We start from the raw sequence: 136,995 nt of genomic DNA, 5'->3' as shown, positions 1-136,995 counted from the left end.
ATATATATATACACTCACCTAAAGGATTATTAGGAACACCTGTTCAATTTCTCATTAATGCAATTATCTAATCAACCAATCACATGGCAGTTGCTTCAATGCATATAGGGGTGTGGTCCTGGTCAAGACAATCTCCTGAACTCCAAACTGAATGTCAGAATGGGAAAGAAAGGTGATTTAAGCAATTTTGAGCGTGGTATGGTTGTTGGTGCCAGACGGGCCGGTCTGAGTATTTCACAATCTGCTCAGTTACTGGGATTTTCACGCACAACCATTTCTAGGGTTTACAAAGAATGGTGTGAAAAGGGAAAAACATCCAGTATGCGGCAGTCCTGTGGGCGAAAATGCCTTGTTGATGCTAGAGGTCAGAGGAGAATGGGCCGACTGATTCAAGCTGATAGAAGAGCAACTTTGCCTGAAATAACCACTCGTTACAACCGAGGTATGCAGCAAAGCATTTTTGAAGCCACAACACGCACAACCTTGAGGTGGATGGGCTACAACAGCAGAAGACCCCACCGGGTACCACACATCTCCACTACAAATAGGAAAAGGAGGCTACAGTTTGCAAGAGCTCACCAAAATTGGACAGTTGAAGACTGGAAAAATGTTGCCTGGTCTGATGAGTCTCGATTTCTGTTGAGACATTCAGATGGTAGAGTCAGAATTTGGCGTAAACAGAATGAGAACATGGATCCATCATGCCTTGTTACTGTCACTGTGCAGGCTGCTGGTGGTGGTGTAATGGTGTGGGGATGTTTTCTTGGCACACTTTAGGCCCCTTAGTGCCAATTGGGCATCGTTTAAATGCCACGGCCTACCTGAGCATTGTTTCTGACCATGTCCATCCCTTTATGGCCACCATGTACCCATCCTCTGATGGCTACTTCCAGCAGGATAATGCACCATGTCACAAAGCTCGAATCATTTCAAATTGGTTTCTTGAACATGACAATGAGTTCACTGTACTAAAATGGCCCCCACAGTCACCAGATCTCCACCCAATAGAGCATCTTTGGGATGTGGTGGAACGGGAGCTTCGTGCCCTGGATGTGCATCCCACAAATCTCCATCAACTGCAAGATGCTATCCTATCAATATGGGCCAACATTTCTAAAGAATGCTTTCAGCACCTTGTTGAATCAATGCCACATAGAATTAAGGCAGTTCTGAAGGTGAAAGGGGGTCAAACACAGTATTAGTATGGTGTTCCTAATAATCCTTTAGGTGAGTGTATATAGGTGTTGCTGCAAATATTAAAACCAATAATTACATTATTCTTTACTCCTCTCTAATGAAGAAGCTACCAATAATTATAGACTGTTGTGAAATGCATGATAATAAACAGCTATTCAGGGGTACAGTTGAAGAGCCTTGATTTCTACAGTTAAAAGAAGAGGACAAAGAAGGCCAACGCAGTCTTTTTGAAGAACCAGAACTTTCCAGAAAGAGCTTCACATTTCATTTGCTTTTTAAGGTATGACTTGGAGATTTGTTTCTTGGAATAACGGTATAATTTGACAAGTTTTATGTTATCTATTTGTTTTATAAATTTGAGTGTTTTCATTTCTGTTAAAATGTTGCTGTTGTTTACAAGTTGTTAAAATTATTATTTTAGTTCCAATTTATCAATATTGACATTTCTTATTAGTTTCTCTATTTGTTCAGTGTACATTTTTGCTAGGCTTTGAAACTGAATGTTTATTTTTAATTTTATGTGATTAAATGTCCATCAATTGTTCCTTTTTTAAGTACTATTTGTAACAGCATGAACATGAAGGAAATCATATCTCATATAAAATAGTCAAATGGGTAACACTTTAAAATAAGGTTCCATTTGTTAACATGTTAACTTGAATTACATTTTCAGCATTTGTTAATGTATTGCTCAATCTTGGTTAATGTTAATTTTAACATTTACTAATTTATTTTTAAAATTAAAAGTTGTATATGTTAATGGACTATGAACTAACAAAGAACATTTGTGTGTTCATCCATTAACATTACCAAGACTAATAAATAATTATTAAAAATATAATTCATGATACCTGCTGCATTAACTTATGTTAACAAATAGAACCTTATTTTAAAGTGTTACCATTAAATGGAAATTCATGTGAAAACAGCATGTTTTAAACCTAATAAAGCAAACATATAAAACAATTAAGCTTCAAAACTGTAAGTGGCACAAGCTTCGGTCTAAAACTGCTGTGGCTCCATTAGCTCACCCTAACCTCCGGCCTGAGACTGTGACATATGGCTCGGCGGCTCTGCAGATAGATATATCTCATCGATTTCACTGCTGCTGGGGTGTGTACAATTCAGAGATATCACCCCTGTGCCCTCTTCCTTTCAAAGACTTCACCATCCACTTTGAGAGCTTTGTATGTGTTTTAAGTTGTTGTGCTCAAATATCACGCAATTCAATTTTTCCGTTTTTTTATTTGAAATTCTGTTTTAAACGATCTTCCAGCGTGAATGTCACAATTGTTCTCCCTTTGAAGTGCCCTCCTAAGCATTTTTATGATGTTTCGAATGCAGAACAAACAAAAACTGAAAGTAATATTTATAATATCTTATAGTGATCACGGTGTAATTTGAATAAATATGATTGTAAAATGTGTATAGATATTAAATAATAATTGTATTAAGAACCCATGTGAGCAAGCTGAATGTGGCTGTGGCAAGGAACACAAAACTATAAGATGATGGTTGATGGAGAAAAATAACCTTGGGAGAAACCAGGCTTCCCCTCTGGCTAAACAACATGATTATAATGCCATTATTAGTTATTTGTGTGCAGTGCAAGTCATGGTTCTAAATTTGTAAATTTATAAACATTAAGGTCCAGTGTTTTCTATTTTGTATTTTATTTTTTTTATTCACTTTTTAAGATTAATGACTAATGTCTTCGAAGTACATTCTGGATTAACTGCAGAAGTTCACATATATGCATTGTGCTTTGTTAGTTGTCTGATGAAGGCTTTTGTTGCCAATTAAAGGATACTCTATGCATTCCATTTCAAGAGTGTATTCAATCAGTGTTGCAGGCAGAGATTAATGAGGTGCATCGCAGTTCAACTTGCAGGTCATTTTGGTGAGGTCCTGTGAGGTCCATCCTTAGTCCAAAGTTTAGGCAGTGGCATATGTAGTGTCCGATCTCTTACAGTTGTAATTGGCATCAGTTCATCCTCAGTCAAAAGACTGAAGTGATGACTGGCTAGCACTGGCTGTAGTTTGTCGTCATCTCTCAGCGACGCGTAGCAGTGGAGTTCGACAACAAGCAGGAACGGAGCTGGATCTGGCAGGCTCTGGTAACCTCGGGATATGAATCCCGTGTTTGAGTCATGGAAACAAATAGAATAATTGTTAGTGTAGATGCCTTTCTATTTTATGCAGATTTATAGATCATGTTGGATGTTTCTGGTTCCGGCAGATCTAAATAATTGTGAGTTGAGGGATAAATTAAGTCTCTAGTCTAGACTTAAACTGAGTGAGTGTTTCTGCATCCCAAACAGTGTTAGAGAGACTATTCCATAGTTTAGGAGCCAAGTATGAAAAGGATCTACCACTTTTTGTGGATTTTGATATTCTTGGAATTAACAAGCCAGAATTTTTTTATCGTAATGAACGTGACTGAATATAGTGTGTCAGAAGGTCACTTAAGTACTGTGGAGTTAGGCCATTCAAAGATTTGTATGTAGTTTACAGAATTTTAAAATGAATACAAATTTTAACAGGTAGCCAGTTGTAACGGGAGCCAGCTGGTAGATAGCTGTGTGTAAACCTCACTCTCCTGACCTCAAGAGGTGCACTAGCGACTGACGCTAGAGGCTGTAGCCTTTAGCCGCCTTGTTAGAGCACCCGCCTCCCACACCGGAGAGTTAGAGTCCCGTACGGAGCGGGTAGAACAAGAGCGTCACACAATGTAATGACTATAACATTGGTCTAATATGTTAAAAAAATTTTGGTTCTAGTCAGCATTCTGGCAGCTGCATTTTTAACCAATTTAAGTTTATTTATTGAACTTGCTGGACATCCTCCCGGTAATGCATTACAATAATCTAGTCTTGAGGTCATGAACGCATTAATACATTTTTCAGCATCAGCAACAGAGAGCATGTGTCGTAACTTAGAAATATTTCTGAGGTGGTAGAATGCTGTTCTACAAACATTGGAAATTTGATTTTCAAAGGACAGATTTGTATCAAATGTTGCATCTAAGTTCTTTGTTGAAGAATACGATGTAACAGTACATCCATCGAGAGTCAAGTTATATTTTAGCTGCTTATTTTTAGAGGTTTATGGTCCAATCACTAGTACCTCTGTTTTTTTGGAATTGAGTTGAAAGAAATTTCTGGTCATTCAATCTTTGATTTCATTGATGCACTCTGCTAATTTGGAGAATTGTGAATTGTGAAACACCATTTCTAAAGAATTTTATGACTGAAGGACAAGAATGTATGCTTGTACCTCAACTCTGAAGTAGTAGTGTGGCCAAGTTTTGCAAGGTCTCGTTCCCTTCATCTCAGGGAACCGAGGATACATGAGTAACATGAGACGTTCCCTATCAATTCAGTTCACTTGACATTGCATTTGAATGCTATGGGGAATGGAGTCCCATCACGCTGCACTATGTAGCGTCATACTCTACGATGTACCAGGGTAGAAACACTTAGAAGAATATCTATATGAAGCCACGGCCCCTTCGGGCAGTGACTTATTATGATACGTCTTCAAGTGTGTATGAATATAAATAACCCTACATGGTGAAAATCAGATGGGAAGTTAATCTTAATCTGAGGATTATAGTACACAAAGAATAATTAAACCCCATTCATAACCAGAGGTAGGAAGGGAAGTTTTATTCTATTGGAAGTGCTTGTGACTTCTAGTGGGAGTAAATTGCATATCCTGTAGAGATATACTGTTTGTCCATGCCCATGAAGAAGCCATGCCTCTAGTTGAATGCGTCTTTACACCAATAAGGCATCTCATGCCCTGTGATTCATAAACTAGGGCGTCTGCATCGACGATCCATTGAGAAAGCCTTTGTTTGTAGATGGACATACCTTTTGTGCTGCCTCCATAACAGACGAAGAGCTCATCGTGGATGTCCGGGAAGAACGGTGCAGTTTTCTGGGCTGCAGTCTGCTGGCAGTGGCTGGACTGCAGGAACCACTCATCTAGTCAAGACTTAACGGCTCCTCTGGAGCAGACCACTCAAGACCGAGCTCCTCAACCGCCCGTGTAAGGATGTGAAGAAGCTCCCTGTCAGTGGCCAGTGCACACTTCTCACCCTCGCTGAAGGATGGGACTGCAGCATCCTCCATGGACCATTCTCCCATGTCCGATGAGGGACACTGCATCATTATCTTCATCAGACCTGCCACATATGACAGCACCGTGCTCATTAATAGAGGGCCGGAGGTCAGAACGTGTATACTACACTGGCGAAAATGCTGCGTGGGGCAAGATTTTCCTTGGTTTCTTCCACCTCTACCTCGCGGCTCCGCCTTGCTTCCTAATAAGGTCCCTCAAGACTTAACACAGAGGAAGGAGGGCGTGTGAGGCTGAATAATCCCTCAGAACGAGGGCAACCCTAGAGCGGAGCATTTTGAGACTCATGTCCTCACAATGAGGGCAGTCTGTGCCCATAAGAGCTGCTTCGGCTGAGGGCGTGCTCCCAGGCAGCGAACACAGCTCTTATGTTAATCTGACGGAGCGATGTGACACTTGCAGGAACACTTGCGATATGACATCTTTAAAAAGATGCGTACACACAAGCGGCTCTTTTATTGTGTGTTTTACCTCACTTGGACAGATTTATTTTTATATATGAAAGGATACAGCTCCTGCCTGAATGCTGCAGGAAGTGGGTAGATGTCTTGCTTAGCGAAGAACCCAGGCAAATGTGCACCTAAATGGGTGGGGCTCAAACATCATTGCCAATCATAAGATTGCCGTTATGATACAAGAGCTTCAACTAGGTTGTGGAAAAGGAATTTCCCCATAGTGTTCAACTGCAATGTTGAGTGAACTGAACACAATATGCATGTTAATGTTTTTCACTGATATAAAAAATTATTTGTACTGTACATATCTGCAGTAATTTGTGTAGTGTCAGAAATGTGCTGTGAAAGTGTAAAATTCATTAATTCATATAAATCAAAATATGACACTCATATATGTAAAACATAATTTCCCAAATCACAGTGAAATTGTATGTAGCCAATATGCCCAAATAAATTAACTAAAGTTTGGGGACTCAAGTTCGGACTCCAGTCAGAGTCACGAGTCCAATTTGAATGGTCTTGGACTTGTCACAGACTCTGATGCATTTTTACTCTGACTCAAGCCTTTAGGACTCAAAAAATAACAAAACAGAAATAAATGGACACTGTCTGCAAGCAGCTGTAGCACCCCCCTGATGTTGTAGACATATCAAGAGTTTGTTTCACCATGTTGAGCAAACACACCTGTAGAGAGGCACACTAACTCAACCAATACGCTTGAATGTTTCTACGGAGACTGCAGTATAACATCGATTACCGAGGTGGCTGGCACGACGAACACATAAAGATGGGTATGTAGCCAATGTACTAGAAACTACAAGGCAGTTTTGCACAGCATAGGACCTGACAACTGGTGAAATTGCTCTCGCTGTTTGTGCAGTCAAGACGGTGCTCGATTCGTGGTTTCGGCATGGTTAAGAAATTCATTAAGTCAAGTCACCCACATCATGTCTCTCACAGTTTACTAAAACAAAATATAAAAATAAAAATTCTGACAAGCATTATTAATAATGGGCTATTAAGTCATTTTAGGCATAATGTATCCACAAATCTGTAGTCTCTTATAGTCCATGCAGTGTTGTCAACTTAAATTGGTCCTTTTTTTAATTAAATGTAACTTTTTAAATAGTTGGGAAAAAAGGTCCCGGACATTTCAGTGGGTAGTACAGTGTACAGCGTTGTGGCAAGATGGACACAACGTCTCATTCCCTCCATCAGGGAACGGAGATTACGACAGTAACCAAGACATTCCCTATCTGTCACTCACTCGACGTTGTGTCAATGTAGTGATACTAGGGGTCCTAGTACAAAATGCTACGTGAACTGCCAAGGCAGGTGCAAGCAAGCTGCTGCATGCGAAATAGCAGGTGCACTTGGTCTGCACGTAGCCTCCCCAAATGCCCCAAAAAACATTGTATAGTTCCCCACATCCCTGTGGATAGTGGGTGAAGAGACCAGTCGCAGCCTTTTCTCTCTATGTTTTGTCTCCATAGAGTATATAGATTTTCGGCTGGGGCCTTTTAATGCTTTTTATTCACGTCGGGTAAGGTGTTCTTTTCCTTTCCTATTTTTTCAGGAGGAAAAGACACCGCGGAGACCACATCCTGGTCAACATGTGGCAAATACGTCAGGTGGGCTCACCATCTGCATATGGACGAGGCACGGTGATAGGTCCTGCCCGAAGGGGAGGAGCTTTACAAACACGGCGACCGGAGGCAAAGAGAGCCTTGAAAAATACATCACAGGGGTTACCGCAGGGCTAGGGAAGAAGGACATCCAGGGTCCATGGACTAGTGAACACGCATGAGAAAAGAAAGCGCACATCTTCGCCTCATGGAGGGGAAAGGCACTGTACACAGGCAGTATACCCGGCCAGCTATCCTGAAAACGTACCTGTTCATACCTGACAATGCACAGGATGAATTCGGCTCAACCCGGAGATCATAAATTCTCGCGAAGGTATTGGATGTTGTCCAGCCCGCTGCTTTGCAGATGTCTGCTAGAGAGGTGTCATTGACAAGTGCCCAAGAGGATGCAACACTCCGTAGAGTGTGCTCTTAATCCCAAAGGGGCGGGCACTTCGCCATGGGTCTGGTATGCCGACGCGAGCCCAGCCGCCTGAACGTGGACGATGGCCGCCGACCGTGAGGGGAGAAGGGGCTTCTAGCTGACCGCCTGTAGCAGTCAGGGCCACTGCCAGGGGCGCAGGAGTCGCCTACCGGCCGCTGAAACGCAACAGGGTTTAAGACCGCCGACCGCGAGCGGGGAGGGACTCACTGGCGACTGCCTGGAGCGAGAGAACTGCTGCCAGGGGCGGGGGAGACCCCCCTCTGTTCCCCGAGAACGCGGCGGGGTGTTCCGCCAGGGGCTGGAGGACTGCCTCGGATCCGCCCGGAGAGGCGCGGCTGTCGTCCGATAGAGGGTGGAGGAGTGGCCGAGGAACAAGCTGCGGCGTATCGGAGAACTGGCGAGGTAAGTGTTTTTTTTTTTTCATCTCTCTCTCCTCTCTCTCTCTCACTGTCGCTCTGCCTTGGCATTTTCCCTCTTTTAAATTTTACAGTTTTTTGGAAGGTACTACACTGTTACAGGAAGTACCCCCCATTTTAATTATTTCTGTTTCCCTCCCCTTGTCCCCTCCCTCGTCCAGGTAGATGGGTTGACCTGCCGGCAGACAGCGCAGAAGGCGCGCCCTCCCCCAGGGAAAGGGGGGGGGGGGTGTACGTCAGGCCGTGGGCTCCCCAGCCTGAGAGAACGAGGGAGGAATGTGGCAGGACGGAGGGCGGGGCCGGGTCGTGATCCTACGCACCCGGTCCCGTATCAGGCTAATTATGCCTCCGTGAGGGTTAAAGGCTGACTGCAGGGGTTCGTGCGGGAGAGAGAGATCGTTTACTGACATGTCCGTCGTGTGTGTTTATGTTGTCTTAAGTTTACTATTAAAATATGATTTACATCGTCAAGCCGGTTCTCGCCTCCTCCTTGCCCATCCTTTAACTGTGTTACAACATGATTTTAGTGTGATTCAATCGCTTACTATCCTTTTCTGTGTAAAGTTACATGCAATTTTACAACTTCTTTTCCATGATGATATAATGTCAACAAAGCCTAAAACGACTGTACAAATTACTATTTAAACAGCTGTAAAGCTCAAATAATACATTTGTTTTAACAGAAGAATTAATGCAAGTGCTTTTATAAAATTATAAGCTTCACATTTCCGTGTTTAAACCCTCCAAAAAAATTTCCCCATTCACATACAGTTTAAGTGCCTCACTGTAACTTCGATTTTTGCTTTTTTTTTTTAAGGAAAAGGAGAGATGAGTCGAAATTAATGTTTGTGATAATATTATGCCACAAATGCTGTTGATTTGAGCTTGTATTGAACCTGGAACATTCCTTTAAATGTTGAGATGTGGGGATTGTATTTAGAATGATAGGTTCTAATGTTGTGAATTTTTTTTAAATTCTCTTGAAAAAATATAAAGTTACATGTTTAATATGGAACAAAGGCAGCTCTAAATGGACATGGGGAGTTCATTCACTCCATAAGAGAGCACACTGCATTTAATGTCCTTGCTGCAGGTGTAAAATGAGTGACTGATTAATCGGATTAGCATGCTAAATAACTTACTCAGCAGCTCAGAAATCTCCATTAGCCATCTTTAACCCTCCTCACACACAGCAGGGGCCGCTCTCAGCCTGCGATTTCTGTACAACACAACTGGAGGCCCCCATTCTCTCTCTCTTTCTCTATCTCTCCTTCTTTCGCTCCGCAGAGTAAGCTCCTACACTGCAGACGCCCACACAGCATTGAAATGAAACCTTGTCTGTTGGCTGAAAAGCCAAAATGTTGCAAAACTGTGTTTTCTCTTCCAGAGAACCATGGAGAGGCAGACAGATATAATGAAAAAGAATCAGATAGAGAGATATGAAAAGAAAGACTATTTATTGCTTTTTCATACAGGAGCCCTTGCATAATGTTACTAGTAAGGCAAGCCTCAGTAGGGTGTAGACAACAAGTCATCAAGCAAAAGCATTTATACTGAAAAGGTGGATGATTATGCAGTAAAGACACTCATACCTACAGTGATGACTCAAGAGGTTAAAAGCTGTGGGTGGTTAGGTATTCTGTGTCTTTCCATGATTGGAAAAGCAAAGAACACCACAGATCTAATACACAACAGATGGGAATGTAACACATCAACAAACACTTCAGTGAAGAACTGTTATGTCCATCAAGAAGAGAGCAGATGCATTGCTTTGCTCCTAGTTGTGAAGTCACATAGTGAGTAAGGGTGTTCCAGATCTTTAATAATAGGTGATAAATATAATAAAGTGCTAAACCTCCAGGTTTCTGCTGTGTATGTGCGCATGTGAGTGTTTGTGTGTAGGCAAGCCTTTCACACAGAGATGATGCTGCACCATGGAAACCTGTGCAGATATCTGCAGCTAATTATGCAGCGAGCCGCTGACAGATATGAACAGGAAAAAGCACAGTGGAATTAAAGTGCCAGCTCTGGCTGCCTCTGTTCTCCACACCACTAGAGAGTGAGAGAATGTGAGTAAGAGAGTGTGGATTTAATTTCACCCAAAAATGAAAATTCTCTCATCATTTACTCACCCTCATGCCATCCCAGATGTGCATGGCTTTCTTTCTTCAGCAGAACAAAAAGATTTTTAGAAGAATATCTCAACCATATACTTGCATAAAATGTAAGTGAGGTAGCATTCAGAGATGTCATCAATTAGAAAAATTATTAATACAGTAAATAATCTAAAAATGTCAAATGTTTACTATTAGGGGTAGAGCAATGCATTGGATGAAGTAATCATGCAACTTCAGTAGAAACCATAAAACATTGCACAAAACATGACTACAACTACTAAAATCTAAGTATGTAAGCTAAAGTTGTTGCTTGTTTAAAAGCTTTGCAACATTTGATCATTAGCTGTTATGAGCCTAATATCCAATATGCTTGAACTAATTCAACAGAAAAGCATAATAAAGAACTGGAAGTGAAAGCTCCAGTAACAACTTAATTTCATGCAACAGATAATTTGATGTATGAACAACCATAAAAATGGCTTTTGTTCATCTCTTATGGCATCCCCAACCTTTAAGGTCTTGGCTTTCTTCAGTTACTTCAATGTCTCAGCACTTAGCACTGTACTAAGAAATGCAGACTCTTTTTCAGTAGTAAATCAACATCTATAACTAAATAAAGACATGGATTACCTTTTCTAAACACAATTTATCAAAATGGCTCCACCACAATTTCACCAATCAAAATTTGGATTAAACCTGGATGGATATAATTTGTACTGGTAATCCACACCATTTAAATTATTTGGCATGTTTGCATTGTAAATTGAATATGCCCCTCTGATATAGATATGTTAATATGATTTAAAAAGCTGAGTATTTTCTATGGGTCATTGCATGTAGGTTGGGGTGTCCTAGTAGACAGAAGACCTACTTTAATCTGATTGGCTTTATCAAGGCAATCCAGTCCCTGCTATGTAGCTTCTCTCAAACCAATTTGTTTATGTATCATTAATCCTCAGATTAAACCATTACCTCAACGCGGAAACATTCTGAAGCAACCACTTGCATTAACTTTTTTTTAAATGTGCATCAAAATTAATAATTAAAATACAATTTTATCAAACATTAAAAAAGTTTGCATGATTCTAAAACAGTCATGCAATAATTAGCCACGGCTATTATTATCCATACTTTTTCTTCTGCACTTTCTAACATGAGAGACCCAGATAATATAGCTGCCTGTGGTCCAGTCAAGATGGTTTCAGGTGGATTTGTGGAGAAAAACATTCCAAGGATTTTGTGACCTTGTGAGGGAACAAAGCATTGATTTTTTTTTTTTGAAACCACATTTTAGCCATTTCACACTGTGTATGAAGGACAATTTATTGCCATATAATGGACAGTTGAATAATTATAGTGTAAAGATGACAGTAAAAAAAGTGAGCAAATACATGTTAAAATATTGAGCTCTTTAAAGCAAAATAACAAATTATTATGTTCAACAATTAGAAATTAATTTTTTCCACCCATACTTACAACCAAACTTAGAAACAGTCCTAAGTCCTATGCTTCAGAAAGCTTTTGACTAGTGGTTGACAGAGATGGGTTTTTCAATGGTCAATGGCTATACCAATGTCTAGAGGTCAGGTTGGCTGATGGCCGAAATAATGCCAAGGGCCAATACAGTACAAATGTTATATAGGCTAATAGAAAATAATTATAGCAACTGAAATATACAGTGTATCCGTAAAGTATTCACAGCGCTTCACTTTTTCCACACTTTGTTATGTTACAGCCTTATTCCAAAATGTATTACATTAATTATTTTCCTCAAAATTCTACAAACAATACCCCATAATGACAACATGCTCCAGCATTTCTCTGTGGAGAGAGGAGAACCTTCCAGAAGAACAACCATCTCTGCAGCACTCCACCAATCAGGCCTGTATGGTAGAGTGTCCAGACGGAAGCCACTCCTCAGTAAAAGGCACATGACAGCCCACCTGGAGTTTGCCAAAAGGCACCTGAAGGACTTTTAGAAGAGTTATTCTTCTAAAAATCTTAGTTTGTGTTCAGCAGATGAAAAGACATACACATCTGTGATGGCATGAGGGTGAGTAAATGATGAGAGAATTTTCTTTTTTGGGTGAACTAACCCTTCAAAACACGCATGTCTTGTGGCTAAGCATTTACAGATTGCCCCATTCACTTCCAATGTGCCTCACTGTAACTGTAAAATCTTTGCTTATTAGGGCCTAAGCACTGACAGTGTGGAGAACCTATTATTCTTCTAAGGATTATTATTTTTTACTAGAGCCCAAGCACTGAAAGTGTGGAGACCCTATTGTTATTATTAGGGCACAAGCGCTGAAAATGCAGAGGCGCTATTGTTCTAAGGATTATTAAGGCCCAAGAACTGAAAGTGTGGAGGCTCTGTTGTTGTTGTAAGTATTATTATTATTATTATTATTGTAACAGACCAGGTTCTTAATGTGGAATGGTGGAAGCAGGAACCGGGTCAACAATCCATGTTAGACATTTATTGCTGCACTTTTCAGCGTCACAAAATAAGACACTTCTTTTAAATTGTACTCAAAAGGGTTTGCTTTTCAGCACAAACCAAACTGACACGCAGACACACACACACACACACACAGACCGCTTTGTGCCTCTCTCTCTCTCGATCGAACTGCAGCTCTGGTTCCACCTTCTCCTTCTCCCGGTTGATTGTGATAATTCTCCCCCAGCCCTCCCTCATCGCTCAGCCCCCCTCCGATGCTAAATTGCGAACAAATTTTGAATGTTGTCACCATGGCGAAACAATACATTTATGGTGAAAAACTGGAAATGGAGTGCCTTATATCATCTGTGAGCATTGTGTGAATTTGATGAAAATTAAGCTGTATGTATGGTAATGAGTGCTGATCACATTGGTGTGGCTATTATGGATCATGGTCATAGTGCCACAAACTGGCAGAAGGAAGTGTGGCACTTTTAACAGACTTTGAAATTGACCTCTTGTGTTTCCATGAATTGCTTCAAGATTCTTTAGAATACTGCAGACACTGCTGATGTAAAATCTCTAATACTGTTGCCATGGCAGTTTATTGTGCAAGTGAAAGCAGTTTTTAAAGTGAAATAAAAAAAGCTATAAAAGTTTAAGTTTATTGTAATAAAAATGTACTTCACAAACTTTTTATTTCTTTAAAAAATTAAATATAATAAAAATATAAACTGAAATTTAAATACTACAAAATCAAAGCCATATGTCTACGACAGTTCTGTTCCAAATTTTAGGTTGAGTAGCAATTTGCTCAGACGCAGTACCACAAATGTCCAATAGAGGACAACCAAGCTCCATTGGTGAATTATTCCCAAAAGACCAGGGGCTTGATGCATAAATGTTGCGTATGCACAACATAGGCATAGAAAAGTGTGTATGCAATTTCCCACAAACATATCGAGATTTATAAAAGAAAAAATCTTGGAGTAAATATGTGTGCAGAGTCCGAACACTCTTCACTGTGCATACACTTTCTTTTACTGCTGTGTGAATTAGTGACATCAAATGGCTAAGCAATAAACTGAACCAAAACTCATTTAATTTTGGCTATTACACCACATTGGTAATGAAACTGCCTCAGTCAGACATGTAGTTAATCAATCAATTTATATTTCAAATTCATCCAGGTGCAAATAATTTGTATTAATTTACATAAATGAATTGGCTATAAAAAAAAGAGGTGTGCCTGTAGTGTTTTAGGACATCATGATAATGGATGTGCTAGCACTGTTAGAGGACATTGCCAATGGCTTTGTATGGAGGGAGCGTGTTTTCAGGGACCGTGAGGATTTCTTGGCTCATGATGATGATGACTGGCTCATGAGCCCATTTCAATTCCCGATGGCAATAAACTTGAAAATGTGTTCTGAATTTGAGCCAGTACTGGAGAGACCCTCACGGAGAAATCACACTCTCTCTGTTCCCTTGCAAGAACTAACGACATTAGGCCACTTGGCCACTGGTACTTGTCAGCAGGATGCCATAGTAAGGATGCCACCCTGATACATCCATTTTCCTTACACTAGCTGAACAGGCCAACATCAAAATGTAATTTGCATTAATCACTGGTTTTCCTAATTGTTTGCACTCATGTTGCAATAAAGGCACCATCAGAGAATGAATTTGCTTTCGTTAACTGAAAACATTTCCACTCAGTGAACGGGCATATCATCTGTGATGGGCACTTGTCTCTGAAAAATGTAGTTGTGAGATGGCCTGGGTCAACCCATGATTCCTAAATTTTTTCTAACAGTAGTGTAGGGAACAGAATACAAACTGGAGCTGTGCAGGATGGATGGCTGGCTACTTGGTAAAACAGCTGTAACTTGTATGTCATTGTGTGTAATCACGTAACTTCTCGGTAGACAGACGATGGTTACCCACTCAGTACCTGGCTGCTCACTCCACTAACCAGACCCCAGACTCCGCAAGAGAGGTATTACAATTATAAACATTACCGGACACATTCAGTGGTCGAACGCACTATTGGGCTGTTGCAAGGTATGTGGAAATGCTTTGATAGGTCTAGCGGCACAGTACTGTACAGCCCTACAAAAGTATGCCGTTTTGTGGTGGCTTGCGCAGTGCTGCACAACATCGCACAAAAACATGCGCTACCTGTATTAATGAACCCCGACACTGACTGCAATGTGGATTCTGACCCTGGCCCTCCACATCCATTCAACAATGCTAGGGCAATACAGCTGTGTTTCAAATGTAATGAGTGGAATGTAACCGGAAACGGTAAGTGAATTAAAGTTACATACAATTTTACTGTACATTGTATTATTATTGTGTTGTGTAAGTATGTGTACATTTGATATGTAATTTGTGTTGTGTAAATATGTTGTTTATTGTAATTGGTATGTCTCGTCACTGTCATGACTGCTATGTTGCTTGGAACTGCACACAAGACTTTCACCTACTGTTGCACTTGTGTACATGGTAGTGTGACAATAAAGTGATTTGATTTTATATGCATTTTATTTCTTTCATTTCCATGCAGACAGCATGGACCATATGCTTCTGGGTCTGCATCACTTCTTCTGTCAGTACGCGTCTTTACGAGCTAGCAATTGGTGGTGGTACGGAGGATGGGGGCGTATTGAATGGCGGTGGTGGAGCACAGGATGCACATTCTTCATCTTCCCTGCTTTGACCACATTCTTGAGTCTCAGACATCCCAGAATGACCAATTTGAGTAAATCCTTTACAATAAAAACATGAAACTAATAATTGTTGTATTGTGCATTTATATGTTAGGTATTTTCATAATTTATTGTGATTCAGTACATGACTTTTTTTTTTTTTTTTTTTGTCGTCAAGTACATAATTTCCCCAAATTCAGTTTAGATTTGTAAATATCTGGATTAAGGAGGTGGTTATCTATCTAGCCTACATATTGTATATTTAAGACTTCATTGTTTTAAGTACCTTCTCGCATTCTTTGGACTGTAATTGTACTGTAATTGTACTTTGGACTGTAACAATCAATAAATGAATTCTATGAAGTATCATTTTAAGTCTCTCAATCTACAGCCCAAGTCGATACTACAACATTAAAGGAGTCACCAAAAATTACAGTGCTTTATTCTAAACGTCTGCTTTAAATAAAGATAACATAGCATTCTATAGTTAATAAAATCAAGAACTTGTCTTCCAAAATGCCGATCATGTTTGTATCAGCCTTGAACTTCGAAACAAAGCCACTTATTCCAGTCTCACCTATGATCGCGGCCACCCTCATGTCAAAGGGTGAGTGGTCAGTGGTTTCTTGACCACCACCAGTCATACCAACACTGAGTCTATGTGCAAAGATCCTTTGTTTTACAACCTTTAAATCGGACCACTTTTTTTACGTTTCTTGGACCGTGCGGGACACCTGCTTGGTTTTTCTTTTGTTGGAAGATAGCCAACCAAACATGTTTTTTTTTCGTGCCTCCACCTCGGACGGCAGTATTTCCATCTCCCAGTCGGAGAAGTTCCTCTTTTTTGCTTTGTGTTTTTGTTCCTCCATTAACCAACAGATCTAATGAAAATGACTGGTAAATAAATATAATGAGATCATGAATATTCAAAAAAGGATGTCTAAACTTCATATGCGGTTATTTCAGGGAGGAACTGAAAGCACGTGCACCTGCACACAATATTTTGATAATTGAGATTTATAAAGTGAACCTTGCGCAGGTTCTGGTGAACGAACGGTTTTATAAAAACGAACACTTGTGCGTACGCAAAATCTGAATTTTGTGCTTACGCACACTTTTAGGAAGACATTTTTTTTAGGAAAAAGTATATAATACATTTTATAAAACGTTTTATACATGAGGTCCCATTTCTGGACAAATATCTGAGTAAACTCTGCATGAATTGGCATAAAATAACTATTAATTTAAGAAAAATAATACAAAATTATCAGTTATATGAAAGCTTTTTCTAAGGACAAGGCGCTTTTTTTTCTATAAAAAGCTATAAAGGTTGGACAGTAAGATATAAAGTTTGTGATCTAAACAAAACTAATGTTATAAACGCCTCACAAACCACATGTGAAGTGACAATTTTATTGCACAACATAATATAAGACGTTTACATTTTATTTGGTGTCTGATCGGTCATGCACACCAAGTAGCTTGGATGTCAGAGCCCCTCCTCTACATCGCTCGAAATGATCATGTGGTTGATGTTGCTTTATAAACTGAGAAAGGCCAGCCATTTAACAGTGGGAACTTCACACTATTGCCTTACATAGCCGGCCAGTCAAACCATTAGGCCTACTAAAGATCTATTGGCCGGATTGATCCAGGCAAATAGCCAATTTACATTTGGTAATGCCATGGTGCATCTCAAAATCAAATCAAATCAAATCACTTTATTGTCACACTACCATGTACACAAGTGCAACAGTAGGTGAAATTCTTGTGTGCAGTTCCGAGCAACATAGCAGTCATGACAGTGACGAGACATATACCAATTACAATAAACAACATACTTACACAAAACAATTTACATATCAAATGTACACATACTTACACAAAACAATTTACAAATTAGATGTACACATACTTACACAACACAATAATTATATACAATGCAGAATATAGAACAGAATATACAATACAATACAATAAGTGGGAGTATATGAAATATATATGTGTATATATATATATATATATATATAGCAGTTGTATTGAGGAGAATATGTTGACAGTCCAGTGTGAGATTATAGCTGAATAAAGTGCAGTGCTAATTATTGATCCTGATAGATCAAGAGTTCAACAGTCTGATTGCTTGGGGAAAAAGCTATCATGTAGTCGGCTGGTGCGGGTCCTGATGCTGCGATACCGCCTGCCTGATGGTAGAAGTGAGAACAGCCCATGACTTGGGTGACTGGAGTCTCTGATGATCCTCCGAGCTTTTTCACACACCGCCTGGTGTATATGTCCTGGAGGGAGGAAGCTCACCTCCGATGATGTTCCTGGCAGTTCGCACCACCCTTTGCAGGGCTTTGCAGTTGTGCTGCGGTGCTATTGCCGTACCAGGCGGTGATGCAGCCAGTCAGGATGCTCTCTACAGTGCTGGTGTAGAACCGTGTGAGGATGTGGTGGTTCATTCCAAACTTCCTCAGCCGTCTCAGGAAGAAGAGAGCTGGTGAGCCTTCTTCACAACGGCCTCAGTGTGGACCGGACCATGTGAGTTCCTCAGTAATGTGGACACCGAGGAACTTGAAGCTGCTGACTCTCTCCACCGGTGCTCCATTGATGGTGATGGGGCTGTGTTCTCCGTCTTTCTTCCTGAAGTCCACAACAAGCTCCTTGGTTTTACTGACGTTGAGGGAGAGGTTGTGCTCCTGACACCAGCGTGTCAGAGTGTGCACCTCCTCTCTGTAGGCTCTTTCATCATTGTCAGTGATCAGACCTACCACCGTCGTATCGTCAGCAAACTTAATGATGGCACTTAATGATGGCATTGGAGCTATGTGTTGCCACACAGTCATGTGTGTACAGGGAATACAGGAGTGGGCTGAGAACACAGCCCTGCGGGGCTCCAGTGTTGAGGGTCAGTGATGAGGAGGTGTTGCTGCCCATTCTAACCACCTGACGTCTGCCTGACAGGAAATCCAGGATCCAGCTGCACAGCGAGCTGTTTAAGCCCAGAGCCCGGAGTTTCTCATCAAGCTTGGAGGGCACTATGGTGTTGAATGCTGAGCTGTAGTCTACAAACAGCATTCTCACATATGTGTTCCTTTTTTCCAGGTGGGAGAGAGCAGTGTGTATTGTAGATGCAATGGCATCATCAGTGGAGCGGTTGTTGCGGTAGGCAAACTGCAATGGGTCCAAAGAGGGGGCAGAACAGAGCAGATGTGATCTCTGATTAACCTCTCGAAGCATTTGCTGATGATGGGGGTCAGAGCAACAGGACGCCAGTCATTTAAGCATGTGATTATAGCTTGCTTCGGTACAGGCACAATGGTTGATGTTTTGAAGCATGTGGGGACTACAGACAGGGAGAGGGACAGATTGAAAATGTCCGTAAAAACACCAGCCAGTTGATTCGCGCACGCTCTGATGACGCGGCCCGGAATGCCGTTTGGACCCGCGGCTTTACGGATGTTCACCCGTCGGAATGATCGGGTTACATCCACAACAGAGACGGAGAGTGAATCAACCTCTGTAGCGTCAGTCGCGAGTGCACTCTCCGCGAGGGCGGTGTTACTGTCCTCAAAACGAGCATAAAATGTATTAAGTTCGTCCGGGAGAGATGCAGCGGTGTTCATGGCGGAGACTTTATTCCGCTTGTAGTCCGTGATTGTGTTAATTCCCTGCCACATACTTCTGGAGTCAGTGGTGTTGAACTGACTTTCAAGTTTGTGCCTGTACTGGCGTTGCACTGATAGTGTTACGGAGGGCATAACTGGCTTGTTTACGCTCCTCCGTGTTAGGAGAATTAAAAGCGGAGGTCCGCGCAGTGAGTGCCGCGCGAACATCGCCGTTAACCCATGGTTTCTGGTTGGGGTATATCCGTATAGTTTTGGTCGGAACAACGTCCTCTACGCACTTCCTGATGAAACACGTTACGCTGTCAGCGTAAACCTCGATGTCGTCATCAGAGACGGACCGGAACATCTCCCAGTCCGCGTGATCAAAACAGTCTTGTAGCGCAGAGTCTGATTGGTCCGACCAGCACTGGATCGTTCTGAGGGTGGGTGCTTCCTGTTTCAGTTTCTGCCTGTAAGCGGGCAGAAGCAGAACGGAAGAATGGTCCGATTTGCCAAATGGGGGCGGGGAGGGATTTGTAGCCTTCCGGAAGGGAGAGTAACAATGATCCAAAACCCGGTCCCCTCGTGTGTTGAACTTTATGTGTTGGTGGTATTTTGGGGCGATTGCTTTGAAGTTGGCTTTGTTAAAGTCCCCGGCAACAATGAACGCAGCCTCAGGGTGCGCGGTTTCCTGCTCACTTATACACCCATACAGTTCCCTGAGTGCCCGGTCTGTGTCGGCTTGTGGGGGATGTACACAGCTGTGATGATAACCGCTGTGAATTCCCTCGGCAGCCAGAATGGTCGACACAGAAGCATGAGATATTCCAGATCAGGAGAGCAAAAAGACTTGATGAAATGTACGTTCCTCTGATCACACCATGATTTGTTGATCATAAAACATACACCACCACCTCTGCTTTTACCAGAGAGGTCTTTCGCTCTGTCCGCTCGGTGCACGGAAAAGCCCGTGATTTCGATGGCCGAGTCTGGAATCTCCGTAGACAGCCAGGTTTCTGTAAGGCACATAACTGTCTGATCTGTGTTGAATGAGAGCTCTGGCTGTGAATCACAAATTAAGGTGTGGGTGGGCTAAAAATATGTGGAAAAGTCCACAGAATAGGGGAGACATCAATTTTGATAGCATAAAAATTTATTTGTATACATTTTATTGAAATTAGACATGTTTGATTACATGATAACAAAAATAGAGGACCAGACAGGTTTTTTCCACATTTAGCTCCTATTTTCGATGTTTTTGATAAAAAAAACATTGAAAATGTTACGTCCATTTTCATTAGTGGACCCTCACGTTAGGCTATTTTGAGATGTCAAAGGCCTTGCCTTGAAAGTAGAGAAGAGAGCAGGCTGGTGCAGTCAGGGTAGGAGTGAAATAAGAGCTGTCAAGTTGGACAGTTCTCACTTCTCGTAGTGGATCAGCCATTACGAGATCAATGGCAGATATTGCGTGATTCATGTTCAAATGCTTTGTTGTTAATAAAGTGGATGCAATTTAAATACTGTTGCTTTTAAATGAAAAAAAAAATCTATAATTTTAAAAGAGAACAAAACATTACGGTTGTTTAAGCCAATGAGAATTAAGGTGTGTCATCAACAAGTCATTTTCCATTGTGTTTGCAGTTCATACGGCTCAGAAAAAGCAACTGCACCACCTGCCTGCTACACCGCCTCGCTATCGCAGGAGTTTTTAACATTTGTGGTCATGATATCACAGCAAGTCAGACAGATTTCTTACTGGCATGCACCTGTTGGTGATCACCGGTGATCACTTCTGCACAAAACTTGCTCATCTCAAACGAGCCTATTGAAATGCATGCTGTTTTTTCTTCAATCGTTGGATCGGATTATAAGCAGAGAAGAAGAAACATAAGTAGCCTACTCTTGCAGATATGCCGCAAATGTTTTTCACTGTAATGTTCTAATTGCAAAATAGACTGCAGAAGATGAAAGTTGAGTTTTTAAGCTTTAATGTGATACCAAGACTCACTGAAATGGCCCACCTGTTGGCCAGTGACAGTTAGCACCCCCATTTTCACCTACAGACACCAAAATTGGTACACATATAGTTCTCATCAAGCAAGACAACTTTCAAAATTATAGTTAGTTCCGGCCAATGGGAAATCCTCCATTTTGGATTTTCTGAATATTGCAGTCTCTGAACTTTTAAATACTCCTAACTGTAACCACATTTAGACAACATTATGCCATTATGTCAATGAAGATGCTAAATTGTGAAAATAAATTTGATATATTGAGCAGTGTTGCCATAGCGAGGCATTAAATTAATGGTGGAAAATGGGAAACAGGAAGTGTCTCATATCTTCTGTGTGCAATGTGTGATATAGATATAAATTGAGATGTATGTTTGTCTTGGGGGCTAATCACATGGGTGTGACTATTTTGGGTCACGGTCATAGTGCTCCCACATGGCAGCAGGAAGTGTGGCTCTTATAACACTTAAAAATAGTCCAATATATGTTTACACAAATTGCTTTAGAATCGTTTAGAATAATGTCAAATGCCAAATGCATATGTCCACCTTCCATTGGTTTCTGAAGGCCACTGGGTGGAAATGGACCAGTTGTACTTGGGCCCATCATCGCTGCTTGCAGCTATATATATTTTTTATTTATTTATTTATTTTTTTTTAAGAAAAAGTACAATGCAAAATAACTTTTTGTGGTAGTCTAATCAATGTTATGCTACAAATGCTAATGATTGAGCTTAACGAAACCCAGAATATTCCTCTTAATTATATATATATTTTTTTAAAATGACGACACGACATGACATGACATTGAAATTGGAACAGTCGCACAACAATGATTTTTAGGGGTAACAAATATTATCTAAGCATGCAAATTCTACAGGGGAACATAATTCAACCAACTAAGCCTTCTGAGCAGCAGTGCCAACTGTTCTATGATGCTGTTGTTGGATTATACATGCAGAAGAATTGAAGCAACATGATTTGAATCTAGGACTTTCAGCAATCCTGGAATTTTTAACCATCGTAAATCAAATGGCCCAGGCATCCTCATTGGTCAGAAAGGCCTCTCCGTAGCCTGACCTCCTGATCTTCCACACAGAGTCAAAGCAGACTCTTCTTGAAAGGTTTCCAAAAGACCATCAGATTTGCACAACTCTAATACTAATGCATTTCATCTTAATTCAGGAACATTTTATACAGTCACAATACTTTACTGATTTAGCCCTCTAAAATTTACAGAATGTATTTAAATCCACAATTTATACAAGACCTAGTCTTGCTAGGTAATTCTGAAATTTCTTTGAACTGTGGTAACTTGTATAACTGACAAAATGATTATAGCCTGATATACCTCTCTAAAATATGTGTAATGTTTCATCAATGTTGTATAACCCATGTATTAATCAGTATTATTTTGTAACCATGGTTTGTTTGTGTTTTGTTACCTACACGTATAATATCCATAAAAACATTTCATGTTTAGTATGGAAGCGTTTGCTGGCATATGTAGAGAAAGCTGATGACAACGAATATCATGTCTTTTGTACCATTCTCAAGATATTAAAGTTCATGAATAAATATTCATTATTTTTGAGCGGGAGATTTGTAAGAATCTGAAACAAAGGACCATAAATCGAATGTCGGAAAAGACAGCCCAGTTGACCATGTGACTCTGAGAAGACACTTCTGATTGGTATAGGACACCTTTGGGGATGTGGCCAATTTCAGTTCAAATATTTCCAAACTGGAAGAACACGTGATCTTCCTCTTGAGGCTCTTTGCTCTTCTCTCTTCCTCTCTTCTGCCTGCACGTGCTTCATCTGGTCGCTCCGCTGACTGCCATGTCCATGCCATGTGAGGCCTAAGGAAGCTCGGCACTCGATGTCCCGAGAAAGCTCGTCACTCTCTACGGTTCACACACCCATGAGAAAGCCTCACTTCAAAGCTAAAATCATCATTCATACAGACAATAACTTTCTTACAGAGGTCAAAAACATAGACAGATCGAACCTTCGACCAAGCGCCAAGAACCCAGTAACACAAAGAACACAGGGAAACACCACAAAGACATGCAAGTACATCTCCAATATTGTGCTCAAAGTACTGGTGTGTTAATTAAATAATTTGGGTAATCTGATAGCAAATCGATGAAGACTGAAAGAAGGATAAATGGTTCTTAAATTGTCAACAGACTCCATAAAGTTCATTTTCACTGTACTGATTTATGTTTAGAATAGTAAAATACATTTTGTCTGTGTTCAAAGATGTCGTGACTGTGGTATATTTTGATAAATAATCTCATCCCTGTTTCTAAAAGATTTAGCTTCAAAGCTGTACCTAAATACGTGTGATATTATTTTCAATAAGCCATGAGAATAATATCACTCTAATAAGTGAATTCATCATAATTCACTTATTAAAGCGAATTTCTTACAGTAGAAATTGTGAGCTGATACAACTAGACGTTGTATTACGATTTCAATGGTAGAGAATAATCTAGTTAGTTGTAATTTATCTAATTTATAATGGCTGTCGAACGTGACTAATTCTGTTATCAATTTCATTACCTAATTACATACAATAAGGACAGTTTAATTTAGATCATAGCTCACATATTTCAAGACCCTAAATTCCCTTCTAAATTTAGCATACCAAATATCTTACATAATAATGGTGTGAGAATGAGGGCAATTTAATGTTTCCCTCCTAAATGTTGCATACCAAATATTCTACACTGTTATTGACTAAGCTTTTTAAAACAGTAAATCCATCATGATTTAAGCTGTTTGCCAAATGACACACTATGCACTTACAAAATGTACTATGGCCATGTAGTGTATGGATTTTCAAAGTGTAGTATCGTCTGAAATGGAACACTTTACGCTTTTTTACTGCACTGAAGCGTTTGCAGTTTAACAGCTGACAGATGTGATGTTTCAAACCTAAGTGTTGCCGCTAGCTTTAGTGGGCTATCCACCCTCAGTTCAACACTTATCTCATTATTACACATATTCACACAGCATGGTATGATGGTAAAGTGTTTAACTTACTATTGTAAGGAGCTGTCTTCTAAGAAGTTTTTTTTTTTTTTTTTTTTTGCCAGATCACCATCGCTGCCTTTAATTCTGCCTTCTGGTATGTAAGGCAAGTTGCACACTCCGTTTTGATGGTTGAAAAAGTGCATCATCTGGGTACTCGTAGTACACTTCTTTTTATTGCATTTTCAATGTAAACATACTACTCTGACTACATAAACTTCAAAATTACGTAAAATAGTGCAGAAGTGTGCGGTTTGGGACGCAATTTTAGTGTAAGAAATTACAGGAGGCATTGCGAACAACCATGTTGACTACTTTGCAAACACTCTTTATGTACACAAATTCCATGCATAACTCAATAAGAAGAAAATCTGAACGTTTTAAGGTGCATACTAAACAACACTCTTCTGCACTATTCTATGCCATTTTGTAGCGTAAGTAGTGCGAGTAGTACGCTACACAGAAAATGCAGCAAAAAGATGTGTACTTTAAGTACACATACTTTCTGTGAATTAGCAAATACACAGAACAAAGTTCCTAGAAGGCTGTCATCGTGGAAGTAATGCAGCTGATTTTCAGTCATTCTGTGTTCCAGTGAGCACATCCATGAGTCAAGGAGAAGAAGAAAATTCAAAAGTAACTTTTAAGTTGTGTTACTTTATGATACTACTATGATCACCATGAGTACCAGCTTCACAATATATCCCGCAGTGTTCACAACTGTTGCCAGGTTATGGAAGAAACTCAAAGGTGCAGTTTCTCCAAGAAAAATCCTGGTATTAACCACCACTTATGGACATCAGGGTTATTTCCCCATTTTCAATATGTTCTCTTACATTTTTACTGCTTTGTCATTGTTAATAGTTCTATTACAAAAATCAATGAGCAACACCTGCAGATCGCGCACAATCAGAACTTACTGGTGGGTGTGACATCTCATAGCTCCTCTTAACAGGATTAAACACATTTTCTGTCAATCAGGGTTCTGGCTAGTTGAAAGAATGATCGTGTGTGGAGACGATTTCTTTATTTTAGTTGCATGGGCAATGGAAAATCTTAATTTTGTAATTTTAAAAACCTGCCAAAAATCATTCCAAAGCAGCTCACATTTTGACCACCTGCCCAAGCACTTTTCTCCATGCACAGATCTAATTAAAGTAGCCTAATTGGGCAGGAACCCGCCCGATCTGGCAACACTGCCCGCAGCATGCGCAAATCTCTGTTGCCGACTTTGAGTAGGCGTACTTTTATTTCATCCAGCTGTGACACTGGGTGCAGATGTATGACCATGATATGGAAGTGCTGGTACTGTCAAATACATTCACTAAAAAGCATAAGAAACGTGTAAAACATGCACATTTAATTCGTACATACCGCGTGGAGCAGTTTGCTCATTTTGGAACCGAATGAATGAGGTTTGAAAAAGACGTTTTCCAGTAACAGATTTCGTCTCCTTTGCTTCCAAAATCCAGTGGAAATAAGCGGATCACGTTTTAAATAAAAAAACGACAACGTTGTCTATCTTATTGACCATCGTGCGTCGTTGTAGACCATATCCATCCACTCTGCATCATCGGTGCGGTTCAGTGCAATGACTGTGTGCCTGCATACGATTGTCTGCGGACGGACTCCCACGACGTCAGTCAAACAAGTTCACCGGCACTGAAACCTACGCGTCACTCATGAGTGCGAGGATTGGTTATGAAGTTGCATTATGTCTTAAATCATGAATTATGCTCTCCCACACATGATTCAAGCCATAGCACTTGCATGTGCTTTGGAGGCTACGTGAGCATCTGTTGAGGAGACTCGCACCCATTTGCAACATGGATTTTAGTGATGATGTGAGTCTTATGGGATAGTTTCTGTAGAAACAATCAATAAACCTGTGGGCCAAATATATAACATATACACTATATATATATATATATATATATATATATATATATATATATATATATATATATATATATATATATATATATATTATAGATGTTCTATTTTAAACATGATTAGTTTTGAAGGTTATGGTGGTTATTTACATTGGTATTCAATGTATGATTTTAGGTCAGAGTCTTAAAATAAAACGCAACACTAATCAACCCTCCTCTTTTTCTGTTTTAGGACAAAGAATTATATTCCTATGGCACTATATCTTTTGTACAATATATGCAGTCTTTGCCAGCGTCCCTCTCCTCAATGCAGAGTTTGCTTTTATCTAAGATGGTTTTAATTATTTCTCACCATGAAATATGTTTATATATAGTAGCATCTTCATCTCTTTTGAGCAGTTCTTTCTTAGTCAGACATTTCTATAAATTCTCCCATAACATTGTTTGTTTTTGGTTGATTTGTCAATTGGTTCTCTCATTTGTGCATGAAAATATGAAATGTTGTGGTGTGAGAACCCTGCACTATAGCACTTATGATATTCATTATGCTGTATTCCGCAATCATTGCCATGGCAACTATAGATCATGCACAAAATACATCAGTGAGCTAAATTCACTTTAAAATCCCATTCAGTGAGAGACTGTAATGTTGTATGTGTTTTCCCATCAAATACAGTATGCAAAGATGATACTGTAAGTATAACTATATATTATACGAATCACAGATTAGACTGAGCTATTGGATGCTTTATATTTATTAAAGTGATTGTGCACGGGATACAATGTGAGAAATATATGGTTTTTGCACATTACATCTCTGTAACGTAAACCGTATAGCCTGGGCTTTTTTGGGCTCAGATGCACACATTTGTTTATTGAAAAAGAAACAATGACGACTATCTACACTGCAAAATGGGCATTTGCTCCACAGTGTATGAGACTTAAATAAGCCTTAATAGCTTTTTAATTGATTTAGCATGTGTGACGCTCCTGTTCTACCTGCAAGACCGTACAAGACCCAAACTTTTGTCTCCGGCATGGGAGGTGGGTGCGCTAACAAGGAAGCTAAAGGCTACAGCCTTTACTGTCAGTCGCTAGTGCACCACTTGAGGTCAGGAGAGTGAGGTTTATACACATTGCACAGCTATCTATCAGCTGGCCACCATTACACTCACCACCCTAAACCTCACTCCCATCCGGGTCACGACACCATTGTGACGCTCCTGTTCTACCCGTTCAGTACAGGACTCAAATCGGCGTCTCCGGCATGGGATGTGGGTGCGCTAACAAGGAGGCTAAAGGCTACAGACTTTACCGTCAGTCGCTAGCATACTTGGGTCTGGGAAGATAAATCGGCCCAGGATTAACATGGCAACTGGCCCAAAAGATGTTGGGGTTGGGGGGGGGGCGGGTGTCCTTTTTTTCTGCTGTCCTTTTCTGCATATCGGCTCATTTTAGCTTATCGTGGCCCATTCTGCCCATTTCGCGGCTGACCCAACAGCCCGCTCGGTGGGTCCCGATGGCAAGTCTGCCCCTGATCGGCACCAAAGTGTTTTCCCGGGAGTCTTCCGTATTTCACACTCACATCTCCCGCCCCTTCCCGTTTTGTTATTTTTCCCAGGAAACTCCCGTAATTTGTATGGCCCAAACTTCATTATATGACTAATCACATCAATATATTATTCCAAGGTTGTCAAGTTGCCAGATCTTGTATGAAACGCATCCTACTCACACAATCGACACATCATAAAAATTTCAACACATTTGTGACCTCAACCTACCAACCTACAACCCAGTTACGCTGTTGATATTTGCGCAGGTAGTTGACGCTGGAAGTTGAGTCGAGCATCACTGGTAGATGGGAGGAGAAGTCTCAGGTGGTGTTCCGATAAAAAAACTAAATATGCATGTAAATTTAACAGCTGGACGGACAAATTTTATTTCATATCTTGAAGCAATGCCCACACCTTTTGCATAGTGTCGCACTGATTTTAATATCGGACATGATGGGAAAAATGACATTACTCAGCACTTTTTAAATCACAAAGGCACCCCCCCAGTTGTTTCTTCAATTGAATTGAGTAATGGCGATTCCAAAACTTGTGTTAGTTCACATAACTTGGTGATCATATAGAATGAACTTAACTTTTTATGTTAAGGTAACTAGATGCAAGTAGACTTAACTCAGATTTTCTATTTAAATGTTGTTGTTTTTTACTGTAATAATGTTTATTAAATGGACCAAAATTTAGATCATATCATTAAGTGTAAGTGGACTACATTTGAGGAAATTGCTACACTGTAAACCCTAATGTTTTCATTACTGGAAAAATCAAGTTGTCTTAATCAAACATGACTTTAAATATCAAGTTTGTGATATTGAGTACAAAATTGAGGCTATGGGGAATACCCACAATGCTTTGCACTTGAATTAAATAATTATGTTTCCTTGGTCAGAGGGAACAAATGGGGGCTTTTAAATAGTTGTTATTAAGAATTCTTAGAGGTTTTTATCTCGTTTGTGGTATTATGTTATATTGTTGCAAATAGTTGTTTCGTGTGATGTCCCGATTAGGGTGATCTGTGTTTCGTTTGGTCAAGTTTGACTGAATCTCATTTCTCCTTGTGCACGTGCAACCAAATTACACAGGTGTCTATGCATTTCTGTGGAGAAATAAGTTTATTATGTGATTGACCCAGAATAAGTTTTAATCTTTATTTAAGCTGTGTTAATGATAACTCTGTAGCACAATCTTAGCACTGTACACCTTAGTTATGTAGTAAGGACAATATCCAAAGAATGAACCATTATAGGAATAATTTTGAAGTTGCCAGTTTTCACAACTCAGAAACAAACAGATAATTTCAAGCCAATTTTGGAGTTTATCCACATTTTAAAACTGTGCTAACAAAGTTGAGATGTTGAATGCTGTTTATTGTAGTTTGAATGACTGTTGACTTGAATCATGACTTGACTGTTTACTTTTCTGTTTCACAGTAACAGGCCATCAGATGAGAGAAATACACACGGAACATTGACGCATAGAGTATGTAGTGTACAGCAATTGTTAGGAGGTTATCTGACTTAAGAGGATTCTGCTTTATTTTACAGTTGCATAGCAACAGCCTGAACTCTGAGAAGTGCAGTGTGAAAGGCATGAATCTGAAAACTAAAAAAAAAACATTTTTTAAACTCATCCTTTGTGTGTATTTTGTCCTTGACTAACCAGCTTGAATTTTAGATTTCATAGGCAATGGCCTATGTTATTCATTTTGAACTGTAAAGGATGCAAGTAATATGCCAGACATGGTTCTTGTAGACTTCTTTGCTAATAATGTGTTTGCCAAGATATACATGTATCTGTTTTCTTAACGAATCTGCTTGTCTCATTAAAACATATGAGAAAAAACTCTTAGTTATGCATGTGATGTAAACATTAATCAAACATGTATTGATGCATTCAGAGTGATTATGACATTTCTGAGAACTGAACTACTTTGAATGTATTGTTTCTAAATTACTTAGAAATCACCAAAATATCTGGTTATGGTGTTTCCATGGCAGTACACCAAGGACAGCACTCAATACTCTCAGTCCTCTCAGCACTGCCCGTGTTGCAAGATATCATTTATTGGGATTCTACTCTAGAAATGAAACTAAAGTGATATATTGATTTTACAGATTAATATATTGTACATACAGTATATACATTTCACCAAATGCCTTATTTATTTCACTTACTAACAGACAAATATTGAGTAAATACAAAATATAACATGAATTCTCATATTTTTATTCATTGAGTAAGTTTTCTTAAATGCATTTAAGCAACATGATGTCAAAATGTTATTATCCTACCCATCCTATCCTACATCAAATAAACAAGTGTTCGGTCAAATGTAATCCAAAAGTAATCAGATTAGATTCCTAAAATATAATCTGAGACTGATTGCAATATTTTATTGTAATTTGTAATCAGTACCGGATTGCAAATCAATAGTAATCTCAGCACTGGGGACAGAATATACTGTATCATTGGCTCAGTATAAAAACAATAGAAGTCAATGGAAAGTCCCCATCATAATTGAAAATAAATCTTTCTCTCTCTCACTGTGTGTGTGTCAGCGTGCGTGTGTGTGTGTGTGCACGCGCATTTCCTTTCTACATTCAGTGTGCCAGAGAACACTTTTGACACTGGACACGTGGAGCAAACAGAATTTGATTTTAACTCTGACCCATTCGACCAAACGTTTCTTTCAGAATGCTTGGCTTCAGAATGTGACCTTTGTAGTGGAGTGGAATTTAAAAAATGACAGATACTTTGCGGTGACAGGAGTCTAAAAAGATTACTGTAACTCAATGGATGCTCGGCACCAAAGATTTTCTGATCTGACAATCTTCTGGATGGATTTATGGCAATCAGAAAGAACAAATTAAGGATCAACTGTCAATGAGACTGAAACTACATACACTGGTGTCCAGAAGTTTGGAATAATGTACAGATTTTGCTCTTAGAGAAATTGGTACTTTTATTCACCAAAGTGGCATTCAACTGATCACAATGTATAGTCAGGACATTAGTAACATGAAAAATTACTATTACAATTTGAATTTTATTTTAAACTACTTCAAAGAGTTCTCATCAAAAACCCTCAACGTGGAGCAATGACAGCTTTGCAGATCCTTGGCATTCTAGCTGTCAGTTTGTCCAGATACTCAATTTCACATTTCACCCCACGCTTCCTGTAGCACTTGCCGTAGATGTGTCTTGTCGGGCACTTCTAACACACCTTACAGTCTAGCTGATCCCACAAATGCTCAATGGGGTTAAGATCATAACACTCTTTTCCAAATATCTGTTGTCCAATGTGTGTGTTTCTTTGCCCACTCTAACATTTTCTTTTTGTTTTTCTGTTTCAATTGTGGCCTTTTCTTTGCAATACTTCCCATAAGGCCTGCACCCACTGAGTCTTCTCTTTACTGTTGTACATGAAACTGGTATTGAGAAGGTAGAATTCAATGAAGCTGTCAGCGGAGGACCTGTGAGGCATCGATTTCTCAAACTAGAGACTCTGATGTTCTTATCCTCTTGTTTAGTAGTACATCTGGCCTTCCACGTCTCTTTCTGTCCTTGTTAGAACTAGTTGTCCTCTTTGAAAACTGTAGTGTACACCTTTGTATGAAATCTTCAGTTTTTTTTGCAATTTCAAGCATTGTATAGCCTTCATTCCTCAAAACAATGATTGACTGACAAGTTTCTAGAGAAGCTGTTTCTTTTTTGCAATTTTTGACCTAATTTCTGACTGATCCAACCCCAAAAGAGTTCTAGCCAATCAGAAGTATTCTTTGAGCCAGGGAGTAGCCAGCTTCCTCCTCCCCTCAAATTAATTAACATATCATTCTTGGTCACATGCTCTCCAGTTTCCCAATCTTAAAAGATGATAATTTTGTCACAAACTTTGTCTACGATATGACTTAACAAAAATGTCTTCAAATCAACATCCTACCCATAACCAGACAACTTCATACATATTAAAACATTATTCTTGCTATAATGGTTAACTTGTTAGTTATAAGACTATAATAATAAATTATTAAAGGTCATAATGGTCATCTTGTTAGTAGCCTAATAAGACATGAATAAAAAATTATTACAAGTCATAATAACACCATTTCCAGTATTACAGTAAGACTACGCAATGTGTGGGGTGATTTGATACATTTTGGCATATAAAAATAGATTTGGTGCATTTTGGAGTGAAAGGTGGATGTCACGAATCCCGCCCACTGTTCCTTCCACTCACCACCAGAGGACTGTATCACCCGAGTATTAACTTTCACTCAATAAACTACATTTCCCATACTCCTGTTTCTGATTACATGCTCACCTGTTCCTCATCTACCCGGCTATATAAGACTCTCTCTCTCTCTCTTGCTATCATTGCAAAGTCTTGTTTTGCCCTGCATATGTTTCTGAGTGTTATTACCTGCCTGTGTTTGATACCTGCCTGATTTCCCCCTGTTTGATTCTCTGCAGCCTGCCTGTTTACAACTGTTTACCTGGACTACTACTCTGATTGTTTGCTGCCTGCCTGCCTGCCTCTTTCTCTTTGTGACCACCCTTTTGACTATCATTGGCTACTGCAACTGCTGGTGATTGACCTTTGCATGTTTACCTGTTTTCATTATTATGAATAAAGCTGCACATGGATCTCAACTCCGATGACTCGTCATTACAGTGGAAGATAGTACGAGTTCTGCGCTTAGTTCGAAAGTTCAGGCATCCCATTCTCAGTTTGTTTATTGAATCAATTGTGGCTCCTTGATGAATTATACTTTTGTCCTAAATCACAAGTTTAATGCGTAATCTACAGGACATTGCAAACCCCTGATCTGCTATTTAGTTTTTGTATTTTGACTGAGTCAACAAAAATGAAGAGGAGTTTTACACCTTAGAGGGTATAAATCTCTGGTCACACATTAACTTCCTTGTTGTCCTTTGGTACTGTGACAGTTGAAGCTATGGGCAAGTGGATTTGCCAAAGTTAGCTCAGACATGCAGACTCCAGGGTCTTTAGATTTATGGCCTAAATGGTACCAGTCTGTGGATCCAGGGCCTTTAGAGGCATCCTGTTCATTATGAATTTTGATGTGTCTGTTTTCTAGAGCATTTATGGTAATTTTCACTACTGATAGATTTCTGTCCTCTTACAGAGGGGAAAGAATCAATTAAACAACAACATAAACTACATAAACCTTGAGCGTTGACAGGGTATGACCAGCATCCAGTCGCCCTTGAAGGAATGTAAAAATCTCAGTTATGGGGCAATTCACCGTGTCTTTATCACGTGTAGAGCATCTATTTGAAACGTGGAATTTAAGTGCATAGAGGTGTCTCATGGCTGGTGCTCTAGCCTGTAAACTAGTGTTCATCACTGACTGAACTAATTCTGGCTTGTGCAATGTGCTCCGTTCAGGGGCCACATATGTTGGTTCCACAGCTCTGACGGGGGATGCCAAATCGTGCCTTGTGCTTGAGAAAGTCTTTCCACAGTGGTATTTCTTATAGAGGGCCATCTAGTATTTCTTTCATCTGAAAATTACTGGAGGTGGCACACAGTGGGAAAAGCATACTTGCGTTACACCAGCCATTTTGATTGGGCTAGTAATAACCAATCATCGAGGTAATTCAAAACATGCTCACTGTTCATTTTCAATGGGGCATTTTGGCTTTGCCAGAGAGACCATTGGGTGACACCAGGGTGTCGAGAAGGGCGGCTTTCTCTGCGTCATGCATCTCTGTGACAGTTAGCCAAATATGCCAGTCCAGAACCACCAGGTTGCTCATCGCTTTGCCCATGGCCTGAGTGGAAGCTTTCGTGGCTCGCAGTGCCAAATCTGTAGCAGTGTGGAGCACTTTGAACAGTTTTGGATTGGGGCCTTGCACAACCATTTGTTTGTGGAGCTTAGCTTGAAAAACCTGGAGCTCTTCCAGCCAGTGTGGACATCAGTCGACATGGCTTGGAGGGGTGGGCAGAGGTGAGCTGCGACCTCTGTTCCAACAGGGAAGCTTTGACTAACTATTTTCCTCTGCGTGGTCCACCTAAATGAGGACAGCAGAACGAAGAGTATGCCAGGACTTTGTGAGCTACGAGTGGACCACAGGGAAGAATGATGCGCTCTGCCGGACTGTGGTCTGTTGACGACGGCCGGTTAGCAAAAACCATTCATCCAGGCGAGACTTATCATGCTCTTCTGAAGGGGAAGCTCTTCAACCATCCTCGCGAGGATGTGAAGAAGCTTCTTGTCCAAGGCATGTGCATGTTCTTCACCCTCGGTGGGGGAATGGGCGGCAACATCCTCTGTGGACCACGTGCCTGAAGCTGTGAGTGACACAGCACCATCCCCATCATAAGAGCCAAACATAATTAGGCCGTGCGCTCCATAAAGTGCCGAAGCTCATCACGTGCATATTTCACAGGTGAGGACTTCAGATCGGATGTTCAGGGGGCTCGTAGGGCTCCCGCCGGCATGATATCCTCCTCTAATTCTTTCAGCTCAACCTCTCTGCCCCACCGTGCCTCCTCATGTGGTCCCTCGGTACTTAACACAGAAGAGATGGGTGGGAGGACGTGAGAGGCTGGATCTGCCCTCAGAACAGGGTCAATCCTAGAGTGCAACGTACAGAGATTCATGTCTATGCAGTGAGGGCATTCTCTCTCCATGAGAGCTGCTTCAGAGCTGCTGGGATGTGCCATTCGCATTGGGAATACTTGCGGAACGACATCTTTAAAAAGACACGTATCACGCAAGTGGCTCTTTAGTTAATATTGCACATATATATATATATATATATATATATATATATATATATATATATATATATATATATATATATATATATATAAAGGATACAGTAACTCCAGCCGGAGCGCTGTGGGAAGAAGGTAGGAGATTCGATGAAGCGCCTCTTTGATCAACGACAAGCGTCTGAAGTGAAGGACCCATTCACTGAGATCGTCTTTGATGGCGATGTTGAGAACTCTTCACCGGAACATACAGGGGAGCGACGAGTCATCCTGTTCGCGTCTTGCCGAGTAGTTCCGTCTGCTGTAAATGTATCTCGATGGCGAAGCAGAGACAAAGACAAAGACGAAGTTTGCAGTCTTAAAGGAATACAATTCTGAAGAAATGGTGATTGAGCACCTGCTTATATAGGCCATCTGCACTCCTGAAGGGGCTCAGACACCATTGCCAATCAGAGGATTGTATAAGGGTTTCAGCAAGGTCGAGTAGAAGGACAATCCCCATAGTGCTTATAACAATGTCGAGTGGACTGAATCGAAAGGGAAATATTATCAGGCTAATCTAAATCAAACTTTTCTCTCAATGGCTTACAAAACTATCAATTTGTATGTGAGGACAAAGAAGGACTCAGGTGCAGATGCAAAGTTCAGGTAAGAGAACAACCACCCAGATCAACCTAGCATGATCTTTTGCATGAGCTTGCACTCTTGTATATACAGTTATTTTTAAATTTGCATATATATTGCATTAATGCATTGCAAAGCAATCTACTGTATGTGTTTTGTTTTATTTTATTCTTGATGATTACATGTTTCCATGATGTATTTACTCTAAACAGCATTTTAAGCAAACTTTTCTGAACTCATTAACATAAAAAATAAATTAGAGTCTTGTTTAATTAAGCTAATTAATCAACAAGTGTGCGGCCTTCCAAAGTATTTCTGCTCTAAATTATCCTATGAAATTAAATGAAAATAAAGTTCATGGGTGGTGAAAATCTGAAATTTTGATTTTGACATCAATAAAGCATAGTATACCTTTCTCTCTTGGTGTAAATGTAATCTCGACTCCTTGTAACATACGTATATCACTGGTAAATAGGTGGCCTGGACTATAAACAACAGGGACTATAAATATTTGGAATGGTGTTTGACTTATTTTCCACATGCATCGTGGGTCAACATGTCTAGAACGCATGTGTTAAGTGCAAGACAACAGGTCTGACTGGGCTTTCCTATTAATTTGAGTAAATTAAGCTGGATACATTTCACCAAAGTCAAGTTCCATCACCTAAAGTGGTGGCGGCGTAGTGGTCTAAAGCACACAACTGGTAAGCAGAAGGTTACTGGTTCGATCCCCACAGCCACCACCATTGTGTCCTTGAGCAAGACACTTTACTCCAGGTTGCTCTGGGGGGATTGTCCCTGTAATAAGTGCACTGTAAGTCGCTTTGGATAAAAGCGTCTGCCAAATGCATAAAAGTAAAGTAAAAAAGTAATACTGTGGTTATAATAACCTTACTTTTTATTGAGGTGTAAAGCCAAAAAAGTTTAGCAATACTTAGAAATTTTACAGAGGATGCATAGATAAGCTTTTAGGTTTGTCCTTGACTGTTCTTGAGAAAGAGTTGTTTGCCAAGTTTTGTTTGTTTTTGTTTTAGATTGTTTTTCCTTATAGAGTACAGTGTAGCGAAGAGATAGGGCTCTGAATTCACCAGTCAGAGGGTGGAACAAATTAATCTCTGTATTTTAAGAGACACACATAGTTATAACATGATGAGGATGCCACTAGAATGCAGGGCTTTGTGTGAATAGGGTTAGTAATGGGTTAGGTTGAGGTTACAAAAATCTGAGTATTGTGTATGGGTTTAAAACATGTGTATCCCATAGATCGTAGGATCCCCGATAGGACCAGGGTAGATCAGAGCTCTATGGTGCTTAAAGAGAAGGTATTTTAACAGGTATAAAATACATTTTAGGTTATTTTTGGATTATAATTTTGAGTCTAATTAAAATGTTTCAAGTTATTGTTTTGTTTAATGATTTTTTTGCAGATTTGTCATAGTTTTAGTTTAATTTGTCTTTGAGTTTTGTTTGTTTCTTTTAAGTTGTCGCTCACTTTTTTTTTTCTTTTTGATTGAACAGACATTTGCAACTCAAGGACTCTTTTTACCTGAACTTGCACTCCCTTTGTGGAGTTTGTAAGTTAACCACAAATATTTTGTGTAAATAAATGGACTGAACTTGATTGGAAGTTTGGTGCAGGATTCCATTTTAAAAAAAAAAAATGTTTTTAACACTTCATACCCACACAACAACGGTCTTGCAAAAGTGGCAAGTACCATTACTGCTTATTAATCAAGGCTACTAATGACAACTCTGTCTCTAAAACTAAACTATTATTATGTTATAAAAAATATATATATTATTTTGTAGGTAGTATACTCCATATTCTGTTTATTGTAGGGGTAACAGCTGGGTCCTCAATATGTGCACTGAAAAATAAAATTCAGTGTCAGGTTTTGCAATAATCAAATGTGAGATTTTTTACTGATTATTCTCTGCAGGTTCAATAGGCAACAGGAGTAGATAAGATATAACAGTTAGAAAGAAAGCTGAAGTTACGTTTTACAAACTTTCCAAAGCAATTATAGTCATATGCAGATTACATTGAGGGTGCCATTGTACCACAATTTCTAGCATTCTGGTAGGTCAACTACTTCAAACATTTAAACATATTACAAATATGGACTGTTTCCGTCTTCGTGCAAACAATAATTGTTAGCCACAACATGAATCGAGGTCCCATCTTTGGCTGAGACAAACTTATGATCAGATATCAGAGGTTAGCTATCAGTTATGGCTACTCCTTATTTCTTTACGTCAAAGGGGTATCAAGGAGAGCAATTAAAATCCTTGGAAGTTGTTTTTGACTATGGCAAATTTGAAACGTATCCACCGCTTCATTATAATGTAGGGTTTACAGTAAGGCATACACATATAAAGTGGTACTATAAGTGGTTTCCTCTGTCAAGCATACAGGATCATCTTACCTTAAGCTACGTACACACTGCCAGCGACTTTATCGCTGCAGGTCGCCAGTGGCTGGCGGTGAAGTCGCTAGTGGGTGTTCCCACTACTGGTTGCCTAGTAACGTTTATAAATGACATTCACGGATGTCATTCCATTGCTGTTGACAGCGAATCTCTTTTCTTGCCACTAAAAACAAACATTTTGTAGGGAAAAGACTAAATATAAATGGAATCAGTACATAAAATACTTTATATCAAAGATGAATGGGAAACAAGGCGTGCTGTTTGCCAGAGCGGCTGTTTATCTGCGGCGAAAATGCAAATCTCGGTCTGTATGGGTCCATAAAATCCCCGCGATCTCAGATACACCTTTCCACGCAGTATTTTTCTTTAAAATGTCCTTGTACGTGGGAAGAGACATATCATAGAGCACTGGAACATTTCTAACAGCAAGAATTAGCCTTTCATCCATCTTTCCGTTACTGCAGGAGCTGAGAGAAAGAGAGAAGGATCACGTGAGCTCTCCCGTCGTCTCTCCTATTGGCTGTCGCTTCCATTAGTCGCTCCAAAGTTGAACTTTTCTCAACTTTGTCGCGTCGCTGGACACGCCCACATCTAGCGCCAACGGTCGCGACAGCTCGTATCGCCGGAAGTCGCTGTGCTCGCATTGAAAATGAATGGTATTGAGTCGCTGTCGCGCGCGATGTCGCTGGCAGTGTGTACGTACCTTTAGGATTGCTTTTCTTGCAACAATGTTGATGATTTTCCTCTGTATCAATCCAAATTTGATCTCTGTCCTTTAGCAAGAACAAAGAAATCCACAAAACATTTAAAAGTTTCCAAGACTGTTGTCTGTTGTCCAATGTCTGTATTTCTTTGCCCACTCTAACCATTTATTTTTGTTTTTCTGTTTCAATAGTGGCCTTTTCTTTGCAATTCTTCCCATTAGGCCTGCACCCCCTGAGTCTTCTCTTTACTGTTGTACATGAAACTGGTGTTGAGTGGGTAGAATTCAATGAAGCTGTCAGCAGAGGACCTTTGAGGCATCTATTTCTCAGACTAGAGACTATGATCCTCTTGTTTAGTTGTACATCTGGCCTTCCACATCTCTGTCTGTCCATGTTCTGTCCTTTGTCTCTGTAGTGTACACCTTTATGTGAAATCTTCTTTTTTTTTTTTTTTGCAATTTAAAGTATTGTATTGCCTTCATTCCTCAAAACAATGATTGACAGATGAGTTTCTAGAGGAAGCTGTTTCTTTTTTTTTTTAGGACAATTTTTGACCTAATATTGACCTTAAGACATGCCAGTGTATTGAATACTGAGGCAACTCAAAAAAATCTTCATTTAACAAACCAAATAGCTCTCTGCAGTGTTTGATTTAATGGCAAGTGATTTTCTAGTACCAAATTAGCAATTTAGCATGATTACTCAAGGATAAGGTGTTGAAGTGATAGCTGTGTATGGGGCCTGTTTAGATTTGATCAAAAATGACTTTTTTCAAATAGTGATGTTGCTGTTTTTTTACATCAGTAATGTCCTGACTATTCTTTGTGATTAGTTAAATGCCACTTTGGTGAATTTAGGTATCAATGTCCTTCCAAAACAGCAACATCTGTACATTATTCCAACCTTTCGGCCTCCAAAAGTTTTTTTTTTTTTTTAAATAATAAGATGTTGACTTTACATTGATCATGATGACCTATAAAATATGTAATTTGTATACTTTGAAGATTTTTTAATGAAATTGCAGATAGAAGAATTATAGTTTTCCCTTATATTTGTAATTTACTAAAAGTACAAATTCCAAAAACAATACCTAATGAAGTACATTGACTCGATACAATGATTATTATTATTTTACAATTCCTTTTAAATGAGTGTGGCTACACATAGTGAACAGCAGATGTCACTTCTCCTCCTCGCGTGTGATTTGATGATCAGTAACGCACAGGTAGATGAGTCTCTCCCCTCTTGTACAATAACCACAATAACCCAAAAGATCAGGCTTCTGCTATCCATCATTTCAGCCTTTGTGCCTAATCACATAGCTCTTTCTGCGTTAGGATAAAAATTATAACTTTTTTTTTTTGTTCGTAAGGCATTCGGAAAACCTTTAATGTGGCTCGGGGAAGAGACGTAAAGTGCGGTGTTGATCCACTTGTTGATTGAATCAGACTCGCGGTTAGCTGACTAGCTCCACCGGCACACACACTTAACCAGGACTGAACAAACGTATGGACACAGCGAAACCTGTGTGATTTATCTCTAATTGGGGTTTACGGGTTTAATCCGGATGGTTGCGATCTCTTCACTCATCGCAATTATGTTTTAAAATAATTATTAGGAATTACTCGTTTTCGGTGGCGAGAGAAACTTAAGCTGAATCCTCTAGCTAATGCTAATTTAACAAAAAGGGTCAGGTAATACAACCGTCAACAGACACAAGTAACATCTCTGACCATCGCGGGACGTTTTTCAACAGTGCCAATATAAATATATAAGTACGGAACTTTGTTTTAGAGATTTAAATTGCGTTTTATTTAATGCTGTTTTTAAATGATGGACAGAGCCTCGTCCTGGAGACTTTAACCAGAGAAGATGATGAGCTGTGAACCCATTGCATTGAATGTTCTTATGGAATAACACTAACAGAGTCATACTTTTTGGACAAGTTGAAGATTATGTAGGATTTTGACTAGGAATCTACCCAAGTTTTATTCGATTACAATATAAGATATATTCTGCTTTTTGAGACACAGACTGTGTATGCAATGGACACAATCAACCAACATCCTTTAGACTCTGGGTTTGCTGAACGAGATCACAGGATAATTTACAGTTCAGAAAGATCTGGGAGCTTTGATGAACATCATGGAAATGGTGAGGGATGGAAACTGGTGGACGTGACCCTATCTGGGGGAGCACCATGGGGCTTTACCCTCAGAGGAGGACTGGAGCACGGAGAACCTCTTCTTATAACCAAGGTACATAACCAGCCTTTTCTACATGTTGGAAATAGTTTGCTCTACATGTCTAACTTTTGAGTCTGAATAATGGCTAGAGTTAGCCTATTTGTATAGTTGCTGTTTTTAAATTGTATTGTACAATTCTCGTTTAAAAGTAGGCTATTTGCTATCATTCGAAGTCATATAAAGGGCTTATAGCTACTGTATTTTTTTAATCTATAGTATTTATATTGTCGTAATAATGAATCAGTTGTAATGTATCTTGAATGTAGTGTCCAATTATTTAACAGTTGCAGTGTGATTCGTCAAGCGTTGGTGGTATAGTGGTGAGCATAGCTGCCTTCCAAGCAGTTGACCCGGTTTCGATTCCCGGCCAACGCAAGGATTTTTTGCTGAAAACTGAAATTCCCTCCTAACATCAATCATGTCTCGTATTGTTTATAGGGAACTTTATAATTGTTTAGCAGAAGGAACTGCTAAACATTTTTGTTGAGGATTTAGCACAACAATCGGCTTGCTAATCGGTGATGGCCAACTTAAATGTAGGCGTGCGCCATGCCAAGAATGAACTTTCTCTAAAATAACTGCAGCTGCAACCAGTATCTGCCTCAGACTAAGTTATTATTTAAAACTTAGTTCAGCAGTTTAGTATGGCCTTGTCAGGAAAAGTTGCTTTAGTCACATAGCTTAGGATACACAACAAATGTGGTGATTCAAAGCACATGCTGATAAGCTAGCAAGTTAGATATACTGCAAAGAGGAGAGCTGCTAAAGCCTTCAGTCTAAATCTGAGCCATCAAATGTCACTTGTTTAGTTGAGAGATGTAGAGATTTCACTTGGGGCATTAGAACATTTAGTGTTATTGGTAGTTTGCTTTTTTTTTAGGGTATTTCAATCTGCTCATGAGCTATGTACCCTTAGGGTTTGTACTCCCAAATAGGCTATTCAGCTGTCATTGGTTTGTTGACAATACAAAAAGTGTATTATGTCACAAGGCACATTATATAGCATTTTATAGTATGTAAAGAACACTCTAAAATAAAAGATTTCACACTTATTGGCATGGTCATTTAAAACCTATTTTGTAAGAATTTACAAGGAAAACCAAAACTTGCCTCAGCACATTGACCACAGTGACAGAAACTATGCAAATGTATTGAATGAGTTACACGGGTCTCTTGTGATTTGCTATTATTTAAAAAATGGTTTAATACAGTTGTTCTGAACCTTTTCTGACCAAGTACCATATCTGATCTAGTCAGACCATTCAAGTACTCTAATAGAAAACCTTCATGACCAGTAGAGCCAGAATGGACTGTAAATTATTGTAAAAAAATTGTAATGTGGAGGCAAACATATTTATGAAGACATTAGACGCTTTCTCTCTCACACACACACACACAGACATCCTCACCTGGATCGGTATGAGCTCCGATACTGACGTATTTAAATGGATCGGATATTGGTCCGACGAGCCCTATCCAAATCCAATACGGTGTGTTAGTCATGTTCGTTTCTGTCAAGCTCAAATTGACATAAAAGAACCATTAAAACACAATTAAAATAGTTCATATGACTCATGCATTTTATTCAAAGCCACTTGAAGATGTGCAATAGCTCTGTTAATCACAAAGGCTGTCTTTAATAAGTAAATATATCAAATGCACGTGCAGCTATAGCGCATCAGTGAATGGCGCTGCTCTGTTTACACACACCCGTGGGTATTTTTAGGCTTCACAGCGGTGTGCAATATTTGAATCAATAGTTCGGTTCACTATGCATTTAGAACGGCATTTTTATTTATTTTAATTTTTTTTACCAGAATTTGAATAAGAAGCTAATTAAACTACTGTAACTAGCCTACAAAAAGACCCATATATTACTTCCTGGAGAATTCAGAATATCAAAATAAAAGCGTAATGGTTTAAAAGTTAAAGGTGTCACGGAGAGACTCACAGAGGCAGAGATATGAACTCAGTGGCATGGTTTATTGTACAGATGACTGAAACAGTGGTGAAAACATTGTGAGTAAATCCAGCTGAGCAGAGTGGCAAACAGCATGTGAGAAATATACAGACAGGGAATAGACACGATGAACAACTCAAAACAGTCTTATGACACTTGCAGGCAATAATGAAGACACTGGTATGTTTGACATAGTAGAAAGGTCTGGATTCAGAGATACTATCGATGAGAACAGACAAAGAGTCTGTGTGAAATCGGGGTATATATGCAGTTCTTGATTAGCCACTAATGATATGCAGGTATGTGTAATCAGAACTCTGGGGAGAGTGAGCGCTGTGATGGCAGTGAGGAAGAGAGAGAGAGAGAGAGAGACAGGTGGATCCGTGACAAAAGGTGCACGATTGAGGTATATTACTATATACAATCAATATAATGTTTATAAATTAAATACAACAATCCCACCAATATCTGCCTCAGAAAAGATGCCACTTATTGAGAAAGCAGTCCCAATGCAGACTTATAATGACAAGTTTTAAACATCACAATATTTTGGTAGTTGCAAACTTCCATAATGGCCAGTGTTGTTTATGGTTGTGGAAATGGCAGTTTGGCCTCCTCTTTCTTTAGAAAGTCATTGGATGACCGAAACTGTTTGTGTGTTTTCCTTGTTAATGATCAACTCTGAAGGACCTTGCAGATTAATTTGGTTGAGTTGCTCTTACTTTCAGTGGAGAATTTGCCTGATGTCCATGAATTGCATGGTTCTTAGCCATACTTTGCTCAAAGTCTAGCTATTGTGCATGATTAATAGGGCAGAACTTTACTGTGCCTAAAACTCTGGTCCCACCCCTGCATACTCTGTGTGACTTTGAGAAATTCCATCGCAGCCATCGCTGAGGTCTTTAAGGAGCTAAAACTTTATGTTGGATTATTTCATGGAAGACTTTACTTAGCACGCAGTCTTTCATAGGATGGTTTGGAGACTGCAAGGCTGAGTGGATCTGTGTTTTCTCATGTCTTTGGAAGTTTATTCATCAGGAAACCTTTAGGTGTGCCCTGTAGACACTGTCACACTTCAGGAGCTGGTGAGAGTGGTTAATGTATTAAAGCTTTTTACCCCCCTTGTTGAGTAATTTAAAGTAATTTGTTGATTCTAATGGATCGTATGATGGCAAAAATTACCACAAATTAACCTTTGCACGTTTTTAGTAGGCTTGGGATCTATGCCATTTTTACATATTGATAATCAGAATATTTTCCCATTGACTATCGATATCTATCTAGATTTTTTCTGATATAAACAGTGCTTCTCATTCCACAATAGTTTTTTCAAACATATTTCTCAACAAAGATTTGGTAAAGTGTGAGTGGCAGGGTTAATTAAAGTGGGTTGCACACTGGATGGGTCTGGCGGACAACATGGCACTTTCTAAAATTTGAAACAATTATTTTCTATGAAGGTACGCACACACACACACACACACACACACCAATGGCTCGCAGTCTCCAGATGCTGTTTGGTGTTTCCCACAGGATTTTTTGAGACTGGTGGGTAGACCTCGGACCTTCTTAACAAGTCACACCTGCAAAGCATAGATGAGATGGAGTTTAACGCAGTTCATAATGGTCAAAACACAAATTCGACTAGACCATGGCTCAGCATTAAGCATTGTCATGTGCTGTCCACCGGACAACTAAATTAGTCATTCACTTGTCTGAGTGAAAAAGGTACTTGTCCGGAGAGAAAAAAAAGGAAATTTAAGTTAAATAAATTTAAGCTCAAGTAATATGTCAAAGTTGGCTATTATCTGGGGAGGAGGCTATTATCATATGATAATTAATTCATGCTACATATGGTAGTCAAATAAAGAAATCCATTGCCACCATTAACAGCAGGGATGCTCATAGTTATAGAGATCTAATTTTTCATCATGTTATTGCAGCAAGATCTACCATGTACAATAAAGGCTACACATTATCACACTACCAAAATTTGAGTAGTTGATTGTGATATTTGACGATTCTCAATACCAGTTTCAAAACCACAACAAATAATAACACTAACTAATATGTTAATTATGGAAGAATGTTTTCAAGTTATTATTTATTCAAGACTAGTTAACAGTCAGAAAAAAAATAACAATAGAAAACGGCAATGAATAGATATAGATTAAAATAATTGAACAAAAAATACAAATTAAGAAAATTCAGTGCTTTTATTTACTGCTTTAAAAGTGTTTAACAGCTGTAGGCTATCAAGTATTCAAGTAAACATTCAGAACAAAATGTAATATAAAACTACAACTGGTCTTTACTGTATGACTATAATACTTTTTAAAGCTACTAAAGTTACTCAGTCAAGAGCAATGTGTGTTTTCTCGTTTTCTTTTTAATGGTTGTTTGATTATTATAATGACACACTGGACAGCAGCAGGTCTATTAGCTTACATTTACACTTACAAGTCCGACATTTTAATACAAATCCTCTTTTCTCTGCTGGTTACATTCACTTTAGACTTCAAATTCAAATTTGTTTGCAAATATTTTACAAGGCCAGTGTGTCAGTAGCACACAAACATTTTGAGAGTGGTCACTGCCATTCTGCATTTATTATTTATGGTTATCTCTAGTTTATTGGACATTTGTCACATACTGCTGACATCTCCACATGGCACTTAACTATATATATATATATATATATATATATATATATATATATATATATATATATATATATATATATATATATATATATATATATATTAGCATTTTAAATATATACATGGGCAATTTAGGCCTATTATCCCCTGGCCATCATATAGTCATCTTTTTCGTTTTCTAAAATGTTTTTACTTTTCTTGATTAAGTTAATAATAATATTTGATAAGTTCTGTACTGCATTCCATTGCAGAAAGCCTCAGTAACATACTGTTCTCTTTTAAGTGTGTAATCTTCAACTGGATGTAAACGGATAGATAGATATACTTTATCGATCCTCATAAGGAAAAGCAGCACAGAAGCCAATACCCCTGGAGCAACCTAAGCTGAAGTTCCTTGTTCAAGGGTACAATGGTGGAATGGCTTTCTTGGGAACTCTGTTTCGGTTGAAGTCATAGCTACCTAGGGAATTGAACCTGCATTACCAGTTCAAGCCTTCACCAAAAGCCTAAACAATAATACCACATTATTAGAGGTGTAGTGCATGTCCTGTTATTGATATATATTCTTTACTTTTCACATTTTGCTTATGCAGAAGACCTTACGTATGAAGATGTTGGGAATTGAACCCAGAACCTTATACATGGCTTGCTCAGCCACTGACCTGCATCCACTTTTATGTTGGTAAACTGTTACCACATCATAAATACAGTTACTGTGATCAGACAATGACATAAGTGAGTCCCTGGTTATTTATGGCACATTGGTGTTTTTTGTCCCTAACTTGCTGTTCTACTAGATTTGCCATAGACAAAACAAACTAATGACCTTTATCAAGAATGATCTAAAGTTGTTTCCAAGTAAAGGTAAATAGAGTTGAGCACTTACCTGCAGTTGTTTTCCAAATATTAAGTAATCTATAAAACTACACAAATAAAGGCCAGTTATAAACATGGGCTGTGTCCTGCTTTGCATTGTTAAATTAAATGAACAAATTAAATAAAAATGTGTTATTACGTAACCTTTAGGTTCATACATATTTAAAACTTCAACTTGCATTAAACTTCTCTTCTATTTATCAAATCAAAAGTGAACCATTCTGAACTCCTGTTGTGCAAGAGCATTAGCCAAAAAAATGCACAGATGCACAAAAATAAAAAAAAATCCTTTTTGTAAAAGTATATAATTTGGACTAGGGGTCAACCGTTATGTTAGTTTTTTCCAGGGCAGATAACGATTATTAGTAGCCTAATCGAGGTGACCGGTAACAGATATGAGCAAGAATGAGGATATTGTGGCCCAAAGACAACCAAAGTAGTGGACTATGGGGGATCTTCTACCATTTATATATACATAGATAGATACTGTATTGGGGTTCAGGGGTAACCCCTGAGAGAAAAGTTATTTAAAATTCCTAATGAACCATTTTTATATTTTCCTTAAAATGCAAATCTACTTCAAACAAACAATGTACATCTTAATAGTGCAGTTTAAAAATACTGTTTGCTATAGTTAAGTATAAATGGACTGACTATCAAATAATGGAAATGTTTTCATCATAAGCAGAGAACTCGTAATTTCAAATTTTTGGTTGTCTTTTTTGCCATCCATGCCAGAGATGATGTTATCTCTGATTAATTTGCTCAAAATTTAAACTAATATCTAGATTTATTTTCAATAAGCTCAAAACATGTTAATTTAATAAAGCTAATTTTAGATGGGGGGGAAAAAAATTCTAGTCTAAATGTGCTCTGGAACCACCATAAATTGTCCTTTCACAAACCCTGCATAGAGTGGCATGCTGGCATAGAGTATTGTGATGTTTATTACAACTTCGAAATCTGATTCTTACCTTTTGAAAACAGTTTGTCCTCTCAGCATTGCATCTTTCTCTCACTGCTTTATCACCACTCCTCCACAAATACGGAGTAAAGTGCTGATTGGCCATACTTGTGACATATAACCAATTAAATAATACTGTGGGCGGGACATTGAGCCAGACTACAAGCAGTAACCTTTCAGAGAGAGGTGGTGGCAACAGAGTGCATTTTAAGGTTTTTCTGTAATCAGATTGGACAAAATAACGATTCTGATAATTAGAAAAATTATGAATAACAGATCCGATTTTTGGCCAGGCTGATAATTTGTTGACCCCTAATCTGGATGCATTTGGCTTACTGTACTTAGGGTTGAAATGGTATAAGATTTTCAGGGTATGATAACATATCATTACAATGACCCTTAAAGGAGTAACCACAGAAGGGTTTTGGGTTGCATTTCCTTTTATGTTACATAGTTTTGTTCATGGATTTCAAGTACAAGGACATGCATCAAGTGAAAAAAATATTTTTGTTGTTGATGTCAACAACAAAAGCGACAGGAAGTTTTCTCTTAAAAATTGAAGAGCATATTTAATTATGAGCCCATTATTATCCCATTTGTTTCCTAATTTCAAACATAATTCAAAGAGAACATACATATTACACAGGAGGAAAGGATCCTCATTACCATGGTTAGGTCAGTGTAGTTAGTCTTAAATAATGGTAGTAATAATAACAAATTATATTATTTATGAAAAAATAATTACCAGCTGAAACACATCTTGAAACTTTAACTACAATTGCCACTGTTGATATAAAATTAGGTCTAATAGATTCTACCTTTTAGATTATTTCAAATGAAACTATAAACTATAAATTTTGTAAAGGTAATGATGTATGATGAAAAAACATTAGCGCATAACACAGTGTTGCTCTTTTTCTCCTCAGAGCTGTTTGGCATGTCAGGGCTGCCTACTGTTTGAGAGGTTCAACTTGACTTCCTCTGTAATGCTTTAAACCAGATATGTCTCACTAGAACTGAAATTGGTCATATGAGTTGAGATCTGCGCTTCACACTATCAAGGGAAGCCTGGTTGTTGCACATGACCAGAGAGAAGAGTAGATCATGATCGCCAGCTGGTTACGTTACACTCGTGCGAAAGTGCAGATGAAAAGCCTTTAACTGATTGCGAGATTATCATTAAATCTGCCTCGTCAGTCCCAAATAGGCCACCATTTCGGCAGCCGCCGAAATATCTTCAATGGGAGAACCATGGAATGCTTTTATTCCTGCTGTCTGTGACCCAGTCCGAATAGACCTGCAAACCACCAGTTGAGAAACACTCCTTTAACTCACACTCACTTATGTCAGACCCCCTCGCCTCTCTCTGACATTTTCTCAGCTGCACGCGTGCGTGTGTGTGTGTGTGTGTGTGTGTGTGTGTGTCAGGCGTGGTGCTGGCCACCCACCCCCTCGTGTACCTTTCCGGCCTTCATAGGTGCTCGCTAACAGCACTTGCCCCTACAGTCTGTTAAGGCTAAATGGGGGGTCTTTGTGTGTGAGTGTGTGTGAGTGTGTGTGTGTGTGTGTGTGTGTGTGTGTGTGTGTGTGTGTGAGCGTGTATTTATCACTTTGTGGGGACCAAATGTCCCCATAAGGATAGTAAAACCCGAAATTTTTGACCTTGTGGGGACATTTTGTCGGTCCCCATGAGGAAAACAGCTTATAAATCATACTAAATTATGTTTTTTGAAAATGTAAAAATGCAGAAAGTTTTCTGTGAGGGTTAGGTTTAGGGGTAGGGTTAGGTTTAGGGGATAGAATATAAAGTTTGTACAGTATAAAAACCATTATGTCTATGGAAAGTCCCCATAAAACATGGAAACACAACATGTGTGTGTGTGTGTGTGTGTGTGTGTGTGTGTGGCGTAAGTTGACGGCAGTCAAGGAGGAAAGGAGATGTGCACGTGCAAGTGAGATTCTCCATCCGATACCGTAGATAAGCAAATGTATCTGGTATGAAAACCGTACATTTTCATACTGTGGTATACCGTGAAACCGGTATACCGCTGTAACCCTAACTATTACTTGACTTGTGCTAATTCTTATCCTGCATTTCGAATGGCTATTCAAATTTTGTCACAGTGCTAGTGAAGTTTTCTGTGATCAGATCATTTTGGAGATTTTGTTAAAACTGTTCAACAATTCTTTCTTACAAAGATAAGGCTGATAGATGTTGTACTGGTCTTTGTGAAAGCACACATTTTATGCCCATGTGCTGGAATTCATCCAAACCTCTTGGCGTGTAACAAGTGACAGACATCTATTAATGATGTGACAATTATATGTTGACAAGTGTTAAACAAGAACTTCAAAAGATCTAGCTTATAAACTGTATGTTTCTTTAAGTTTATATTAAGCCCATTTAGAATGTCACAGACACTTTACAAAAGCAATAAAGATAAAAGCTGTTTGACTGAAAAATTGAACACAAAGGATGTAATGCACACAAGATAGTACATATGAGGGTTTAGACATTGCAGAAAATACTTCAGCACTGCTACAGAAATTAATGTGAAAGGTTGGAATTGAGTTATATTGTCAGTTAATAGACTGATGGTAGGGTGCTGTTTTTGAAACAAATTATTTATAATTGTATTAAATTTTCCCTACCATTTAATTAGTGTTTGGAAGGTATTTATTTTTTGCCTTTTTGTGTGTTTTAGTGGATTGTCTCACTACATTCTCTAAGATTCCTGAGGCAAACTGGCAGTGCCAGGAAAAGCACAGGAATGTTGGAGATTTGTTTGATTATCCAAATGTAGTAAATTATCTTTGACAGCCTGAAGCCCATTGGACTTGCATGATACAGCATCTGGGATACATTTATTTTGAATTAGATGAACCTGGTCAAGTTTAAAACTTTCCCTCTGCCTTTGATTTTTTCTAGTGAAGAATGAGAACATTATGTGGTCCCACATACTGTATTTCTTCATGTCATTTCTGGTAAAAAGTGATGTAATTGTTACCTTTTTGGCAACAAGCTATCTGTATACTTGGAGAATCTGTCTTTCTAGGTTGCGTTTACCTTTGTGCTTAATTTCCCTGGAAGAAATGTGGCCATTTTGATTTGAACTACGTGTTAATATAGTTCCGATCCTGAAACTAATGAGCTGCCTCGCTGTCTACTGACAGCATAGGCATCTTTCTTTTCAAGTTGGTTGTAATCAAATTACATTCAAAGGTTTTTGCAAAATGAAGTCAATGGGTTTGCAGGTTGGTGTATGAAAGAAACATCAATGTTTATTATGCAATTTCTCTATATGTAGCCTTGGCTTTAGTCAACCACAAGAAGACAAATTGTTACCAAAAAGTTTCTAGCCTAGGCTAAAGTCAGTTATGTTTGTCCCTTGAAAATGATTTAGGTCTAATTTGATGAAAACTATTTGAATGGTACTCAGTGGCATGGTAGATTTTCAAGCAACTTCTGAAGTTGTAGTTGGGTGGCCTGACGTGTCTGTTGTGCAACTTTCTTAAGGCAGCATCTTTTCATGCCCATAAAGACTGACTACAGCATGAGCCAATAGTATTCGAGTGCGGGCTGTGAAGGAAAATGTAATTGGTTTAAGCCACTGAACGTGCAAAGATGAGGATCTATTGACCTACTGAAGGAGAGGAGGTGGTATTGTATGTCGTTCGTTTACTTTTGATAAACTCATTAAACAAAGAGGGAAAGAGGCTGTATGAATTATGAGTAAACGTGACCGATAACATTACAATAAAATCAAGATGTTTTCCAATGTAAAACCTGAGATCCTGAAGCAAAACCTGTTGAGAAGCACTGAGTTAAAGGTACAGACAGGAGCAGTCTGGCTGCACTGTTGTGCAATTACAGTGCATGTTAATTATTAATTATCATAGGACATTACTTTAAAAGCTCACACAGCTGATGTTATTTTTCATTTTGTAGTTAATTTAACATGCTATTCTAACATGTAAACTAACATGCTTTAGTTATATTACACGTTATAATTACATGCAATTTTTTTTATCATGTTTATAATTAGGTTTATTATTATTTTTCTGTTATCTTTCTTATTCTATTTATTTTATTTATTTTCAAAAGGGAGACTTTTTTTTTTACACATTTAAAAAATTGTTTAAAGTTTCAATTATAATAAAGGGTTTGTTAAAAAAAAAAAATTCTTTATGAGTCATTGTTAGGGATGCACCTATTGTGAAATTCTGGGCTGATACCGTTTTTCTTTTATTTATATTTTGTTTATTTATTTTTTGCTGTTATTTAATCCCCCTTTTGTGGCAGTGAAACAAAGAAATCTTGATTATAAAAAATAAATGAGCTGTTTTTACATCTTTCAGCCCTGCATCACACTATCTTTGAATGAAACAAATTAAATCATACACATTTATGAAACAACATTTAATTGTGAAAAAAAACTTTTTCAAGAGCCATTATAGCCTACTATACCCCTGCTATACAGCAGAATTTTTCACTAAATCACAGACCAGACAGTAAAATACTCCCACACCACCGACATTTTCTTGCAATTATTTTAAAACAAACCACACGTGCGCATGGCATCCGTTGCCCTCTTACGTCATGCCAGAGTTGTGGGTGGTATTATAATTCCACCTGTTGGACCTTCTCCGAAACTGCTGCTGGGTAGGCAACTGTTGTCCAAGTTGACCGCAAATAACCAAGACATATAAGCAGATAAACATCGGCCACTGCCACGACATCGTATTTGCCGATAGGCCGATTTGATAACCAAAAGCGATATTAAGGCGAATATCGGCCGATACCGATGTTTGGCAGATACATCGGTGCATCCCTAGTCATTGTAACTGATAATAATAATAATTGTGTAATACTTTATACTGTGATATTTTGGCCATACATATTTTGGTTATCATACCGTGAAAATCTCATACCGTTGCAACCCTAGTTACAATAATATATGGTTTGTATTCTTCAAGCTTTCTGGTTATTTTTAGAACTTTATAAATGTTTATTATAGAAAATTATAATATTCTGAATTAATATGAGCTGGCTATCTTAAATTGTGTAAAAACACAGTTTCAAAATACCATCTACAGAATGGAATACACAAAATATGCACAAATTGTGTCATGGGGGGTTGAGCAGCCCCAAGATTGAAATCCTAGAATCGCCCCTGATTTATATTATCTGTTTGTATTTATGTTTGGTAAAAATAGTGCAAGTAATTAATTTGCATTGAGGCATTTCATTATTTGACAAATATTATTACAACTATTTGGGCTTCCAGAGCCCTTCAGTTCTCAAATCCTCTCAGTAAATGAACACACAGATAATAAAGCGAACATGAATAACCCATCTAAAAGTATTCTAGTGTCATTTTAAGCTATTCCTCCAATGATGCATGTAATTATGGGTCCGGCGTTGGGGGAGTGCACAACAGCACCGCTGTTGAAAAAAATCGTAGGGGAAACACTGAAAAGGCTGATTTATACTTCTGTGTTGAACCTATGCCGTAGGTTACACAAAGCTACCACGGTTACAGTGTTGCCTGACGTGCACCTATTAAAAACTGTAACTGCGCGTCGCATAGACACAACAACAGCTGTGATTGGTCTGCTTTTGTTACCAGAGAGCTCCCTGAGCATGACAAGAAATTATATTTGGTAGCGTCATATTTTCTTCAAGATTATTTTATATATGCATCTATATCCACTGATTAGGGATCGTGTCCCATTGTGTTTGGACCCGTTTTTGTATGAACAAACGAAAACACGACAAAAGACATCTATTTATGTTTAAATAAACTGTGCTGTTTTTCTTGTGTCTTTTACTCTCTGTACAGTACATCAGTTATATGAGTGAAACAATATTTGTCATATTCTACTCTTTAACTTTCTGATCTGTATGATCTTTTCACCGTATGTTTGAAAGTATGGTGTAAATAATCATGTTTCACAAGTTAAGAAAACCAAACACTTCTAATTTGTTCCCCTTATTTTTGCTGCCACTTGTACAGATGATTACAAGTGGACATGAGATCTAGAGCACAGGATGGGGAAGTGTTTTGTCATCGTCACCGAAACACGTTCTTGAAGGAGAGAACAGCAACCAGGTCAATGTCCAAACACACAAAGTTGTGATGATTATGTTGAAAATAACTAACTAGCGTTAGCAAATGTGTTATCTTTATAAAAGTACATTTGAGCCACTTTGCACTTTCAGTGCAGAACCATTGGCCTCCATACTCGCTGACAAGTTTTCAAAATGTAGGATGGTAGGGAAAGTCATTTATATTCATGAATAAATCAATAAATGATTAAATGATTCAGTAATATTCATCAGGAAATCTCTACCTGATTGGTCCGAGAAAATATAATCTGACCCCCAAACCAAACCCTAACAAATCAGTTAGAGATTTCCTCATTAATATGAACGGAATGTGTCTTACAGTTACAGAAATCCTCCCCTCACTGCATTTCCTACAGATGCGTTTTGTAAATTACAGGGAAAGTGACTAGGGCTGCCCCCGACCAAAGATTATCCTAGTCGACTAGGAGTTAATTTAAGCCATTGGGGGATTTAGGGCTGAGAAAGAATATTATAAGTAACATTGCTAACACTGTTCTACATTACAAATAATTACTAAACCATAATAATGAGCCTTTAAAATAAAAATTGTACAAGCGCACGCACGAATCGAGCCGCAGTGACACTGGCAAAAGCAGTAATAATTCCAAAAGTGTAAAAAAAAAAAAACAGCAAGGAGACTGTCTGAACATTTTGTTAATTTATAGAGAGAAATGCAAATTAGGGTTGTGCCGACAGAAGATGATCTCTGGGATTGACGATGGTCAGAGTAATTGCCAATAGCTGATGCTTTTGACCATGTCAAGATCAGAGATGCGCTTCAAGAAACACTTTATTATGTATATATATATATATCGTGAAGGAGGGAACAAAACAAATGTATTCACACACATATAGTATTTTCAAGGACAACAAAATACCCGACTGCTAGAGAGTGCACAGATGAAGTAGATTCTTTGCCAGAGAGATGTTTTCCTTCACAACTTTTTTTAAACTTTTTTTATGTGGAATTTTTTTTTGCCACCAATCAAAACCTGGTCGACCAAGACTCTTCTCATCGACTAACATTTGTTTGACTATCAGGGGGCAGCCCTAAAAGTGACTAGTCGACTTCAGATGGATAGTATCGGCTACATTGGTTAAAGTCCCCTAGTGTGTGGGTGGGATGTTTCTAATGTGGGGTTCACACAACTGTCTTTCAGCTTATTTTATTTCTTGTGTTTGACGGTACATGGCTGTAAAATTAATTAAATCTGTTATGGAGTATACATGAAATAAGAAAGCTTATTTGTTTTTATCTTATTTAAACTGCATTTATACTGAAAAATTCCTCTCATACCATTCATTTGCCAAAGGTCTTCATAGCAATTATTTAAAATCTTCTGTCAATAAACCCAAATAATCCTGTTATACACCATGTGCATTCTCCATGTAGCCTTTCACATACTACTCTACTGTATTTGTTTTTCATTAGTGTTCTCTCATGGCACAAAGGGCAGCAATTTATTGAGCACTAGTAAACCTAATTGCAGACAACAGCATTCATCAGTTGGCATGTCATGCCCCAACTCGTTTTGAGCAAACTGACTGTGAGGATCTATTCACCTACATACTGAAAGTCATCATTGCCAAAGTCTGTTAATGATAGTCTTTTTTTGAGGAGTGGCAAATAAACGGGAGTAACAAGTAGACTAGACCAGCATTCATTAGTAAATTTCAAAAGAGCTTATCTTATAACTGAACAATGCATGCCCATTCACATTCAAGATAATAAATACCTGGTAATATATTGAACCTCAATTTTAAAGAAATGGTTCTCCTAAAGTGAAGCCTTATGTTGTTTCAAACCAGTATAACTTATTTTCTTCCATGGAAAACAAAAAAGGTGTTTTTAGCCTCAATCACCATTAACTTTGATTGTATGGAAAAATAAAGCAGTGAAAATGACTGAAGGTGTCATTCTGCCTAACATCACCTTTTGTGTTGCATGGAAGAAAGTCATCAAAGTTTGGAACAACATGAGGGTAATTATGGATGAATTATCCCTTTGATTTGTTTAACATATTTCAAGACCTTTGTGCCTATCTTTTCTGAGTGCGTGCTTTATGTATATACACACATTCACACACCTTTATTGTTTAGGCACCTCCAAACAGCCAAAGGCTGGTGTGAAAATAGTGGTGTTTGTGTAAAGAAACAGTCCGTTTGTGTAGGCTGCCTTTTGTGGAGTCATCCCATCTGTGGTCTGGAAGGTATTATGAAATGTCATACAAATTATTTTCCATTACCTCATGAATGCTTCTACATGCTTCTCTGGATGCTTTGAACATACTAGGGTTTGTCCATTCTCCTGCAAACTATTAAAGGGATAGTTCACTCAAAAATGAAAATTCTGTCTTTGTTTACTCACCCAATTGTTGTTCCAAACCCATACATCTTTCCTTCATCAAACCCACAATCAAATGTTAGACAGAATGTTATCCTGAGTCACCATTCATTATTTTGGCATCTTTTTTCCATACAATTTAAGTTTATTTTTGGGTGAACTACTGTATCAGAATCAGAATCAGCTTTATTGCCAAGTATGCTTACACATACAAGGAATTTGTCTTGGTGACAGGAGCTTCCAGTCAACAACAATACAAACAATACCAAAAACAGCAGCAAGACATAGGTAATTAAAAACAAAAAAGAACACAAAATAAATAACTATACATATACGTACATACACTCACCTTCATACATACCCACATAAACACACGTAGTGCAAATCTAATACAATCTGTATATAAAGAACAAAAAACAGTATATTATGTACAGTGCAATGTAAGTAATGGCAGAAGTGGATATGTTGGATAATATAAATTAAAATTAAAATTAAACTGTGTATTGCACATAATTATTGCTCAATGGGGCAATTTAATTGTTCATTAGATGGATGGCCTGAGGGAAAAAACTGTTCCTGTGTCTGACGGTTCTGGTGTTCAGAGCTCTGAAGCGCCGGCCAGAAGGCAACAGTTCAAAAAGGTAGTGGGCTGGGTGAGTGAGGTCCAGAGTGATTTTACCAGCCTTTTTCCTCACTCTGGAAGTGTATAGTTCTTGAAGGGGGGGCAGGGGGCAACCAATAATCCTCTCAGCAGACCGAACTGTCCTTTGTAGTCTTCTGATGTCTGATTTCGTAGCTGCACCAAACCAGACTAGCTGCACCAAACCAGAGGACAGACTCAATGACTGCTGAATAGAACTGTTTCAGCAGCACTGGTGGCAGGTTGAACTTCCTCAGCTGGCGAAGGAAGTACAACCTCTGCTGGGCCTTTTTCACAATGGAGTCGATGTGTATCTCCCACTTCAGGTCCTGTGAGATGGTAGTGCCCAGGGACCTGAATGACTCCACTGCTGCCACAGTGCTGTTTAGAATGGTGAGGGGGGACAATGTTGGGGTGTTCCTCCTAAAGTCCACAATCATCTCCACTGTTTTGAGCATGTTCAGCTCCAGGTTGTTTTGACTGTGCCAGAAAGCCAGCCGTTCAACCTCCTTTCTATATGCAGACTCATCATCATCTCGGATGAGACCGATGACAGTGGTGTCGTCTGCAAACTTCAGGAGCCTGACAGAGGGGTCCTTGGTGGTGCAGTCATTGGTGTACAGGGAGAAGAGAAGTGGGGAGAGCACACATCCCTGGGGGGCACCAGTGCTGATGGTACAGGTGGTGGAAGTGAATTTTCCCTGCCTCACAAGCTGCTGCCTGTCCATCAGAAAGCTGGTAATCCACTGACAGGTAGAGGTGGGAACAGGGAGTTGGTTTAACTTAGTCCGGAGTATATCTGGTATGATTGTGTTGAAAGCCGAGCTGAAGTCCACAAAAGGATCCTTACGTATGTCCCCGGTCTGTCCAGATGTTGCAGGATATGATGCAAACCCATGTTGACTGCATCATCCACAGACCTGTTTGCTCGATAAGCAAATTGAAGGGGGTCCAGAAAGGGTCCAGTGATGTCCTTCAGGTGGGCCAACACCAGTCTCTCAAATGACTTCATGACCACAGATGTCAGGGCGACAGGTCTGTAGTCATTAAGTCCTGTGATTTTAGGTTTCTTAGGGACGGGGATAATAACTGAGCATTTGAAGCAGCATGGGACGTCACACTGCTCCAGTGATCTATTGAAGATCTGAGTGAAGATGGGGGCCAGTTGGTTAGCACAGGAACGAAGGCAAGCTGGTGAGATGCCATCTGCTCCTGGAGCCTTCCTTGTCCTTTGCTTCCGAAAGACACGGCACACATCGTCCTCACAGATCTTGAGTGCAGGTAGTGTAGCAGGAGAGGGGAGGAGGGGGGTGGCAGGAGGTGTTAATGGTTGTGTGAAATGAAGGTCCGAGTGCATGTGGGGTGTGAAATCGGGCCTTTCAAATCTGCAGTAAAACACATTCAGGTCGTCAGCCAGTCGTTGGTCCGCCACAGGGTTGGGGGTAGGAGTCCTGTAATTAGTAAGTTGTTTCAGGCCACTCCACACTGATGCAGGGTCGTTAGCTGAAAACTTGCTTTTCAGCTTCTCAGAGTAGCTTCTTTTAGCCACTCTGATTTCCTTATTCAGTGTGTTCCTGGCCTGATTATACAAGACTCTATCCCCACCCCTGTAAGCCTCCTCTTTGGCATGACGAAGCTGTCTGAGTTTCCCTGTGAACCATGTATCCCTTTAACGCTATAGAGTATGGATGTTTTAAGAGGTCTTTCCCATGGTAGGTCTCTTGATATATAGAATTTGATAGTGCCAGCAACTTTTTGGAATTAATTCTTTATTTTATTGCCTGGAGGGGCAGGAATTAAGATGCATTCCTGATGCGAAGCCACAGGGAGTTTGATACAATGTTCATTCAGTATAACTTAATATACACAGTCAGATGCTTTTGTTGGCTGGAGTTGACTCACATTCTTTGGTGTACAATCAAGTTTAGATTAAAAAAAAACCTTAGTCCTATTATTGTGCTGTACAGGCTGAAACCTTTTAGAACACACTGTGTGTGTATATTGTACATACGCTGGTCCTGTTGCAGAGGGGCAATGTCTCTTGCCGGAACACTTTTGCTTTGGGTACTCCTGTGAATTCATGACAAGCACCCCAGTGTGTGTGAGTGGAGTGCAGTGGAATATGCAATAGTTATAAAGCTCATTGCACTGTCAGCGTAGAGCTTAGGACACCAGTCAGCAGAACTCATACATTCCTTTGTGCCACATCCTTCCCCCACCCTACGCTGAGATCTGCAGAACTGCAAGGTCACGGGTAGGTGGAATGTCTCAGGCTTTTGGAAATTTCTTGCAAATTCACGGTGTGTTCTGAACTGTGGCGCATGGGTGAGCACACACGTACTCCAGACATATTGTGGTTATATAAACATGTGACGGTGCAGGGCTCAACATTAACGCTTGTCCGGGACAAGGGGATTTTTGAAGGGGCGAGTGAAAGGGAATTTTACTGATTAAAACATCTTTAATGAAAATATAACCAGCTATATTTGTGATAGACTTGGCCTGTATCAATTATTCTGCTTTTGAAATTAATCCAGAGTTTGTAGTTTTATAATTCATTAGCAATCTAGTTACAGCTGCACCCTGTTTGATTGTCAGGCGGCGTATCTGTGTGTGCTGAACGGTGTTGCAACCCTCTACAATCATGTGGGAAAATGAATCGTCATTGGCTAGTAAATGTTTGTTTTTACTCGCCAGACTATTGATGACATGTAAGCATAATGTATCTAAAAATATATTAAGCAAATTGAGAGATGGGGCCTCTTCATATATATTCATGCAATATAGTATATTGTAATATTTTTTTTTTATTTTTTTTTTGCTTTATATTTTAATCACATTTTATGATTAAAATCGCATTTTAATAATGATACAAGCTGTTGTCACTGCTTGAAATTTTGTACACATTTTAAACAAAACAATTCATAAGGTAGGAACCTAATAATGAATATTAGGGGTCATGATTGGGAAATTTGGCTGACAATTAATTATCAAACAAATAATTGCGATTATGAAGATTAATTGCCTGTTTAAGTCTATGATTATTCATTGTCTGTTTTAGGTGTTTCACGAATATGACGATTAATTGCCATACAAAATCACTATGGGTGCTTCATGCACACAACTATGTAATTTATACAAATTTGTTTATATAATAAAATAATGTATATGATTTCCTTTTTAGCCTTCAAAAACGTATGAATGACAGTCATGTATGAAAGTATACAATTTTAATAATTAAAATAATATTTTAATTATCAAAATATGTCTAAATAACGAAAATATATGTCTCTTATTTGTCCTATTTACTTTTGATCCATTGGACTTTTTCAATGTTTTGTTTTCTTTTGCTTCTTTTGTAACCCAGACGACATGTATAGCTATTATATTATATTATATTATATTATATTATATTATATTATATTATATTATATTATATTATATTATATTATGCAATAGTCAAATATATCTGCCTTAAATTCTTCACTTTCACACATTATTGTAAGGCTCTCTGATTAACTCACAAGCCCTTATTTCTCATGAAGGAAAACTTTGAGATTCTGTTTCTTGTACTTTATCATCTCCACAGAAATAGAGCAGGGCATCTCCTCTGTCTCACTGCGTGTTATTAACACTGCGTGAATAAACCTAGAATGACCATGGACATTTGCCATTACATGGTAGTTAAGTGAAACTGGAGTGCTTTGCGTTCACAAAATTAATAAGTTTATACTTTGTTTATATTTTTGCTGGAGTTTGGACCAAGCCTCTGTAGAAGGCGTGCACATCAGAGTGCTTGAGATGTGGTTCAGCTTCACACTCTCTCAATAGAGCTGTTCTTGTGACGTCTGCAGTGTGGTTCCCTGAGATGCTCGAAGTTCAACTAAATGAGACAAGGCTGAATCCAGCTTCTTAATCAACTGCTTTTTATTCAGTAAAAGGGCCTCGATGCTTCGACACTACACAACTCTATCACTGGCGAGTGCAATGTTAATATTTACTTGTCAGTGGCTAATGACAGACGCTTTTTGGTCTCATAGTGCAAAATTTACTTGATTTACTTGCAATGTAGGGGGCTGTGTTGGGTAAGTCACTCAAAAAAAAAATAATATATGAATTATTAACTACTAATGACATCTTCTACAGTGTAATTAGATTACTGCACTAATTACTTTCTGAAAAGTAATTGCATTACGTATTACTAATTTTTAAATTTTAAAATTATTACTTTCTAAAACCTATGTCAACCTCGACCAGATGAACAGTTTCATGTCTATCCTTGTATTGTTCTTTAAATTATTTCCAAAAAATTATTTTATATCAAATAAATTATTCTTGAACTGGCCAAATAATTTAAGAGGGCACTATTATTTTATATTGAATTGCTCTATAGTCAGTACATTATTTAATGCAATTACATCAGAAGTAATTAAATTACAAAAAATTAAGAGTAATCTCTTTACTTTTTTTTTCAAGGAAAAAGTCATTTAATTACTTAGTTATGCAATACACCTAACACTGGTGCTGAACATGCGCTTGTTCTGAAAACGCTCACGCTAATGCGCGCCTGAATGGATAAATGCAAAAAAGCCCTTTTTTGTGAGGCATTCATTTAAACACAGAGTGTGATGCCTAATGTGACCATAAACAGTTGAGAGCCAAAAGCGGATTTGTATTAAAATGTCGGACTTGTAAGTGGAACAATGGGAGTGGGAGACAAGGGAAGGGAAAAACAAAAAAGAGAGGGAAAGGCCAACACAGATCAACAGCAGGAGAGAGCAAGAGAGAGAGAGAGAGAGAGAGAGAGCTAGAGAGAGAGAGAGACTTACTTGCCGGTTCTCTGATATGCCATAGTCTTGCTTTGTTTGCACTAAATATGCTTCTTATGTGGGACACGGATGTGCGGAGTGATTGAAACCTGAAGTTGCACTCTACTCTGCCTCCATCAAAATGTGAGATCCGGTAACTGGATTTTCAAGTAGAATTTTCTATTTTAAAGGGCTGTGGAGCAATTCGACCATGTCAAACGGCTAAACTGCTCCAGCATTCTGAACAGAACTGATGAGTGATAGAGAAAACACCTGCCCTGCACCAACATTATTTGCAACACTTTTCACATCAAGACCCTTACTAACATTTGTGAATTATTTATCAATAAACTTCTTCAGTACAACTGTGGAAGTTGTTGCCAAGAAAAAAACAAGGTTAGCACATACTCTCCTGTTGGAAACAATTTGTGGGTAGGGAAGTATTTTGTATTGAAAGACTTGCTTGACTGTTGAAGAGATGACAAATTGTCACTGTAATGTTTACCTCATTCCACAAGGTAATGAGCTGTCATCAAACGACTGATGATCACATGTATGTGACTGTTTTTTTTACATTATTGGTTTTATGTATTATTTTTGTCAACAACTGAAGTACCTTATTTTGTTGTGGATGTCCCAATGTGGAAACTGGATTTGCACTTTTCAGAAAGCTCAATTAAATATTCAAATTATATTTTGGTTGCATTTTTGAGATTATTGATGGTGTAAAATAGGCACATAATATTTTATACCGATCACAGGCCCCTGAATCGAAATCACGCTGTGGCAGACTTTGAGTTATCTGCAAACCTCGAATCTCTGGCTAAGAGAATTGATATAAGATTATATCATGATAAAACTTCCGATTTACACCTCTTCTATTTGGTATTCCAATAAAGTTGAAAGAATACCATTGTAAAGCGATCAATGGAAAGGAGGAGGCGAGAACCGGCTTGTCAATATAAATAATAGTTTAATATAAAACTTAAACAAAAGACAAACACACACGTGACGGACATGTCCGTAAATGATCTCTCTCTCTCCCGCACGATCCTCTGCAGTCGACCTTTATCCCTCACGGAGGCATAATTCTTGGGTTTCAGTCACGTGATTATGATGACGCGTGAAGGCGGAGCGATTTCAGATGGAGGGCAGGAAGTAAACATGGAGAATACGTCTATGGAGGAAACCGTTGCGGAGAGTCCGTATTGTACGAATTTAGAACCAGTTTCAAGAAATAGATACAAGGAGTTAGTAAACGCATATGTTGGACGTGACCCGTTCCTCATGAAGATGAGTGAGTTTTCGGTCGAACTTGAAGATTTGCCGACAGTGGAGGCTGTTGACATCACCAACTATCTGGTCCTTCAAACATCGTACTACACCAGACAGCAAATGAAGGCATATAAAAGTCTGAACGATCTTTTGCTCGTTCAAAGATCTTGAACTTTGGGATAATGTTATCCCTAAAGTTGAGTGCTTTTTTAGAAATGGTATACTTCCAGAAATACTGGGACAGCAATTTACAAACTCATATGTGTAATGTAATGAAAGGATCCAGGTAGGGTTGGGCGATGTCCCCTAAATTGGCAGTTGACGATGTTGACAGTAAAACATCGCGATGGACGATGATATCGTCGGTGGGGTGGGGCGGGGGGATTATATAATTTCATATAATTTTCAAAAATTATGTGAAAAATTATAATTTCGTTATTTTACTAACCCAACTAATGACTCGTCGGCGCTTTATCAGTAGGTTGCACCGACACGTGAAGCATTTTTTTTTAGCTTTCACTTAAGAAGAGTTATGCACTTTTTATTTTAATATATCTCTTTACATAAATACTATTTTCCACTTAAAAACTATAATTTCGTTATTTTACTCACTGATGAGCAAAAGGTCGAGACAGAAATGACCATGTACCTGCAGGAAATGGCCATTGATGGGGAAGAGGACCCGCTGACTTGGTGGAAAACGAACGACAAAAGGTTTCCGCTCATGGCAAGATTAGCACGGAAATATCTGTGCATATGTGCTACCAGTACTCCATCAGAGCGGGTCTTCAGCACAGCGGGTAGTGTAGTTACTCCAATCCGCAGCTTATTAAAACCAGATAAAGTGAATATGTTGGTATTTCTGGCCAGAAACATCGAAATTTAAACATGGTCTATGGTGAAAGATATTAGACTTCTTTACGCATTTTTCAGCCATCCGCTATGGAGCTATTCGATTTTGCATATTATTTTTTAAACGTTCATTTGTGTAGTTCATATGACCACTTTACAATATTTCAATAACATAATTTATTTTGTAGCCTGTGCTGAAGTTAATTGTGCTGCTAATTATTGTGCTGCTAATTATAAGTGAAATGTTAATGCCGAGTTTCGGTCTGAGTGTTGTTCCTGTTTTCTTGTTCTATGTTTTAATAAATGTGTGTTATTCATATTCACATTGTTTCTTTCATTTGATTTGACATTATGGATTTATGGCCAAGGAAATTTTTCTTTAACAGTATTAACCAGACAAAAGTTATTTGACGTTCGCTGGTCTGGGTTTATCTTAAACTGCCGCTTCAGTGTATACAAGAGCTATGTGACAATGAGCAAGATTTTCTGAGACACTATAACTACTAATAATTAATTAATAAAGGCTATTTTCTTGTAGCCTACAACATAAAATATTTTAATCTAAATGTACAGTGTAAGACATGTAAAAAAAGACAAGAAGCTAACAATGTCAAGATCAATATTTGTGTAGCCTGCCTGACACGGTATTTTCACAGACTAACACGCCACGTCTCTGGCATATACTACAGTATTTAAAATAGCATATATGCATTAGTTATATTCTCAATTTAATTTACAGAGCAATCCCTGCAAAGTTTTTAGGTTAACTATAGAAGAGACTAGGATTAGTGAGTCACACTAGCAAGACTCGCAAAAGGGGGCGTGGCATCACAATGGTGGCTCTACATCGTGATGTTGGTCAGCCATCACGATGGACGATCCAGGCACTCTTGAAAGTGGGCTGTGTGATATTGCTGTTATATCAATATGGTTGTATGAGACAAGATTACAGTTTGACTATTGTTATGAGTGTGGTCTTTGTGAGTTCTGGCTGTTGTATAATTTAAATGAAAAGATTAAATGCCATTGAGAAGACAGAATTATACATGGTGGTTTATTTACAAGATTAGATTTTTCAACAATTGTTATAATAACAAGAACATGGTGTGCAATAACAGATTAGAATCCATTTCATTACATATAATACATATAGCCAGTACAATTGGACTAGTGGATAAAAGTATTACACTTGTTGAAAACATATTAACAGACTGATATGTGTCGGGGCTCAGGTACTACTACTCCATGTCCTCTTACTTATCATCATCAGAGCCAAGAAGCAGGGATCAGGTATTGGACACTACATGTGTGAGGGCTCAGGTACTGGACTGACTGATTATTATCCCTATCCCTCCCTCCTCCTTACTCCAATGGGACAATAGACTCCAAAAGAGTAGACAAGACACAGCAAATAACCCCAATCGTGTCAATCAATGCTAGTGCCTCACCTTGTTTTGTTGCCATGTGCTCTATGGGCATAGCCCTGCTTTGCAGAATCTGATATTTTCTTCTGACTAAACCGATAACTCTCTCAACATGAATACGCAAATTCGCTATTTTTTTTGTGTCTGCCACCTCATACGCTGACAGCTGTTTTCTCCCCTTGGTAAATGCAGGTATCTGTAGTGAAGCACAGTAAAATCCCACACTATCACCAATATTGAACCCACGGTCTGCTAGGACAATATCTCCAGGTAACAGGTTTTTTAGGAGGCCACTCTCTATTGTGATCTGTTTATCGCTGACTCTCCCTCCCCAGGCACAAGATATGTAAGTGACATAGCCTTGGGGTGCAATACCAATCAGAAATTTTACAGTATGGTGATGCTTGTAGTTTGACCACGTTTGTGCTTGGGCTAGTAAATTAGAGGGCTTCTCAATAAAAACTTCGAAACAGTCAACTGTCACAGCAATTTTACATCCAAATGCCTGTCTGAATCCCATTGGCATTGTAGCTTGAAGAACATGTCGCTCTGGCCACTCAATTTGAAATTCCAACCTTTCATGAAGTATGTCAATTACTTTATGCCAAATTCTAGAAGCAGTTGGCAGAGAGATCTTGAACCTGAAAGCTAAATATTTCAGCGGGAGATTTAGTCTCAGCTTCATCAAAACTAAAATGAACTGTTCAAATTTAGACAGCACAGACACAGGACCACAGCTGATGTAGGGTTTGCATTAGGGCTGGGACGACGCGTCGACGTAATCGATGACGTCGACGAAAAAAATACGTTGACGCAAAATATGCGCGTCGATTCGTCAGACCAAAACAAAGATGGCGCCGCCGGAGAGTAGAAGCAAAACGAGTGGCTCCTCAGACTACCAGAAGTGCAAGGCGGCACGTACTCGTTCATCTAAAGTGTGGGAATTCTTTAATTTAAAAGGAAAAAATTATGTGATATGTTGTCTTTGCAAAATGGAGATGGCTTTCCATTCTAGCACCACGGCAATGCACCAGCACTAGGGCTGGGATGACGTCGATGCAAAAAATACGTCGACGCAAAATATGCGCGTCGAATTGTCAGACCCAAAACAAAGATGGCAGCGCCGGCGCCAACACGAGTGTCTCCTCAGACTATCAGAAGTGCAAGGCGGCATGCACTCGTTCCTCTAAAGTATGGGAATTATTTAATTTAAAAGGAAACTATTCCGTGATATGTCGTCTTTGCAAAATGGAGATGGCCTTCCATTCTAGCGCCACCCGGGAGCAGCTGCAGATGACAGAGCACCGTAAGTTTTTTTTTTCAACTCCCCACTTTGCACTCGATGTTGGAGTAGGCTATAATACGTTGTCGACACCTAAAGTTTTCGCTTATAGCTATTAATAATGCGCTTATAGCCATGAATGTCGTGAAAAATACATAGAGGACACTGACAACGCGCTGACAGACAGGACCAAGCAGGTAACATTTAATAAAGTCTCAACTTTCAAATTTGGACATTCAAAGAAAATTAAACCATAAATAGGCGTACTATTTTGTGGCTCTTTAATGTGTCGTGACAGATTGCCTCAGTTAAAGCTGCTCGTGAACCGATCATCTTTTCCTTGGTTAATTTTTAGCATCAAATAGGCTAAACATGAATGTAGCCTACATCAGAAGGACTGTCGTTTTAACCACGGAAAGACGTCATTACGGTAGCCTACAATCCATTATTCAAATTCAAATCCACCGACTTCTTTGTCGGACAAAAATGGCGTATTATGATTGATTGATCAGATCGCCAGTCAATCAAACTCCCAGCAAATGTTTTTTTTTTTTTTTTTACATTTTATACACCCCCACCCCCGATGAAACCGGTATTACCGGTGTTGTCACAAGTCGATTAATCGAAATCGAATCGGACTGAAAAAAATGAATCGTTAGCTTAATCGATGCATCGAAAAAATAATCGCTAGATTAATCGTTTAAAAAATAATCATTTATCCCAGCCCTAGTTTGCATAGCTCAAAAATCTGAATTAAAACTAAGAAGTTGGGGAGCCCCGTGTAGAACATTGTCTTGTCTTCGTTTTTTTCAAAGGACTCCTTGTTGAACTGTGTGTCCAGTGCTTTGGCTCGAAGATCTCCCAGCTCTGTTGTGTTTTGTCTCAGAACATCCTCCATCTTCTCAATGTCATCCATTGTTAGCTCAGTCTGGCATCCGGCATCTACATAGCCTGCAACATATCAGTGGGGAGCATAATTAGTTAATTCATGAATATGAATTATGTGAATTGTTGTGAAGTTATCTTTTGACAACCTTTTTACAAACATGCAAGTTCTCTGGTCCAATTATACAGAGTGATTTTAGTTCATATGAATTATGTGAATTGTTGTGAAGTAATCTTTTTACAAACATACAAGTTTTCTGGTCAACATTTGTAACAATTAATAATTATTAATAACAATGAATAATAATGCTGGTTACACATCTTAGTACAATAATTTACCTTTATCATTTAATGTCCCATTCCCACTGATCCCTCTGATTGTGGGTTGTTGTCAGCTGGCTGCTTCGGTTCTGAGCTTTGGCTGTCTAGCGCCAGATCCGGGCTCTCATCTGTCTGTTGGAGATCCAACATAGCATCTACACATTCCGACCGTCTTTGTTGGTCTTCCTTGATCTTCATCCTTTGCTCTCGTTTAAGAGACGCCTCTGATTTGGGCTTAGTTTTTTGGTAACCTACGGTTGACCGTCGGAGCACAATCTACCGACTCAACGTCACCCAAAGCGCTAGGGCAACCTAAAAAGCCCCAATGAAGTCCATATTAGACTACCGGTAACTTAATAAGCATTACTAAGTAAATGAGCATTTAATGACAACCTAATGCTATATAAACACAGACACAAAAAACACGTTGGCTAGCTAACATACCTCCGACGAAGTGTTCGCTGCAGACACGGGCATTAACAGACTCTGCTCCTCCCGACCGCAGACGTACGTTAAAAATCCACATTTTACGGCGTTGTTCTGTGAGCTTTTTACATTTCTCACCTTTATGAGTGACAGTCTTCGGTACTCTATAAAAACCCTTTCCCTTTTCTCGATTATAACGATTGGAGCAGCCGTAAACTACACAAAACATTGGCATTTTGCCAGACGGCAGATCCTCAGCTATTTCACTTCCTGCCCTCCATCTGAATTGCGCGCTCTCGCGATGCAGCAGCGTGACGTCACGTGAAACCAACCTATTAGCCTAATACGGGACCGGGTGTGTAGGCTCACGACCCGGCCCCGCCATCCGCCCTGCCACAACCATGGTACATGGTCTAAAAAAAATTATAATACCATAGTGCTCTTGGATTTTATTTTCTTAGTTTTGTCATGAATGCCCTGCTTAAATGGAAAGATCACTGTCTCTCTTGGCTTTTTTACTCCCACCACCATATTTATCTCACCTTTCTGTTAAATAACACCCGCACCTCTATTCCTGATACACTGACAGTGTTTGCTATGCTTAGGAAGGTCTGATTCTTCACCAGTGAACGTTTCATTGTTCTAAGTCATTTTGTTCTCTCAGTGTGGTGCGGAATGCCAGAGGGGGGCACCCACTGATGTGCCTGTTTTAAATTAACGTCTGAATGTTTTCTTGTTTTATAAATTCTAAGGGGGGCTCTTGAGTCCGGATGTCACAGAGTCCTGCTGGTTTTAAAATAATAAATGCTGAAAAGTCTGCATAATACAAAGGAATAGCTAAAAAAAAGCCACATTTGTGCATTCTTCTGCAAGACTGTTTATAATGAGGTCGATCAGCTTTTGAATCTAACCACAGCTGGTGATGAAGCTTGCATACAAGAATGTTAGTGTAATCATTCAGGGTCTGTTGTCCTTTAAGCTTAAACTTCCTGAAGAAGTACACAAAAGGAGATTTTAGGCATGAATTAGTCTTAATCAACATGCGTCTTTTTTTACCTTACATAGGCAATAATTGAGTATTCCCTGGAAGAAAGTCACACTGATTTGAACAACTTGAGGGTTAGTAATCATGACAGAATTTCAATTTTTCAGTGAAATATTCCTTCACATATCTGATCATGTTATAATCATCTATAAACTTTAGTCTCAGAGGATTATGTTAAGATGAGTTATAGACATGCCTGCAAAGTGTTGTAAATAATGAATAGTCATGATCAACTTTGGGCCAAAAGCTCAAATAGCAAATAACCAGCTTACTGGAAGATAGGGCAGCATTGCATATCATGTCAGGAATTTACTTAAGGAATTTGGCCACAGGTTTCCTGAAATGTGCTCTTTGTTACTGAGTATGTATGATTAACTTGGTTCTTGCTTGGCTCTGAAGGTAAAAGTTCTGATGTGGAAAGTTAAAGTTAATGACTTGCCCCCCCTGAGTGCTGATTTAGAAAGGTGAACATACTTTACTCATTTGGTCATTTAAGGGTGAAACTTCTACAGCAATAACATTTGGCAATGAAGTGGGTTCAGTTGTTCAGGAAATGCTCTGACTGCTCTGCACTAACTGACAGAGACCAGAGTCATTTAGAAACATGCTGAGATCAGGGTGACATTATGTGCTAGTGTAAATATGCTTTGTGACTGTTTTTATGCATTCTCACTGTTTGTTCAATGTCAAAAATCCATGTGAAAAAAAACAGTGAGATTTAGAAATCTCAATCTATTTGTCGAGCTTTAAATGAATCCCCTTTAAAGCACAGCTGTTTCAGCAATATAGCACAACTGTGTCTGCCCACTTATTTTTCCTATTCTTTTTTGAGCCTTGAACTTTTCATAAAATGCTTCATAAAAGAGTTGTCCATGTCTTTCATGAGGGCATGGACAACAATCCAATGTAGCATTGCGAATTATGACATTGAGTAAAAACAATGGGAACTTATAAAACTGTTGATTTTAGATTGTTGATCAAGTATAAAAACAATATACACTCATTGAGAACTTTATTACGAACACTATGGTCCAAATAAAGTGCCAGACGGGGTCTTCTGCTATTGTAGCTGATCCGCCTTAAGGTTCGACGTGTTGTGCATTCTGAGATGCTATTCTGCTCACTACAATTGTACAGAGTTATCTGATTTACTGTAGCCTTTCTGTCAGCTCGAAACAGTCTGGCCATTCTCTGTTGACCTCTCTCATCAATAAGACATTTCTGTCCGTAGAACTGCCACTCACTGGATATATTTTTGATTTTGGCACCATTCTGAGTAAACTTTAGAGACTGTTTTGCGTGAAAATCCCAGATCATCAGCAGTTACAGAAATACTCAAACCAGCCTGTCTGGCACCAACAATCATGCCATGGTCGAGATCACATTATTTAACCATGCTTATGATTGATGTGAAGATTAACTGAAGCTCCTGACTAGGGCTGCACGATTTGGACTTTCTACACAAAAACGTGATTTATGTAAACACCCCCTATGAACGCATCTTATCATAGTCAGGTGAGCACGAAACCACAATAAATAATTATTGAGCTTCCTTAAAGGCATAATTCCCCCAAAATTTAAATTGACCTGTTAACTTGAGTTGTTCAGCACTGGAAACAATGCAAGTTCTCACGTGTGCCACTGTGAATAAGCTTCTCTAATAGCGCTTATGAACACCCAATGGATTTCAAGATTTTCACTGAAAAATAACTTGTGTTTTGGGTTGTTTCACACCAAAACTTTACATTTTTGGGTGAACTATTCATTTAAGACCAGTATGTTGACTTGTTGTTCAGGCAACCCACCAAAAGAGGTCAGGTTGATTGAGCCTGAATGTATTGTGTCTGTGCCACAGGTGGAAGAGGGCAGTAAGGCCGCGGATGTGAGGCTGCTGGCTGGAGATGAACTCATCAACATCAACAATATTTATCTCACTGGCTACAGACAAGAGGCCATCTGCCTAGTCAAGGGCTCGCACAAGACTCTTAGTCTGGTGGTGAAAAGGTAATTTATTACAAACACACACACGCAAACAAACTCACACCCTTTTTGGACCTTAGACATCTGCTCCTTTTGCTAGGAAGTAATCATGTCTGTGGTATTCTCAGAGGCATGGGGTAGGAAAAAGGGCCATCACTTCATTTGTAAAGAAATGCATGTTTTGAAAACAAATATGTGTCTACCCATCAATATTGTATTGCTCTGTTAGGTAGAAACATCAGTGCTCAAATTTGTTCAGTTGTTGGGTAGGTAGAGAGTGACTACAGCGATTGGGAATTGGTGTTGATTGCATCACTGACTCTGAGGGGGCCGTTGAATGCTTGACAGTCCAGTTCTACTAGATTGCTTCCTGATGTTTTAGTACTTGCTAGCACAGCCAGGTAGAGGAATAGAAAGCTAAAATGAAACTGAATAAGTTTCAATTGTATTTGTCATACCAATTTAAACGTGTATAATGGAACATAATGCGTTAAATATTTAAATTCATACTAATGGCAAACAATTTCTTACCAAAGAATTCTGGTTGGAAAGAAATAGCAAAGAGAGGATTTGCAAGTATGATGCAATATGCAAATATCTGCAATTTTCTCATGAAAATTGTTGTAGTAATCCAGTACCACGGCAAAAGTGGCACTGAAGGAGTGTTCATACAAGAGTTTAAATCCCTGGAGGTTGCCAAGTGTTAGTGTCGTTACTACTCCAACACAGAATCCAATGGTATCCTGACTGGGTTTACATGGACGATCTTACTCAGATTATGCTTAAAAAGCCAACAACGTGTAAGGTCATTTAAATGCCTTAAATAGTTTTCTTTTATTGGGGTAAGGTCAAAAACGTTTTAAACTCAAACCGTTTGGCACACATATATTTTTGCCCATTATCCCTCGTGTTGCATGTACAGCTTATCCAATGTGTGCAAGTGTCGTGTACATGACTGTTCATGTTTTGACATAAAAAGCTAGAATATCTTGATGATTTCAAATCTTGTGTAAAAGAGATTTTCTTGCATTTTTTTATTTTAAGTTCTTGAGCCACAGAACCCTTAATTTTATTTGATGTGGTCTTACAGAACTTGGTACTATCTTTGGGAAGTTATTCTGTAAATTAACTTATTTTGGGTCTATGAACATAAGATGGCATGTAGGGTTATTTGTGTATTATTTGTCTATCCTCCGGCTTTCTGCATTTAGATACAGGCTGACATTAAAGCAATCAGCCACTGTGTTTTCACTAACAACTACCTCTGAAATTTATATCTGGTGCAGTAGATTTGCATGCAGGCTGGAAGTTGGCTATGCGCTCAGCCAGTGGACAGTGGTTGAAAGCGTGTGTGGTGCGAAATAAGTATTTGGTCCTGATTTACGTGTTCAGTTTTCAGCTTTTAAGACTTCTTGCTCTTGTTTCCAACTTCAGTTAGAGGAGAACACAAAGGTTAGATTTTCTCACCTTGAAAGCAATGTATGCAAATATTTACAGCAACACTTCATAGAAAAATTTGCTCTCAAGAAGAAAGATATACAAAAATGCTGAAACTGGCAACACCGTGTAGCATACCTTTTTGTTCCAAGTCATCAAAAGTCAGAGAAGCCAGGTCAAAATGTTTTCACTACACACAATGTACATTGGGAAGGATTAATATTTTTCTGTTAAGCGACCATCACATTGGCCCATTGCAGTTGAAGAGGTAGAGGCTGGTCAGTCCATGTCTTTGTGTTCCAAACACTGTCCTCTTTGTCTCAGCTTGTCTGGGGCACACTAGTGTGTTTGGTCACATTACAGCATAACTCCTAAACAAACAATGTCATCCAGGGAGAAAAACTGCCTCTGTTTATGCATTTCACAAAGCCAGTACTGTGGGTCTTTGTGCAATAGAATGTGACTCTGATTTTAACCAACAACAGTATTGACAGTACCTTTAACGCATGGAAATGGTGCAAAGTTATCAGTTTAAAGCTTAATTTAGATTAAAGCAGAAATTGAATCCATCAGCATCAATGATATTAACTTTGGCTTAAGGCAACTATGGGCAACTGGTGTCGAGCGAGTTTTAAGAAGCACATTAAAAAATCTTCAGAAGGGTGCTTGGTAATATTTAATAATTCCAGATTTGCTAGATCATTATAGTTGATGGGTGTCACTTGCTATGTATAGTTTACTACAAATTTGAAAAGAACAAAATCATAGCAAGTCAGTCCACTGGCGACCATCTTTGGAGCACTCCCTGTAAACTATTTCCAGTCATGAAAGTGCATCTCCTACGTATCTATACTTAAATGGGGAAAGACCATATCTTCAAAATGGTTAGTCAAGATTACGATCAAAGAAAATGTTTTAAATCGGCCGTAAAATCTGACAGCACTGGTATCATAAATTGTGCTTCTTTTATTATTTTAATAGAAGTGACCCGTCTCTGCTAAATAGTCTCCGACACCATCTTGATTTACTAATATATAAAATAGCAGCAACGTTATTCAGGAACGCAATTCTCTGCTTGTTTTAAATGTGTACATAAAGAATATGACATGGACACAAATTATTTGGATGTAAATTGTACAGCCCTACTTTGTTCTGTGTTTGTTTACACAAGTAGTGTGTATTGTAGATCTGGTGGTTGTGTATGGTGACATCAAAACTGACCATTGAGTCACTTTTCATATCCCAGAATTTAAATGATTGTGGTCCGATTGGGCAATAACGGATAAATTATATTGAACCGACACATACGTAATTACCAGTGAGTCCATTCAGTTTATGCATTCCAATATTGTGATCAAGAAAGAATTCAGTAATATATTTTGTAATACTATACATGAATGTTTGAACCTAATTCCTCCTGTGGAAAAAAAAAAACATTTATCATTTGGAGCTGTGAATAATACTGTGGTCACATTTTCTGTTTTTATCTAATAATTTTTGTGGGCTGCAAGACATGATAGACAGGGATCCCATGCATCCTGGAAAACCTGGAATGCAGTTTTCCAGCCATGGAAAAGACATGGAAAATGAGAAAAATTCTTAAATGTCCTGGAAAATAATAATTTGTCCTGGAAAATATTGAAGTACTGTATAATAAAACTGTTTGACTGTGTTGCTAGCAAGGTTTTCGTTACATTTACAAAAACATGGTAACAATCTTGACTCAGAATTGGAGTCAAATACAGAAATTCATATTGCTTTGTCACTGCCAGTGGCTGTGCATTTTGAAACAACATCAACGGTTAAGGGGGCTTACACCCTCGTGATTGATTACAGCAGCGTCCAATTGTGTGCTTGGAAATCACAGTCCAACCAAGGCAGATCGATTGATTGGTTACAGCTATAGCCAACCGCGTGCTTGGCCACAGCAGCGCGTGCACAGAGAGAAGTGGCATTTGTGAAACTTCTCATTCATAAGCAAACTGAATGACCTGGTACATGTACCGACCAGGGTGTCAGGAATTGGCTGGTTAGCAGGTTCCTGTTAACACCTGCTGGAACTACACCACCCGATGGCAAAAAGCATGTTTCTCCATAGACAGCCATTCAAAAGTAGCTGTTTTATGATGAAATTAAACAAAAAATTCCAAGAACCATTTCATTACATTATATACATTGAAGGGCTCTTAAAGGGTGAAATTGATTTATATTTTTCCCTACCTTTTCCCTTTGACGAGTGATCAGTCACGTGAAACCCGATCACAAAACTGAGCACCCATGAGCAAAGATTTCTGGGAACCCTGCATTAGTTGAACACAGTCATAGAGATGAACGGGGAGGCTAACGAATACCTTTCCAGGTAAAGTGACCGTTTATACATGTCGAAGGGCTGTCACATGACTCGCGTCATCACTGCCAAATACATTGAAGTCTACGAATTGACGTGTCAGCGCAACCTCGGCTCCAATTTCACACCAGTGTTTTTCACACACGTTTGTGCCTCACACAAATGATATCTTTGAGAGTATAAAGCTAAAACAAATATTTTAAAACTGTCCAAATTTATGAAGAGAAATTAAATATCTCATCATTTATTTTGATAAATTTTTATCTTATAATTTCCAGGGACCCCAGTTATTGTAACTACAGTAATTACATTTACAAAAAAAAAAGAAAAAAAAAAGATAAGATCTTACCTAAACATAAACGAGTCCTCTTTTTATTTTCAGCAATCAAGGCAAGTGCCATTTTTTTCTTTTCCAAATATATGTTTTCAGTGTTTATTGTGCACATAACTCACTTTCTTATGTGGCGAGCTTGTAAATTCACCCCTCAGTGACGCTTGGGGAAAAAAAACGTGTTTCTGCAATGATTATCTTGTGGAAGGGCAAAGCGCCGCTTGACACCGATGTTGAGTGGAGTATTGCCGCCTTGACTCGACTTGTGAAATGCGCTTTACAATGACAAAAGGACATTATTGAAACTAAAAATTATTACTATTAGGCTATTATTGTGGTCTTTTCTGATAAGTCATGCTCACCATTTTTAATACTGTAGGAAAAGGATACAGTAGATCTGCTTTGTTTTTATAATGCTTAAACATTCTACTGAAGTCAGTAGATTTGACATGCAAACTTTAATAAAGGAGAAGGTAAAGATGTAATTGATATTTTATTAATATTATTAGACTATTATTGATGACTTTTTGGATGAAAAGTCATGCTCGGCATTTCACCAAATGAATGGAAATTATAGATCTGCTTTGTTCTTATAGTGCTTAAATACTATAAAATCTCTTGTCTTCAAAGTCTTCATTCATGAATATTTCAAAAAGATTCAATGACTCGCTCATGCCACACAAGGTGCTCATTTGTCGCCACCTAGTGGCATCTCCAGAAGTGGTCACTAAACTAGTCAATTAATTAAACTGTACAAATTTGTGAAAAAGAAGCAAGCCACACCAAAATACCCTTTATTTTTGCAGCTAATTCTACACAATTGTGCAGATAATTTGCTATGCTTGAATCATTAAAATAGCTTAAGTTGGTGCTGTTAGCTTATTCTTTAAAAAAATAACCCCGGAAATCTGTGGTTCAGTGATTGTCTCACATTTTTTGGCCTTGAGTTTGCATCCCTTTATAGAACGATGACAGTCGGACCGCTGATTTTTGGTAGTGGGTGATTCTGGTTTGGTAGTGTGGTGATTTTGCCTTAATACCTCGGGATGTGAATTAATATTCAATAACTCAATGATTGGTTGATTGATTGATTGGTACTGGCGACCTGTCCAGGGTGTCCCCCGCCTTTCGCCCAATGTTAGCTGGGATAGGCTCCAGCCCCCCGCGACCCTGTACACAGGATAAGCGGTTGACGATGGATGGATGGATGGATGGATGGATGGATGGAACTCAATGATTGGAGTCACCTTATACAGCGGTTACAACATGTAGTATGCGGAAAACATGGAATCTAGTTGTAAAAATGGCATTAGCAATAAAATGCAGAATGTTGTGGAATATGACATATTTGGACAACAATTAATGTTTGAATGAACAATTAATCAAACATTTTTATATTTCCTAGTTTGATAATTAAACAATAAAAAAATCACTGGTTTAATTTACTAAATAAATAATCTGCAAGTGATGCATGCGTGTAGAGCCGGCCACTCATACACTGAAAACACCTCATCATGATCATCACGTGCACTCTTGTGTATGTGAGAAGACTGAGACAGAGAGCACTCTGAAGTGTGCAGTACATACAGACTATGTATTTATTAACTTGAATCACAGCTTTACGGGGATTAATAATCACACTGCCATACAGCAAACTGCTTATCTGGAGGTGAGAAACTAACGTCAAAAACAAACCGAAATGTCAAAATAAAAGCTTGATTTAAATGGACGCATGTGTGTTTGCTTAAATATTACACTGGTTGGGCATATAAAATGTCCTTGATGTCCTGGAAAAGTTTGCCTTGAAAAGAGTGGGAACCGTGGACAGAGTCTGGATTAGAACACAGAAAGAAGATAACAGGTCATTACGCAGTGGAGTGCAGGATGTGCGTGAGCTAGGGTTGCCACGATACCATTATCATATCTTATGATACTATACCAGCTAAAGTATCATGATTCTAAGTAGTATCACGATACCACATGATAATGTGTTAATTCTTAACACAGTTTGTCATTGTGGTACTTAGAAACTAGCCATTCACACCAAACTAGAAGTGGTGAAAATAACTGGTTCAAATGGACTAACTTGTTACGCAATACATTCTTAGTTACATGTAGAAAAAAAAAAAAGAAATCTGCATCTTGTCAAAATGTCCAGTTCAAACCGCAACGGCTTTAAATTTGGATTTCTGTGATTATTTGAATGTAAGTAACATAAAAAAAAGATATTGTAATGTTGAAAAGACTGTTTTGAAGCAGCTGTTTCATTATTATAACCGCTTTAGACCCTCCTCCTGATAAACAGCAGGGCAATTGTAGATTACACACACTGGTTTGATCGCATGCCTCAGGGACGTGATCAAATCGGTCTGATCATAAATGCTAAGTTACACCCACCATGCATTTGTAATTGGGGGGAAAAAACAAACAAGTGCAGTGTTTGATTTCTCAGAGAAATGGTAAATCTGTAAATGTTAAGATAAAGTGTTTAGGTTATATAAAGGGACGCTAACCCGAGTTTATTCTGCAAAAGCATTGGGATGTGTCCGAAGGTGTTTAATAAGGTTGCTGGTGTTTCCTAGAGATTATTTAGAGAAAATTTTATATCACGATTATCGTGACCAAAACTATCATGGTTATCAGTATTATCACAGTATTGTTAAAATGTACAAAAAGTACTGATACACACACTGAAATAATTTAAACAGGTTTTATATTTGAAATTCAACAAACAACATATAAAATGAGTAAACAAGAGAATGGCAAATGCAGTATAATAATAATAATTATTATTATTATTGGTGTGGCTACATAATAATAATAATAATAACTAGATGGGTACATTTCCTGAAGAAAATGTGAGTGGTGCTTGCCGTGGCGAATCTCGTCAAACAGCTTGGTGTAACTCGAAAAGAACAAAAATCGCGGTCGTAAATAAATCAACCCGGAAGTCTGTACGATTTTCTGGTGCAGAAATATGTGATTTGTTACTCGGTTGCTAGGGTAAGCCCATGCGGTTGCTATGCAGTTACCAAGGTAATACAATACATGGCTCCTTTCCATCCTGTGTGAAATAAGTCAACCCGGAAGTCTGTAGTGTTTTCTGGTGCAGAGATATGTGATTTGTTACTCGGTTGCTAGGGTAACCCCATGTGGTTGCTAGGAAGTTTCCATAGTGATACTAATGAAGTCTCCTTGCCATCCTGGTTGAAATAAATCAACCCAGAAGTCTGTACGATTTTGTGGTGCAGAAATATGTGATTTGTTACTCGGTTGCTAGTGTACTATGTGTAGTTGCTAGGAGTGGCTTGGCAGCTGCCAATCATGAAATTCCAAAGGCTGCTTGTCAGTATGAATGATATAAACCAACTCCCATGCCTCTGTGACATTCAGAATGGAAGATATCCCTCTATGGATTTTGGTTGCTAAGGTGCTCGACAATGGTTGCTAGGGAGGGGCTAGGAAGTGTTGAGGTGATTCATGTTTGGCTGTTTGCTGCCCCGAGTCAAACGAGACCACCCTTGTGTTTCTATGACACTTCTATCCGGAGATATCCCTTTGATCTCTTTCATTAGAAGTCTATGGGACTTGTTGCTAAGGTGCTGTAAATGGTTGCTAGGGCGTGGCTTGATAGATTTGCAATGATCCTGAGAGACTGATTGGTCGTCTGAGTAAAATGAGGCAGGCCCCTTGTCTCTATGACACTGTGATCCAGAGCTATGTTTAATAAAAATCCCTATTTCATGGGCCGTCCTACACCATTGTAAGTCAATGGGGGCAACTTTGGGCAGCTCCTGCCCCCAGGGGTGCAACATTTACCCCATATTGAGGTATGCTCTTACAGAGCCTGCCAGCCTCTTCAAATGTGGCAAATCACACGCTTTCTGCGAAATCCTCGCTCGGAGCTGTGATGCGTCAAAGTTTGTCGCAATGTTAAGTCTATGGGATTTTTCGGTGCTTTTTGCCCCTGGGGCAAATACCGCACTCGATCGCTTATAAAAGTCATAGCACACGTGTCCTCAATAGGCCGTTCGATTTGACACCTCATTCGTGGGTCTACGCCAAACGGTGTGGGACGAGTTAGGTGCCGAAGTTTTGTACGGAGATATAAAAATACAGATATAAAAACACACTTCTGAGTTGGTCTTCTTTGAAGGTTGGAAATTATCCTGAGCATGGTCATTGCCTTCCGCCATGTTTTCACGCTAAAACAATAGCAATGTTGCATGCTGCGCCCATGTGTCAGACTCATGCTGTGAGTGTGTGGACAACATTTACCACAAGTTTTACAAAGCATGGTTTTAATAATTATTAATTTGACACAGTAATACTAACCGTCTGGGAATTTTATTGTGGTTTACCATGAAACCAGTAACTGTTTCATCCCTAGTGTTTCCCCCTTTGGCTTGAAATCTTTGTAGACATTCACAGCACATGGGTTTTCCCAGTCTCATAAGGCAAAACCCGAAATAATTCCAAATCTCTTTACATGAATTGTGTGTGTGTGTGTATATATATACAGTGGGTACGGAAAGTATTCAGACCCCCTTACATTTTTCACTCTTTGTTATATTGCAGCCATTTGCTAAAATCATTTAAGTTCATTTTTTTTCCTCATTATTGTACACACAGCACCCCATATTGACAGAAAAACACAGAATTGTTGACATTTTTGCACATTTATTAAAAAAGAAAAACTGAAATATCACATGGTCCAGAGTTTCCGCTAGAAAAAAATGGTGCCGGTCACAGAGGTTTCGTTTTACGGACATTTTGATGATATGCCGGTCAAATATATCGCCTCTTAATTAGTCAAGTTGAGGAAAACTGGAGGCAGTCTATGTAACTTAAAAAATGACATAATCAGGCCGTATAGAATGCAACATATTATTATTAGCTTAACTTTCAAATAGACGAAAAAAAAAAAACATGAACGTTCGATTGGCGTCAATCAACGCCAATTGTTTTTTACTGTGGTTTCACACACATTCACTTTTTGAAACATTGAGGCACGGATGTACCTAATACAAATAAATAAAACATCTCCAGTTAACTAGCAGATCATTCATTTAGTCCGTTAAATAAGAGATCTAGCGCTAAAATCTGTTGTTTTTGAAATCAAGCTGAGCGTCGTGTCCGCTGCTATCAGTTGCATGGACGACGCGCTGCGCGAAGTTGCGCAATCTCCACTAGGACGCAGCGTTTCAATCTATCGCCGTTGCGGATACTCTCTATTAATTCGGTGAAATCACAAAATAAAATGCACACAAACGTGTCCCTGCTTGATATAGACTGTAACCATGCACTGATGAACATAGGCTATTCAATTTTGATGATAGAGAAAAAACTGCACGTAATGCGCGGATTAGAAGCACGGATCTATCTATAATGAGATGTTCCTGATTCACCATCGTCTGGCCTCTGAAAAAAGCTTTTAAAGCTAGTCTGCCTGGGCCTGGCCATATTTGAAACGCCTCACTCAATCGCTCGTTGTTTAGGTCTATATTGCAGCCGTTTTAGGCGTGCGCTTTATTTGAAATGCAGCATGCGATGTTGTTTCATAACTTTCAAACGATAGAGCCTGTTCCTTTATAACATAGCAAGAGATCGGTGTATTTTTGCTTTATACATTTTAGGCTTATTCTCAAATTCAGATTGTGTTAGGGGGACGGGATTATTAGGCAATTTTAATCGGACAATTTGACCGGAGAGATTTAATTTTTTTACCGGCCAATGTCCGGTAATTACCGGACAACGGAAACCCTGACATGGTCCTAAGTATTCAGACCCTTTGCTGTGACACTCATATATTTAACTCAGGTGCTGTCCATTTCTTCTGATCATCCTTGAGATGGTTCTACACCTTCAATTGAGTCCAGCTGTGTTTGATTATACTGATTGGACTTGATTAGGAAAGCCACACACCTGTCTATATAAGACCTTACAGCTCACAGTGCATGTCAGAGCAAATGAGAATCATGAGGTCATAGGAACTGCCTGAAGAGCTCAGAGACAGAATTGTGGCAAGGCACAGATCTGGCCAAGGTTACAAAAAAATGTCTGCTTCCCTTAAGGTTCATAAGAGCACAGTGGCCTCCATAATCCTTAAATGGAAGACGTTTGGGACGACCAGAACACTTCCTAGAGCTGGCCGTCCGGCCAAACTGAGCTATCGGGGGAGAAGAGCCTTGGTGAGAGAGGTAAAGAAGAACCCAAAGATCACTGTGGCTGAGGTCCAGAGATGCAGTCGGGAGATGGGAGAAAGTTGTAGTAAGTCAACCATCACTGCAGCCATCCACCAGTCAGGGCTTTATGGCAGAGTGGCCCAACGGAAGCCTCTCCTCAGTGCAAGACACATGAAAGAACACCTGAAGGACTCCAAGATGGTGATAAATAAGATTCTCTGGTCTGATGAGACCAAGATAGAACTTTTTGGTCTTAATTCTAAGCGGTATGTGTGGAGAAAACCAGGCACTGCTCATCACCTGTCCAATACAGTCTCAACAGTGAAGCATGGTGGTGGCAGCATCATGCTGTGGGGGTGTTTTTCAGCTGCAGGGACAGGACGACTGGTTGCAATCGAGGGAAAGATGAATGTGGCCAAGTACAGGGATATCCTGGATGAAAACCTTCTCCAGAGTGCTCTGGACCTCAGACTGGGCCGAAGGTTGACCTTCCAACAAGACAATGACCCTAAGCACACCGCTAAAATAACGAAGGAGTGGCTTCACAACAACTCCGTGACAGTTCTTGAATGGCCCAGCCAGAGCCCTGACTTAAACCCAATTGAGCATCTCTGGATGCCTGAAAATGGCTGTCCACCAACGTTTACCATCCAACCTGACAGAACTGGAGAGGATCTGCAAGGAGGAATGGCAGAGGATACCCAAATCCAGATGTGAAAAACTTGTTGCATCTTTCCCAAAAAGACTCATGGCTGTATTAGATCAAAAGGGTGCTTCTACTAAATACTGAACAAAGGGTCTGAATACTTAGGACCATGTGATATTTCAGTTTTTCTTTTTTAATAAATGTGCAAAAATGTCAACAATTCTGTGTTTTTCTGTCAATATGGGGTGCTGTGTGTACAATAATGAGGAAAAAAAATGAACTTAAATGATTTTAGCAAATGGCTGCAATATAACAAAGAGTGAAAAATTTAAGGGGTCTGAATACTTTCCATACCCACTGTGTATATATATATATATATATATATATATATATATATATATATATATATATATATATATATTTTATAAGTTCTCACTCTCCAAAGTTTTATTTAAACACATATTATCCATTAGGATATATGACGCCAAATTAACATGCTGGGATTCAGACATGTGTTTGAAGCATGGGAAAACCACACATTGAAAATAAACTATACCATATAAGGGGAAAATTCTAAACAACATTTTGCGCTCTTATAGGTCTGATTTTTAGCAAGAATAGTATTCACTACCACACATACAGCATAACTTGCGGTACTACCGTGTTAATGGTACTACCGTTCAAAAAATACTGTGGCACCGGCAGTATTTTGAAGCTTTAGCAACGCGATACTACCATAGCACCGGTATACCATGCAACTTTAGTGTGAGCTGTCTGAAAAATTATGTGTTTTACAAGAGGTGTGAAGTACACTCTGGGCACTAACTTTTAGCAACAGTTAAAATTAAAAAAGCTTTGAATGGATATTGTTAGGCTTAATAGTCTGATGTTTTGATAGTTTACCCAAAATTTGTAATTCCAATCTGATCTCATGACAAGTCGTAATAATACTAATAGATGGCAAAATCATAAGAAATCGGCTCTGCATAATTATTTCTAAGATGATCCCCTAACCCAAACCCTAAACCTAATCATAATTTAAAACAGAATTTTTTTTTAAACATGAGTGTGTGCATAACATTGTTGATGCCTGTATGGCATCGATTTGAATTTCTGTTTGTTGATTGGTTGTCGTATGTTTTCTTACAATTTCACCAACTCATTTGAATTATTATGAGCTGTCGTGAGACTATGTTGGAGAATGTTCTGTTTTTTTTCCATGCAATGGCAATGAACAGTGACTGGAGATATCAAGCCTCAAAAGGATGCCTAATCACTAAAAGTATCATAAAAGTAGTCCTCATGACTTGTTCTTTATATTCCAAGTCATCTGAAGCCATACCTTAGGTTTAATCGAGGAACAGACCCAAATTTAAGTCATTATACAATTAAATTCTTGACATCTGAACTACTAAAATAAATTAAAAAACAAAATGTTATACATTTGGGTGAACTATCCCTTTAAACTGCTGTTTAAACTGTATTAAAATATATTAGTTTACAAATTACATATCACTCCACCCTCACCTCATGTTGCCTTAAAAACCTGTCAAGGCAGGTGTCATTGACATGATCCTTTATAATTGCAAGACAAATTTGTCCAATGAGGAGAACGACAATACGGTCATTGCTTAGCCAAGGGCAGATCATGGTTGTGTAACCACAACAATCTTTGCTGTACGCTTCAGCGCATACCATATGCGCCTTGATCTTAACCATTATCATAGAGCAAAGTCTGATGTGTGGCCTTTAACATCACACAAATTTAGAAAATTTGCCTCTGTAAAAGGCCTAAATGTGGGTTTTGGATAATGAGGAAATAGGAAGTTGTTAAGATGTGGCCCTGTGTGTGGGAGGTACCTGTGTTTTGCATGTGATGACTTCATTAGAAACTATGAGGTCATGGTATCAACTGTAATAGATTGTTTAATTTGGCATGTGCTGGGTGCTGGACAAACAGAGAACGTTGTTTTTTTTTGTGGAACAAGGCCATGCCTCTCTACATGCTTGGAATATGCACTTAAATTGTACTTAAATTTTAAAAAAATGAAATGGTAAAAACACCTGTTTTGTAATTATTTAGTTAAGCTGCTTGAAATTATATGTAATACACATTGTTATTACTAGAGTTATTAATCATTGTAATTATAAATACTAGTAGTGATGTCATGGACTCTGTAAAGTGTTGCCGATTAATTAGATTAGCTAAACTTAACATAATTACTGAGCTCTCAGCTAACAGATAATTAATCCCATGACACATCACATGTTATCGTTGATGTGTAAAACCAAATTTTCATTGTGTTTGCATAAACGGTGACAAGCACGATTCGGAGGTTGCATTACATTTTTACTCCACTGATGGTTAGGTTTGGGCTGGAGGTGTACAGTTTATAAAATAAGCATTTTTTGATAAGAACTCTCTTCACAACTTGCTTTTGGTGCCCCTCCATTGATGTTAAACCCAGAAAATGTAGCTCAAATATACACATACGCCCAACAGCACTTACCGCTTTGGCCACTGGGGGCAGTGTTTTGAATTTCGGTAAGCACCGATTTTGTCTAAAGAAAAGTCAACCTACTGTTTCCGATTTCACTGTGTGATCAGTCTGGTTATACAGTGTTTCTACTGATTTCAATGTGCCCAAATGCCCCACTGAGTTTGTAATCTAACTACACAGATATTGGGATTATGGTCAGTGTGATTAAAATGGGATTTAGAGTCTGCTCCTTTTGGATTAGGCATCTCATCCACACTTTTATGAACTGTCTTGTCTGATGCTGCAATATTCACAAATATAAAACAGGACTTGCATACAGATGTACACTAGAGTTCAAAAGTTGGAATTGCTAAAGTTGTGTCTTAGATAACACACTATACACTACTATAAGAAAACCCTTTGTTACCTTATTCTTCAGAAATAATTTCTAAATGCCAATCTGGTACTAGGGAAACCTTATTATCTTAGCACAGTTTAAAAAAACTTTGTTGCTTTTTTTCAGTAATTCAATTTCTGAATTATATGTATCCTTGCATGTCTGAAGTGACACTCCTGTCTGGGATGCTAAAAAAAGAGTGAGACACGTTGAAAGACATCCTTCTAGTGCATGTTTATATAGAACAACAGCATAGACGGATACAAAAATGCGTTTGGTGTGAACGGCCCCTTACTGTGTGAATAGCCCACCAGCATAGTGTATCTTTATAGTTAATATAATCAATGGCAGTTTGAGTTTAGAAAAGGCCAAGGAATGATATCTGATGCATGAAAATATCCTCATCATTAGTCCTTTTTATAGATGCTTTTCACTTTGTTTTAATATGTGATTAATAGAACTGTGATTAATAGAACTGCACAAAACATGCTTTTAACAGTAAGTTAGCACTTCGTACACTGACCTAGGTAAAGAAAAGATGACCCCTGGATGTCTCATTTACAGTAGCCCCAGGCCCTAACAGAATTCACATACAATCCCGAGGCCTTTGATTTTAAGAGACACATACAGTTACACATACAGGAGGAGGCACTGATATGACAGGGGCATTTCCAAACTGATGTTTAGAGTTACTCAGTTGTGACCGATTCAGAGAATTCTGCTTGTAAGCTTTTATTGTTTTAGGAAATTCTTGTAACTGGCTTGTCCTGCGGTGACCTTGAATTCCCTGATGAAACTATCAAAGAAAATCTGGATCATGTAGAGATTTATTTTCATAAATGATTTCCACACACGCTTATTCTGTTATGAATTTTGATTGATTGTTTATTTGCCATTCTCAGAAACTTTGATTGGAAAAAGACCTTGGGAGAGCAACTTTTATTTGTTGCCGTTAAGCTCTAAAAACTTTTGAAACCTTGTTGTTTCTGTACAATCTCATGTTTGAATGCACGAATGGCAGGGTTAACCCAAGGGACCTTATTAAATAAACAGCATCCACAGGCCAGTCTTCTCCTCCAGCCAGCTCCTCAGACAGAACAGCCTCTGCCACCTAGTGGCCGAGAGAGCCAGTAAACTGTCATGAATTAGATCACGTATTCTCAGAGAGGACAAAATAAGGGCAGGCATGAAAAAGAACATTGTGTCATCATTTACTCACTCTTATAACATTTAAGTTTGTGTCTTAATATTTAAATGGTCTTTATTACACTGGGCCACTGATCAGTACAGACCTTCAACTTGTCTTGAGGCTAGTGTTAAAGTAAGGCTAGACCAATTTTATCAGCTGCTAGGATATAACAATGGTATACATATTTTTTCTGGATAGCAAGCCAGTTGCTAATATATAGCTAGACACTAGCTACAAATTTAATTACCACAAGTACACTCTCACTGTGCGTTGCATTCCAACTTGATCTTAATATTGAAATAATCATTGTGCCTCATTGCCATAATTAATTACAGGACTTAGTATTATCCTGGTTACAACCGTATTTAAGTTGTTGCTATAATTACGCAAACATTACTGTGTAGCAGAGTTTTAGAGAACTACTCTTCGGCCACTAAAAAGCAAGCTACACATTATCTGCAGTTAGCATAAATGGTTCACTTTCTTCGTCATCTTAGTTGTCACTTAGCTAGTTGTTTCTTAGTGTTGTCTCTCAGTTTTCAAAAACAGTTTGAAAAAACAAGCAGAACTGTATCAACTTACCTGTCCTGTATGAGCGAACATGAGGTGTTCTTGTTTCACTGCCACTTTTCTGCCACATGTTTTACACAGGGAAGCATCGTCGACCAACAAACCCTCTGCATTTTTATGAAACCCAAAACCCAAGGCAAATAAAGGGGAAGCTGCATTCCTCCTTCAGCCATACTTCTTTCTGTGTTGATCTTGTTTATATCTGAGTAGCTCAACTGGTAGAGCATGACACTAGCAATGGCAATGTCATGGGTTCGATTCCCAGGGAACACATAAAACTGATGCAATGTATACCGTGAATACTTGAAGTCGCTTTGGATAAAAGTGTTTGCCAAATGCATAAATGTAAGTGTTATGTCACATACACACAGTGAATCTTGATTCGTTGATAGAAAAATATATACTGTATACTTTTGAAGTGGCTACAATAACAATATGGTGCATGGTAATTACCGTGGTATACAATATTACCAAATACCGTCACATGCTTCACGTGTGGCAAATAACATCTTTGATTGGAAATGACGGCCGTTGAAAATATATTGCACACAAATTATATATACATTGAATTTTATTTGTTCTCTTCAAAAATAATTTTTATTCATTTCATCCCAAGCATGTTCTTCACAGACATTGTTGTTGATTTGCCAAGTACACTTACTTTTGAAAAAGAAAATATTATGGGCCAAATTTTTGGAGTGGTGGAAATGACGAGACAATTGTGGGACAGTTGTAATTAATAAATTAAAAAAATATATATATTAGTAATTTTTACACTAAATCTTGAAATTGTTTATTTCACTCTTTGTATTTTTATCATTTATTGATTTTGTAATTCATAGTTCTATATTGAAAGCATGGATGATGAAGGCCTCAACCCTTGGGACGTGAAAGTGTCTGAAGTTGATGAAACACATATATACTGTATATTATAATTCACCTTACTATGGACGGGGAAAAAAATCATACTTATTTTGAGTGCCATTTAGGATGAACAAATGAAGGCAGAATATTCATTTTTGGTCCCTATGTAAACTATCCTTTTAAATAAATACACACTCGACTGAGAAAGGGAGTTGTTTTGATCCTGTGTGTTGACATTTGTGTCACACTTCCTCTAAAGCCCTCTGTTAAGGAAGATAAGATTGCTGATCTGAACGAATCCATATGCCTCCTGTTTAGGTTTACTGTCTGAATTAATGAATGATTTTCTCAGGATACAGCTGGATTGAGTTTCATTCTTCCTTTTGGCTTTAATATTTTGTTGTAGCTTTATTCTAAGAGGCCGCTTTAAATAGAAACTAAACATTTTATTTTCCTCTTTTAGACATAGTGATTACTTAATTATACTTCTATTAAAACTTATTTAAAACTCTGTCATTTAGGAGTAAATATTTTAACTACTTGGTGTAGTTTAAATGAAATGCATTAGGTAATAGGCTCTCCTACGGCTCCTTCCAATATTTCGTTGTGGCAAAATGTATGGTTGAGGGAAGATTCATAAGAGCATCATTCGTGTCCATGCCTGCATGCAATAAAGTCAAGTAGCTGTGTGGCTATTGTGAACAGAGCTGTCACTCTGGGCTTCAGAATCCAATTATAACTGGCAAAGCTCATCTGTGGCTGAAAGAGGAACAGTTGGAGCTGATTATAGCAGCAGGGGTGGAGTCTTCATCTGATTTATAGAGGTGCTCAGTGATTCAGTAGAATGATATTTGTGATTTTGTAATTTCATACTTTATAACTTTTAATTAACACCACCAGATGTGCCGCATTGGTTTTTAATTTGCACTTTTATGTGGTGTAATCCTTGAACCACCCTTTTCAAAACTGATCTGTGGAACTGTCCATCTGCAAGGTGAGTTGACATCCGTGGGTTAGCCATGTTTCATTAGCATTTAAGGAAGAGCTGTTGTTTTCACAAGTACTTTGGTTGGAAATATATGCAAACACTGATAACCACAGCAGTTGAGCAAAACTTTACAGTTGAGGTGATTTTACCCATTTTGAAAGTTATAAATATCCTGATTTCATTATTCAGAATTAAAATATTTTCCTGTTTTATCATAATTCATTCAGGAATAAAACTGATACTTGAACACTGAAAGATTTTTTTATTTTAGTTTTTCAATTCCTTTTATTTGTTGTCATAAATTCATATTTTAACAGCAGGTGGATTCGCATAAAACAATGGTTCAGACAAGCTCTAACAGTGCTATGTTGATAAGACATAGTTGCCATGACACCTGTTACATCACCAACTGGTGAAAGCGCAAGTTAAATGGGAAAGATGGTGCTGAGGGATTTGTCTGCTTGTGCCTGGCTCAGTCAGCAGGGAAAGCAAGGATGGTTTTAACACTTTGTTTAACTACAAATAATTTAGCAACTTAGATCTCTTGAATTATTCCAACATCTGTCTTGTATAAATCAGCTGCTTGTTGTTTATGTAGCAGATTTCAAGAATTGATGTTGCATACTAGGAGTTCCATTTGATAAACCCAAATTGCCATTTCAACAATAAGTGATTTTGAGGTTCACATTATGATTTGCATTGTAACATTTTTAATGAACAAACATGAATGTTTTGATGTTTGAAATCTAAAATTTGATATGGTGCTGATCGTTCTCTTGAGATGCAGTGCAAATATGTCCATACATATGTCATATGTAAAGGCATGCTGAAAAATCAAGGGAATAAAGGTCTTTACTTGGGCATATTTTTATTACAACTTTCCCCACTCTGTTATGTTTTTTAATGCTAGCTGCTTTAAAAAGGTGTTATGAAATTATCATGAGCGGAATGCATTAAAATGAGCTTTTACTCACAATAGGCTACAAATGATTGTTAAAATGTAAATATATCAAGCCTAATCAAAATGGTTTTGATTTCACTTTTAAAATTTTGTTCTGGAACTAAACTGTGCAGTGTTGCTTACATAATGATTAAACTGCACATTTGACATCAGGAAAATTTAGGTATATACAGTGACAACATGGCTCTAGCGGTCACCAATTAGCAGACCAGGACCGGACCCCTGCTTGGTTCATCCGCAACCCGAGGCATCATAACTTTTTCCCAATCTTGCCATTTAAGTGAGCAATGTGTCAAAACTACGGAGCTGTACACACCACACTAATTAATATTTTTCTCTACTGCCGAACACGCTTCATTCCCACTTCCCACTCTCTGCGCATTGCCTCTTTCTGCCATACTATAGACATAAGGTGCTACATAAACCTTGAGAAGTACAATTGCAGGCACGGATATTTTAACAACAGTTGCGGAGACACGGCGAGCAGCAACATAGATGGATACGATCATCTTTTGCCTAAAACATAGCAGAAAACAAGAATGAAGCAAAGTGAAACTATCTTTGGTATATGACTCAGATGGTTCAGCTAAGGCAGGTTTGTGACAGTACAAGATAATGTGGCACCTCTAATTTAGCCTCAAAATGTAACTTTATCAGCATGTTACAAGCCTTTCATAATATTTCAAATGTATTTTTTTCTAATTTTGTGAAGATGTATCAAAGATGTCATTATCTCTGGCATGGATGGCAAATAAAGACAACCAAAACTTTGAAATGTCAAGTTATCCTAGCAGAGTTCTCTGCTGTTGAGAACGTTTCCATTATTTCATAGTCAGCCTATTTATACCTACAGCCTGTATATCTGTATAGCAAACAATATTTCTATGCTGCACTGTTATGTAAAATGTTTGTTTGTGTAAGTATATTCTCACTTTGAGGAATATATAAAAATGGTCCATTCAGACTTGAATTTTATCAATTTTCTTTCAGGGGACACCCCTGAATCCCCATACAGTCTTTTTGATCTATCAAAAGGCCTCCTATGTCTCATACATGGGTATGTATTCTAAATGTAAAAAAATATATTGAAACACAAAAATTGGACTGCTGTCATTCATCTTAAAAACAAACTGTTGTTCTTATCTTTTAATATTCATATCCAATTGCCCTCGACTGGTGAAATATTTTAAAGATCCTTCAGACCACATCACCTTGGCTGGTCTGGGTCCCCCAATGTCCTTATCCCTGCACAGTTTTAAAGAGACTTGTGAATGTTTAGGCTTTTATTATATTATATATATATATATATATATATATATATATATATATACTGGATGTATACAGTTCTGGAAAAATTTAAGAGATCTCTACAAAATTATTAGTTTCTCTGGGTTTAGATGGCCATCCATCGTCCTCTTGATCACATTCCAGAGGTTTTCAATGGAGTTGGAGATTTGGCTGGCAATGACAGGGTCTTGATCCAGTGGTTCTCCATCTACACCTTGATTGACCTGCTGGAAAAAAACAGTCCTCAGAGTTGGGGAACATTGTCAGAGCAGAAGGAAGCAAGTTTTCTTCCAGGGCCGATCCTCCACCTGGTGGTCAAATGGTTAGACAGAGACCTGGAGAAGCCTACAAGTCACAATGTCTCGCATCCACTGTGAAATTTGGTGGAGGATCAGTGATGATCAGAGGGTGCTTCGGTAAGGTTGGAATCGGGCATATTCATCTTTGTGAAGGAAGCATGAATCAAGCCACTTACAAGGTTATCCTGGAAGAAAACTTGCTTTTTCCAGCAGGACAATACTCCATGACACACAGCCAGGTCAATCAAGGTGTGGATGGAGGACCACTGGACCAAGACACTGTCATGGCCAGCCCAGTCCAGTCTCCAGACCAGATTCCCAAAGAAAACCTCTGGAATGTGATCAATAGGAAGATGGTCTGAAAACACTACATCTTTTATGTTATTTTGTCCAGTTGTCATTTTCTGAAAATAAATGCTCTAAATTAAAATATATTTATTTGAAATTTTGGAGAAATGTTGTCAGTATCTTATAGAATAAACCAAAAATGTGAATTGAATACCCCTGCTCTAGCCTGTCCTAACAACTACCCATGTTACAATTATTCCCGGACTTCCATACATTCAAAAGAGAGAGCAGCTGGGATGTTCTGCATGGTAGAATATGTCAAAATAGCAATTCAGGTAAGAATTTGATGGTTTGAATCGACAATTAAAAAAAACAAAAAATGTTGTATTGTAATGTGCTTTTTTATGATGTTTGCTTGTAAGTGGGTAATATGTTATAGCGTTTGTAGACCTAGACCATTTCGTATGGTGTTATGCCTTGTTTCCTAGTGTATATTGTATTCTAAACCAATATCAACTCACTGGCCTACTTTAGACCTATTATAAAGACTAACAGTTCATTTTTGCCCTTTAGGGGGAAAAAAAGCAGGCGAAGATCTAGTAGTATTATTATTTTCATAATTTGCCAAATCTGTGTATTTATTTTTGTGAAGGAATGCAATGTGCACTTTTTATTTAGTCTCTGTGAAATATCAGGTTAACTCATGCTAATCCTTTGGATTCTTGAGTATTCAGTGTAAGTCTGTAATCAGATGTCAATCTAGAGGTCACTTTAAATCTCTTGGAATGTAAAACTTCACAGAGGGATTCTGTCTCCTCTGCTGACTGTTTCCAAAAAATATTGGCATGAAGAGGTGAATTTAGATTCTGAATGTGTCCTTTGCTCACTCTGTAAGTCTGACTGTGCACCATCCTTGCTTCTTACAATGTTAACTGAGGGTAGATCAAGGGCATCTTTGGCAAATTAATTGAAAGTGCTGGAGGAAGTGATCATTTTCTTGTTTTTTGTGACATTTAATATAAGATAAAAATAATGACTTTTTTGTTTTAACTGCAGAAAGCAGCCTAATTGCATTAAGAGCAGGCAATGGGCAAAATTTGGGTTTATAACAATGTTTTTACAATCCATTTGAATGAACCTTTATTTGAGTTACAAATCAAATTATGTATGCTGAACTAAGCATTTTCAAATCCTATAAAACTGTAGATGAAGAAATGCATAGTATGCGTGAGTTTAAGGAATACTTTACACTTGATACATCTTTGTACTGTACACCCATACAAAAGACGCAGCTGTAAACCCAGCAGAGGGCTTAAAAGCTATTGCTTCTAAAGCTGGTATGACATGCAGCTCAGGAATGTGCCTGTCATTACAGGCACCTCACGGTTGGCCTCTCCTGGCCCAGTATTAGCTGTCTGATTGAGATGCGTTCTAAAGAAGGCCTTTGTGCAGGCACTCGAGAACCAGACGAATAAATGACTACCATGCAGCCAAAACTCGATCTGTGTCCCTGTGTGTCCAATTTTACATTGAACAAAATGCTGTTTCCATAAGTAGATAATTTCATGGAACAAAGCCGATTGGTCAGATAGTCTTATCAGATAAGATCTTGTTGACATAGTGCAGAACAGTTCTCCTTGATAACTTGTCCTTGAAGATCTCACCTTTGACAATGGCTGGTCTGTCTGAAATAAGATCTTTTTCATGTGATCTTATGAAGTTTGAAAATATTTGCCTGCTTTATATTTTTGAGGCATAATGAAAGAATGCAACATTTCTTTGTAGGTTAATGCCTGGGAAAGTGCTCCTGTCTGGAATGCACGGATGAGAAGTCATCTCACAATAGATCATTGTGAAAGATTTTGTTAATGCCCGCCCAACAGCCGTAGGCCAAAACTATTTTCCTGTAATCTTCTTGCCTGTCACCAGACCGCTTGTTTGGATGCCAAGAAAAGTTTTAATCAAGCCTTAAACTTATTAGGTCAAACTCAGATTGCCGTCAAGACTCTCTCCTCATCACCTTCTCAGAAGAGATACGTATACAATTTACAAAGCTAACAAGTTGATTTGAGATTTCAAACCTTTCTTCAACCAGATGGCCTTTGGAAGAGCTGGAGTTTTCATCTACTTTTGCAGAGCCAGTCACATGATGTGTTTCAAGGGTGGTGGTGGGGGGATGGCTGAAGTCAATGGTCATGCTTGGTGACGTCTATTGCCGCCAGTGAATGGGGCGCCTCTAGAATCAATAGGAAAATTTTGGTGTCATTCAGTCCAGAGTCACTAATAGATATTCCGTGTCTTGACTGTTCCGTTACTTTATGAAAGTAAATACTTTTCTGATCTGATCAGAGAACAATAAAACAATTTCCCCTTAATTATTATCTGTTTTGTTGGTTTTGTTGTATCTCTTGAAAAACCAGTGCACTTAAGAATTTGCAAAATTAACGTGTTACCATAGTAATCAAAGAAACAGCAGACCGCTGCACAAGAGTTGTTCAACAAGAACATTTGGCCCTTTCGACTGCTCATTAGCATACCAGCCCACAGCCAATGGGGTGGCAGAAACTGACAGATTACTTAAAGGAGACTGGCTATGTCAAAAGACCCCCACCCCACCCCACCCTCTCATTTCCTCCCCCCTTCTTTCTTGGGGTAAAATCACTATAATCCCTGTAGAGATCTCCCCAGACTGCAACAGTCACATGGGCATTGGATATGAAAAGTGTATGTGCTAAGGCTTGTATGATCAGATCTCTACATGGGGTTCCTCAAGGCTATCTTTTTGTGTAGTCTTTCATATGGAAGAAGTGGATGGTTGAAAAACCTCACACTACGGTCAGGGACTGGCCATCTATGGAGGGCCCTTTGTCCTGGCCTGTCTTTGAAGTGAATGTGGAATGCGCTGCTTGGAGAGTCCACTGGAGTAAACCTCAATGCTCTGTACTATTTCATCCATCAAAGCTTCTTAGGTCTGCTCTTTTAGGGACTTGTTTGGAAAACATGTTCGCTTGAGGGACTATTTGGTGAGTGTATGCTTTGGTGTCTGTATTCTTCTGCTGTCTTTGTCTCACACCTGTTGTTGTTCATGTGTTTTTATCTTGACATCTATTTAGTCTACAACTAGTTTTAGTTTATTTTATTGTTTGTAAAGTTTAAGGTTTGATGTAGATTGTACTTCAAAAGGTAAATAATCTTCAACTGAATTAGTCTATGTGAACATAAGTAGACTATTAAAACTTGTCCTCATGTGAAACCTGTTGCATTTATCTTGGACAAACTAAATTCAACTTTTGTTTAGTTGTCAAATGCTGCATCAGATCCTGAAACCTTTTTTTTATTTTATTTTTTTATGTTGGTTTGTCTGTGAAAAATATTTAGATTAACTCTTTTCCTGAGCGGAATGGTTTTCAGTTGGGTGCATTTGATTGGTTGTTGTCTTTTCTGCACTGATTTTGTTTGTTTTTGATCATGCCTCGTTCTGAAAACATCAGTGGGGGACTTTCCCCTCCAAACCAACATTCCGCCTGGGCGCCGCTGATTCAGACCACTGGCATATCTGCGCTAGACCAGCTGTAGCCCTGACAATACGTCTAATAAAGAGACTGCTATTAGCATCTGAATAGCCAGCACCATGTGTGGCGAGCACATACACACTTGAAGCTTTTATACAGGAAAAGAGGGCAGCATTGAAAGAGTGCAGGGGTGTCTTTTGGATCACTCTGTCCATAATTTTCCATTTAATCTGTTCCGCTATCTTTGAAAGCTTTGCCGGGAAAGTGTATGGATATCTTGTTTGAGGCAGCATCAGCTTGTGTAGGCAAAGGGTGATTAAGCAAATGATTTGGGGTCAGGACAAGGATTTTTGGCTTAACAGTAGTTTTTATTTTCCACACAAAGAATGTGTCTTTTTACTGTTTAATGTCTAGGGGCTGACTGGCACTTGACCTTGTGGTTTCATTGAGTAATAGTTCATATCTTTGACAGACTGTTGTTCTAACCCCCCAAGGCTTAAGGGTAGCCTCAGACTTAGGATTTAAAGTAAAAGCCAAAGTGTGGTGAAATTCAAGGAGACAGATTTTTGTTTTACAATCCTGTCACCAAGTTGAACGTCTGAATTTCTGATACTTTGGGAATGTTTTGACTCAAAAAAATTTAAAGGTCATAGGTTGAGTGTGGGTGGACTGTTTAGTTTGGGAGCTGTTGGGCAACATGCTGAGGAATGCCTCAAGCCGAAGTCATTAATGCTTTGCAAGCCTGTAAATATCACAAGTACATATCCCGAAAAGAGGTTGACATTTTCATTAATGATTGTCTGTCTGTTTTACCCCTTTATTTTATGTTTGCGTACTAGGTTTGTCACTTGTAATGGAAAAGTAGTGTTCAGACCTAACCACAAGATGTCTCCCTATGTCCATGATTAACACTAAGACATAAGATATAGATCTCTGGTCCTCAAGAAAAGGCTATTAATAGAAATTGGGTCTTTATAGGGGAGTTGTCTTTTCGAAGATGTTTTTGACCATCACACTATGCTGGACTGGTGTTTTTCAGATAAACTGTATAGCAAAAGTTTTTGATTGCTGCGATTCAGCAACATTGGCTTTGAACATGGGAGTTTCAAACACAGGCTTGGTTTATGTGCATCGTCTGTGTTTCGTCAATGTATGAAATTTTTCTGTTGTTAAAAGCTTCAGTCAAACATTTGGGGTTATGTTGTCTGATTCGATCATGGATTTTTCTTTATACAGGGCTATATTTGTGTTTGTGTTAAGGACAGTGTTCTGGCAGTGTTCTGGCCCATGCTAGTGCGTCTTTATTTTTCCATCACAGAGGTAGCTTTTCATGTCTCCATTTGGATTACAGCACTTGAATCCCTGTCAAAGTGAACTGAAATCAGAAATTCAGACTTTGTGTCCCTCCCTCCTTCCCTTTTAACCCCCTTAGGAAAATGAAAATGGTGGATATTGTAGCACAGAAAATGCCATCAGAGAGCGACGTGCATATGGCCCGGAGCTTTCTCACGAAGATTTTGCGAAGTTCCATGAGGTATGGTATCAATGTATCCACCAGTAAACCCACATCCATTCCTGTACCATCAAGTCTAGTCAGATCTGCAATCATATTCCCTCCATGGCCTTGAGATATCATCCATCAAATTTCCAACCATTATTTGTCCACCATACATGTGCTCTGCATTCTTCTAGATTGTTAAATATTATTCTTGGAATGTTTCATCTGCATTTGTTCCAAGATTTTGTTGCTTTTGCTTTCTAAGAATTTAGTATCTATAAGTCTTGTAGTATCTATTTAAAAAAATATGTACTTTACTGTTGATTGTCAGGATAATGCATTTGATTCAATTACTCTTATAAAATCCTTTGTTAAATTCAATAACCATTAAATATTTTTTGGTCTATTTTACTTCTTCATGCACTGCAGAAAGAATCACTTTAAAGGGTATGTTACTGTGGCATGAGTGTTTAAAGTGAAATGATGGGTTAGTGCTAATTTTATTTGGTTTTTGTAGGTGTTTGTTAGGCTTTTCTTGTATTTGTGCTTGATGGTGAATGACTATAACATTGACTTGCTTACTGGCTACTTTCTCTCTTGTCATGATAATTGCAGTGCAGCGTTGCCATAATCATCTATCTTGTTTTGATATTCTTCTGTCCATTAGAATATTTGTGGTGTTTAGTGATCTGTGGATGCAATTATTTGTGCAAATGGTCATTAGGTACCATTTTTCTTGACTTGTTTTCTAATTTTTCTTCTTCTGCTCTGCCTCTTTCTCTATCCTTCTCTTTTGCCCATTTGCTGCCCACAGGAGAAATGAACCCATGAGCAGACCTCACTCCTGGCATGCCACCAAGTTCAACGAGAGCCACTCTGAAGCCAAAACACAGTCCACACCCTCACCAGTCTGGCAAACAAGCTATGATGCAAGGTATTTGGGGTCACAGGAAATATTTTTGTTGTCTTTTACTCTTCATTTTTAAATAAAGATGTAAGTTTGAAGGCCTACATTTCTTTAGTTTATACATAAAAAAGGCATACACTTTTCTTATGGCTTTCTGCAGTTACATTTGCTAGTTCATACTGTCTAAGCACTTATTATCCATGTTTGTTTTTCTTAGTTTATATTCCTCTGACCTCTCTACTGGCTGGGAGCAAACAAATCTACAGAGAGTATCTGATCAGTTCAGTTCCTTGGGCAGTATGGACAGCCTAGAGCATAGCTCTCATCTCTACCAACCTGGCCGCCTTTCCCCAAGCAAGTTCAACAATAATAGCATTGAACATTTGAGTGGTGGTAAACGAGACTCAGCATATAGCTCCTTTTCTACAAGCTCGGGAACGCCAGATTACACACTGTCCAAAAATAACACTGCATCCACTGAGAACATGTTGTACAAAATGAATCACTGGGACTCAAGTGTTAGGCATAGCAATGGCAGGCACAGCCGAAGCTTAAGTGAAGGGGTTCGTAATGATGAGAGGCCTGGATATGTGCATCATTCCTCAAGTCCAAGTAGCCATGAGAATCCAAGAACCGATAATCAGCCAGGGACTCTGCATCCAAGCTCTGGAAGAACTAGTATTGGACCTGTCTGGCATGTCCCAGATATGAGGAAAAACATGGCATCCCCTACCCCACCTCCCACTCCACCTACACGTAGTGATAGTTCTGCAGCTACCCAAGTTCATGAAAAGGGTTTGATCACAGCCACCTCTGAAGGCCTTGGAGTTCATACTCAGGTGAAGCCTCAGGTGAAAGGACTACACAAAATAGTAGAAACCCATGACAGAACTCTTAATCTGCCACCCAAAAGCGTTTCCTTGGCTTCCTATATTTCAGGCGATGCCCATCATCAGAATCCCCATCATATGTCCTCAGACAATACATACTCCCTATCGACCACAGACGTCAGAGATAGACTTCCATCCTACACACATGTTCCATATCATCCAAGGCAATACAGCGACGAGGGCACTTTCCATGCTCAAACTAGGACTGTGCCAGCAATGAAGCCTTCGTTTACTGGCTACAGTAGCAATAAGCAAGAGCTTCCGACAAATAACCAAACACTGCTCAACAGCCAGAATCACGGTAGAAGACCTGCTGCATCACTGTCCAGTCTTGCCACTGATCCTGAAAGAAGCATTCAAAGCCATTGTTATGAAGGCACCTCCCACCAGACCACTCATGGAATTCCTCAGGGTTCTTTAGTGAGAGTCGATGACACTAAAGCTTCTTCCATGTCAGACATTTCACACGGTGGAAGAGACAGGATGTCTATAGGTTCTCAAGGAGGAACTAAAGATAGATATTTTCCACCTCAGTCACATCACAATGACCCAGATCATAAGAACAATAATGCCTGCTCCAAACCAATTGATGACCACCATCGCATTTGCTCCAATCCCTTGAATATGTCAGATTCAACAGCTGCAAAACCTTCTGAGCTGAGGGGAAGCCAGAAGCAACACCATGTGTCCAGTTCAGAGATGCAGTCTGGTAGTTATATCCCCAGTAATCAAACTGAGCATATGAGAAGTGCAGGCCATCTCCATTCTAAAGAGTACTCCCAACAACCCATATCAACTAAAAGTGAGTCGAAGATATGTCCCCAGAAAACACCTATGCTGTATTCTCTTGCCCAAACAAACAATATAATGGATAACTATCAAGATGAGATGAACAGTGGAAGTCGATTACAGGAAGTCCTTGACAGTCAAAGTGCCAAACAGGCAAGGCAGAGTGACCGCTTTGCCACCACTTTGCGCAGTGAGATCCAGATGAGGAGGGCCCAGCTCCAGAAGAGTCGAAGTGCAGCCGCTTTAGGTAGACCAGTAGAAGCTGTAGAAGAGGCTACTATCTGTAAGTCCACTGTGAATTCTTCTCCATCCTCAGATGGCTCTTTTTCAAACTCTTATAAAGATCATCTTAAAGAAGCCCAGGCAAGAGTTCTCCAGGCTACGTCTTTTAGGAGGAAAGACCTTGAGCCAGTGCTGTTTGAGCATCCAGATGCTGAGGCCTCTATTTGGAGAGACACCCCTCATTGTCCAATTGTCTCAGAGATCCTGCCTAGTAAACCCCTCTCAGGTAGTAATCAGGTGCTTCGCATTGGTTGCCGAAAGAGGTTTTCTGCGGAAAAGAAATTTCGGTCTTTTTCTGAGCCGAATAAAATTCATGAAGTTGGAGCTGATGAACACTTCCCTGTGTCTGACAATGCTGCACCATTAGAAAATTGTCGTAAATTATTTGAGGCAACAGGAAAACCAACCTTCCCTAAACCCATACCAAAACAAAACCTGGAGATATCTGAAGACTCCAGACTGTCTAGGTCTGGTGGCATTCACCACCATGAAAAGAGCAACACAGCTGAACAGAGTAACAATGGAAGCACAGCCTCCAGAGAACCACACTTTAATGAAGGTCAGGATGGTCCTCACCCAGTTAACCAAAAAGCCATGCTAGAACAACAGAGACTTGGCACCTTTGCAGAGTATCAAGCCAAATGGAGCACTCCGAGGAAGACAGCTGAACCAAGAGTATCTGGAAGATACCATTCTGCGGATAACATCCTTGATACAGGAATTGAGGAACGGAATAAGCCCACCTGTGTGCATGAAAGATCTAGGTCCTCCCCTTCTGCTGACTTCTATGGTCAGGTTGGTTATTTCTTCTTAATTAAGGTCCTTGAAAACCTTTATCTAAAATATATATCGAATTATCTATATAGCTGCTCTATCCTATATAAGTAACTTTTTTTGGACATATAGTCTCTATGGATGATTAGCAATGGCTGCAACTTCAAAAGTCAAACATTAAACTATGCACAAAAAGACATACCCACAGACCAGTAAAGTTGCAAGGAAGATCACACAATCATTTCAACATCAAACCGACCTGGAGAATAATTTGGAATGGTAGCCTCAAATAGGGAAATCCTTAGATTAGTTGAGAATTGTATTTCCTGAATTAGGAGATTAAGTTTTCTATGCATTATATTCCTCTCAGAAAATTCCAGTTCAAGAAAAGCAGTCAGCTGACAACTCAAAGCCCGAGAGAAATCTCTTTGAACAGGAAAATAATAAAACGAGGTGAGTGTTGTATTTTATTTTTTATTTTATTTTTGCATTGCATTACATTGCAATGTATTGCAATCAATAGGGATTGAAGAAAAATCTATGCTGTGTTTTAAAGGGGAATATAGATGATACATTTGTTATAATGTATTGATTTCATTCAGTGTCACATGTACTTTTAACCCTTGTGCATCCATGTGGACATTTTTGGCTTTTTCAGTTTTGTTTTTTTGATAACTTTGTCTGTGTTAATGCTAACTGCATAAAATTTTCCACAGGTGTGAATTTTTATTGGAATTTTAATATTTCACCCTATTTTCTTTAAAAAAATATTTTTTGCACTAGTTACACAAAATACTCCCTCTTAGCGTCGTTTTGGACAAAAATGGCACATTGAAACACATTAAAACTGCGATTTTTAATCCCAGTGCCATTTAACTATAAAATTATGCAATCTTGTTTAACATGCTTTCATTATGTTGGCAAGGCTTCAAAATTTACATTTTAAATATTTTTTATCAGATCGTGCCATTTTTTCAGGTTTGGCATATCATCAGCTTTTGTTGTTGTTTTCTGCTGTTTTTGGCTTATGCATATTATAGAGCCAATTAGATACATTATGAATATATAATTGTGTGAGTGTGTTGGTATGGATTTCAGAGTGTGGTTTGTATGTGTCTGAGGCTCTAATAATAAAAATTAAAAAAATTCTGTTTAGCATTTATTAAATTGAAAATAATTATAATTATTATATTTTTTATAAAAAACAACAGTGACATTATGTAAACAAACCGCCATTTAAAGTGTTAAAATTCTGAAAATAAATGAATATTTGGTAATTATGATTAGAACTGATGCTGGTTAAAATAATTATGTCAGTGAAAGTGGAAAAAAATATAAATCTATAATATTTTTATGACAGTTTTTGGACATGGCCATTTTTGTCCATAATGAACCTATGTGTAACTTTTTTTAATTGATGCACAAGGGTTAAAGTACCTTTTGTATTGTTATCCATTATGTTCAGGATCCTCCTGGGCATGTCAACCCAAACCAAACAGGTTTCCTTCTGTAATGGAAATGATATTAATTCTAACAGCCTTGGCCGAGATTGTGTCACATAGCCATTTTCCACCAACATGGTTCAGGTGCGGGTTGCTGGGCCTGTGCAAATTCTTGAAATGTTCAGCGCATTGCCACTCATTATGTCTGGGGACGGAGGGCAGGATAATGTTTCGTCACCATGATAAAGTTTCCCCAAACTACAACAGTAGCTACCATCTGCAGCAAGGAGTATATACAATAATAATAAACCCACAAAATTATCAGATATCTAAAGTGTTCAGGTAACACGGCGAAACGAGTGCTCTACTTGCGATATGATATTTACGAAGATCGGAGATAATAAAGATACAGCACGAAAGGATGCACACCACCTTCAATCAGACAATTGACCAAATCATAAACAAATTGAAAAACACAAGGGAGTACAGGGACCATAAGAATGACATAAGCAAAAGTGACCGTGGACAAGCTATCTAACCGGGGCATTGAATTCAGTCTGTCACACTCAAGATAAATGCTGATTTGCTGGTGTCCTCTGCAGCTGATCTCAGTATGTTTTTATATTTGCCAACTTTGTTAGCTTTTTTTACACTATCATCTTATGAGTGATATCACAGAGTGTTTTGTCATCTTATTTTGTGCATTGTTGTGCAAGGGGATATTTGACCAGCTACTCACTAAGTTTGGAAGATCGTGGCTATCTGTTAAGTAAAACAGTGGGATCCTCAATCAATAATATAATATGCTATGGCAAAAATCTAAATACAACATGTATACAATCTGCTACACTAATGTTAATAATTATTCCACTGTAACAGTTTACAGAACGTTACAAGTTAAGCCATAGTTCATACAATATAATGTAATTACATTTCCTGTCATCTTTAACGTAGATGTCATCGCTGATAATCTTGTTGAGTAAAGTAATAACGATGGATTGCATTAATCTATATGTTTAAATATGTCCTCAGAAGCAAGAGTAAAAGCTGAATACAAACACAACGTGATGCCTTATCTTTGTTAATGTTTGAGGTAGTCACGTGAAACTAGCATGTAGACAGTAACCCGTTACGTCACCGTTCGGTTCTTGGGTCAGTGGAAAAGCACGACCGATTTACGATAGGCTCCAGATTGCCCCGGCCGTGAACCAGTGGAGCACTGGCTCGGCACAAGAATCATCACAATTTCGGTGGAAAAGGGCTATCAGTGAAAATGTACCAGTGCTAATGGCTCTGATCTTGGCTTAGTCACAGACAGAAATCCACAGTTGGGCCACTCAGTCAGCCTTCACTGGGTCAAAGACAAACAGTAGACTCTTTATGGTCCTCACAAGCTTTGGATTTAGCCCAGCTGTGACAGAACAGCTATTCTCACTGACTGGGCTTTGTGTTTGGAGGACATGGTTTTAGGGGTAGGAATGCGAGTATGACATAGGAAGTGTCCAATATGCCCATTCATTAAGGCCAAAGAGAAGAGATGAGAACTATAATTACATTTTTCCTCTTCTATTGCTTGTAAGAGCTCTTTTATAGATATATTTTGCCTATTACAGTCTTTTAAACTTGAAGAGACTATACTGATTCAGTTCAAGTTTTACTTTGCATTATTTAGTGCATTTTTTACATGTAATGCTTTTAGTATGCATTGCGTTTTTATCCCAAAAGGTCTATGAATGTTAGCACTGTACCATGAGAGGCATGTGCTTATCAAACTGTGCATTTATTTCAAGCCAATCTGTAGCAACTTGGTTACTTAATCCAATTTTAGGTTTGTAATGGACAACCAAAATTAGAATTTCAAAATCATCTGGATGACGAATAGAGGGCTTTTATGTATATTTTGTGCTTGAATAATCCGTCAAACTGATGTAGCATCACAGCTTTACAGTTACACTGCTGTAAAAGTCACAACCTGACAGTATGAAGCTGGGCATGAAATTACCTCCAGTTAACTTGACAATTTTTAAAATCAAATGTTTCCTGTGTAGCTTTTATTCATAAATGTTTGATTCTGCAATCACTGACTTGGAGTACCTTGTGGTGTAGACCAGTGGTTCTCAACTGGTGTGTTGCAGGTCTATTGTTATAGGGAAAAACAATGCTAAATGCAAATATATGTTAGATTAAAATACCATGACGTCACACAGCAGCAGAGAATGAGAGCGGAGCACAGTGAGAGCGGAGTGATCAGAATTTCACCGGAGTGACGAACGCTCAAAAGGATCTCACTTTCCACTCCAACCAGAATGGGCTACATTTCTCTTGTGGCCACATTAATATGTGTGTGCTTCTACACTGACAAATATCTAGTGTTGGAGGCTGTATTAGGTCCAAGATTTTAAACCGAGTGGATTATCAGACATGAGGCAGTGTGATTCACGGCATAATGTTGACAGGGGCCGATTCCAACAACAGTCTACAGTGAGGTGAGAGCGCAGATGCAGTTCAAAACACAGATTCGTTTTCCGGACATATGTCTGTAAAGTAAAATTATTTTATTAGGCAATGGTCGATGTATGTAAGGTTTATCGTCGATTCACATGGGATAAGCGATATCTGTATAAATCACAGAGATGAGTGTCGACTGCATTTACACATTTACATGTAACTGACCCCATCAGAAGCTGTGCTGATTAATTCTGAAGTATTAAACGTGCATATGCTATATCTTGGATTATTAGAATTAGCAAGCCAGTAATCCTACAGTACACACTTGTATTAAAAATATACACAATCTTTTCACATTATGCAATTTTATCTGTCCCTCTGGAAAATATGTTGCAAAACACGGGGCTCAACACAATTCTTCCCATTCACTCTGCTTAAATCACAAAATTAGTAATATGTCCTTTTCTAATTTTCCTAATCAAAATAAATCATGCTCGATTGTTTCTCATGCATCAGTCCAAATGCAACAGCCAGTGTTAGATGAAGTTTTGAAGCACATCTTACATTTTCTGGTGTCTTCTCAATGACCAACATCCACTTCAGACACTTGGTGAACTTTAGCAAAATTAGTTAAAGGGTTCACAGGCTGGACAGTGCAGATTCACTGGCTATTTACCAACATGTCAATTTGCACAGAATAAGAATAACGGGTTATTTTATTACCGTGTGTTTGAAAGATAAAAGACACTATTATCTTTACCGGCGTGGGATTGCGTAACCCACAAAAAGTCAACATTTCTGTAAAATTTCTGACATAAACGATTAGCACGGGATTCAAATAAAACCTATGTCCCCATATAAAATAACCATGTCCAAATAGGGCAGAGAGAACAAGGCTATTTTTTTAGTAGTAGCCTAGATCAAGACATTGTTTGTGCAGTTTTCATTAAATATTAGGTTGTATGCCAATATGACGATAGTTGTACATAATGCAAAAAAAAATAAACAAGAATGTTGAGAGAAATTAGACTGCTCCGCTCTAACATCAAAGCGATGACTTTGGAACTAGAGCATTGAGTTGGAGACTGGGCTTGTTTGAGCTGCAGATTTCAATGGTGGATTTGAGCAGTGCTGCAGTTTTAATAATCTTTTAAACATTATATAATGTAATGTTTGATAATATTAATAAAAGTTTCAATAAATGGATATCTGTTGTTTACAGTGAAGAAATATATGTACGTTCTTTCTGAACTTTCGGCAAAACAATTTTTAATTTGGTTCAAAAGGCCTGTATGATTATGTCAGATATGCAACAGGTTGATGAATACACATCTTCACACGTAAAGCACTTCTAAAGCCTGTGGAATATGTCGTATAGAAATTCAAACCACCACAAGACATCCAAAATGCGTCTTTACTGCTGAAATTATTTATCCACATACAGCAAATAATAATATTTTACTTCAGTATTAAAATCTTAATAACAGCTGGTTTCGATTAAACATGTTACTTACTGCAGTCAAAATAAATTTTTTTATTTAGTATTGCATTATTTTTATCTGCATATCCCTTCACAAACAGTAGCATATGTGCTGCAGTGGTGGATACCTCTTATCGATTAAACATTTTTGTTATCATAGTTTGTGCTACCAACAGCAGCTACGGGGGAATTGGGTCTTATTAGAAGAGATGCAATAACATTGACGGTGATCTGTGAAATATCATAATTTATTATAATTCTAATAAATATTATCATTTATTTTTAATTTTGAGTTTTTCCTGATTCAACGATCCTTATGGACATTTAAAGAAGCCCAAAACTCCAATAATATGTTGGAAATAGTATTTCAAACCTACAAACAGCACTTTTCAGGCTTTTTAGCAAAATTTTAGCTAAAAGCTAGAGCACCCATAGAACTCTTCTGTGGGAAGTGCAGTAGCCAAGTGTTGTTTAAAACAGGAACTTTATCTATAAATACAGCTCACTATGGTAATATAATCATACATAGCGAGTCTTGTAATATAAATTGGCTTTCAGAAATAAATCAACCTTTAAAAGGGCAGAGAAAATGCTTCCCATATCTTTTTTGACCTCAAAGGTTCTGCATCAACTTCAAAATAGGTAATGCCATCATTCTCAAAAAACATGAAGAAAACTATGCAAGGTGAAAGAAAATACAACCGAGACTTCATTAAATGTGTGTTCAACAAGCGTAACGTGGCTTGTGTGGTGAATTATTAGCTGCCAAGATGAATATTATATTAATTATTGAGTTCTTATTTTTTGTTTAATATTATATTAATACATTTCAATTTAATTTAAGGAGATATTTGTTTATTGTTGTACAGTATAAGCAGTTCTAGGACTGTTTTGGGTTACCGCTTTGTCCAATCTAAAACAAAACCAGATGAGAACCACTTGTGTATAGAACCCAACATGAATGCAGATGTACAAGGATATTTTTTCATCCTTTAAAGTTTCAGTTTAAGGCAGACCAGAGATAGCAGGTTCATCAAGATATTATTCCGTTTACAGTATCTGCAGGTTTCACGTTGCACTTGGATGCAAATTGTTCCTCCATATTAAAGATTAATTTTGTTTCCATTTCCATTTGTTTGACTCTTTCTAATAAAGTTCTATTTTCTAATGTCAAAGACAGCTTGTTTGTTCTTTTGATAAGTCCCTTTTCCACCTTCAGTCCCAGTACTTTTCCCTTAGTAACTTTCTAGATGAGAACTCTTACGAGGAACGGAACAAAACGTGGAGACGTTTCCGCTTTTGCATTCCGACTCACAGAAGTACCCTCGTAGTGACTTCATCTATCGACCATTTTTCTTTTGATGCTAATTGCACACGTGATTATATAGCAACAAAATCAATAACACAAACGGAGGATGCCTGGATCGGAGCTACGCTTTTGTTAGGCTGTTTTATATGAGCTTTGGCTGCATCGGAAAACGCTGCTGCCTAATCAGTTAATGTTTTAACGTTTTTGTATGAATGGAACTCTCTGAAAGTTTAAAAAAGCACCTTTTTCATCCTACCTTCAGCCATCCTCCTACAGCCTACGAAGGCATTTTCCAGTTTTCTGACACAGCCTGTGTCTTCATGTTACAATTTAAACTGGCCGCATGTGGTGTCCCTGCAGCCAGAGTGAGAGATCAGACAAGGTGGCGAAAACACTCTTTAACCACGCAGCACATGCTAAACTCGGCTGACAACATGCTGAAAATGCACTATAAACCAATTTATCAAAAATATATTTTACAATAAAGGCTTTTATGACTCAACATAAAATATACTGAAATACTAATTTACTTAAAGACATTTTGATGCAAGTTAATCACAGTAACAGGCATGCAATACTTTCATGTAAACTAGATTTCATGACTATTTAGTGTAAAATAGAGTTAAATTACCCACTCTCAATAAACATCTGCGGATTTATATTCGTCATCCCTGGAAACATTTGATGTAGTAATCCAAAAATAATTTTATTTTCTGTATAGTCACACAGTACATATGCGGTGAAAACATTAAGCGTGTCTACCAATGAATACCAATACTTTATATCTGTTAAAGGAATTGTAAAATTAGTGCAATCCTCTGAGTAGCAGGCTAGCAGCTAAAACGTAGTTTATTAATGGTGGCTGCAGACTCCTTACATTTCTCAAATCTATTGGTATGTCATAGGTTTTTGACCAATCACAGGCTGCAGCACCTCCCACAGTCCCTATACGCCCCAAACAGTGGTGTAGTTGTGACTGAAGAGGTTGGCATGCTGTGATCTTATCAAGGACAAAAACAGAACACACCCAGTCATATATTTACACTAATATAAAAGATGTAAGAAAATTATATTTTTCAATACATAAACATAAATTTATGGTTCGTTATAATCAGTCTCATTTGAACTTACAGAATTTATGTAAGGTGTACAGTACACTACTAAAGCTTGATATTGAATATATATTTAAATAAACAGGTTTGATTAACTGTTCTTTTAAGTCACAGTAAAACAGGCTTAATACTTACTCTAATTAATAAACTAATGCATACATAACCTTATACGTAATAACTGTTAAGCATTGTATAGGTATGACTGAGTTTAGTAATGTTTACATTACATCACTTTTAACAGTGAGGTAAATATACAGCACAAAATAATTATGCAGCATCTCACTGTAGATGCTAGTAATGTCCCGTTCCTTATTGAAACAGAAAATGTGATTGGTTAGAAATATCCAATCGCGTCTAAAACAAAGGTTCTGATTGGTAGCTGAGCTAGGTTGAACTGTCTTAGAACGGCTGTTCCTTCAGTTCCGGTCCCGCCTCCCGCTGCTCCATGAAGAGAATATCTGTACACTTATTAAAATAAATAAATAGTAATAATCATAATTCACTCAATGGTGCTGTGGCATCAACTCAGTATAATTAAGGGGTCAAAAGCCTCCTCGCTCTTCTCGTGGCCATAACTATCATAACTAATTTAGGTGGGCATACTCAAAATCCTTTGAAAGATTGGTAGACATACAGCATATGCCCTAGACTACACTACTGTCCCCAAAAGTACCAACCTCTAAGTAGGAGCTAAAAATCCCCCTAAACTACATTTCCTCAGGAGCGAAAGCAACAAAATGTACTATTCCCAAAGTACCCAAAACAGGCTTTATTCCCGCCAGTAGGAAAGGGCCTATAATCATACCTCTTAAAAGGATAGTGGACTGAAATAATACTTGAACATTTACATTTAAATGCATTTCATTATTTATCCGACACTTACTTTTGAATGAAAATTGTAATTTTTTTTGCACAAACTCAAATGTTTTGCATATTCTTTTCAACATTCCCTTGATACAGTATAATCTCAACTTTCAGGCATTTCGTCCAATGGACGTCCTGATCATTCTCTCTCTCTGACTACTTTTTGTAGACATAAGAAGTGGCAAACTTGAATAAGCATGTTAACGCCAAACATCTATCATCCAAAGCCTTGTAAATTGCACCTATGAAAGGTTTTGTTTTGATTCTTGCTTGTAATTAAGGTGTTGTGGAGAGCATAATTATTGTTGAGACTGTTCGTGGCCAGCAAGAATTATATTGTTGCCTTACATCTTTATTTCATCACACAAGAATTTTCTTAAAAATTGTTATTTAAAGCTGCTTAAAATAATTTATTCTGTCCCAGTTAAATGTGTACAGAATATTATAAGTAAGTCATTCATAGGTTGATTTTCCAAAAGTGTAAACTCATGGCGCTTTCAACATTACTGTTTGTTTGAGCAACCCAACACAGAAATATTGGCTCGACCAAATGCTGCGAGTGTCGGGCAGGACTACCCGTTTGTCCAACAATGGGATGTTTACAAATTGTAGCTTTTAAAGTCTTCCTTTCTCCTTCCCAACGATTTTACTTGTGCAAACACTCATGTATTTAAATACTTCTTAAATATCTAATCTGGGAGAAGTGTTTTGCTGCTGTATACTTTTATTAGTTTAGTGAGTGTTGAATAAATCAAACTGAAAACAAAGTCAGTTGAGCTATAAGAATTGAAGCCCCACCCAGGTGAGTTTACATATGTTCAGGGCTCCAGGAAGCACCTGTCGCTGAGATGAGACGCCCCAGTCAGCAGAGGTGAGCTCAGCTTTTCATACAGTCAAGTATCATATTTTAAGAACAGAAGACCATTTCGTTTTAGAGCTCAATGCTATAATGATGGTGTGTTTTAGTTGTCCCTGTCTGAATTATTTTACTTTTTGTCATTTGATTCCACTACTATTGATTAATATCAGAGTTGTGAGAGTGTTTACTTGGTTTTGAGTTTAGTTTCTCTGGTCCTCTTTCTGTTTTTACTTAATATAGGAATACTGGTCCATGGCTGCAACCATAGTTAACTTTGAAAATGCATTGTTGTTTATCCCCAAGGAGAGATGATTATTATGTCTCCTGATGTTTCTTGAACAGCATGTTTTGCTATACAAAACTGATCAAATAATGGAAGTCAGCAGGGTGACTCTTGACAGATGTAAGAATAATGTGTTTGATTAAAGGTAGGGTGTTCCTTGGTGTTGTGGACAAAGTGCTAGCATAGTCTTATGAGAGGCACACTGCATGCCAGTTCGTGCTGAGAACAAATGCATGTATGTGATACTTGCTAAATAATATGTGCTTATGCATCGTATAACAAAATATCAAACCAAGTGTCAGAATTTAGTAAGATGCACCCTCAGTTATAGCATTTAAATAAAGATGTTTGTTAGGTTTCAGATTATAAAGCAATTGATATATTGTGACACGTTCTCATTGTCAAACATAAGAGGAACCTGTCCATAGTTAATGTGGTGAACTACACTTACGGTTACTCTGCTAGGACATCTGTGTGAACTTCAGCGGAACAGACTTCCTCTAAAACAGGGGTATTCAATTAAAGTTCCAAGAGGTCAAGTCTCTTCATTTTTTTCCCAGCAAAAGGTCTGGATATTACATAGCTTACATAGTGTCAGTAGTCATATGGCTATGAAATTATTTAGCATATAGTTTTTATAACTTGTCTCTTTGGCAGCAACATTGTCTCTTCAAAACTGGGCAGGGATGAGGACATTAGGGGGCCAAGAGATAGCCAAAGTAATGAGATCTGAGGGTTCTTCTACCAAAGGATTCAAATATTTAATCAAGACTTCATCAGTTGAGGGCACTTGGATATGATTATTAAAAGATAAGATCAACAGTTTGAAGCTGAATGACAGCAGTCCAGTTTTTGTGTTTAAATGGAGGCCTTTTGAAGGATAAAACTACTGTATGGGGGTTCAGGGGTGTCCCCTGAGAGAAAATTTATAAAAATATAAGTCTGAATTGATAAATGTTTTTATATTTTCCTTAAAGTAAGAATCTATTAGCAAACAAACAATTTACATATCAACAGTGAAGCATTAAAATACTGTTTGCTTAAAGTATAAATAGGCTTTCCTTGCCATCCAAGACATGATGACATCTATGATTAAATTTCACAAAAATAGAACAAAAATAATTTTGTTATTATGAAAATGGCTCCTAACATGCTGATTATTGAAGCTAAATTTAGACAGAAAAAACATCCCGACACAGACGTGGCTTAGATGATCCGTCTGATTCACATTTCATACAGATGAAGGTTGTTTCACTTTGCTTCATTTTTGTTTTCTACAGCTTGTTTAATCAAAAGATGGCAGTGTGTGTAACGGGGTCTCTGTTACTATTGTTAAAATAACCATGCATGCAACTACGTACAGTAAATCAGGCTTTATGCGCTCCTAATTTTTATAGCGGGGAGAGAGGCAACACTTGGAGAGCAGGAATAAGCACGTAGTGCTGGACGCACTTTACTCTCGCACTGCGCTCTTATACGCGTATGCTTACACAATCACTTGGCCAGGTGTCAGATAACTAGCACACATTTTTAGATCTCTGTCCGGATTTAAGTGTCCTTGGACTGGACATGAGTCCGCCCATTGATTACCCCTGCTCTAAAACATACATCCTTCTTAAAATGACCTTGGGACCAGTTAAATGTAATTGGAAAAATGGCTAGGAAAAGTTCTCAAGTTAATCATGAGAAAAAGTAATGGCATCATTTGTTTGCATATGCCACTTGGTTTGATCATATGCTTCTAATGGAGTGACATTTCATGCATGTTAGTGTGACCAAAGGTGTCTAATTTTTTCTGCCCTTTGTCTTTCCTTTAGTCTTTGTGTTTTCCTTTGTGTTTCCATTCTCAATCTTATCTACTTTCTTTTTTTTTTACTTTGCTGGTCTCTTTTTTTCTCCAGTCAAAATCTCTTTCTGTCTCTTTCTTTGGAGCACAGCCACTGTTTCTATACACCCAGCAGGTAATTGAATATTATGTATGCATGAGTGGAAAATGAGTGTCTGTATTTCTGTGAAGTTCTAAAAATGAATTAAATCTGTATAATGTGTTTGGACATATAGACCAGAATCAGCTAAATATGCCATAGTAAGTGACAAAAATTACCCAAATATTTAAAATGTGAGAGCAAAAAAAGTCAAAGTTTATTCCTCTTTTTTAAAAATTTTTTTATCTGTTATCTAACCTTTGTTATATTTCATTATATCCTATTCTAGGCCTATCATGTTTAAAATGGGTTTGAAGTATTTGACTTGAACTGTATAAATATGTTTTTGGTGAATTGGGCAGTCTTTAAAAAATGTATGTATGGAAGAATTTGGTCTTTAAGCACTGTATTTTAAATAAAATGGTAATATAACAGCCTTTTTGTCCCTCCAGCCTCCCTGAGTTATAATATCTGAGTTCATAGACAGGGAGGAGAGTAAAAGCATAAACGAAAACAATCGGGATTAAGATGGGGAAAAGTGTTCTCCCTGCCAGTTGCTGCAGAGGAAAGATTATTCATTCTCCACAGTATGACAGGCTTGTGGGAACAGAAATATGCTGGGTATGACAGCCAGCCTAGGAGTAACCATGGAGAGGTGGTGAAATGTGGGAGAAATGTCTGCCTGCCTATCGATTTACGCTCAACACAGTGCAGCTTTGTGCACCAAGAAGGACAAATAAATTCTGTCTGAAAGTCTGGGCCTTTGATAAATGCATCTTTGGTAGAGTGCATTGGTGGATTGAGTACTTGACTTCAAAGCACTTCTCATTTGTTTTTGTAGGTTAAATGAAAAAGGATACAGAGAACTAATTTGCAAGGGTAAACCAGAAGCACCTCCTTCAGCTTTGACTGAAGACCTGGAGAAAAAGCCATCAGATCCTCCACCCTGTCAACATAAACCTGAACTACATTTTTCAGACAATAGCACTCACAGTGAACTGCCAGCTCTCTCCAAAAACAAGAGCGCTGTTCTCCAATCTCCTCTCTTGCCCCATCTGGAGAAGTACAAATGTCCTGAGGGCACACCTCTTCTTCTTGGCAAATTTCAGGAGGTCCAGGTTGGATCACAAGGAGGAGTTTTGGCCTCATTCTCTCCTGTCAACAATCAAAGCTCTGCCTTGGAGCATAGCAAAGGGCCAATTGGGGAGGAGGAGCTACAACAAGAGCTGATTCCTCCTCCCTTTCCACCTCCTCCCCCTCCGGTTGCCCTGCCCACCCAACAAACCACTGGCCCTACCCAGCCCACCATGGAGGGGCAGCGTTCACCCTCGCCCCAGTTTGCTCCCCAGAGGCTAACTGACAAGCCCCCTGTCTCTGTCTCCATACAGGATGAAGCTCCTGGAAGGTAAGGCACTCTGTATTTAAAAGTTCTTCCGTTCAGGAATTCTTTCAGGTCTGTGCTCCAATTTAAGGAGGTTTCCACTGGCAGACCACAGCTGGTCTCCTTTCGGCTGCAATCTTAGAATCATCACTGGAAACTCTCCTTACAGCCCAGTAATTTAATGACAGTGCTGTTTGGGCTGTCTCTTTATTGTATTCATGCACATACAAGGGGCTTATTCATATGTTTCCTTACTGCAGATCGCCCATGTGTGCTGCAATTTTTCAGATCAGGCATAAGTGGAATACCCTCAACCTCAAAAATTTGCTGGGACTTCATTTTCGCTATTTTAGATTTCGCTCTATTTTTTTACTTATTTTTACTACAATGTGGCAACTTTTTCATTGTATTATAGTTTTTAGCCATCAGATAGCTCTTTACAGGCATGAGTCCAGAGTTAGGAGAATACCATGTTCTTGTTGGGGGAGGATGCTTCAGTGACATTGTCACATGATTCTTAATCATATGTATGGAACATATCACAGGAACTCACAAGGTTATTTTTTTTTCTGTGTTCGAAGCCTTAAATAGCTCATATTGGTGGGGGTGTGGGGGGGGGGTTGGGGGGGATTAGAGTATCCTCACATACATTAGACCCATGAAAATTGTTTTTCCTTCACTGCTGTGTTTACTATTTGGCCTAGTAACCCATTGCAAGCCAGTAATTCTTGCAAAGACCCATTCAAAAATTGTAAATGTATTTTTCAGGCCTGAAAAAGTCATGTTTTTAGTCATGGCAAAATTTGACTCGTCACTTCTTTATCTAAAAAAGCAAATATCACAGTAACAGTAAGGCACTTTCAATGAAAGTAAATGGGGCCCAGTCCATAAACGCTCAAAATACACAGTTTTAAAAAATTTTGCCACAAGATAGATACTTTATACAAGGTTAGAAGCAAATTAGCAAATCAAACCCAAAATTAATTTAAAAAATCCTTCTCAAAATCCTTCTAAATAAGCTATCTTAAAAGCTCAAGGAGTTCAGTTGACCAAAAAGTGTAGAAACCCTGATATTTGTATTTCATGTATAGCAGAGTATCACATAATTTCTATTGTTGTATGTTTTTTTGTTGTTTTCCAGAATGGATAGGGTAAAAAATGAGAACACATCAGTGAAAAAAGTACCCATTAAGATTGTCCACTCCGAGAGTGACACAGAAAAAGAAAGTCGACAATACCTTGACCTGCCCAACGAGACTCCTCTCAGCTCTAAAGGATCTGGAGTAACTCATCTTCAGAGCTTGGGGAACCCTGATCAGTCATACTCCCTGTTCTGTGCTTACACAAGGCAAAAGGACCAGGTGCCTGAACCAAAAGACACAATCATGGGACTTCTGAAAGACCAGGGCCCACAAACCAATGTGAGCCCAGTAGCTCATGTGGTACATGGCCTGCAGACAGGCCCTTCATCGGATCAGTGCAGCAATGGAGTGTCTTTGCATTCTTCCCGGGAAGAGGATGATGAAAAGAGACAGGATCTGGCTAAAGACATAATGGACAAAGACAAAACCCTGGTGGACATTTTAGACCAGAGCAAGAGGAAGACCACCATGGATCTGATGGAGGGGATTTTCCCTCAGGAAGAGCATCTACTGGAAGAGGCTCAGCAACGCAGGAAAACTGCACCTAAACAACTCTCCCCTCGCAATTCTGTCGAAAAGTCAGTACCTCTTACATACTTACTTTTAACACCGACTGTTCTTCCAAACCCTTATTACTTTTTTCTTCCGTGGATCACAAAAGGAGACGTTAATAATTTAATTATTCATCCAGTAATTGACTCGCTCCCTTAAATACACATTTATCTACATTTATATATATATATGCTTTTGGTAGACACCTATATTCAAAGTTCATTCAGGACATACATTTCATCAGTTTTTGTGTTCCCTGTTAATTAAACCTATGACCTTGGCTTTTCTAACACCATGCACTAGCAATTGAGTTACAGGAATAGAAATGGTCTACAGGAATCAAGAATGAATACATATTTAACTATTGTGTCTAATGTACTGTTTATATTTATTTTTTATTAGGAAGTTAGGGTTGTTATTGAGCCCCACCCATGTGGTTTTCATAAAACGCTAAGAATATTTAAAGTATAAACAGTCCAATTCTACTTCCTCAATAAAGTTATGAGTCATAGACGTGGTTTATTTTTCATGTTGAAAACTGGGACACTAACTCATGTTGCAATCTGGCACACTGTTGTTTAAGATAAATATACTTTCTACAGTACATTTTGTGATGACTTATGTTTAGTTTCGATTATGTTGCTCAGACACGACATTGTTTAATCATGGAATTGGAAACTTGAAAGTTATTATGAAGCATTAAAAAAGTTTAAATTGGTTCTGTGGTATTTGGATCAGTTGGGTTATGTTTTCTCATGACACTCATCTGTGGATTCTCAGAAAAGAGGAAGACAGCCTGGTGGCGGCCACTGCATTAATGACCAATACTACTTACTACAGTACATCTGCACCTAAAGCAGAGCTGTTGATCAAGATGAAGGACATGCAGGATCAGAGTGTGGAGCACATCTCGGAAGAGGAGCTGGAAGAGGACAATGAAACTTACCTCGCCAGCAAGAAGGTACTGCTTAGATGTCATCCTCCAACAACGATGTTCTACATTCATCAAAAACTTAGTTTATTCAATGTTAAATTGCATCTGATTATTGCATTATTGATTATTACCATATAAATGCAGTGGTATATGAACATGATAATTATTTAATCCAATGGTATATGGGAAATTGGTCCAAGTTGTGCATGTCAAGTGGTGCAAGATGCAGTACTCTATCTAAAACTATTGTTGACATCATTGCTAAGTATTTTATACTTATTATACATGCCGTTTTTATTACCTCATAATAATTACATTCATTATTTTTACCATGGGATTACCATCTGATACCATAACTGTATGTTCATACCACCATCATACATTTTGTGGTTTCAAGTATCATAATTGGGTACCTATCTGGTTCCATCCAAAACTGAATAATTAACATTAAGTGTATCTAACAAATACTTATATTAGAAATGCAAAATACATCAATGTACTTTATTTGGAGAAAAACTTGTGGCCAACTATGATTGCTGTTGGTCGTGGTGATGCTGAAAATTATGTTTGTCTTTCTGTCTCTCTTCAGCATGAGTTGATTGACAGCCTCAGCAAGAAGTTGCAGGTGTTACGGGAGGCACAAGAGAGTCTACAGGAGGACGTGCAGGATAACAACGCTCTTGGGGAGGACGTGGAGGTCATCGTACAGCGTGTCTGCAAGCCCAATGAATTAGACAAGTTCCGTATGTTTGTGGGAGACCTTGATAAAGTGGTCAACCTTCTGCTGTCTCTGTCTGGACGCCTGGCCAGAGTAGAGAATGCCCTCAACAGCCTGGAGGAAGATACTTCAGTGGAGGAAAGGGTGAGGAATGGAGAAAGACTATAACTTAGCAAAATAACCTGAAAAACTGTGTATCTTAATATTTGTCCACCTTTTAATGTTATTTGATACAAACCTCAATAGTTATGTCATGTTATTTATGATATTTATGCTCTGAACTGGTTTAAAAGGTTGATTTCTTTTCTCTTTGATTTTTTCTTGCATGCAAAACATAAAATATAGTACAATTTATTCATTTTCATTTATATGCACTGATATAACTAATATATATATATAATATCCAGTTTTATTGTGTGTGTATATATATATATATATACACATAAATATATATATATATATATATATATATATATAAATAAAAATATTCTTGTGTGTGTATACTCGTGTGACCACAGGGATGTTTGAGATACAGTGAGGAAAATAAGTATTTGAACACCCTGCTATTTTGCAAGTTCTCCCACTTGGAAATCATGGAGGGGTCTGAAATTGTCATCGTAGGTGCATGTCCACTGTGAGAGACATAATCTAAAAAAAAAACTCCAGAAATCACAATGTATGATTTTTTAACTATTTATTTGTATGATACAGCTGCAAATAAGTATTTGAACACCTGTCTATCAGCTAGAATTCTGACCCTCAAAGACCTGTTAGTCTGCCTTTAAAATGTCCACCTCCACTCCATTTATTATCCTAAATTAGATGCACCTGTTTGAGGTCGTTAGCTGCATAAAGACACCTGTCCACCCCATACAATCAGTAAGAATCCAACTACTAACATGGCTAAGACCAAAGAGCTGTCCAAAGACACTAGAGACAAAATTGAACACCCCCACAAGGCTGGAAAGGGCTACGTGGAAATTGCCAAGCAGCTTGGTGAAAAAAGGTCCACTGTTGGAGCAATCATTAGAAAATGGAAGAAGCTAAACATGACTGTCAATCTCCCTCGGACTGGGGCTCCATGCAAGATCTCACCTCGTGGGGTCTCAATGATCCTAAGAAAGGTGAGAAATCAGCCCAGAACTACACGGGAGGAGCTGGTCAACGACATGAAAAGAGCTGGGACCACCGTTTCCAAGGTTACTGTTGGTAGTACACTAAGACGTCATGGCTTGAAATCATGCATGGCACGGAAGGTTCCCCTGCTTAAACCAGCACATGTCAAGGCCCGTCTTAAGTTTGCCAATGACCATTTGGATGATCCAGAGGAGTCATGGGAGAAAGTCATGTGGTCAGATGAGACCAAAATATAACTTTTTGGTCATAATTCCACTAACCGTGTTTGGAGGAAGAAGAATGATGAGTACCATCCCAAGAACACCATCCCTACTTTGAAGCATGGGGGTGGTAGCATCATGCTTTGGGGGTGTTTTTCTGCACATGGGACAGGGCGACTGCACTGTATTAAGGGGAGGATGACCGGGGCCATGTATTGCGAGATTTTGGGGAACAACCTCCTTCCCTCAGTTAGAGCATTGAAGATGGGTCGAGGCTGGGTCTTCCAACATGACAATGACCCGAAGCACACAGCCAGGATAACCAAGGAGTGGCTCTGTAAGAAGCATATCAAGGTTCTGGCGTGGCCTAGCCAGTCTCCAGACCTAAACCCAATAGAGAATCTTTGGAGGGAGCTCAAACTCCGTGTTTCTCAGCGACAGCCCAGAAACCTCACTGATCTAGAGAAGATCTGGATGGAGGAGTGGGCCAAAATCCCTCCTGCAGTGTGTGCAAACCTGGTGAAAAACTACAGGAAACGTTTGACCTCTGTAATTGCAAACAAAGGCTACTGTACCAAATATTAACATTGATTTTCTCAGGTGTTCAAATACTTATTTGCAGCTGTATCATACAAATAAATAGTTAAAAAATCATACATTGTGATTTCTGGATTTTTTTTTTTAGATTATGTCTCTCACAGTGGACATGCACCTACGATGACAATTTCAGACCCTCCATGATTTCTAAGTGGGAGAACTTGCAAAATAGCAGGGTGTTGAAATACTTATTTTCCTCACTGTGTATATATATATATATATATATATATATATATATATATAATTATCACACGCATTTAAAACTCTACTTCTCTCTCCACTGCCCCTCCCGAGAGCCCTCGAAGGACGCCAAGTAGCTGCTCCTTTTCCCAACAAATGAATCCAAGTTCCCCAGCCTTATAGATTACACTTCCTTGAAAGCCGCCTCTCTCCCAATCTCCTTGCACTACTCTTGAAATCAGGGTGCTCTAGCCAACTTCCACCCCCTTAAAACAATGTCTGCCAATCATAACACTGGTAAGGACAAAACATTTTATGTGTGTATTCCCTATATTGATGACCGCCCAATCGCCTAAAATACAGCCTGGGGCAAAATAAAATTTTAGTGCCCAATTCGTCACACGTAAAACTCTGAACCTTCAACCAAAATTCTTGGATCTTAACACACCACAAAAAAAACTCTGGTTGTGTCTCCATCTACTGATTGGCATCGCCAGCAGGTGGTGTGTCTTTAAGACCAAGCTTATGCAATCTAGATGGGGTCCAATAGAATCAATGTAAAATCTTGAATTGCATAAGGCATCTCTAGATGCAGACATGACATTTTTTTGAGTCCTAGCCCACACTCCCTACTCCAATACCAAGTTTAAATCTTTCTCCCATAGCTCCATCCCCCAGACTCTGAATTAGCAGAGAGTAAATACACTGGTGCCTCATTAACTGTTCCAAAAGCGGTAATCACCTCTCTCAGAGTATCTGCTGCTTTAGGGGGCTTCATGCTACTCCCAAAAATAGTACAGAGCAGGTGGCGTAGATGTAAATACTTAAAGAACTGAGATCTAGGAATCCCAAATTGTTGAACCAAATTTTCAAAGGATCTCAACACTCCACTCTCATATCACACTCATTGTGTGTATTAACCTCCCTCACAATCCACTCTGACAAGCAGAAAGGGGACTTATTAATACATAAGTTTGGGTTCAGCCCAAATCTTGGCTCGAGGCAACATTTAAATAAATGTGAGAATTAAACACTCTGGACACGTTTGTCCATACTGAGTGCAAATGCAAGATAATGGAGTGTAACTTAAATTCTCAGATTAGTTTGATAGAAAGGCTTTGCAATGGCGGAATAGGGGCAAGAACATCCTGTTCGATACAAAACCAGGGAGGGGCTCTCTAAGGTGGAAGTGACCAATGGGCCAAATGTCTGAGACCGAATGTATAATAATAAAACTAAATCTTGGGTAGGCCTAGCCTACCTTTTGTCAATTGGCATATGCAACTTAAGTAAATGTAATCTGGGATATTTACCATTCCAATGGTAGGACTTTGCTATGCTATCAAATTGCTTGAAATAAGAGAGGGGGACATCTATAGAAAGAGACTGTAACAGGTAGTTGATTTTTAGACTACTATTCATTTTAATATCATTAACCATATCAATCATAGATAAATGTAATAAAGCCCACCTACCCACATCGCTTCGAAAACCTTTTTATTAAAGGGTCAAAATTAACAAAATCACACAAATTTGCTGGGAATAAAATACCCAAATACTTAATGCCTTGTTTGGGCCACTGGAAGGCACCCAGCTGAAAAGCCGTTACCGGGCAGTATGCTGTCAGAGCCAAAGCTTTATATTTAGACCAATTTACTTTGTATCCCATGAATTTAGAAAAGGATTTAATAATTCTGCAGAAGCACGGCATAGATCTAGTAAAGTCTGAGACGAATAATAAAATATCATCTGCGTAAAGCAAAAGCTTATGCGCCACACCTCCCGCTACCACCCCTGTAAAATATTATCAGATACTAATGGTTCCGGAGCAAGACCGAACAATAATGGGGAAAGAGGGCAACCCTGCCAGGTGCCCCTATCCAGAGTAAAATAATCTGAAATTAATCCATTCGTTTGTACCGCTGCTAACGGGTGTCTAGAAAGCAACTTAATCCAACCAATAAAAGTATTCCCGAACCTGTACATTTCCAAAATCTTAAAAAGATAATCCCATTCTACCATATCAAATGCATTTTTGTTGTCAAGTGAGATGCAGCGACCAGAGTCTGATCATTCGTCACTGACTACATGATATTGAGGAAACGCCTAATGTTATCAGAAGTGCTACGGCCCTGAATAAACCCCACCAGAACTATATGTATTAGAGATGTCATAACTTATTCGGTTATCCCAAATTTTGGACAGTATTTTAAAGAATAGCTGGATCAGGGAAATTGGATGGTAACTCTTACACTCACTTGAATCTTTGTCCTTTTAAGAATCAGACTGATCCAGGCTTGTGTTATGGTTGTGGAAAGCTATCCATTCTTTAATGATTCCGTATAAACTTCTAGCAAAAGTGCAGCCAATTCTGTAGCATAAGATCTAAAAAAACTCAGCAGCAAAGCCATTTCGCCCCGGAGCCTTGCTTGTAGGCAAGGCCTTAATTACCTTGCCATGCTCCTCCAAGGTTATCTCAGAATCAAGATAATTATTTATTTTAATCAGTTTAGTAAGTTCTAATGGTTCCCCAAAGTTTCTAATATCATCATCAGTAGACGAAGACGTGGAACTATAGAGATCAAGATATAATTCTTTAAAAGCATCATTAATACCAATGAATGGTAAATATTTCACCACCAGCAGATTTCACTGATGGAATGTAGAAAAAGACTCTCTCTGTTTTATATATGTTTAGTCAGATGTTTTCCTGCCTTGTCCCCCGACTCCGATGTATGACTGTCTTTCCCTGAATAGCCAAAACTCCACCTTCCACAACAAAATAGTATTATATCTGTATTTCAATCGGGTCAATTATCTGAGGACATCAGACGACATTCGGTGCTTCAGCTCTGCCTTGGCACTTTTAATATTCCCTTCCAACTCCACAAGTTCTCGTGCTTTGGATTTTTTTGTGAATGAGGCATACTGTATGATCTGGCCCTTAAGAACTGCCTTAAGTGCCTCCTAAGCCCACAGTGGATGCTGAGGACCAGTTGGTCTCCATATGAACATTGATTTCCGCCTTTAACATTTGTTGGAATTCAGAATTTTGTAAAAGGGATACAATAAAGCAATAACTATTTGATATCCTTTTCTCCATATGTGGTAACGCCTCTAAAGCACCAGGGCGTGATCTGACACTAAAATGTTTCCGATTGAGCAATCAACAACATATGAAATGAGGGACTTGAATGTAAAAAAAAATCTATTCTAGAATAAATCTTATGGACTGATTAAAAAAAATGTATAGTCTCTACCAGATGGGTTCAAAAGTCTCCAAATATCTGCAAGACCAAGATTTTTACACATCCTGTGTGTCAATGTTGCTCTATGGGGCTTGCACACTTTTGCTTAATTAACGTGCATATTAACCCCGTGCTCAACAGCAGCAACTGCCGTCCATCACTCTAAACTCAAACAGTTCACGTATGCCTACGAGAGCCCCATGACAACTTGCCATCAGATTGCTCAAGTCTGGTGTTTCTAATAAAATTTAGTGAGACAGAATTACAAAACAAAAGATAATCTATAAAACAAACACCAGCCAATAGGCAGAATAAACATAAAGAACATGTGGATTCATCCACATTACTGTCCCGAAGGTGTGTTACTCCACAAGTCAAACGCTAGGCAGAACCAGCACAAAGAGAAATAAAAATGGTGCTCAGTTTCCTTCAGTGAGCCGGCCCATTCATCTGCTACACGAGTGCAACAAATTACCCAATCACTCCAGTGTCTTGCAAGAAATACTCCACAAAACATACTCCAGCCAATAGGAGGCATAAGCACAAAGCGCGTGCAGATTCATCCACAAAACTGTCAAAATCAGCAACAAAAGAATAAAAAAGGCACGCCGTTTCCTCGAACAGTCAAGTGAATGTTCATTGAGTAGGTCCACTCGGCTGCAACGTGAGTACAAGATGACTTACTCAATTGACTTTATGCAGGACATCGCTTGCTGTGGGCATGTGAATGTTTTACGGCCATCCTTGGCGTCTGTTCTCAATTTTGGATGTAAGATTTTCTTGGATTCCTTGAATCGATCACGTTTCTCTCTTGTTGAATTTGCAAAGTCTGGGAACAAGAAAATGCTGTGGTTCTTCCAAAAAAAGCCTTCCTTTACACCTCGCCTTGTGTAACAAGATCTTTATCGGATGATCTCAGAAATTTGGCCAGAATTGATCAGGGCCTGTCTCCCTTGGCAGATCACCGAGCCAGATCCCTGCGAGCTCGCTCGACTACCAGCTTATGGCCTGTTATATCATGCAGATTCAGAAAGAGCCTGTCCAGACCCTCTTCAGCCTCACGAATTCTGATGATTCGGATGTTTTTCCGCCGGCTACGGTTCTCCATGTCCTCCAACTTCTCCCAGACATGCTCCAAATCCACCTTGGTCGCTAACAGATTAGCAGATAATTACCTCTCCGATGACTCCAGATAATCGATCCGTTTCTCAACATCCTCCTCTTGTAACCACCTCAGTGAATTTTGTCTCAGTGGCAGTGATCGATTGACATATTACAGCAAGATCCTCCAAGTCAGCAATGACATTTCGTCAGCATTGCCGATATATTCAGCATCTCTCGCTGAATTTCTCCAACCAAATCGGCTCCCTGGCTCGGGGCCTGTTCTGGGTGTCAGCATGAGCACATAAGTGTCTTTTAATGTCTCCAGAGCCTGAGGATTTTGAAATCTTTTACATGTTGTCCTCCTAGAACAGTTATGGAACAGTGTGTATCGAATCTCACTGGTTTATGTCATTAATAGTGTTAAAACTAGCAAAGTGTGCAGAGCTCACCATTCACACGTCTAAACCTCGCATGGCATCACGTGGCATTTAATAGCAATGAGGTGCTATTAAAATATATCTCTTTTCTTGGCACTCTCATATGCAAAATAGTATGACACAAGGAGCAGGGTGAAAAGGTCTGCCTTTAGGAAACTTAACGGCAATTAAAAAGAGCATAAAAATCTGTGCAGTATTCATAATTGCCAACACAAATATAAAAAATATATGAATTATTCAATTTAATTATTCAGATGTACAGGTATATACCGGTATGTTTAAATGGGCTACCAGATACTTCAAGGGATAGTTCACCCAAAAATAATGATTCTCTCATCATTTACTCACTCTCAAGCCATCCCAGATGTGTATGACTTCCTTTAATCCGCAGAACACAAACAAAGATTTTTTGAAGAATATTTAATGCAAGTGAATGCTGGCCAGAACTTTGAAGGTCCAAAAAGAACGGAGGTCACATAAAATAATCGATTTGACTCCAGTGGTTAAAACCATGTCTTCAGAAGCGACATGATAGGTGTGGGTCAGAAACACATCAATATGTAATTCCTGTTTTTATAATATAAATCTCCACTTTCACTTCCACATTCTTTTTTTGTTTTTGACAATTCGCATTCTTCATGCATATCACCACCTATTGGGTTCGGAGGAGAATTTATAGTAAAAAAGTACTTTAATATTGATCTGTTTCTCATTTACACCCGTCATATCACTTCTAAAGATATTAATATAACCACTGGAGTCATATGGGTTACTTTTATGCTGCCTTTTATATGCTTTTTGGACCACTGTTCACTTGCATTGTATGGACCTACAGAGCTGAGGTATTTTTCTAAATGTCTTCATTTGTGTTCAGCAGAAGAAAGAAAGTCACACATCCGGGATGGCAGGAGGGGGAGAAAAGAGAATTTAAATTATTTTGGGGTGAACTATCCCTTTAAAATGCATTTAAGTAAACATATATTCATGTTTTAGTCCTTGTGTTAGGCAAAGATGCTCTAATGTTCATCCTCTTCTTCCTACTGCAGCGTACATTGACAGAGAAGCGTAAACTGCTCATCTGTCAACATGAGGATGCGAAGGAGTTAAAAGAAAACCTTGATAGGAGAGAGCGTGTGGTTTATGAGATCCTGGCCAGCTACCTGCCAGAGGAGAGCATGGCTGACTATGAGCACTTTGTAAAGATGAAGTCGGCCCTCATTATTGAGCAACGGAAGCTTGAGGACAAGATCAAACTCGGCGAGGAACAGCTCAATTGTCTGATGGACAGTCTCCCAATGGATCAGCGTACAACCAACTGAGGACTTCAAACCTGGTCAATGCAGTGATTCAGAGCAAATATTCTGACGCACCCTGAATAACAGGCTTCTAAAGCAGTACTTAACTTGGTCTATTTACTGCAAATGGAATCCCTGTCTCCCCTAGAGCAGATACTATTTTGGAAATACTCAAAATGTTTTTAAAACCCTGTTAGTGCTGGGCACTTTCAGATTGTGATTTGAGAAAACCTTATTATATAGAGAATACTGTTGTTACTGTTTGTAGAGCATTCCGAGATAACTGTTCTTAAGTTTTCATGACCTTTCAATGTTACAAAACATTAAAATATATGGTGAAATAATAATAATTTTGAAGAATCTTTTCCGTTTTTTTATTTTTTAGAACTATTTAAATACAGACCATAGCACTGTTTGCACAATGTACCTATCTGTACATGCTATGTGCGCTCACTGTGCTGTAGCTTTTTAATCACTAGAGGGCAATGAAAGATGCATCTTTAAAGTGTCTCAGCCTGAACCCTTATACATTAACATGTAGACATACACTCAAACAGAGAATTGCAAAATCATTTCCATTCAGGTTGCATTCATTTTCCACCCATGCTTGTCTTACGAATGCTGTGATGCCATTTACATCAGAAGGTTGAAATCAGCTTCCAAGAATGAATTTTAATGGTGCATTATTTCAAATGATATGCCCAACTATTCTGGTCATGTTTAAAATAATTCAATGTTGATTTTAGTAATTTATTTTAGTCCTTTGAATCCTTGTATATAACTAGAATAGGCTAGTATTGTACCCTTTCACTTTATTGTAGCTAAGCAAACTACCACTTTAGTCATCACGCTTTTTATAGATGTATATCACCGTAAAATGCATTGTAACGTCAGAATTAGGATTCAATGTAAGTATTCTTTTGTTTAAAGAATCTAAGAGACTTGCCTAAACTAAATAATATTATGTGATTAAGGATTCAGTGCTTGTCTATAAAATACCAGTTGCCTTTTGCTCCAAGTCTCGTGTATAAAGTTTGTAAGATTTCTTGTTTAGATATTTTATGGAGTCAGAATGGTCTCAAAATGGACAAAAGAAAAGTCTCAGCCAACATTCAAATGATTACATGTCTGATTCCTTTCCTTTTTCCGTTTTTCCATGTGTTTATGTATGTGGGTCAAAGTGACTCCAAATGATGGCACTGATCACATATACAGAAACAATTAAAATATGCATAATCTAATTCTAAAACTATATTTTCCCATACTTTGTGAAGCGATTAGAGACCTAAATAAGGAAAGAAGAAAAAAAAAACTACTGATGGTAGTTTTACGTTGTGGCACGATTTGAGCACTGTCATAAGTATAATGCACTTAAAGGGATAGTTCACCCAAAAAATTAAATTCATCATTTACTCACCCTAATGCCATCCCAGATGTGGGATTTTCTTTTCTTTTTTTGCTGAACAAAAACAAAGATATTTAGAAGAATATCTCTGCTCTGTAGTTCCACACAATGCAAGTGAATGGTGACCAGAACTTTGAAGGTTCAAAAACATGTAAATGAAGCATAAAAGTAATCCATTCAACTCTATCAAAATCCAGTAAATAGCTCCGCCTCTGAAACCACTTTTCTTTTTGTTTGATGTCACCAATCCCACCTATTTTTTTTTTTTCCAATTCTTCCAACCTTTCATGTTGAGCTAACTTTTTATTATTTAATCAATCCTGATGGGCTTTTCTATAATATATATTACAATGTGGTAAAAGCTCTTTTCCATAAAAGACTCATTGTGCAGAAAAGGTGCAGTGTGTACTACTGAAGTTGCATAAATGAACGTATCTGTACAATGCAGATAGCAGTTACTGGCTAGATTGAAAATGTCCCATCTGATTGTCTAAAGAGGATATTCTTTACAAAGTGTATTTTGTGAGAATTTCTGTCAAAAAAAAAAAAAAAGATCCTCTCACAAATCCAAGGCGATCCACAAATATGTGATGATTTGCAATTGCACATTCAGCAATTAACCAATAAATTTAGCGTTCACAAGTGTTTTGCTGTATATTAATAAACTATTTTAATAGATGTATAGCCTATTTGTGAAAATGATCACCATTGCTCTGATCACCATTACTGTTTCAGTAATATTTAACTCTAGACACAACACTGCTGCATTGGGCAATCAGGGAGGAGGCTTTGACATATCTGTAAGATACTCCAGATAGCAGGTAATAGCATGGCTTACATAACTGCAATTGAATATGTACAGTATATTGATCTGCTGGGATGCAAGGTTTATTCTTCCGAGGAGTTTATGCAATATAACTAGTTATGCAATATTACACATGTATATAACTAAATATATTTTCTATTCTGATAAAAGGTCAAGTGGTTTTTATTGTCGTTCAACCATATACAGTTAGTACACAGCAAAATGAGACAACGTTCCTCCAAGACCATGGTGCTACATAAAAACAACATAGGACAAACACAGAACCACATGAGTCTACACAGACTAAATAATATTTCTACATAGTATTTCTACATAAATTGTAATACACTTTCTGTTTAGTATATTACTGTCAAAAGTATTAAAGCGCACAAAAGGTCCTAACCAGTTGAATTGACTGTCTATGTAACAACAACAATTACAAGAGTATTGCAATTGTAACATGCAATTCAGTGATCCAGTACAGAGAAACATTACATTGATTGATCCTCCACACCCTCTCCCTTCTATTTATTGTATGTGATCCATTAATCATTAACCACAGCTGTGTTTGTTCTGTATGTGTCAGTTCAAATAGTTCTCATTTTTTACTTTTGTTTGACCAGTGGAGGTGACAAATGCTTTGTTTGGGCTGAACTATGATTTACAATTTATAGTATCGAAAATGCTTCAGACCTTAAACTTTTTCAGAGGTAAGTGTTTTTGTATGTACATATTAACATTGGAATGATTGTATAACATGTTTAGTAAAAAGTCTTTTTCTCAACTTTGAGAAGTTACAACTGAGGATAACAAGAGCTGGAGAAAAGGTTACGACTAGTAAACAAATACCACTAGTCTATGCATTTAATAGTCTATATTAGTAACGGATAAAAGGAAACTATACTGTACATTTTTGGGCTGTGTAGTATTAAGCAGTTACCAACTTATCATTGGGGAGTTTTGGGGATTTTATAGTATGATAATGAAACTTAAAATTTTGGAGCAATTCCCCAATGCTATACTGAATGTGTAAGTACATTTTCTTTACTTTTTCTTTTTCATTTTTTCCCCCGATCTCTGATTCCTGTGCATTAAGAACTGATTACTGCAAATGACCTTTCATCTTATCCTGGAAACATTCCACAACCCCAGGTGTGCAGGGAGCCAAGCAGGAAATATTAGCATTAGTTCCCTCCCTTTCTTTCACTGTCTGAAGGCTTCCATGTTTGGCCTTGCATAGTCTTGTGCTTGGCCTTCAATGCTCAGTGTCCTTTTTCCTTCCTCTGGAAACATTGCTCTTCGTTGCTTTTACTCTCAGAGATATAGCCTAGTAGGTGATGCCTGTGTGCTTGCTACACCTAAATAGCTATTGGACTCTTGGGTATGCAGGTTTGAATCCAACCTGCGTCATGACCTATTCTCTTTCCCTCTTCTTTCCTGTCTCCTCTCTACTGTACTATCAGTTAAGACAAAAGGCCAATAAAAAGTCTCTTTGAAGGAATTTCATTATAAACAGTAAACCATTTCTCTGTTTGCATTTATATCCATTTAACACTGTGGGTATCAGTGAGGGAGCTGGTGCCCACTAGGGGGCCTCAAGATGACTTAAAATACTTTAAAAGCTAATAAGCTAAAATACTGTATAATAATCTAACTTGCTAGGTTTAATATATCTAAAAAATAAAACCTTAATCTAAAAATCAAGATGTACATGTAAACTGACTTTCTTATTTTCATTCAGCAACTCCATTCAACAACTTTTAATTTAATGCATTCAAATAGTAAGCCTTCAGACAGTCCGTTTATATCAGGTATGATGAAGACAAGAAGTCCAAACAAGTCAAGGAAGCATGGAAAACAGGAAACAAAAATAAAAGCACAATTATGCCCCATCACTAAGTATTTGATCAATACTGCCGGAATTTGAATGAGTGGCAAACCTTTTGTTAAAAAGAGCTGTACATTTTTCATGTCTAATTTTGTGGTACTGTTCGACTGTAAATGGCTTTTATTGAGCCAAGAGTAGTATTTCCTCTTTTCTTGTCAATATTAAATAAATATTCTGGGTTAAATACAAGTGAAGCTCAGTTATCAGCATTTGTGGCATAATGCTGATTTCCACAGAAAATTATTTATACTCATAACTAATTAATATATATAAATAAAATAAAGAAAAGTCCATTAAAATGCACACTGTTTTTAGTGCGTTAAAATTGCATACTAACCTTATCTGTGTAAAGTCATGTCCAATTTAAAAATGTAGTTGCCATGACAACAAAATCCTGTAATCCTGGTTTTGGATATAACTTTACACAGATAAAGTAAGTGATTTTATCACATAAAAATTATGATAACCAGTATAATATATGCATAGCTATACTTTTGAATACTTTTGCGTATTTTAGATTTTATGGACTGGCAATTTGGAAATTGTAAATAACTTACTGTAACTTATTTTTTATTTTTTTATAAACAATTGAAGAGTCAAAATATTTGTTGTGGTAATCAACATTATGCCACAAATGTTGTTAATTGTGCTTCATTTGTATCGAACTCTGAATATACATTTAATTAACAGTTTGGTATGCATGTAATCTAAAGGAATTCCCTCATGGTGAATTAAATTAATACATTTCAGTTCCCTTTATTTTAACTAATTAGTTATTAGAGTGGCATAAAGTTAATACAGGAATTTTTTAAGATCTAGAACAGCTCATGATGTGCATGCTCTCTTCATGAGTTCACTAAGGTTTTTAGTTGTTTTGTTGTTGTTTTTTATAATAAAAGAAATTGACCCTCATACGATTACTTTTGTCTAATCCAGAGCTCGTCCCAAATTGAACTTGACACCCCTGATTGATACAGTTTTTCCTGATTGATTACCATTTCCTGTTTCACATGCCAGACAGCCAAACATCTGGATAAATGTGATTAAATGACAGAGAAAATGTCCTTATTATTTGCTGTGTAGTGTACTGTATAAATTGCCCTTTTATCTGGTTTGGGCCACCGCCCCTCAAATGTTTGTGCACAGCCCTGTCTGGAATTGTTTTTGTATTTAATGGACAAATGTGATTACTTTTAGTTCTCGCCACCAAAGACTTTTAAGATTAAAATAACATTTTAACTTTATGTATTCGATCTGACAGAAGTCTTGTGAATGAAACGCCACCATGGTCTAAAAGAAGAGTGTGCAGGCCTGAAGGGAATTATTCATTGCTGATGCTGGATTCTCTGCAGATTTAGCCATGGCTTACCTGGTCCAGTCAACCCATCACCAGTTCTTGGGTCTGGTGCTTGGGTTTGTAGGCTGGATTCTGATAGCATCCATTTCTGGGGTGAACGACTGGAGGATATGGTACGTGGATGATCACTCTGTCATCACTGGAGGACTGGCCTGGGTGGGCGTATGGAGGGTCTGTTTCAACACACACATTTTGGATTCGTCTGAGTTCTGCAAAAGCATCAGCCTTACAGATTCGTTCACACCTCCAGAGATAGCCGCCGCCCAGGTTCTTTGCATGACCGCCATTGGCGTGGGGGTGGCTGCAAACCTGGTGGCTGGATATGCTGTTAGAAATGCATTCTTTGGGGTTCACAGTGGGCATGTAAGACTGACCTTTGTGATAGCGGGTGCCTTGTACTGGCTAACTGCAGCATGCTCACTTGTCCCTGTGCTCTGGAATATGACTTCTGTATTGTCAAATCTCACAATAGACTTCCCCCCAGACTTCTACATACCTCCTGCCCCATCAAGACAGGAAGTGGGTCCAGGGATTGGGATTGGGATTGGCTCATCTATATTACTTATAATAAGTGGACTAATCTTCCTGTGCTTCACACATCCCATCAAAACTAAAACGCCTAAAAGTGGGGCCATGGAACATTTGGGTAATGTAAATCTCAAGGCTGATGACTTTCTTGGTACAATTACAGAGAGTACGGATGAGGGAAGGATCAACCCAGCCTTTGAGTCAGTGGGGAACCTTTAATGATAAAGTATGATCATTCTCTGGAAGAACATCAAAGGTTCTAAACACAAATCTTCAGGAACTTTGACTAATTCCTGTAGTTTAGAGCTTTGAATCAGGCTAAATATCTAAAAATTTATACAACAGTTATTTCTGGTATAACAGCACTGGAAAGTTTCACTGTTTGTATCACTCCAATTGTCTTTACTTGCAACATAGAATTCCAGTTATTTGTTAATTTTATGTAACTTTTTTTATTGATGTATCAAAACTATATATAATAGCTGGCCATGTTGTGTCTAAATTTGATGTTGAATCTGATATTAACTTGTTTTTAGGAATGTTGTACAAAAGCAGTATCACATAACTAGTTGTGCTGATGTACTGAATATCAGCACAGCTGTGATTGTAAGTTGAGGGGCACAGGTAGTCAACAGCACGATTGCAAAATATTGACTCTTCCCACAGACAATACAGAACCTTTCCATTTGTTATTTCCACCTGAATTTAGCAGGTTAAATGTAGTAAACGTATTTATCTTAATAATTATAATATATAATTATAATAAAATATATACACCATATTTATGTGTATATATAATTATATAATTATACTTAATTATTTCAAATATATAATTATATCACAATTCGTTCTGTTATATTAACAAAAAGAAAATTACGGTGGCCCGAGTAGCTCAGTGAGTAAAGATGCTGACTACCACACATGAAGTTGCAAGTTCGAATCCAGGGTGTGCTGAGTGACTCCAGGCAGGTCTCCTAAGCAACCAAATTGGCCCGTTTTGTTTTTTTAGGCCATTTATGTTGGTATCAAATATATAATGTTAAGTGTCTGAGAGATAATACTAGACTTTTAAAAAAAAAATTCTCTCAATTTCTTTTTAACAATGTGCAGGACATGTACAATAAAAATGGTATCTGTTATCAAATACAGTCATTGTGCATGCTATTATTTTATAATGGCCATAATAAACACGTTTATCTATTTTCCTAGCAAATCTCTGATTACGTAGTTGTGTAATAGTTATAATGAAGTGTGTAAATGTGTCTAAATATATCTGTTCATATCTATTCCTTTTTTCTGTTATTTTTATTTAGGAACAGTTTACCTACATTACACTCACTGAGCACTTTATTAGGAACACCTGTACACCTACTTATTCGTGCGATTATCTGATCAGCCAATTGTGTGGCAGCATTGCAATGCACATATTCATGCAGATATGGGTCAGGAGCCTCAGATAATGTTCAGATGAACCATCAGATCAGAAAATGTGATCTCAGTGATTTCGACCGTGGCATGATTGTTGGTGCCAGATGGGCTGGTTTGAGTATTTCTGTAACTGCTGATCTCCTTGGATTTTCACACACAACAGTCTCTAGAATTTACTCAGAGTGGTGCCAAAAACAAAAAACATCTATTGAGTGGCAGTTCTGTGGACAGAAACACCTCAGCGGATCAACGGAGAATGGCCAGACTGGTTTGAGCTGACAGAAAGGTTACGGTAACTCAGATAAACACTTTTAACCACAGAATACCATCTCACAATGCACAACATTGAGGCAGATGGGCTACAACAGCAGAAGAACACGTAGGGCACTTTATTAGGAACATAGCGTTCCTAATACACTGCATGCCCAATTATTTGGCAAGTGAATATTCTGATCTTATCATTATTTCCATGCACATTTTCCAACTCCAAACCATATAAACTTGAATGCTTATTGAATTCAATCATTTTCAGGTGTTATGTATTTGTGTAATGAGAGAGGGTGTGGCGAAATTGACTAACACCTTACATCAAGGTGTGCATAGTTATTAAGCAGCTTCATTACCTCAAGTAAAATGGGCCAAAAAATAGATTTTACTGGCACTTAAAAGTCAAATATTGTAAAATGAAATTCAAACAGATGCAACACACTTGAAATAGCTAAACTATTGAGGCGTGACCACCGGACAATCACATGTTTTCTTGCGAATTGTCAAGTGGGGCGCAAAAAAAAGATTTACTGCAAATTGACTGCAAAAGACTTGAGAAGAATTCAACGTGAAGCTACCAGGAACCCATTATCCTCCAATGCTACCATATTCAAGAACTGCAACCTACCTGGAGTGTCCAGAAGTACAAGGTGTCAAGTGCTCAGAGACAATGCCATGGCCAAGAAGATTTTCTTCTTGAATATATTTGTGAATATATTCACAATTTGAAGCGTCAAGATTGGGCAAAGAAATACATGAAGACAAATTTTTCGAAGGTTTTATGGACCGATGAAATGAGAGTGACTCTTGATGGATGGGCCCATGGCTGGATCACTAATGGAAACAGGACCCACTTTTGTACAAGAAGAAGTCCTCAGCATTAAAGAAGATCATGATCTTTATGCAGGACAATGCTTCATCACATGCATTCAAGTACTCCACTGCTTGGCTAGCCAACAAGGGCCTGAAAGATGCTCAAATAAGGATTTGGCCCCCTTCCTCACCTGACTTAAATCCTACTGAGGACTTTTGGGCCCATCTCAAACGTGAGGGAAGACAATACACCTCTTTGAACAGCATTTGGGAAGCTGTGGTTGCTGCTTCAGCGAAAGTTGATCGTGAACAGACCAAGAAACTGACAGACTCCATGGATTGAAGGCTCATGGCAGTTATTGAAAAAAAGAGTGGCTATATTGGACACTGAATATTTTTGAAAGGCCAAAATGTTATCTAATTGTCATTTTGTCTTACTTAATTGTTGCACCTACTCTGAAAATTGAGAATAAACAATTGAGTTGGGAGAAATATTTTTTGTAATTTAGTTGCCTAATAAATGTGCACACTAATAGTTGCCTAATAAATGTGCACACATATATTCCCCTGAGAAGGACAAAACTCACTTTTTCTTTGTTAAACATGCAGGTTTGAGGTTCAATATCATATTGGATTTGGATTGACTGAAAGCATTGTTTTTGTTCAACAATAAAATAATCCTGAGGAATACAGTTTGCCTAATAATTGGGCATGCAGTGTAAAGTGTTCAGTGAGTGTATATACAGGGGACCTAAAAAGTATTTGCATACATAAGCCACACTTATAAATGTATAAATGCCACACAAAAAAACAACAACAAAAAAAGACAGATAGCACAAGCAAAACATTTCATAAAAATAAGTTTGTTTTAAATTCCACAACAATATATAGGCTACTGTTCAAAATTAAGACAAATGTGACAATACTTTTTGGTTGTTAAATTTGGTTGTGAAACAGCCAATGTGGTGAACTACGCCTATTGTTACTCTGCTAGGACACCTGTATGAACCTGTATGCCTTGGGACAATTTGGTTAAACGTAATTGCAAAAATGGCTGAGTTAGCTTGGAAAAAGGTCTAACATCATTTGTCTGCAGATGCCATTTGGCTTGACATCTTGTTATCTAATGCAATGACATTCATACATTTTAAAGTGTGGTTTCAGTGACCACAGTATATTCACCTGCCACTGAATTGCTTAACACTAAATGACCCTGGATAAGTCGTGGCTTGCATGCCTCTAATTACAGTTATGATTTAGCTGACTAAGAGTGGATCTTGGAGCAGGGACAAGGTGCTTTGGCTTAAAGAGGAAATAACCCCTGCAATGAGTGGAATGAACTTTACTTTTACTCCTCAGCTTGACACTTGCCCTTATTACAATGTTTTTCAATACCACCCACGGTCCTCGAGTTTGTTACCTGCCAACATTTAATCTTGTTAAAATTGAACATTAATTTTGACAAATCCCTCTGGATATTACATGGTTTTCCTCTCTTATAAAACCACATAATCCCCCTGATTAAGGGAAATTATTTCTTGCCAATTATAGCTGATTTTGTTTTCTGCATTGGTTCAATGGCTTGTCAAAGTTACTACACCATGTAAAACACTCAAAATTCTTTCAAACTCACAAAGCAAACATGAGAATGAGTGTTAAAGTTCATATGAATAGTGAGAATATTTGAGAAGAGCAGAGAATTTGTTTGCCAGGATGGACTCCCAGGGTCATTGCTGACTTGATGTGCATTGTTCTGAGGAAGAGGTGACAGAAACATCCTGACAGAGAAGAGCCAAGACCCCATGCTGAGATAAATGCATTGTCTAGAAGAGCTAACACAAACAAATTTTTCTCATGTGACTGAGAGTGTGGTGTTATGTTAGTGGAATTAAACAAAATTTGATGGATCTCAGTTTGAAACCTATTTACAACAGTGTGTTAGTATACTGGCAAATGACACACTAGGTCTGTGCCTCATCTGAAAATGTGGGCCTGTTTTCTTAATGTTGGAGTGTATGAGAGAGATCTGATGCCAATACTTCTCGTACGATAATATAGAACTGTGATAAGATGAAAGTTAATGGCAAGGGTGAAGGCCAATAGCATTCGTTTAGCTCAGCAAACGTAGTTAGATAAGACAATACAGATTAAAAATGCACTGGAGCCACAATGCCAGTATTTGAAAATAATAATAATTTGATCAAATTCAATATTCAAATATTTACATATGCATCAGTTGCACATTAATTGCACATTCATATTATCATTAGTCCTCAGTTGGAATAACTAGGATGTTATGTGTAATTAAATCTGTGTTTCTATGTAATAAGTGTCCATGAGTGAACAAAAATGTTGGAATGGAATGCTAATGTTTGCTTTGTTTTGCAGCAAGAAAAATATAATAATAATAATAATACAAAACAGACTAGATCTCCTTCAGAATACTGTATTCATAAACTGCTTACTACTGTCTGCTCTTCAACCTACTGTCTATATTTACAGTCCCTGTTGTTATCTCACGCCCTAACTAAACCTTAACTTATAGACTGATTACAGATCATGACATTAGATCAGAACCAGAGATTAAGTAAAATATTGTCTTGGCACTGTAATGTAGCTTATGTGCATCAACTGTGTCTGTCTCAATGGGCTGATACTGTAAATGCTGAATAAACTATCTATGAACAACAAAATATTTTTAAGACTGAGTTGTGTCTCAAAATAGCACCTTATGTCTTTATGGGACACTTCAAGGTAGATTAGTAGATTAGTTTACTTGAAAGCTGGAAAATGGGCTATAAAATAATGAGACTACTTTAAAAAAGTGAGTTTTTTTTTTTTTTATTTACTAGGGGAACTGAATAGATCTGCTGTGAGGTGTGGTGTGTATTGTGTATAGGTGAGGTATGTATTGTGGGTGTGCACTAATGGGTGTGTTGTGTGATCAACACTGCTGAGTAAGTGTTTGGTGTCGGATGTTTACCCGTGAGAAAGCACTGGCATTTTTAGAATGTCTTTGCAGTATCTTCACTGGCCTTGAGTTGAAGTCTGTATCACTTCTTACGTTCTGCTTATCTTTGAGCCTATAACTTGGAGCCTATTTATTGAAGTCATTTGTCTCTACTCGATTGGACTCAAAAGAACAGATGAATTTTCACTTAGAAGTACTGAGTAGAATCCACTGTGCCATGTGGCTAATCTAAACTAAAGTTACAATTTCTGTTATACTTTAAAAGATGTGAAACAACCCAGTATAAATAATTAAATAAAAACACAATACTTTAATCACAGATGAAATAACACTTCTTGTATCTAGTTAACTGTACTTTTTTTTATTGCATTTAATTTGCTTGAGCCAAAAAAAGCATGCAAAACGATTGCCTTAAAAAAGGTCAAATAATTTGATTATACAGTACACCCTCATATCGTTCCAAATCCTAAACTTAAAACCCCCTGATCCTAAACTCTGTCAGTGGAATGAAAATGTCATTTTAGTGTGAAAATGCATCCTTTGAATGGTACGTATAATTGTTTATGTGAACGCAATTGGGACCAAAACCCATGCCTCAGATTCTGATTGTAGCACCACAGGGAAAGGTGAACACATTTTAATTGATTCAAAAATGGCTGAGAGGTGATGGCACTTGTTAGTAATTTGAGCAGTACAGGGTTGATTTTAGGGAATATGAACCTTCAGAAGCAGCATGTCAATTTCCCGTGTAATCATGCTAATTTACTGACATCAGCAGGTGGTAGACTTCTTTCAGATTTATATTGCCCTATTTTAGAAAGCAATCTGTTTTGTACCCCTATATTTTTCTGGACATGTATCATGCATAACACACATGGCAACCACACCACTGCAGGGATCAGAGAGTAACATCAAATGGATGGCCTTTCCGACAATGCCGTTTCCGTTTGTTTTTTTCTTCTTTTTTTCTCCACATTGTTCTCTAAAGAAAGAGATTTTGAAATTATATAACTAAAAAGATGATGTAATATGCATACATAATCAAATACAATGTGTGTAAATGGTGTTTACCCCACAGTATTTCATGATTACAATATAGCTTTATGTTTTTGTTTATCAGCATCTTTCACTCTCGATTGTTTGCAGTGAGATGTATCAGGACATTGTTCCTAATGAGTCGAAGACACACCATTTCCCCTCCCTTCTATTCGAATGTAGATCCCCTTCCAGCCAAAAGCTGGAAATGAACGTTAACAGCTAACCATCTAAATCTAAACAAACCCCCTTTTTTCATTTTCACAATCAATTTCCATCGCAGGAAGTTTGATCTGGGCACAATCTGTGTGGCGCCTTCATGCCTGTGAACTTTTTCTCCTTATATCATATGAATACAATATTTCTAAAGCAGTTAACCAGTAAAAGAATTGTGCATTGCATTTAGCATTGTGACAGAAGAATAGACTGAATCATATATTGAATGACTAATTCTTTTTTTTTGCAGAACATTTTACCCACTGTATGTCTATGATGGGACTGTAGGGTGAATTTGGGTAAATTGGGCCACTTTTTGACATGGCCTTTTTATAAATATTGACAGAATTGCAATTTTTGTCATTCACTTGTATCACAAAGTGTATAACATAATTAGGATAGAACTGCACCTGAAACCAGTAATCACACAT

At 38.3% G+C, this 136,995-nt stretch overlaps 2 protein-coding genes, 1 long non-coding RNA gene and 1 other non-coding gene across 8 annotated transcripts; 3 read left to right on the top strand and 1 right to left on the bottom strand.

Moving 5' to 3' along the window:
* Positions 1-39,448: 39,448 nt before the first annotated feature.
* LOC127646417 (protein Shroom2-like) lies at positions 39,449-126,141 on the top strand. 5 transcript variants are annotated; one of them, XM_052130042.1, is made up of 11 exons: positions 39,449-40,423; positions 70,159-70,307; positions 95,497-95,598; positions 96,377-96,496; positions 96,687-99,225; positions 99,575-99,657; positions 111,768-112,331; positions 113,449-114,027; positions 114,782-114,962; positions 115,525-115,797; positions 123,603-126,141. In XM_052130042.1, the coding sequence occupies exons 1-11, from the start codon at positions 40,211-40,213 to the stop codon at positions 123,873-123,875; spliced, it is 5,076 nt and encodes a 1,691-aa protein (XP_051986002.1). In that variant the 5' UTR covers positions 39,449-40,210; the 3' UTR covers positions 123,876-126,141. The 5 variants fall into 5 exon arrangements, with proteins under 5 accessions (XP_051986002.1, XP_051985997.1, XP_051985999.1 ...); XM_052130041.1 differs by lacking the exons at positions 39,449-40,423; positions 95,497-95,598 and adding exons at positions 50,489-50,529; positions 52,889-52,984 and having other exon boundaries at positions 123,603-126,139; XM_052130037.1 differs by lacking the exon at positions 95,497-95,598 and having other exon boundaries at positions 123,603-126,140.
* On the top strand, positions 40,715-40,786 carry trnag-ucc (transfer RNA glycine (anticodon UCC)). Its single transcript has one exon. It is a non-coding gene; the product is annotated as a tRNA-Gly (tRNA).
* On the bottom strand, positions 43,448-106,599 carry LOC127646420 (uncharacterized). Its single transcript, XR_007970933.1, has 3 exons — positions 106,519-106,599; positions 106,140-106,237; positions 43,448-43,954 (listed from the first exon to the last, which is right to left on the bottom strand). It is a non-coding gene; the product is annotated as an uncharacterized LOC127646420 (long non-coding RNA).
* A 535-nt stretch (positions 126,142-126,676) lies between the features above and the next one.
* LOC127646975 (claudin-34-like) lies at positions 126,677-131,036 on the top strand. Its single transcript, XM_052130984.1, has 2 exons — positions 126,677-126,771; positions 129,211-131,036. Exon 2 carries the CDS (start codon positions 129,310-129,312, stop codon positions 130,051-130,053), a length of 744 nt encoding a protein of 247 aa, XP_051986944.1. The 5' UTR covers positions 126,677-126,771; positions 129,211-129,309; the 3' UTR covers positions 130,054-131,036.
* The last annotated feature ends 5,959 nt before the right edge of the window (positions 131,037-136,995 follow it).

Source organism: Xyrauchen texanus, chromosome 7, assembly GCF_025860055.1.
Source record: "Xyrauchen texanus isolate HMW12.3.18 chromosome 7, RBS_HiC_50CHRs, whole genome shotgun sequence".
Classification (NCBI taxonomy): Eukaryota; Metazoa; Chordata; class Actinopteri; order Cypriniformes; family Catostomidae; genus Xyrauchen; species Xyrauchen texanus.
The sequence above is the reverse complement of the archived record's forward strand: the minus strand, read 5'-3'. Positions and strand labels throughout refer to the sequence as shown.

Coding starts and splice junctions, on each gene's coding strand:
- LOC127646417 (XM_052130042.1), top strand. CDS start 40,211: ATGGACACAATCAACCAACATCCTTTAGACTCTGGGTTTGCTGAACGA. Junction 40,424..70,158: donor AACCTCTTCTTATAACCAAG/GTACATAACCAG, acceptor TCTGTGCCACAG/GTGGAAGAGGGCAGTAAGGC. Junction 112,332..113,448: donor CAGGATGAAGCTCCTGGAAG/GTAAGGCACTCT, acceptor GTTGTTTTCCAG/AATGGATAGGGTAAAAAATG.
- LOC127646975 (XM_052130984.1), top strand. CDS start 129,310: ATGGCTTACCTGGTCCAGTCAACCCATCACCAGTTCTTGGGTCTGGTG.